Below are 144,179 nucleotides of genomic sequence, written 5' to 3'. Positions count from 1 at the left end.
TTTTCTCTCCAGATTCTTTTGCAGTTTCCCTTAGAAAATATTGTAAGGATTGCATCTGGAATTTTAGTATTGTTATTGAATAATATGATTTATTCTCATTTTCAAAAAGGGTCACACAACAACCTCGAATAATTACCAGTCAGGCAAAGGCAGTGATACCCCATTCCTTTGTTAGAATTTTGAATTTGGATATAGCTGGGAGAAAAATGAAATTTTCCTCCAGTTAGCTGGTGAATTAGTATACCTCCACAATGGGTCATAGCTGCTCCTTCGTGTGTTGGCACCCCTTTTAGTTAATTAAAAACTAGGCTGTCCATACTGATTATTCAGTATGGGGCCGTCTTCTTTGCACTGCTGTTTACTCTGTTAGAAATGTGGAGAGTACACTGTTACTTTGCTTTTTAAATAGCAGATCAGGAGTATTTCATTCACTTAGTCTGACTACGTTGTGCTCTCAGAAACAGAATGAAACACAGGGTCTCACAAAATCAGGGCATTAATATTTGTCAACTACGAAGATATCTGAAATGATGATTTTAATTAAAATGATTTTCTGTGAACGTTTTGTTTCCCATATTCTATTAATAATGGAGAAAATAAATACTCTTCCAGTAAAATACTTGACATTTTTTTCTTTCTCTTTTTCCCCTCCCCCAAAGCAGTAAATCTATCCCTTTCTTGATTTATAAGAGCTCTCCGGAGGCATTCATATGCTTTGAAGGTCTTGCACATTACTTCTCTTCAGTTATTATTGTAATAACAAAATAATTTCCCTAAATCCACATTCTACTTTTGGCTAACCTGTTTGGTTCAAATGTGCGTATACACAGGAGTTTTAACAGGGTTTCTCAAAACCAGGAGGGCTTTGTTAGAAGCTCTGTAAGAGGCATTCAAGGTTGAAATTCAGCATGACTCTCTGGGCAAACCCAGCACCTCACTCCCGCCTCCACTCCAGCCCTGTGATTCCCTCCTCTCCCCTCCCCCAGAGGAGGAAGCTCGTCAACATTAGCACACAAATGCAAAATAACCAGCCCGGCCTCTCCCTGGGAATACAAATTAGGGGCAGGTAGTTGAAGAGCTTAGAAAGCTGAAATCGTTTCACAATGAGAAGGGTGAATAGATGAGAGACTGAAAGTGGGGTAAAGTGTTTAGCTTTTGTCATTTAAAATGACGTCTTTAACTCTTTGCCTTCTAGAGACTACCCCTCACCGAATAATAGAGCTTTGCAATCAAGAGTTCCCGGGTTAAAAAAAAGGTATCGAGTTTCCTTTTATAAAGTATTACGATAAAATTAGATATTGGTTTCACTGGGGCCTATGTCTGACAAAAATACAGTAGAGAGTCTGGGACTTTGAATAATTTACTAGTAGACTTTTTATTTAAAAAAAAAAAAAGAGGTCCACATTAGCTGACTAGTGCTTTTCCTTGTTTTTTTTTTTTTTTTTTTTTCTTCTTTTGGTCACTACTTTTAGCTCAATGCAAATCATGTTTTACTGTATTTATATTTGGCTGAATTTTGACCTGGGAGGTGAGTTTGGCTGTTAGTTTGAAACTTATTTTTTTAATTAGCTGTACCTTACCTAGTAATCAATGACAGAGCCTTGTCACAGCTTTTTGTAACAATTATGAGATCAATGACTAAGCAAGTCTTTTCTTAAGTTGGTTTTGGTTTTCTTTTATTTTATGACACTCCTAACTAAAGCCAGTGCATCACCTTATTCCCCTATTCCTCTTATTTCTCCAGATACATACAATTTTTTGAGAACAAATATGGTCTTTCTTTCTCGGGGTCTTGAATAGTACTGTTTACAATGTTAGTGCTTAAGAAAAAGTAGCAGTTTAAGAATACCACCGTGCCAGACCCCTGAGTTTCCCGTAGATAACACAGAGGTATTTATTCATCATCTTTGATTTCACACACAGGTAACGCTGGTAAGTTTCTGCTCTGAAATCTACCAACAGTAAAATCCACATATAAAGTCTAGGAGACGATCATTAATTTCAGATAAGTAGTTCTAAGAAAGGCATTCTCTGAAAATTATCGTTTTGTCTAGGAACTTTCCTCGAAAGCTCCATGGGACTATCCTTCTTTTTAGATTGACATTGGGACACTCCTCCCAACCCCCTTCTTTTATTCCTTGTTTGTTTGGTTATTTTTGTACATTTTAAAAGAAACCCTGTAAGTCATGGTGGATAAAGAGGCAATAGGATGGAAGTTGGTTGATAAAGATGCAAACCTTAGAATGAGATAAAGTTTGAATGGAGGAATCTCTGCCATTTAGTTTGACATCTTTGGATGCTAGTATCTTATCTACAAGTGTAAGATAATATCTACCTCACAACAGGTTGTGGGGATTAAATGGAATTCTGTTTGTAAGAGGCCTAGCTTAGTGCCTGCATCCGGGAACTACTCAAACCACGCAAAGCCACTTTCTTCAGGGAATAAGGAGAACTTGCTTATATTGTAGCTAGGTTATTCACCTGAAGGATGGCTTTAGGAAGGATGCATTGAGGAGCTTAGTCTAATAACATCAATGTTAAGCTCAGCCGGGTTCTGAGAAGGGATCTGATGGAAGACACACAACAAGAAGTAAAACCTAGGGAAGCCCAGAGTAGAGTGATTTGAACAAGAGCCTCCCTGCTGTCATCCCATCTTCTTCACCAACTCCTTTTCAGTAGGTAGCAAGCTCACAGAAGGCTCCATCTCAGTCCTGGAGCTTAAGCCAATGTACATACGAGTTCCTGGACTCCACTTGGAAGTTCCACCTACATCTCAAACCTCTCATGTCAAAAACAAAATGCATGAACTTCTCCGTGCAAATCCGATTGGCATCTTGTGTCCCCTAGCTTTATGACTGGCATTATTATCTAACCTGGGGAACTGGACTACATTGTTAACTTTATCTTTGTCGAGGACATTCAGTTAGTCACCAGGTCCTGTATATGCTTCTTTCCAAAGTCATTTCTTCTTGATCTTTATTACTACTGGTTTTCCTTAAACCCAGGCTTTGATCCACCCCTTAGCCTCAATACACCCAGTTCTCCTCACTTGAAATGCTGTTGCCCTCCCTTCTCCATCTGAAATGTCACCTTTGTTATGTGAAGATGATCAGAATATGCCATCTTAAATTATGTCATTTTGGCAGAAGACTTATTTTAAGCTGAAGACAATTATAAAACAGAAAAGGCGCTCTGCCTTCCCCCATCTGCCTAACGTCAGGACGTAAATTCTCCTTTGTAAAGGTTTACCCCCTTCCCTTTCTCGTACCAGAAAGAAAAAGCACAACATTATCACTGGAGAAAGAAATAGGCACTGATGGCCCTGTACAAGCAAATCTTATTTAAATATCCCCTTTCTTCCATTAATTTTCCCCTCATATTTACCTTCCCATAGTTTATCATCCCTAGAGGCTCAAGCCCCTTTTCCTTTGCCTCATCGCTTCTCCCTAAATTTATTAGTTTGTTTAAATGATATACAAACCCCTAGGCCTAACTGCTTCTTTGAGTCTGTCTTCACTTCTTTTCTATGAAAATCTCTATGCCTGTACTAACTAAAAATATTAATATCAAGTAAAATTTATACCTTTTCTTGAGTTAATCTTTTGTCAGTTTATGCCCCTACTATGTTCAAAATGCTATAAAAGGCCCTCTGAGAAATATAAAGAAGAATGAGACATGGTCTTTGCCATCCAGTAGACAATCTAGTTGGGACAACTTGTTTGGAAGTAGCTCCAAGAAAAGTCAGTTTATAAAAGAGATACTAAACTTTATTCTACTATCATTCTATGTAACAAAGATTCAGTCTGTCTCTATATAGCAGGTGCTGTACCAGACATTATTTGTACAAAGACTAGTGATCCTAGCAAAGCTAACAATCCAACCAAGAGGCTCAGATGGATAAAGTTAACCACACTGTGATGTGATCTCTTCATCTACATGATGAATGAAATGGGTAGGGAAGTCAATCATGGGAATGGTTTTCTTGTAGGACTAATATTTAGGCTGGACCTAGGAGAAGACCATGTGTTACTAAGCAGAACAAGAGAAGAGGCTTTTAGGCCCGTAAGACCCACCAGGAAAGACATTAAGTTAAGAAAACATACGATCTTGTAAGTATAGCTAACATGCAGAAGTGTGTTTGCATTGGGTAGGGGAATTGAAGTAGTGGAGAGAGATAAACCTGCAAAAGTACATTGAAACCAGATCAAGAAGTGTCAAATTTTTGGGTAGGGTAATAAAAAAACTTCCATTTTTAAAACAATAGAGTATTTAATATACATTAAATCCTCTGAGTCCCCTTTACATCATCATAGCAAAAGAGTTGGATTTATTTCATTAAATTTGGAATCTTTATTGGGATTGATGAACCCTGAAAAGTAAAGCCATCGACATATATTGAATTTACTTTGGGGGCTGAAGGAGCAGCTCTCCTCCAGGACAGCTGAAAGAGGCTTGTGTGACAGCCTGATGGGAGAGACCTAATAACAAATACCATGAACAAAGGAATGAAGGGTGATTTCAACTAGGAACCCTGGGAGCAAATGTTCCAAATTGCGGGCATTGATTTGCAATCAACCTGCTTTTCATTAGAGTTTATTTATTTAATAAAGGCCATTTTTATTTAATGATGATTAATAATTCACTCTTTCAACACTGAGGAGTTTAGTCAATGTGATGGTGAGGATGATGATGATGACAATAATATAATAGGAGCTCCTATTTGAAGCTTTTTGATAGAAAATTTTTGTAGAATGAATTTTGTCCTGAAAGCTTTATTTGCATTATGCTGTTTAGTTATCACAAAAATCCTCTGAGGTAGATACTGTTTTTTATTCCATCATCCCTCAAAGAAACTGAAGCTCAAAGAGACAATGTATCTTTCCCAAGGTCATACATTTAGTTGCAAATCCAGGTCTCAAAATCTGTGTGACTTTGGAAATGGCATTCTTAATGTTGTTCATATTGTTGTTTTAGAAAGATAATACTAGCTATAAAGGAAAGGCAAAACAGTCACAGGATAACTAGAAAGAGAAAGCAAGCCAGGAGCCTAGAGCAATGGTCTAGGAAAGAAATGAACAGAGTCAGCGTAGAGCACTGACCTTGGGGATGAAGAGCAAGAGATGGAGCCATTTGCAAGACTAAATTGACCAGACTTGGGACACCCCTTGGATGTGAAGGATAAGGATAAGAGACATGGGTCAAAAGCATTTCAATATTAGCTTCTGGAAAAAAAATTGTAATATATGAAAATGTAATGTAATTAGGGAATAGAGCCCAAATGACTGGGCAAATGATGATAATATCATCCAGCACATGGATGGGCATGCAGGTCAATGAGCAGGTTTAAGTGGGATGCTCAGAGAAGTGTCTGGAACTGAAAAATAAACATTTTGGAATCAGTTTCATTTCAATAATAGCTAATACCATGGGAGTAGATGACTTGATGGAAGGCGGGAATCTGTAGTGAGGTGAGATTTAAAAAACAGGCTAGAATCCTGGAAAAATCCACAGTCTATCAGTGGTCAGAACAGATGTTGTGAGAGCTTAAGAATGGCAGGGTTTAATTCTGACTGAGGACATCAGGAAAGGCATCTTGGAGGAGGTGGGAGTCACAGTGGGACGTAAAGGTGCAGACGGAGAGAGTAGTAGAAGGTGGGAATTCCAGACTGAGAAAACAGTTTGCATAATAGCTGGTGAATGTCATTTTAGGAACTTAGAGGGTACTTGGGAAGTTGGGTTGGGAAGGAGAGAAATTGGGCAGTGGTTGGTGGAGCTGGGTGGATGAAGGGGTCAACTTGTAGAGGATATGTATTGGTATGGAAGGTTTCTGAGCAGGAGAGTTACGTGATCAGTTCGGAGTTTCAGGAGGAAAGCTTGCAGAAGCCTCTCCGTGGGAAGTCGGAGGCACTGACCTTTTCCAGGGCAGATCTCCAAATGACCGCTGTGTTAGGGAACCAGAGGGATGTCTTGGGCTTTCTTAGGCAGAAAGGGATGTGAATGAATGTATTTCTTTTATATAAACCCTAGGAAATCTTTAACTCAGACCCCTATCTGACCCATGAACTAAAGAAACAAACTCATTAATCATCTAATTATGAAATATCTGGCTTTTAACTTAAGCAAATTTATAAACTAGTTATGACAGCATCTCAGAAGAAAGATATTTTTCATTATCCCTGTAACTTAAAGAACAGAATCTTAAGTTATATATTATTTACAGTATTAAAAATTTGGAAATTGTTCAAAAGTTTGCCACTCTGAAGAATAAATTATTTGTGACTTTATAATTATTTTTAATTCAGATATGATATATTTGTTCTTACAAGTAGATAAATTTTAAAGAGATTTTTTTCCTGATCCAGAAAGTTACGTAGCTTTCTTTATTTACATATCTCAGTGATTTATGAAGCATATTTTTTGCTTTATTTTGAAAAAAAGGAGAAAAATGCTCTAAGAATTGTTATTTTTGGAAATAATTCTGTTTGTTCAAGGCTATCAAGTTTTCTTAAAGCAGTTTAAAGAGGTTATTCCATTATATGCTGCTTTCCATTTCATATATTACAAATGTTTTTTTTTTTCAGAAACTAACATTGAAACGCTTTTGATTGTGAATTTCCAGGGGAATATAGGAATGGTATTATTGAAAAAGCAAACACACATACACAAAAAAAATGAAAAGAAATGGGAAAGATTCCAGTGACATTTTAAATAAGAATGTTCAAAAGCCTCTCCATGTCCTTTGCTATTTGCAGGAAGGTTTAGAAGTTTTGCTAGCTGATGTCGACAGTTGTTTAGAAAAGTTTTTATAGGAGATTGGAAGGAAATGCGACTTTCCCACGAGGGAAGGGGAGCAGGGATTCTGCAGGGCTCACTTTAACTTTAAACACCAGAGACGGAAATGGAAAGTCACTCTTCTGAGAGAGTTAACAGCCCTGTCCTGGGCTTTGCAAACTCTCCCTGGAAAGCTTGTTTCTAAATTTGTCCTCAGCACTATTCATATCTGATTTATGCTCTATAACAGAAGGTCAAGGGATATTCAAGTTCATGTATCTTAGCCTAAGAATTTGAGTGAGATTAGAATCCCTTCCCCTCCCTAGTGAAGCTACTGTACTATTAGTAGAAGTAGTTTGTTTTCTTTATTCTTTTCTTTTTTTTTTTAAATTGACATAGCCACTGTGTTATGATGATGTGAGTGAGTTGTCCTGGTTTCTTTTTGATTTCTGGGAAACACTGAAATACAAGGAGATGCTATGATTAGAATTAGAACTTAAGGGTACGTTTTCTCTGGACACGGACCAAGACACTGAGGGTTTGTATCAACCAACTTGACATTTAACATTCATGATATACAGATAGCAGAACAGTATTAAGACAAGACATAAATAATCAGAAGGGCAGTTTTCTCAAACCTTGTTTTGAGATACATTCATGTGTGTTCCTTTAAAAAAAAATTTTAAAAAGGCTTCTGGGGTCAAATGCACCTGAGAAGTTGATGAGTTAAAATTAAACAGGTTCCTTTACTTGAGGAAGCCTCAGGACTATTAACACAGTAATGTGTTTTGCAAATCTCCAAGAAAAGGTGAGTATGCGGCATTGCTCACATTTATACAGATACTTTTCTAGAAAAAATATTTTGGAATAAAGTTTGGGAAATGCTGCAGTAATAACATGAATGAATGAATGAATATCTAGCATGTCAATATCGTTCACTTTTTAAAAATACACATACACACACATATACACATGTACACACATTTAATCCTCATAAAAATCATATATATTAGGTACTATTATTATTCCCATTGTACAGGTGAGAAACCTAAGAAATTTTCCCAAAGTCCCATAAATAATAAAAGAGGCCTCCTCCAAGTCACATTCTAAATTTTTCTCTCAGTGATAGCCAAACATATTTGTTCATGAACCCATCAGTGAAAGTTTACAGTGTACTATGTCATAATATATAAATATACAAGTATTACTATAATAATACATCATGTCTATAATAAAGTATAGCAAAAATAAAAATTAAAAATGATATGATAAAATTGAATAATGAATGTTTTAAAATAATTCTTTATTATCATGAGTACAAAAATAAATTTGTTCTCACTACAAATAATTAAGCCACATCACAGAATGTATTTAATTTTAAAATTAACTGAATGTTTTATGATACAGTGATTTAAAAATCTGATTCTATTTGAGAACAATGTGAGCAACAAAGGATTAATTTCCAAAATATACAAACAGTTCATACAGTTCAATATCGAAAAAACAAACCCAATCAAAAATTAGCAGAAGACCTAAATAGACATTTCTCCAAAGAAGACATACGTACACATGGCCAACAGGCACATGAAAAGATGCTCAACATCACTAATTATTAGAGAAATGCGAGTCAAAACTATAATGAGATATCACCTCACACTGATCAGAATGGCCATCATCAAAATTCTACATATAATAAATGCTGGAGACAGTGTGGAGAAAAGGGAACCCTCCTACACTGTTAGTGGGAATGTAAATAGGTGCAACCACTATGGAAAACAGTGTGGAGATTCCTTAAAAAGCTACAAATAGACTTACCATATCACCCAACAATTCCAATTCCGGGGCATATATCTGGAGGAAACTCTCATTCGAAAAGATAAATGCACCCCAGTGTTCATAGCAGCACTATTTACAATAGTCAAGACATGGTAGCAACCTATATGTCCATTGACAGATGAATGGATGAAGAAGATGTGTCATGTATATACAATGGAATATTACTCAGCCACAAAAATGAAACAATGACATTTGCAGCAACATGGACCTAGAGATTATCATACTAAATGAAGTCAGAAAGAGAAAGACAAATAGTATATGATATCACTTATACGTAGAATCTAAAAGAAGATACAAATGAACTTATTTACAAGACAAAATTAGACTCACAGGTATAAAACACAAATTTACGGTTACCAAAGGGGAAAGAAAGGGAGGGATAAATTAGGAATTTGGGATTAACAAATATACACTACTATGCATAAAATAGATAAATAATGAGGACCTACTATATAGCACAGGGAACTATATTCAATATCCTGTAATAAGCCATAAAGGAAAAGAATCTGAAAAAGAATATATATATATGTATATCTATAATTGAATCACTTTGCTATATACCTAAAACATTGTAAAATCAACTATACTTCAATTTTTAAAAATCTGAATCATTCAGCAGAGCAAGAAGGGCCCATGTGGATTCTCAGAGTGTATTGGGAGGTGAGCTGTGGTGGAATGGCTACCATCAGAGATCTGCTTCTGGGGCACTGTCTGAGTAAGTGTCATCACCCACCCCGGGCTCCTCTCCAGGACCAGGTCACCTCTGCGCCCCATGCAGCCACTAGAGCAGACGTCTCTCCTCCCTGCATTGGGGGCTGGCCGGTGCACTCCTCATGAGCAGAGCCCAGGCTTCCCTCAGCCCTCCTGTTAGTTTCAGTGGTCCTCCAACCAGCCAAGGGGGCTCTTCTCCCCCATATAGGACCCCAGGACTGGGACACTCAACCTGTTTCTCAAACTACTCATTCCCCAGGGCAGGTGTCTGCCCATGTAATCTCCCTCTTCCTCTGAGTCCCCTCCCGGGGCACAGGTCCCAACCTAATCATTTTTCTTCCTTTCCCACCCAATTACATGTGTATCTTTGTTATAGCCTTGGTTGTACAGGAGTCCTTCTGCTAGTTTCCAGTTAGTTTTCAGTGAGAATTGTTCTTATGTAGATGTATTTTTGATATGTTCGTGGGGGAAGGTAAGCTCCACATCCCCTTACTCTGCCATCTTGATCTGAACCCCTCATTGTGTTTATTTTTTTTTTCCATTTATATATATATATTTATATTGAAGTATAGTCAGTTTACAAAGTTGTGTCAACTTCTGGTGTACAGCACAACAGTTCAGTCATATCATTGTGTTCCAATCAGCAATTTATACTCACAAGCTTCAGATTCCTATAGGAGGGAGAGAGGGAGAGACAGGGAGAAAGAGAGAGAGAGAGAGAGAGAGGAGCAAATCTGGGATGATATGAGCAATGTAAAGACCTTAGGATAGGACGCACTCTAGGAAGTAGTATCTAGTTACTCCCTTTGCCCATGTTATTCTGTAGACTGCACTAATGGCAGCAGAAACATAATGTGGGAGGGCGTAAAGAAACAGTGAAAGCTGGTGGAGTTATTGTAGCTTCATCTGGGGTTGGCTGTGGGGTGAATATATTCCCACCAGTGGCTTAGGACCCTGTGATGCCATTGCTTTGCATGCTTGGCAGGTCTGATTGTACTAGATCCCCGACACTCCTCTTGACTGTCCAAGACAAAGTTCTGTACCCTGGTGTAGGAGGACATGCTATCAGAAAGGCTGAGTTTGTTCTCTAAGGAACAAGTGAAGTGAAGAGCTCCCATCATTCAGTTTTGTTGAGATCACGCAGGACATTAGGGTTGCTTAAGCTTGGAGAGCCTTTACCACCTGATTATGCCTCAGATAATGTCAGCATCCTAGCATCGTGAAACCAGCATCCTGAGGTCCACCAGAGTTTAGGAGGGCTGCCTCCCCGACCCTGAGCAGTTCAGGGAAATGCTGGTCACCCTGAGAGAAGCCGTGCAATTCCTCAAATAGGAAAACGACTTACATTGCAATCCTTCCTCAAGAGCAGGATGAGACAGGCACTCTAGTAGAAAGAATTAAAAGACAACTGTTCACCCAGTGTGTTGTAATCACAAAGCTAAAGCTAAAACACCAGAACTGTGGGTGTCAGGAGAGATGTAGGCTGTTACATCAGAGATTGCTGTGATGGGGAGATGTAAAGAGAATTGGAGACAGAAAGGAACTAACACTATGTAAAATAGAGCAACAACAAGGACCTACTGTATAGCACAGGGAGCTATATTCAATATCTCATGATAACCTATAATGGAAAAGAATCTGAAAAAAAGAATCTATATATACGTGTGTGTGTGTATATATATATACGTGTGTGTATATATATATATATACACACACACACACGTATATATAACTGAATAACTTTGTTGTACACCTGAAATGTAAATCAACTATAGTTCAGTAATAAACAAACAAACAAATAAATAAAATGGAATCGAACAATATTTTTAAAAAAGGAACCAACACTTATGCACCACCCTCCATGAGCCAGATATGTGGAAAAGCACATACTTTATCATAAATTCTTATAAAATTTGAGAGATAAGTATTCCTTTTCCCTTCAGTAAGGATGAAGGAACTCAGAGAGGTTAATACACTCACCCAAGGTCACACAATTTTCTTCTGGCAGAGCAGGGATCCAATTAGGATATTGCAAACTCCAAAGCTCATGTTCTTTCTGAGACCCTGCGCCAATGAATAAGTAGAATAAATAAATAAATTGGATTATTTATTTTTGTAGGAAATTACTCCCTTAGTAAAATAAGCAAATAAACTAATAAATGAAATGACTCATAGAGTCTTAGTTATTATAAGTGTGCTCCCTACTAGCACGTATGTTCCAAGCAAAGGATCAGCCTGCATGGATGGCGTTGACATAATCTCTGACAACACGGCAGTGTAATTTGTTCTGGTTCCGCGTGGAGAGACAGGAGCCAGGGTAACTGAGCGAAGGAAAGAGGGAGATGGAACTAGGCATCTGGCCCATCCTTCTGCCTGAGATACCCGGTAGGTTTTTTTCCCTCATGCTCAGAGCAGTGAGAGCCTTGTGGGTTTTTCCTATACTTTCCACTCTCAGAGAGATTCCTCTAGTTTATTTCCAAAATTTGAAACTGATTTTCTTCACTTTCAATGTCTAAGCTTTTTTCTTAAAACTGTCATAATTATATGACAATAAAAAATGAATAAACTACTGTCTCTCCTGTATTAAATGCTTTCGTGGTTTTAACACCTGCAGAACAAACACGTGTCAGAGTCAAGGCAAAGACTGTAGGACTAGTGCTAACTCACTCACGTTAGTAGAGAAAAGGACAAAACCAATGAAAGTACAAGATTTTCTTTTACAGACATTCATGGTTTTGCTTACCACAAAACTGTCACCCTTTTTTTAAGTTAATGAATTATGCAATTAAACTTTGAATTTGTTGATGAAAAATTAATCAGTCGATCTAAGAAAGAAATGGAAAATTTTATTCGAGCCAAATTTGAGGATTATAACCCAGGAGAGCATCTCAGAAAGCTCTGAGAACTGTTCCACCTGTTAGAAAGTAAGGTACAGTTACATAAATTTTTGAGACACAGGGCTGTCCGTTAAATGAGGTATTATTGACAGTTTACATAATCCAGATCTAAGCACCAAATGACCGCTTATGAAATCAAGAAACGTTATCTTTTAAGGAGTTGTCCTGTTGGTGCTAGGCTGAGCAGTACCTGCGTTATTCCTGCCGATGCGGTGCGGGAGGTTTGGTCGATGTGTGATGCAGATACACAAGGCACAGTGTGGGGAAAGAGGAGACCAAAGGGCAGAAAAGAATCCTTTTATGTTTAAATTTTTCTTGTCTTGCCATAAAATATGAATTTTATTTCACTAATTGATAAGACTAGCAGGCAGACAAAATCTATTACGTGGTGATTCACCATCATTTTCTTGTCTAGCCTGTCTATGAATTACACCTAGTGAGCTAAAGGATGTGTGAGGTCTGGGTCCAGAAGGCAGGCGAGGTGAAAAAGGTGAGTCAGTCGACACCCACTCCTCCAAAGCCTATCTAAGACCCCCTGGGAGGCCAGAAGCTGTGAAGTCCTCCCTTCTGCTACAGTGGCTGAAGTCAGTCAGCCTTTTTATGTGTCTAAATGGGAGATAAATTATTGTTAACTTAAAATAGAACATGGTGACTTAGCATGATTGCCATTGGACTTGGGCAATAAGTACTCTTCGCTACTGAAAAAAGAATGCAAAATTTGAAAGTGAAGGTTATACAACCTCTTTATGACCAAAGAGCAGTCTTTTGAAAGGTTGTCTTCACAACAGAAGCTGCTTTTATATTCCTAATGAGGCATAGGAGACAAAATCTGCTCTTGAAACGTTTCAACTCTCTTCAGTGTTCTCTCTTTAATTAGAATGACTCCCTGTACTAATCTCTTCAGCTAGCAATCTAATAGCCATTAGCAGAATTTATTTACTGTTTAAATTACTACTTAAACTTTAGGCTTGATTCCAAGGATTTAGGCAGGTAAGTAAGAGAGGATTTGGTGTTTTAAGTCAAATCCTTGCCTCACCTCTCCCTTCAATGTACGTATAAGAACTTTCCTTATAAAAATATAAACTCAGAGTCTTAGGAAAGGAGATTCTTTTTGGGGGGAGGAGGTGGGTATAGTGGGACAGCAGATGATTATATGTATGTGAATGTACCTGCAAATCTATTGAACTCGGGAAAGTTTAAGTAGATTCTTTGTTTCCCCACTTTGGTAAATGCACTTGCAGATGTGAATCCTAGAGCTTAATGATATATGAGGCAGAGAACAAATTAAAACAATAAAAATAGAGATCTGCCACACTCAGTAAGTCAGCATCTTGTCATTTGCTCTGGGGGAGAAAAGAAAGCTGCAGTAGTAACCGACCTAGAATTTGGGAGGTTCACAATTATAACTCCAGTACATTCCTTGGGCAACATTTATTTGGATAAAATTCTATCAGATTCAAATAGAATATGAAAATTAGTGTTTCCGTTTTTTAAATTCACAACTTTTTTCCATTTTTAAATTAGTCTGTTTAGAATAATTATAAAATAATTACATTCTATAGTTATTAGGGTTAGGAAAATCAATTAAAATAAAATCGTATGTTTCCAAATGTTAACTAAGCAGAGAATTGAATGGCAAATTTTGAGTAAATCATGATATAAATCGTTCTTAAATTCATGGTCTGTGAGAGAACTTCTATATTGTTCAACTACTTTCTCAATTCTGGTTCATTAAAACACAACACAGCAGAGGATAGAAAATGTATTTTTATGCCTTTCTCTTTAAGTATTTTTTTGTAGATTAAATCATTTGGACTAGAATTTTTGTAGCATGTATTTCATTATATTCTTATTCAATAAAATGGACATACTTTATATGGAATAACTAGCTTTACACAATTTTAAATTAAGTATTTTTATATCAAAAAATATGAAGGTATTTGTAATCTTTCATTATTTTATAGGATTAGAATTGCTGAGAAGTACTGGATGAGATCTATTATAACCACTGATTCGAAGGAAAAATAGCAATGATGATGATAATTATAAGAACAAAAAAATTGTATTAGACCTCAGGTAAGAAGATAGTTTGGAATAGCCTCATTTTAAATAATAATTTGGTGCTCGTGTTTGAAGATTCCAGAAGGGAAAAAATATCACCGTGCAAAATACACTTAAGAGTTTTCTCTGCAGAGGAATATATGATATTACTTCCTTGTGGAATCTAAAAAATAATACAAGTGAACTTATTTACAAAACAGAAACAGACATAGAAAACAAACTTATAGTTACCAAAGGGGAAGGGGGGAGGGATAAATTAGGAGTATGGGATTAACAGACACAGACTGCTATATATAAAATAGATAAGCAACAAGGATTTACTCTGTAGCACAGGGAACAACATTCAGTATCTTGTAATAACCTATAATAGAAAATAATCTGAAAAAAATGTATATATAACTAAATCACTTTGCTGTGTACCTGAAATTAACACAATATTGTAAATCAACTATAATTCAATTTAAAAAAGAGATGTTTCTTTGCAAGCATTAATAGAAAGATATGATCAAAACATGGGACTTGGAATCAAAAGTCTGGGCTTGAATATATTTTCACTTGCTTGCTATATGATTTGGACAGAATCCTCTCATGTATAGAAACTCCAATTTCCTGCTATGTAAAATAGAAATGTTAATGTCTGTCCTACAATCATCTCAGAGCTACCTGTGAGGATCAAAAATCAAAATGAGATTATGCATGCGAAAGCAGCAAGTCAGCAGTAGGGTCCTGTAAAATGTAATGAATCACTATGAATTGCACAGATGTGGCCCCAATTTGCATGTTAAAATCTGGGTCTAGAACTTGGGGGGAAAACAGAGATAGGGTACATTGGTGCATAATGATATTTAGTCTAAAATGGTTGTATTTCTTTTTTTTTTTTTCCTATTTCAAAAAGCAGTTTATTGTTACAACAGCACCTTAACTCCAGTGCTTGACACTGGAAAAGACGTGAGGCAAAAAGAGATGATCTCCTTTAAAATGGTTTTATTTCTATCCTGCTTCACCCTCTGAAGAAAGTAAAGTGGCTTCTTAACAACCAAAGCTGCCATTCACTAAGTACTTTGTCACGAATATTACAAAGCCAAGGCACGTGCCGGATACTGGGGATGTCCCTTGCCCCTGTCAACGATTATACAAACCATCCTAAACCCTGTGAAGATATGTCATAGTTTTAATCACGAAAGAGTCCGCAGAAAGAATAGCTTGAATCCCTCTTTTATATGTGAGTAAATTAATGCTCAGCGATGTTAAGTAACCACCCTAAGGCCATTCAGCCAGCAGTGGTGGCACCAACATGAGATGCCATCTCTCAATTTTCAGTGTACGTGATTTGGACTGTTTATGTTTGTGTTGCATCAAAATAAATTTTTTGGTGCTTTCCTAGAGACCCACAAAAGCTCTAATAGGTCATTTAGACATTAAATTGTTCTTTTATAGAGTTATTTACATACACAGTGATATTTTAAAATAGATCCATTTTCAGAAGAGAAATATATTTTATATTGTTTAAAATAGCTCTCCTCTTAATTCTAGAGGCTTAGTATCCCAATTTAAAAAGTCCCATTCTTTTGTCATCAGGCAGTGAGTGTTTTTTAAATTAAAAAAAAAAATTGTAAAATCTTTTTTTAAATTGAAGTATGGTTAATTTACAATGTTGGGTTAGTTTCAGGTCTATAGTAAAGTGATTCAGTTTTATATATATACATATATATGTGTATATATATTCAGTTTTATATATTTTTTTTCAGATTCTTTTCCATTATAGGTTATTACAAGATATTGAATATAGTTCCCTGTGTTAGACAGTAGTTCCTCGTTGTTTATCTATTTTATATATAGTAGTGTGTATATGTGAATCCTCAACCCTTAATTTATCCCTCCACCTACCCTCTGCTTTCCCTTTTCATAACCATAAGGTTTTTTTTCTGTCTGTGTGTCGATACTCGTTTTGTACATAAGTTCCTTTGTCCCAGCTTATTTAGATTCCACATATAAATGATATCATATATTTCTCTTTCTCTGACTTATTTCACTTGATATGATAGAGGCAGTGAATTTTTGATGTACTGATGAAGGCCTAAAGGCAAAGTAATTCAGGTATAACTATTCTAATGAAGAACCAAGTGTTTCCCCAGATCCTTGTTGCTTGTGGTAATTTTATCTGTCAACTTGGCTGGGCCACAGCACCCATGGATTCTGAGTAAAGTAGATTGCCCTTCATAATGTGGGTGAGCCTCATCCCCTCAGCTGAAGGCCTTAATAGACCGAAGACTGACTTCTTCCAAGAAAGGAATTCTACCTGCAGATGCCTGTGGACTTGAACTGTAACACTGGCTCTTCTCCAGGTCTCCAGCCCGTGGCCCATTCTGCAGATTTTGGACTTGCCAGCCTTCATGATCATGTAAGTAAATTTCTTAAATTGAATCTCCCTTTCTGCACACACACACACACACAATTGGTTCTATTTCTCTGGAGCGCCATGACTCCATTCACTACTCAAGGGTGATCAGCAGACCTGCAGGGAACTTGTTGGAAAAGCAGAATCTCAGATCCCTCCCTCGACCTATTGTTAAGAATATTCCTTTTGGCAGGATCCCCAGGTGTTTTGTGAGCACAGTGAAATTAAAGAAGTCCTGCCCAGAATGACCAGAAATCAAGAATATTTTTCTCTTTTTCCTCTTCCTTTCATGTGTGTAAGTGTATCTCTGCTGGATTGGTATCTTTCTTCCAAGCATTAGAAGGTCCTTTTATTTCAGGCTAGTTGAATGCTCTGGGGTAGTGAGAGGTTGGTAAGAGAAATTGTTGCTGCTTCTATTTGACTACTGCCAAAGCTCAAGAAATTTGATAAAACTCTTTCCAATTCTGTGATCTAATTCGTTGCCACTAGGAAAGCTAGTCCAAATTTCTGTTTCGATTGATGGAGTAGATACAGAGGCTGCTCTACTGAGAAAAACAAGTATCTTAAAGGGTCATAAGTATCTAAGATATGAAATGTATGCATATAAAATCATAACAGACTGATCTCAATAATGGTTGGATTGTGGTTGGTAAAAATCCATTTGTTTGAACGACATTTAGAGAGCATCTGCTTTGTGCCAGGTGTTGTGATAAGTGCTGAAGACAGAAAGAAGTTCTCATTCCTGTCTTTAAAAGCCTTACAATCCATTCAGTGGAAGGATAGGCGTGTAAGTAGTGAGAGCAATAAAAAATACAGCTGCCTCCACAAATGGCCATGAAAGGAGGAAGAGGTAAGTTTTTCTTTAACTAAATTCTTACTCTTTCAATTAATTCCACGTGAAATAATCAGCTGAATTTTCCAAAATGGCTACTTCTTCATACCTTTTCTGTCTTAGACACCATCAGTATATCTTTATTCTATTAAATCCATTCATTCATTTATTCATCAAAGACTCATCGAGTACCTCCTATACCAGGTGCTGAGCTTGGCCTTGGAAATCCGGCTGTAAACCAAATAAAAAAGGGTCTAAGGAAGAGAAAGATTAAACAAATATTCACACAAATAATTATGTAGCTACATTGATAATATGTGCTGTGTAAGAAGAAGCTGAATAATATGAGAGCAACTTACAAGGGGACATCATCTAGACAAAGGTCAGAAGGAGCTTCCCTGGGACCCGACATTTTCACTGAATCTTAAATGGAAGAGTAAGAATTTCGCAGGTGACTGGATATGGGATGAGGGCTAAGGAAAAATATTCCACATAGAGGCAACAGTATTGGTAAAGGATGTGTGAGGGAAGGAATGAAACTGATGACGGAAAAAGCGAGAAGGCAGACCCTGAGGGTTAGGGTGGAAAGAGGCTGAAGGATAGGTATTGGAGTGGGGAGGAACCAGATAACTCAGGATCCTGAAAGAACTGGAACTCTGTTCCAAGAGCAAAAGGAAGTCATCAAATCTGTTTAAAAAGGGATCAAAATGTTTAGAATACACTTTTGAAGGATTACGCTTACTGTCAATTGGAAAATGTTATGGAATGACCAAAAATGGATTTGGGGAGACATGTATGGATAAAATCCAGGTTCTTTAGTTTAACATTCAGATTCCTCAGAGTTGAGGCTAAATCCATCTTTTCAGTCTTCATTTTCACTTCTCCTTTTTATAAATACGCATTTCAGCCAGACTGGTCTATTCATTCTCCCCCAAATGAGACTTTGCTCAATCCTGATTTTTGGCTTTCCGGAATGCCTCGTCACTATTTTTCAAGAGCCAGGCAAAATTTTATCTGTCCTCAGTACTCTGGTTGAACATTGCCAATTTCTCTAAATGTCCCCAATGTCTATCACATTTTTGAAAATTTAGGACACCATGGATTATAAGAGACACTGATAGTTTTGAACCATGAAGAAAGTGACAGTACTGCTGATAAATTCATGACAAAACCTTAATGTTAGCCTACTGAGATATGCAAATTAGTCATACCGTCTTAACATGGCTCTGAAAATTATCTCATCTATTCATCTACTTTTGAGTCTCTCTGTTTCTTAGGTCCTTTAGGCACTCATTTGTCTTTTGAACGAAAAAATTAGATTATAATTTCTCCAATAACATATTTTTCCTTACTATTAAATTTAAGCCCAATAATACAGTATTTAATAGCTTTGCTTTGGGGCACATGCTAACATCATTTTCATGCTGTTTCATGAAGACACTTTAAACACAATTAAACTTAAAATGTGTAGAACTAGCAATCCATATTAACTCAATAAGAGTGAAGCAATATGATTAACTATGATCAAGTTTAAGTGCTGCAAACAATGACAAGTATAATTACGACAGCTGCCTAGCCAACGGCAATTGTAAATCACCATTGACTGTAAGATGCTCCTAATTTCAGAGATGCATAAATGAGAATAAAAATGTTCATCTTAAAATTGAAGAACTGTATCTATACCACTCAGCTGATATTTACGTTTGTCATGTATTAATATTCATACTTTTTCTTTCTTAGAAGACTTCAGTATACCTTTACTTTCGATTGAATTCATTCATTTATTCATTCATTCATTCATCAAAAGGTCATTGACTATCTCTTGTATGCCAGTTCTGGGCTCTGTCCAAATGGATAACTACCACTAAATTCTACCTCCTCACACACACACACAGACACCAAAAAACAAAACAAAACACCCGTATTGGTAACATTGTGACAAATCTAATTAGGACTTTATCAATGTAAAGATGTAGTACTTGGGACTATGAATGAATTCCTAAAGTTCTTCTTTCTGATGGGGCCCTCAAAGTAAATTAACATCGGATGAAACTAACATCTATAAATCCATTCACACAGCTATTTGCTTTAGTAGAAAAATTGCAAAAATCCATATGGGCACACAAACACACAGATACATGCATATATACATACATGCAGTCTCTATGGAGAAATTGTAGTAAATTGATCTATATTATTAACAATGTCCATTTAACAGTTCCCTACTAACAGGTACTTTATTTAAAGGGTAGTATCTCATTTAATTGCCAGGCTTTTCATGCAGTATGTATTATTACCCCATATTTGAAGGAAGAAACTAAGAGATTAATCACAGAGAGGCTAAGTAACTTGCCTCATAAAATACATGGCCTATGATTCTACAGACAATGTTCCTCCTATTAAGCCATATAAATTTTTTACCTTTGAAGTATTTAATATCTAACAATAATGGTTTTATACACTTCCTTTTCAGACGTCTATCTTAATTTGGATACTCAGATTTGGAGTAATTTCTTATATGAAAAATTTTCATTGCTTTAGAAAAGGATTTACCTGTTTTTTTTTTTTCCAATATAAGTTTATTTTAAAAGTATGCTTCAATTTGTCAACTACTTAGGTGAGTGGGAAGAAAATAACATGTTAGTACCTATCAACAAGCAAAAATTCGTCTAGAAAGAAGAAAAAGGGTTTCTGAACAGATCTTCAAACTTAACAACCCAACATTTTTTTAAACCAGAGTATTATTTATAATGACTTAAACTCTTACCTTTTCTCTAAGAACTTTTAAACAGCTTAATATAAAAGGTAGTAGGCATACCACAAATTGATTAAAACTAGAGTAAGCTAGCTAGTTTCATTTATAGAAGCATCCTAGAATAGGTTTTCATTTGATGTGTTTTTTTTAGGTGGCAAAGGGATTTTGTGAATTTTGTGGGACAGCTGATTAAGGTTTGCTACTTGAAACAAATTTACGTCCATTAGGAAATGTCAAAAACACTTATAACTAATAAATTCTAAAGATGCACTTCTCTTGAGTGTATACACACACATACATTTATTAGAGGTCAATTTTTAGGTACTAAAATCTCAAAGAAACATTTATTTGAAATTCATCAATCCTTTGGCTTACGTCCATCCTATTTTTGTCTTTTACTTTCAAGAACAAGTCCCTTTCTCTTTCACACCTGGCTGACTGTGGGCTCCTACCTATCACCTCAGTTTAAAAGAATCATTCAAGTTGCTTTGCAGACAACATCCTCTCTGCTGAAACTTTCCTGATCCCACATACTACACCCAAGATAGGGTTAATATTTCACACATATCTCTTCAATCTTTACAACCTTTGGGTCAAGAATTATTATCTCTCAGGAGGGAACATTCCTAAAGTCATTCTATGAAGACACCATCATCCTGATACCAAAACTAGACAAAGATAGAATACCAAAAAAGAAAGTTACAGGCCAATATCTTTGATGAATATAGATGCAAAAATATTAGGAAATCGAATCCAATAGCACATAAAAAAGATCACACACCAGGATCAAGTTGGATTCATCTCAGGGACACAAGGACGGTTCAACATATGCAAATCAATCAGTATTATATACTGCATCAACAAAGAAAGGACAAAAATCACATGATCATGTCAATAGATGCAGAATAAGCTTTTGATAAAATTCAACATCCATTCATGATAAAAACTCTTACCGAAGTGAATATAGAGGGACATAGATCAACATAAGATTTAATGTAATCCCTGTCAAATTACCCATGACATTTTTCACAGAACTAAAACAAATAATCCTAAAATTTACATGGAACCATAAAAGACAGTATTGTCAAAGCAATCTGAAAGAAAAAAAACAAGGCTGGAGGCATAACCCTCCCAGACTTAAGACAATGCTACAAAGCTACAGTAATCAAAACAACATGATATTGGCACAAAAACAGACATATGGATCAATGGGCCGAACAGAGAGCCCAGAAATAAACCCACACACCTACAGTCAATTAATCTTTGACAAAGGAGGCAAGAATATACAGTGGAGAAAAGACATTCTCTTCAGCAAGTGGTGTTGGGAAAGCTGGAGAGCAGCATGTAAATCAATGAAGTTAGAACACTCCTTCACACATACACAAAAATAAACTCAAAATGGCTTAAAGACTTAAATATAACATACGACACCATAAAACTCTTAGAAGAGAACATAGACAAAATATTCTCTGACATATATCGTAGAAATGTTTTCTTAGGTCAGTCTCCCAAGGCAATAGAAATAGAAACAAAAATAAACAAATGGGACCTAATCAAACTTATAAGCTTCTGTACCGCAAAAGAAAGCTTAAACAAAATGAAAAGACAACCTACAGACTGGGAGAAAATATTTGCAAAAAATGTGAGCAACGAGAGCTTAATTTCCAAAGTATACAAATAGCTCATATAACTGAATAAAAAACAAAATCCAATCAAAAAATGGACAGAAAACCTAAATAGATATTTCCCCAAAGAAGACATACAGATGGCCAACAGGCACATGAAAAGATGGTCAACATCACTACTTATTAGAGCAATGCAAATCAAAACTACAATGAGGTAGCACCACACACCTGTCAGAATGAAGATCTGACAGAGTCTACAAAGTCTGTGAACAACAAATGCTGGACAGGTGTGAAGAAAAGGGAACCCTCCTACACTGTTGGTGGGACTGTAATTTGGTGCAGCCATTGTGGAAAACAGTATGGAGGTTCCTTAAAAAGCTACAAATAGACTTACCATATGATCCAGCAATCCCACTCCTGGGCATATATCTGGAGAAAACTATAATTCAAAAAGATACATGAACCCCAATGTTCATAGCAGCACTATTTATAATAGCCAAGTCATGGAAGCAACCTAAATGTCCACTGACAGATGAATGGATAAAGATGTGGTGTATACATACAATGGAATACTACTCAGCCATAAAAATGAATGAAATAATGCCATTTGCAGCAACATGGCTTGGCCTAGAGATTACCACACAAAGTGAAGTAACTCAGAAAGAGAAAGGCAAATATCATATGGTATCACTTATATGTGGAATCTAAAATATGACACAAATGAACTTATTTATGAAACAGAAACAGACTCACAGACATAGAAAACAAACTTACCAAAGGGAAAGGGGGTTGGGGAGGGATAAATTAGGAGTTTCAGATTAGCAGATGTAAACTACTATATATAAAATAGATAAACAACAAGATCTTACTGTATAGCACAGGGAACTATATTCAATATCCTGTAATAAATCACAATGAAAAAGAATACTTATCTGTATGTATAACTGAATCACTTTCCTGTACACAACTAACACAGAATTGTAAATCAACTACACTTCAATTAAAAAATTTTTTTAAATAATTATTATCTCTCAGATGAAGACAGTAAGCTTAGAGAAGTAAAGTAACTTGCTTGTGCCTACACAGCTAACAGGTAACAGAGGAGGACATTTGTACAGTGGTTTGTCTCCAAAGCTCATGGACTTAAGGTACTACAGAGAAAGTAGATGTGTGGACGTATATAGATATTTACAAATGTAGGACTTTTTTCCACTAGAAGAATTTCAGAGGCTTAGCGTTTTGAATGGACATTCTAAAGTGATCAGAGATCTCCCCATGTCCTTTGACCGCACCCTTTCTTGCACAGCTGATGTCTGTCCTTGCCTTGTGTCTGAAGGATATATTACATTCTCCCCACTCCTCCCCTAGCTTCCTCTCAGCATTTTCTAAAACTCAACATTGCTGATGTTTGGTGCTGAATAATTCTTTGATATCAAGACTGTCCTGGCCAGTGAAGGATGTTTAGCAATTTGCCTCTACTTGCAAATGCCAATAGCCCCTCCCTTCCACCCCCTGTAGTGAAACCCAGAAACATTTCCAGATCTTGCCAAATGTCCCCTTGGGAGATCAGCTGCCCAGGGCAGGAAGTGGGTAATTCTACCAATCATTTTCTATGACTTAGAGTCTAAGTCCTAGATTATTAGCCTCCAAAAAGCTACGGGCATCCTTCTTCTTTTGCTAGTCCACAAGCATAGATCTAAGTGAACGCTTTTTTCCTCCCACTTAATGTAACATGTTTTACACTGAAGACACACAAAATATTAAATTAGTGATAAGTAATTGCACCCTGGGCCTGTAGTTTTGATTCTTCATGTGACCTAGAAGACACATTATTTTGTTTTTATCTTGTGACTTTTCACAGATAACTTAATCAGAGCAATAACCTGTAAACATATCCGTTTCAAAATTTAAGCTTCAAAGTGTAAGTGTTAATGAATGTTTGGAACAAAATCGATCAGGCTGTATCCTAATTGCGCAGGTCAGAATCCAGGTGACACTGAGACCTGAATGCAAATGTTGATTGTGTGTTTGCTGGTGCTCCTAGAGTCAGCTCCTCACTAGCAGAGGGGCGGATCAGAGACAAATCTCTCTCAGGACATCCTAGCTGTAAGCTTGGCGACGGAGCGGGTTCTAAATGTTTATCCAAAGGCTGTTTGTGCTGCTGCTTGATGCCTGTTAGGCTGCTTGGTCACTGGGCTTTATCATGTTCACAGAGACCCTTAGATATGCATCCTTAAATGCAGCTTGTAACTTATGAAGATGATTTTGTAACAGGAATCTCAGGAAGAGTTTCTGGTATGACCAGTGGCAGATATTTGCGCCTACTTTGGAGCAGGAAAGCTGAATCTACAAAGCATGCACCGAGCCTATTAAGAACTTGGAGAAATGAGAGATGATACAAATATGGTATTTACCAGACCCTGCTTGACTGTAAGCCTTATTGCTGCAAATCAACAAACCAGATGTTACTGGAGCACAAAACCATTTCAAAAATGGAAGTTGTACTAATTTAAGTGCCAGAGATGGCCATCAGGGCTTTGAGATTCACGTGGACCTGCCAAGTCAGGTCTCAGGCATTGATTTTCGGCAAGGGCAGGAGTGCGCCAAAGCTCAACCACTTCCTTTTTTTGCCCCCCTCAGCTTGATTATCCCCAATTTGTTCTTCATGGGTATTAATTTTTCTCTTGGTACAGAAGCAAGCTAAAATTATGGGTTAATGATAAGAGGTAAATTCTAGCAAAACCTGGAAAAACAAGAATAAACAGATCTTTCCAACTTATTTCTTAGATGTGCATCTTAAAAATGTATGTTTAATCCATTTTAGGGAAAAGTTGTAGTGAATCATGAATCATAAAAATGAGAATAAACAGCAAATTATAGCTGTCCAAATATTAATTGAACATCTCTACATTTCATTCAGAATTTGAGATACGAGCATAGTGAACATAGTTTTATTTAATGAGTAAGGAGAATTTTGTTCCATCTCCCTCAGCAAAGAACTCTTTGGCTATTAAAATAGCTGTAACCATTGCAAAGCCCTGGAGAGCAAACCCTCTATGGAGAATGCATCAGTACTTTTCCCATTTTCTTTCATAGCACCATGCTTGTGGCTTTGCTGTGAAGGTCCTGTCTTGCATTAGCCAGTAACCCTTTCTTTTTGCACTACATCAACTCACCCTGTGATGGGTAAGGAGTAGGCATTCCCCCCAAAAAAGTTAAGTTGAAATGCGTAGTTATTTGGTGCCCAAATTCCATTCAGAGAGGTCGGAGTTTCCTTGTATTAAGCCAAATTATTTATTCTTCTCTGTGTATTAGAACTGTTTTGAGACATAAACTCTATTAAGGTATGCTGAAGCCTCAGATGCCTCATCTAGCAAAGCCAGAACCTAAGGCCAACAGTCTTCCTTCTAATCTCCTTTGATAATATTTTATTAAATAGTTTATTATAATATTAACACATAATATTATAAGGTTATTAAAAAACATCAGTGAGTTGCCAAATAAGACTTTAAAAAAAATTTTAGGTCAATCAAAATAGAATTTTAAATAAAATTTAAAGTTTTTAAACTTTATTTAAAGTTTTAAATAAAAATGTAAAACATTTGGATAAAAGTTTAAGTGCTAATCTTTTATTTGCTGTATTTCTATATATTTTTATATTCTTTCTATATGGAATACATATAATATATATTATATCCTAGATATATTTCTCCCTCTGCTTTTTTAGACTCTAAGTTAAATAAATACTTTTTTTTTTTTAAATAAATATCTTAAATTCTGACCAGCAGTGCACTATCATTAGTGGAGTTCACATTTGGTCTTTCATTGTTCACATAGCTGACTCTCATGATGTAAGGAAGGAGGTGGTATGGCATCCAAGTAAGACCGAAGTGTAGGATATAGTCCGACAGCTTATCCTCCCAGGAATGGTCAAGCTAGTGATTGAATACTCCTGACGTAAAGCTTCTCTCTGATGATCAGTTAAGCCAAATTAGATGGGCCTTATTTTAAAATTCTGCTCTAGTCGTCAATCAGTGGAGACTTACCCTTAGTATCTCACAGAGAAATGAGGCAATTGGCCTCATTAAAGTAGAAATTAACATAACTTGTGTCTTAACAAATACTGAAAACCAAAGAGTGGATACTGATACAGCATTGGTGTAACTAGTTAATGCCCTGTTTTTATTTTTCTTTACTAAAATAGTGTAAAATATTGCACACAAGATGACAAGCAATGTTTTTGATCTACACAGTTTAACTTATTTTCAAAGTTGAGATTTAAGCACCTACATCCTGGTCCTTTTCCACCTTTAAGAGGATGGCAAATGGCCAGTTTTGGGAATAACTGCAATTGAAACTCTAAACCCATTAAACCTTTGAAAGTTTTGATCTATGTGTTCAGAAGTGTCAAACCCATCAACTGTCTATCAGATACCTCACAGCACTGTGCAAAGAGCAAACTCATTTATCTGAAATCATCGATATCTTATATACTGGGAGGCAAGCAGTCCTTGAGACCAAAGTGTATTGGAGAAAGAAATTATGCAAAGAATTTGGCTGGGAGTACCTGCACTTGGTTTTGGCTTTCTTCTTTCACAGAGACTGCCCAGAGCGTGCTCCAACATGGAGAAATCTGGCAGGGCCTTAAAATCTCTTCAAAACACATAAATGACTATTTCAAGCAACAACAATCAAGTTGTCATCCTTAAATGAATCTCAATATAGAGAATGCACAGGTTTCTAAGAAAATAAAAAGGCAAGAAACCAAATATATATATATATGTATATAGTTAAGTTTTCTCCAAATGCTAAGCAATCAGCTAATGCTTTCTGTCTCATTATACTTTTAATCTATCACAATATCAAAACAGTGGCCACTGCATTATCAACTTGCATTTATAACATGAATTGTCAACTTTAGAGATGAAGAACTTGGCGTGATTAGTCCTCCACCTCATTGATGAGGTGCAACATTTAAGAACTCTAATACACTGAAGTTAAGAGTGAGCACCAGCTGTTTTCAATCCGTTTAGATATAATCATCTCATTTTTTTAAATCCTGAAAATGAATTCTATACTGGTTTACAGACAAACTCAGCATTTAATAGGTTAATTGGAAGCTTCTTGAGGAACCCAATTTTCCTTATTTATCTTTAAATAATTTTCATCAGAACTTCATACTTAAACCAAAACCAAATCCTCTTCTAACTTCAGCTAGTTTATCACCATGTCGTACATTCAAATTAATGAATTATGTTTTACATTGGACTCCATTTAAAAAAAAAGCTAAATTAGAAAGCAATTTGTAGGTCAGTAATTCTCAAACTATACATAATCGCTAGTGGAATGATGAAAAATGCAAATCCCTAGGTTGTACCATCAGAGACTGACTCAGTTACCATAGAAAGAGGTCCTCAATCGACCTCTTCAACAAACACCCCATTGCATCTGATACAATTTGTCTAATACTTTGAAAGCTGCTCATATGATTAAAAAAAGAAGAGGATTCTCATAATTTCTACACCAAAAAAGTTCTATTAGTGCGTATGGTATTTTCTGATGAATAGTCAGGAACTAATTAGTCAAAATTCTTGTGCTTTACAAATCTTGACACCTACACAATGAATAAGATACCCTGCCCTAAATTTTTTTCAATATTTTAATTCCTTTTAGACCATCAGAGTCAGATTAAAGAGTATTAGAACTGTATCATTCAGTATCCCATAGGTTAAACTTACGAGTAAATAACTTCTAAATGAATTTACCCCCTGTGATTTTTGAAGAAAGCTTAGAGGAAACTGAAGGTCCTCATATCAGTGTCTTGGTTGAGGAGGCTCTATAGTTCCTTGAGAGCCGATTTCAAAAAAGCAAAACAGGAGACAGTATGTACTAAGACCTCTTAACCTAAGAGAAGGAGTCTCCCAACAGGAAACGAGAGATTAAACAATACTGACAGGTAAATCATTCCCTAGACTTCCGGTGATTCTTGGCAGCAAAAGGCTGTGCTTTTGGAAGAAAAAATAATCAGCCATAAAGTGACTAATTAATCAAGTGACTTATTACAAATAAGAAAACCCAATATTTGTCAAGATGGGCTTGTAGCAGCTTGCTGCGTGTTTGCTTCCGAAAGACAACGCAAACACTGACTTTATGGCCATACTGCATCCTCTTCCCGCAGAAAAATTTAACAATTTTCTGGATAACTTGATTAAATAAGTAAGACAGGGCCTCTCAAGCTGGCCTGCTTGGGCTTGAATTATTAGGCCAATATAGGATGAAATTTCATGATACCCAGTACCTGAATCGAAACAAGTTAAATATTCCATGTCTTTTCTAACGTAAGGAACTTGGTATCATGAACTTCAGAATCCAAGACCAAAGAGACTAGAAAAAACACACCCATGGTCAGCAAGAATACATTTTTGCCTCGATTATAAGCATTGATCTGTGTACACTGGATGCCTAACACACAGAGGACAGTCAATAAATGTTGAAGTGAACTGGTTTCTCTGGTCTTGAATTAGCCTCATGGCACTCATTCTTAATACTCTTTATAAAGAAAAAGTCTAATTATTAATCTTTTAGGGACATCTCCTGAATGAATTAGTTAAGATTTTTTTTTAACCTGCAAAAAAAGGCAAATCAGCAAATCAGCAAAAGAGGAGCCAAAATGAGCTCTTACAGGATTCATATGGTTACGTGGGTCAAGTGCTCGGTTATTTCTCCCCTGATGGCTATAATTATCTCTGAAAAATCACCAAATCTCCACTTTACTTTAAAGCAGCAACCACAAGATAATCTTATAGTTACAGTGAAGCTATTTCACTGAAATGCTGTCCTTGACATAAAATGGTTTCTTTTTTACTGTGAAAAACAAAAGGTAAAATAAGACAATACAGCTCAGTTTAATTTCAAACGTTAATATATTTTCTATTTTATATTGAACATATGCATCTGTAACCCCTTATTTGCATCAACTATCACATCCTCATAAAAGGGGCTAAATTTGTAAGATGCCTCTTAAAATAAATATTCTTTTTTATAAAATAATAAAACTTCAAATAAATATTCTTTACACTAAACAATATGTTGAAAAAATTAGAAAATAAAGGTTGAATTTTACTGTAACTGTACAATATACATGAAGTCCAAAGGGAAATCAGAGTCTTACAATAAAGGCTTTCTGTAAGGCAAAATACAATCTAAAAACATACTGATTGATTCACATTCTTCCGAATGTACAACATATTAGTATAATATTTTGTGACTGTGCCACGTAGTGTGGCACAACTTGTTTTTCACAGTTGCAAATATTATTGTATATACAAAAATATAGCACATTATCTCTGGAGAAAACAACGAGGGGGCTGGGGGAGTCATTTGCTAATTTACAAATTTTGCAAGTACTATTCACAAACAAAAACTTTGCTTAGGAGTGTCTGTTGCTTTAGCTTATGCAACACGTGAGTCGCCAAGATCTGTACTCCACACTCTGAGCTCCATTAGCTGAGTTCTAACAAGCATATCAGTTAAAATGGCACATGGACAAAAAGCATTTCACTGCAAACACCAAAGGATATCTCAACCCTCTATTAACAGTGCCAAGATTATAACTGTTTAGTTGGTTGCATATGTGTGTGTTAAAAAAAAAAAGGAACAATTCTTCTTACTGCAATATTCCTGATTAATGATGCTATGTCGGTTTTTCAAAGTTCCTGGGTGGGACAGTGGGAACTTTGCAGCAAACTGTGTTTGAATTTTTACAGCGGCATCCAGGCCTGTTCACCCGGTCATAACACCCCTGGCACAATTTAAGGCAACCCTTGGCTGGAAGGTAACACCATAAACAAGGCAAAAAGAGGGACATGACCCCCATGGCCGACCAACGTGTACAACAGTGAGACTGGCTACAGGAACACGGGTTGTCAGCACAGTTGTCCTCGTCATCGTTAGAACAGTGATAGAAGAGACCTTTCACACAGCACACACAGGTCCCATAGTCAATCACATTCTGGGCCGAGCAGAGGCACTGCTTGTCGCAAATCCAGTCTGACGGCAGAGGCCTCGGGTACGTGCACTCCTTACACTTGCACTTGCCGCAGTCCTCACACCTGTAGGCGTGCAGCCCCAAATCTTCCTTGCTCAGCGGCTTAAGCTCACCTGGCTTGAGCTCTGATTTGGGCTGCACCCGGATTATCCCATCAGCAACAGGCCCGGAGGAGAAGGATGAGCCTAACAGCCTCTGTTCAGAGGAACTGCTGCTGGTGCTTGTCCTGGTACTGCTCCGAGACCCCGAGCTGACCGTGCTGATGGACCTGGACAGCGGGGCCCGCGCAGAAGCAAGGGCCTGCGAGGGCTGGAGCCTGGGAGGCTGGCGGTGCTCGGGCAGACCGTGGAGTCTCTCATGTTTGTGCTGAGCGGAGGGGCGAGGAGCAGGCTTGAGCCCAGGTCTGGGGACCACGGTCGGGCCCTCTGTGTACTCATTGGTGTTTCGGATGGCTCTGATCTGGTCCAGAGACAACACATGTACCTGCTGGGTGAGGGCGTCTCTGGGGTCGGGCTCCCCACGCTGCCTGCCACCGTCACGGGGTGCCTGCAGCAAGGGCTGCGACCCGCTGCCACTCTGAGCTCTGGCCTCCATCAGGTCTTGGAAGTGTGGTCACTCCAGCAGGCTTAGAACACATCTGAATTCCTGCGGGAACCAAGAGGAAAGAGACGATTTACACTCCAGGATACTTCCCACTCTCCACCTACCTGAGTTAACTCTTCACTTCCCACTTCCCCTAGAGAAACAGGACTTGAAATGGAGTGGCTATGAGGGTATTGGAATAGCCATCTGATCAATGCCTGTACCAAAAAGTAAAAATTATGACTAGGTACTGACAATTCTTTAATCCTGTGATGTGTAGTGACACAAAGCCGATCTTTGTTCCAATCACGTAAGTAACAATTCCTTATTCAAACAAGCATAAAATTTGCAAGGTTCAGGTTCAATGTAAAAATTGTGGGAAAGTAATGTTGGAATACAACATTGCCAACTGACATTTTCAAAAGCTGAATACCTTTTCAAATTTTGAAATAAGTTTAAATTGATCATGGTCATTTTTGCCTTAAGCATCAATAAATACAGCCTAGAAATTCTTAGCTTTTACTTTCAGTCTGCTTTTATATCAAATACCTTGAACTATGATTTATCTAGTATTCTGGAACTTTATGAAACTCCATAGGATGAATATGACATGCAAAATGTATTTCCCCCCAAGGAATACTTATACATTTTATATAACAATCATGCATTATCATTAACTATATGGTAGCACAAAGTTATAGAATTAAAGACATCAATTCAAATCCCATTAGATGCCAGGAAGACAATCAAGCCAACTTACACAACGAGCAACAAAAAGACAGGAACTAATTTTCTTCAACTTCTTAACAACTTAAGAATCACGTATTTTTCAACCTGATAGCCTAGAAAAATTCTGTTCTCCCTGTTTTAGAAATAAATTATGTCAGAATCTTAACTGCTTTGCCCGTTTCCAAAAACCTAGTAATTGAGAACATAAACTGATCAGTGGTAATAGAAAGTGTTTTAAAAATTCAAGTGTCACATCTCAAATCTATCATCCTGACAAGTAACAGCTTAAATTGCCATCTCTCTGTGAATTCTGAAACTACCATCCCTTTGCCAAGTCTACAATGACTGAAAATGCGCAAAGGTGGACCTGCAGCCAGTCTCCAGTTTTCAGAAAAGAGACACAGGCAGGTAACATACGTATTCCAATTAGGAAAAAAAAGCAGAGCTGGAAAACAGATCTCTGCTGTAACAGAAAGGCAGACAGGACAGCATTGCTCTTTGCTTTCACTCCATTTATCGGCTCTTTATCTGCGCCCCAACACTGTCCCCAGCAGGTGGGACACTGTTGGAGCCCCAAGGGACTTTGCTCCGGGAGGACCGGCACAGGCCAGAGGCCAAGCTAACCCCCTGAGCACAATTCCGAGACAGACAGGCGAGGGGCGCGGGCGCCTGGGAAGGGGACGTGCCCTGAAATGCTAGAGCACGCTTCTCCCTCCCTCCCTTCCCAGCTAGATATCTCCCCCACCCCAGAGAACTGCCTCCCAACTCCAAGAGAGAGAGTCACTCCACCCTCAGGCAGAGGTCACGCAGCCCACCACAGGACGTTCCGGCCAAGGCACTGAACGTCGGGCACTGGTTTCCAGTCCCGACGCAGCGTGGAAGAAAGCCCTGCCTTAGACACACAGCCCGGAGACGGAGGTCTAACTCAGGCACACCGGGCGACTCCACCCTGCGCTGACCCAAGGGGCACTGCCTGCAATGTGCACACGCCTATATATTAAATATATATATACACACACGCGCGCGCGCGCGCGTATATTTCTTGAAGTCAAAGAAACATACTACTTTTAAAAGAACTTTCCAGGGCCCCACTGCACAGCCAGGAACGCAAGACCCGATCCCTGGGCTGGAAACTTTCCCCGCAGATTTGCTTGCAGTTGGAAGTAGCATCTTTAGAGGAAAGAGGGACTTTACAAAGTGATTTCAGCTGATCCCTCGCCTCCTTCGCAGCGCCCCCACTTCCCCTCGAACCCCCGCCAGCTTTGAAAAGTGCTTTGAAACCCCCATTAAGAACAGTGTGTGATCAGACTAAAGATTAGGGGAAAAGGACTTCAACACAAGCACAAGGGTGGGGCAAACCGACACAGAAAGCGCTTTGTAAAAACGCACACGATTCCAAATTAAAAAAACAGGCAGCAACAACAAAAAAGTAGATCAGTCTATCAAAGGAAAAAAAAACCTAGCTTCTTTTTCCACCTATTTTCAGGTAATGGAAAATGATCACGACCGCTCGATGACTTCCTGTGCTGGGTCAACCCAATCTTCCAAAAATAAAAAAAGCGTGACCCAGGCCGACCAAGGCGAACGGAAAAAAGAGAAAGCTGCACTTCCGAACCGCAGAGACGCGGCGCCAGGGAGGGCGACGCTCTCACCAACTCCGTGCTCCCTCTGTCCCTCTGTCCACACCGTGCAGAGGCGGGGGGCTCCCCCCACCCGGCACTCTGTCCTTTTTTCACCAGCGGGGTCTCGCTGCCCCCGTGAGGCGAGCGACCCGCACTCCCCTGGTCCTGGCGGCGCCCCTGCCTCAGGATAGCCTCTCCCAGGACTTGCCTTCCCCAAGAGAGGAGCAGGTTAGAAACGCGGGCGCCTGCAAAACACAAAGTTTTCCCTCCCTCTCCCGCTCCCAGCGCCCAGTTCGCGTGCAGTGCACCGCCGGGAGCTGACCTGGGGCTAGCCGACCACCACCCCAAACCCCCAGAGCACAGGCACGTGGGGTCCTGGGGCCGGGGACACTGCACCGGCGCGCATCGCAGCCCCCGTGGAGGCAGGCCAAGCCGGAGGCAAGACACATTTCTGGGCTGCTCCTGGGATCCCGCGGGGAAACTGAGGGGTTAGAGAAAGGCAGGCGGGAGGAGAGACAGACCCCACTCTCAGTCTGGCCGCACCTACTCCATGTTGCCCACAACACGCCGGCCACGGCGCAAGGAAGGGAAGAGCCAGCCAAACCCGCCTCACCGTGTTCGCGGCTTTGCACCAACCCCTCTCCGTTGGATTCTGTTCTTCCTGCGATGTGCAAATAAATCCAGCCCCGATGCGAACTTTCCCCCTCTTCCTTCCAAACACTTCTTCAGTCTAACTTCAGAGCAATCGGCAGGGGGAGAAAAGGAGAGGAAAATCCGGAGTCAAGCGTCCAGCCGATGAACACTTTGGGCTTTGGGACTGGAGGCGACCCCCCTTCTAGAAGCGCACGCGGAGTATTTCCTCTTTTTTCTCAATGAACTGGAGGCCGAAGCACCAACAGCGAGTCTCTTTTCCTGGCTGATGAGCAAATGAGAAAAGAAAACAGCCTTATAGAGAATCTAAAGCCAGATGGCCAAGTCCTATGGCCCCGGCAGGGTCGGAGCACAGGCAGCGGGCTGGGCCGGGCGGGCGCGGGGGCCTGGGCGCTGCGCGCTCCGCCGGCCCCTCTCCTCCGCTCGCGCTGCGGCGCGCAGCTCTTGGCGGTGCAGACTGGGCGTTGTGGAGGCACGGGGGCGAGGCCGAGGCGGGGGCGGTGGGTGAGGAGGAGGAGGAGGAGAAGGAGGAGGAGGAGCAGGAGGGTCTGGGGCCCGGCTGGGGGGGCTTGCCGTTGGCCTGCGCCCTCGCCTTTCCGGAGGAGGCAGGGAGCTCTGCGGCGGCCTCGGCAGCAGTAAATGGCGTCATGTGGATCCGAGGCGGAACAGAGCAGTTGTTGTCCCAGAGGATATATCGCATCCGGTCCCAGCTCATTGGCTCCGCGGGGCTACATTCACTCACACTCCAGCGCCCGCCAGCGCTCCGAGCCGCAGGAGGCATTCAAAAGGGCAACCGCGCCGCCCCGCGTGTCCCCAGGCCAGTCCTGCCGCCCGGGCGCCGTCCTGCGGGGTGCCCGCGGGCCGGCTGGGCACGGCGGGGTCAGTTTACCTAGTTTCAAGGAAACACTGACTTTAAGGTTTCCCCAGAGGCCATGAGGACGAGCGGTAGCTCGGACTGATTTTAGGGAAATTTCTCCTAGCAACTAGGATAAGGGAACCAACATTTAAAACTAATCCGGGCAGGCAGTGTTAGCATTAAAAACAAGTTGCAGATTTTAGACTTTATTCGGAATCCATTTCAAGCTACCTCTCCGCTTTTCTGTTCCCCCCTCGAGGGGGCGACGGGGAGAAGAGAAGGGGGAGGAGAAGGGGAGCGGGAAGTGAAGTGGGAGGGCTATTGGTTTATTCTTTGTCTACCGGATTAACCCGATTATACACCAGGCACCAGCACAAACCACCTCCCCCACCTCAGAGCCGCAAACGAGAGGAACGGAATGCAGATTCGGGTTTCAAGTACCTTCTGCTGTTGCTGGGATTTGCTTTTGATTGTGTCGATTTGTAGTTTTTCGATTTTATATTAGATTTTATTTTAAAAGAGGAAATTAGCCACAGATGGAGACTTTTGGAAGATCTTTCTTACTCTTTTGTTTGACGCAATTGCCGAAGGAAATTCTACAATCTAGGCCTTTTTAAAATTAGTTAATTCAGTCATACACATATATACACGATTACTAAGGGAGACATCATGGGTTTCTGAAAAGCGGGGGGGGGGGGGGTGTTGCTATTTCATTGAAGATTTCCTCCTCCACTTAACCAGAAGCGTCATCCTTCATTTCCGATTATCCTTGTCATGTAGAACATTTCTCAAGAAAATCCTATTGTCCATTTTGAAGGTGGTCTGGATTTTCTTACTTAAAAAAAATAGAAATATGAAGATTGAAAATGCACACATTATGCACTGCTCTAACTGCCATCCATTAAGTAAGAAATGTCCTTGCACCTGGGAGAACCAGTAGGAAATTTACACCACCCTTCCAACATACTCCTCACATTGGATTCTAATGATTTCCAGAATGGTTTTACTTTACAGGGAAGTACGGTCAAAACTCCCGAATAGCACCTGCGAGCTTGCCGTGCTGGGGTTAGAATTCTTGAAACAGTGCTAGGAAAACGTGGTGCTAGATTCCCCCAGGGCCGGCTCCAGCCCACATCCGTTCACAGCTACCCTGGCATTCGCTGCCTTCTCCCGAGCTCTCCTAGAACGTCCCAGGCGCGTTCCTGGCGGCACTGCGCTCTCGCCCTGCCTTCTCCATGTTTCTCTAGCGCTCTCCCTCCTCACCCGGGGTTTGGAACTAGAGGTGACAGGGGAAGTGGCATGCGTTATTTCCGGGCGCTGACCTACGTCCCCCAACCCCTCCGGTGAGGGTGGAGGAGGTTACGTCGGGTCTGCTCCTCGACGTCCCTGGGGCTGCGGACGCGGGAAGACGGGGTCTCCCTAGCGCACACCATTCGCCCTATGCCCCAGTGCTTTGAGCCTTAGGGTGAATGCAGGCGCCGCTGTGCTCACGGACCGTCCGGCCACCAGGGGGCGCCCACCCGGCGCGGGGCTGGGCTGCTTTCTTCCCCTGGACTCGACGAGGGCAGGCGGGATTGCCTTCCAGAGTGTACCTCCGGCCGGCTGGTTCACAGTGAATAAAAACACATTTATAATGTAAGTGCAAGAATTACCATCTCCTCGGACACATTCCGTTTGAATGCGAAATGAGGTACCCAGGTGCAGTACCCTAGCTTTTACCAAGGGGGGACGGAGTTGGGGGCCAAAGCCGGGGCATGCGCGGCTGGCGGGAACGCGCCGCCTGCGTCCGCCCGACAAGTCTCGGAGCAGGTGAAAGAAACGCTTCCTCCCGCTTCCCCTGCACCCGGTGACTGCTTTTTCCGAGACACTTGTGCCCAGGCTATTCTTCCAGCGCTGCAGGAACTCTGTGAAGACACGTTGTTCTGGATCAAAGCGTAAAATGCAATTTAAATTAGGAGCTTCCGGCTGGTTAGAACACCTTCTATTTTTATTGGGTCAGTAGGGAAGAATCTAGGAATTTATACTTATCTTTCATGAGCTAGAAAGAATCCCATGTAATCTAATTCTTTCCTCCCTCCCCCACAGCCGCCGGCTTGCAAGCTGGGAAAACATTTAACCTATAATTTAAGCACAAGGTAAAAATGAGAATCTGTTGGATTCTTTATAATTTACTCCTTACTATTTATTTAGTGCATTTTATTTTTCGGACGTGGTGTATAAAGCAGTATACTGTGGCTCCAAAGTTTACTTAGTTTAGTCCCAAAGAGGAATTATGTTTCTCTGGACGTCTGTGCGTGCACACACAATGAAATGTTTGATGCAGTTATTGTAATGTGTCCAAAATTGATTCTCATGTTACATTCCAAAATTATAACTGGGGTTCATTTTGGAAGATACTTTAGAATTTTGAAAGAATGTTATGTAAAGCTTCACAATGAAGCCCATTTTCAAACGTGTTGTGGAGAGTTCTGGAGAGCTAACCATGATGTGTGAACAGGTGTTTCTGTTTGCCTAATGCTGAAAAACACCAAATCCTTGCAAAGTCGTGCTGCACCAGTACACACCTCCAAGTTCTCTGGAGGCACCAAGTAACGTGGCCTCTTAGTCCTAGCCACTGAACAGGACTGTGTGTCGTGCTTTTGGGATCTTGTCTCTGCTTCATTTAATTTTCTGAATTCATTCTTTAGATTTATTTCATTTTATAATTGATTATCTTTTTTTTTAATGAGGCAGCATATAAACCTACGTGACTTTTGCCTCCAGTCTTTGTAGAAGGCATTAATAGGGATAGCGTTGATGTGCTTCTTTACAAGTAGGTTGTTGGCCAAGTTAAGCCCCATATTTTCACGGTGGCACTTATTCATCTAAGCTTCTGGTTTATGTTGTAGTCATGGGAGAATGTAGTTTTAAACAACTCTAGTTCTAGTTTCTTTGTGCAATTGACCAAACCAGTTGACCTTACTGGGCTCAGACCTAGTTTTGATAATCAAAGAGATACCTCGCAGTGATACAAAGAAAACTGATTATTTGGTTATTTTGTTAGTTTTATAACCAAGGCAACTAATTTATGTGTTCATATTTAAAGATCGGCCAGAACACAATGGTGTTACTGCTTTCAAGTGTAACAATTCAGATCTTTCAGCCATTATTTCTCCTCATATTCCAGTTGCAATAGTAAACTTAATTTATGCATGGACTCTTCTGGGAGTGACCTTTGTAAGTTAAAGGGCTTTGCAATAATGGACCTTTTGATTTGGCAGCCAGGACTGTAGTCATTTCGCTTTTTGAATTGCTTTGATTCTCCAAATTCTATAGATATTGCCTCTTGGAGGGAACTGGGAGTGGCTGTGATAGGAGTTCAAAATAGACCACTTGAGTTCTTATCTACATCTCTTGGAGGACTGGGGAAAGCTTATCTCTGCATCTGACCTTCTTTGGTGTGTCCTTTTATCCTTAACTAAATGGGGGGTGCAACGGGGGGAGGGGGGAGCAGATCTGGAGTTATCCTGGATAAGAGGAGTGGTTTGATGAGTTGATCTTGAACTGGAGCCTCTGGTTGGCCTAGTCTTTTTCAGAGATCTTACATTCAACCTGAATCCACCTGATGGTTTCTACTGGTTAATCAATTTCCCTGCTAGCTCTGTGCAATTATTATTACAATTTATGCAAAGTCAGATGTGGACTGAAGTTCTGTAACAAGGCAAAACAAAATTTCTCTGCTGACCAACATTTTTCTCATTATATTTCCAGTATATTTATCTTCTGCCCTCAAGGTCAAGCTTCTTCCTTTGTAGGACTGATGTGTGCAGAGAAAGTCTAATCAGTGAGATCACTGCATTGTTGCTTTGCCTTTTCCCCAAAGCCCTAGGTTTGCTAGTTTTATTCTGTTTGTTTTTAACAGTAGATGCCCTTTGTTCTGGGATCTTTTTAACCCAGATGGTAAAGCCTCATAAAAGTGAAAATCATAAATCAAAACGAGGATTTGGATATTACCAAGCTGAGTAGCAGCAGGAAGATTTTAGCCTCTGAATAAAAAGGAGGTGTTGGTTTTATACTTCCCATTGTGTGGACACATGATCAAAAAGGCACAGGAAGTTCAACCTGTTCTCTAAGGAAGATGTAATCAAACAGATTCCACGATAGCTATTCTTATAATCCAGAGGTCATAATATCCAGGCTGTCAGCCAGCCCTGAATTAATCTCAGTTAACAGGTCAGGTCTAAAAATGTTCAATTTGGTAAACAGAATATAAGTGCATGCAGATTCAGTTTGTTTGTTCCTTTGGACAGGAGGCGTTTTGAACATGCAGTGAATTATGAATCTTTGAGAATATTGTGGGGTTATATAAAACAGCTTTTCTATACAAACTCTGTATTCAGTGTGACTCTTCAAGATGCTAGACCACTCCAAGGATCTGAAGAATCTATAACAGGACAACCTTGGACTTCTTTGTTAGTGGACTTGAATTGAACTAGAAAGATTCTTCACCACCTCATTCTTTAAAAGAAGAAAATACTCACTCTGATCTCTGTAAACATTAGATACTCAATAAGTATTTTTCAATGAGTGAATGAAATTAGTGGATATAATTAAAATAAATAAATATTTTTTGCCTCAGTTTTCTAAAAGCAGATAAAGAGTTTTTGAATTTTTAGTGGCAGAATTTAAGACATTGTGCTAGCCTGGAGGTTACTATTGTATTTTGTATAAGTATTGGATAGTAACTGAAGTAAGTTTGTTAAGGCCATGATTTTTAATTCTTTTTTGTTTTTTTTAACATTTTTTATTGAGTTATAGTCATTTTACAATGTTGTGTCAAATTCCAGTGTAGAGCGCAATTTTTCAGTTATACATGAACATACATGTATTTATTGTCACATTTATTTTTCGCTGTGAGCTACATGATTTTTAATTCTTGAAATAGTAAATGTTACAAAGTTAAAAAAATTTTGAAAATTTTATGTATTTGGAAGGAAGTTTATAAGGGACATCTATTCTAAAATTGTGTAATAAAGAAAATAACAAAAAAAGTTGATCATAGGCAGCTGGGGAATATAAATAAAAGTAAACTCTTAAGAATTTTTTACTTTAAGAAGTGCATCTGGCTAAAGTCTAACTATATGAATAATTAAAATTAAAATTTAGAAGTTAGCACTTTGCTAACTTTAAGAATGCATTTTTAAAATAGCTCCAAGAAAGCCATCAAATAGTGAATGATTTTTGCCTTTCATGTTCTATGTGAAAATCCTCTTGCAGTTTTGAGAACCATCTCACTCTGTATACAGTGCAGAGACATACTTGCATTCTAAAAGATGTTAAAAGCATGTACAGGGAAAATTAGATCTTCCTCTTTTTTTTTTTTAAGCTGTAATTTCTAAAGGAAAATGGTAAAGGTTGAACTTTTAAATATCATAATAGGTTCCAGAGGCTTTGGGAGCTCAAGAATTTTGGAACGGGGTTCAGTGCAGGACATTTTGGGCAAATCTGATCAGGATCCCCTGTTGCTTAAACCCCGACTCTTGGCTTCTCCTTTTTCCTGGGGTAAAGATCCAAGTCCTTAACCCAACTTCCTGGTCCTACAGTCCAGCCCTTTTCCCTGCCCAGCCTTCTGTATGTCACACTATCCTGTTTTCTGCCTTGCAGCTATGACTATTTCCTTTTATTTGCTCAAAAGTACCCCTCTCTTGTAACCAGGACCTTTGTATATGCAATTCCCCTTTTCACTTTTCTGGCCTTTTGCTGGTTTAAGTCCTACTTACCTTTCAAATCTCTGTTGTCTTTCTTTCAGGAAAGCTTTTTCTGACCCTTTGACTAGGTCAGATGTCCCTTGTTCCTCTCCTGACCTTCTCTGCTACAAATATACGTGTAATTGAGTGATCATTTATGAACTGTCTCCTTCACTGCATTCTAAGTGCCTGGAATCCAAGCCACATGTTGCCTGCCATTCTATCCCCAGCACTGAAGGGCCTGGCACATATCAGTCACTTAGACATTTTAAAATAAGATGAATGAGTGAGATCATTAACCTTAGTTCCCATCTGTAAAAGAGTTGCTGTTAGGATTGGATGATATAAATTAGCTACAAAGGCTAGCATATGGGATGCTCTGAATAAGCAATGATAATTTCAGTTAAATTGAGCTTGGTAGTTTATTGGGTAAAATGATCTGTTTTGCCTCCATATTTTCAAAAAGTTTTAAAATTACATAGTGAGCACAATTTATGTATCTTATTTGTTTATACTTACGTAGGAATAGAAATAGAGATTTGGAACAAGTTTCAATAGCTATATTCAGCTGTTAATAGTATTTCTATAGAAACCTTAACCTTACATTGATTTTTGTTTTCATGTGTGACTTTCTTAGAGTAGGTAGGGAAGAAGGGACCTATTTAGCTGATGTGGTTGTTTCTGACTGAAGTGTCTCCTCATCGAATTGCTTGTTCAGCAAATCTAGAGGCTTGAAAAATGTGAGTTCTGTCTTCTTTGAGAGTGACTTCAACATTTGGGCTCTTATGCAACACTGAGTCTTTAACTGTATATTTTTGGGATGGAGCCTTGTGTCGGCAGCTCCATCCCCTGTCAGGTAGAAGGCACACCTTCACTTACATTTAATGAGGCGTGGCAGAGGGATTTGTTGTACACTAGAATGCTATGATGTTTTGTTGTTTTAAATTCTTTCAGTTATGATCCTGTGAAGGTGAATGGACAATGACTCAGAATAATAATATTAGAGTCTTAAACTATATCACAAATCCTATTCTCCAGCATTCTGGACAAAACTTATATCAAACACAGAGCAAGTACTCTCTATTGTCAGCTTGGCGTGGCCTTCTGGGGGCAGAATTCCTGTCTTCCTGGCCTTAGTCTGGGAGCTGCTGGCATTATCACTTTGCTCAGTGGGTTTGAGATGGGAACTAGCTAGTTTCTGACTATAAGGAGCTAACGATCTAAATGGGAGAGGAGACTGACGAATAGCCATGAAAATTCTGGAAAGCCGTGCAAGGGCCTCTACTAGGTCAGTTTTCGGCCGGGTAATTTGATGCTTGACGGTTTGTTGGCTCTGCAGAGTTAAGGAGGCTCCGGAAGGAGGCAGCCTCTGAGCGGAGCAGTGGGCTACTCGTTTGATCTCTGTGTGCCTCAGTGAACAGGTCCATCGTTCTCCCATTTCGGCAGTATAAACTCTAAGTGGCTTATTAAGAAGCTAAAATTCTCTGAATATATACCAAGAGTGTGGGTGAAAAAGACCTTTATGTCTCTAGTACTGTAACTTTACAATGGAATTCAGATAAGACAGTTCTAGACAGAGGCTGAAATATTTGAATTTCCCAGAGGAATCCTCAAGTGTATTCAAGACATCATAGGAGCGTTTCAACCTCACTCAAGGCCAGGGTTTGTGGCAACAGACAAATGATTGTCTTCACATTATTTGGCATCCTTATCTCACGAATTTCATACAGTTGTTAAAAGAAGTTGTTTTTATGCCCTAGCTTCTCAACCACTTTTCAAGTTATTAGTGGGTTATGATACTTCAGAAATCTAAGATCATACCAAATGTCCTGGGCCCATGGTACCTAAGGGGCAAAGGTCACTAGCTTTATGGCTCAGCAGGGACTGGGAGGAATTTAGCATGCTTTCAGTAAGACCGTAGAGATTTAACCAGCAATCTCTCGTATATTTTGATAACCACGTTCCATCAATTTATATAGAGTACTTTGTTTCAGAATTATCCAGAGATAACTGACTCTGCTCTACTTTTCTCTCTATGAATGCCTCCCAAAGGACAAATGGATTAATTCAATTTTATTTTGTTCTGAATTACATGTTCACTGTAAGAAAAAAAAAATCAAACCGTTTTGAAAACTATAAAAAAGTGGAAACCTCATTAGTGGATAATATTTGGTGAATATTTCTTTTAAAAATCCTTCATTGCTAGTCAATAGATTTCTGGTTTTTGTGGGTTTGGGGGATAGTTGTTTTGCCAGAACAAATAATGCTGTGATAAGCATTCTTGCTCGTATCTTCACACATTTGTCTTATTTTCACACGTTTGTCTTACCTTGTTAGAGTACATTTTTAGAAGCAGTTTTTTGAGTCAAGTTTATGCATATTAAATTTTTTGATTATATTGCTAATAAGCTCCCTAAAGAATTACTCCAGTTTACATTTCTAATCCTAGTTTGTAAAAGAGACTGTTTCTCTGTAAGTCTTACCAATAGTAACTTTTGTCAACATTTTTAATCTGTGCTTATCTGATAGGTGAATCATGTTATCTCAGTGTTTCATTTTGTCTTTCTTTGTTTACTTCTGAAGTTAAGTATATTTTTTAATATTTCCTGGACACTTGCATTTTCCCCCTGTGATTCAATTTCATACCCTTGGTCCATGGTTTAAATGGGGTGCTCATCCTGTGTCTGTTTGGGCTCTCATTTTACATTGCAAACATTTCCCGTTTTCCATTTATCTTTCCGACTTCCTTTTGGTCTTATTTTGTTTTTTGTTTTTGCCATTGAAATAATACATTTCAATTTGTATGTGAACTCATACCTATCAATCTTTTTATTTATGATTTCTGGCTGTGTTCAATTGCTTAAAACAACTTTTTGGGATCCAAATTTTAAACTTTGATCCTTGTAGTAAATTCATAATTTAACATGAAGACCAAAATCATTGGGAATAATTTGGTATAAATAGTAAAGCACTATTGCTTGTTGGCATACTCATTAGGCCAAATGTGAAGGATGGATACGTTTGGATGGTGAGAGGTAATAAAGGGAGACGATACTGTATAAAATTTTGACTCAGAGCATGAAAATTCTGGCCCCAAATTAAGCTGGAGCTGCCAGATTTAACAAATAAAAATACAGGACACTCAGTCACATTTGCATTTCAGATAAACGACAAATAGTTTTTTCTATGTCCCATGTTGTGTTTTAGCTGGTGACCCCAAATTAAACAACGAAAGTAAATAACAACACAATAATATTTGAAATAAAAGCTAGATAGTCATTTCAAAATGTGCTGCTGCCTTACTTACTGAGATATTTAGGTTATTCAGAGTATTTTTTTAGAAAAAACTCTTATCACCTCCAAAAGATGATTCTCCACGTTCTCAGTGTGTCTCCAGCACATTTGATGTGCACTTACACACCGTCAAGTAGAAGTGTGAATTGAGCTTTATCGAAGACCTAACATATGGATAGCCACATTGGAAAGTTATATATTTTTTCCAAATAGCAAGCATTCTTGTTTTATTTTCTAGATAAGTGGTTCTTAACCCTGGCCACACATTAGCATTACTTGGGAGATTTAAAAAAAATCAGATGGCAAGATCCTTCACACAGAGTCAGCTTCAGGCTGATCTAAGAAGGGGCTTTACGCAATTCCTCAGTCTCCCATGGGGTTAGTTTCCTCACCCATAAAAGGATGATGAAAGTGTTTCCTGTGCCCGAGCATCACCGTGAGGGTTAAGTGAGTGCTACATGTGGAGTATTAGAAGTCTGATTTGTAATAACTCTTCAATAAATGGAAGTCATTATGCTATTATAGCAAAACCAAAATAGAGACTCATAGCTCACGGAGAGCAAGAATAGAAAACGGAGTAGACACCAAACAAAGCATGAACAGATGAAAATGCTAGAACAGGCCCGCACTTGCGGGCAAGAGCTAATCATTTGGGATATCTCTTCTCATCTCCGCATTCAGTGGCATTAGGTTTGAAAATCAGCCATGGTGAGTTTATCTACAGCACAGAAATCACCATATGCTGAAATCAAGGTTTTATTTGTTTTGTTTTTTGCATCCTAGAGATCCAGTTATTCATAAAATCACCACCTGAGAGGATCGAAGCATCTGACAGGAAGGGCTGGGGTGAAAAACATGGTGCACTTGCTGCATGGTTTGGCCTGGGCTTGGACCTGGCCAGGACTCCGACCTGTCATTCATGGACCCGGGGCCTGGGCTTCGAGTCCCACGAGGTGGTGGGTGGAGAAGCAAGGAGGAGCACCTGGTTTTAAATCTAGAGTCACCAGAGTGTGATTGAACTCTCAATCAATTATTAGTTCTTGGGGCCAATTATTTAATCCTGCTCTCAAAACCGTAAGGATTTGAACTCATAAAGACAGAGAGCAGAATGGTGATTGCTAGAGGCTGGGGAAGGGGAGATGGGGAGATGGAGAGAGGTTGGTCAAAGGTACAAACTTTCAGTGATACAGTGCGTAAGGATTCTGAGGCTTTAATGTACAGCATGATGGCTATAGTTAGTAACACTGTATTGTGTACTCGAAATTTGCTGAGAGTAGATCTGAAGCATTCTCACCAAAAAAAAAAAAAAAAAAAGAAGAAAAAGGTGATATAGGAGGTGATAGATGTGTTAACTAACTTGATTGTGGGAATCATGTCATGATACATATGTGTATCAAATTATTACGTTGTAGACTTGAAATATATTACAATTTTATTTTGCCAACTTGTAGGCTTATAGCAGGGGGCATAGGAATCCATAAAATAAACATGGTTACCTAACCTTATTTAAATTCATGTACATTCTTAAAACACAAGCCCAAGACAATGATGCTGATGATGAAATCCCCCCAGGTCTACTTTCGGTTAGTTTTGGAATGCTCCGGGAGTGTGTTCTCATCTTTTGCCTTTGTTAGGGACTCAGGTGGAAACAGATGAAAAGTCTTCCTGGAGTGTCTCCAGCTTCCACACTGGTCAGAACAGTATGGTTGTCAGAATGAAATGAGATCACGGATTTCAACTGCATAGTGATTGTAGTCAGTGTCTCAGTTTTCAAGAATGTTTGTTGGGTCAGTTTATGACTTAGGAACTTAGAGCTAAGTAAGCATCCTGCCCAGAGTCTGAACTTTGACCTTGTACCTCAGTAGCCATAAGTGCTCCCTAAGACCACTAGTCCTAACAGACTCACTGGAGACAGCGCTAGAGTTCTACTGCCAGGCAACTTATTGTTGTTGATTGCTACATAAATCAGCATTTGTCATTGTTCTCTTTAACCTTTATTTGACTTGCTTTACCAAAAAAGACATGAGAAACATTTTCTAATAATGATTGAAACATTAGTCACTTATATTACATTGGTTTTGAAAAAAGCAGCTGGCATCATTCTGCTAATTTGCCTTAGATTAAAAATGTGCAACATTGTTATTTTGGATTATTTTCTGTGAATCTATGTATAAAATTGTGCATTAAAAATTCAACATCATACTTTAAATTTCTTAATCACAAAAAAAGCCAAACCACAATTGTAATATTTTAGCAAGAAAAAGAAAAACTCATAGTATTTAGCTATACAGTTATATTAAACCAGGAATTGACATTTGTACAATTTCTCCTCCTTGGAAGCAGCAGGTATATAAAATTATTGTATATTGTGTTTATGCTTCATGCCCTTAAAAATTGACCAGAGACCCACAAAGTAAGTAAGCTCTTTGGAACCCAGACTGCATTGCCAAACTGAGCACCCCTGCAAAACAAACTCTCTTTGTTTGAACGTATGAAAGGTACCAAAAGAGAGTGAAAACCAGTTTTACTTTTTTTTTTTTTTAACTTTTTTTTTTGTTTTGGTAGGAGAACCAGCAGTGGAAGAAAAGATCACTTCCTCTGCAGACACTTTATGGGTTTCGGATTCTGTAAACTCTGCCATTGTAACCTGACCCCAAAGCTAATGAAATCCTGTTAGACTTTCCCTGCCCTCCTTCCTGCTTCCATCTTTTTGATTGTCTCACCTTGGAAAACCTTGATTTGTATTTGTATACGTGTGTGACCCTCCTGCCATTGTTTGCCTTTTTACCCAGGCACTTTTCACCTACACCCTCTCCTTGCCTCATTTGGCAGTCGGTTTGGCTTCTTCCTGCCTTGAATACCACATTCCCGAGTTATTCAAGCTCAGTCATTAGCACCCTGTCCCCCGACTAAAATTATGAATGAAAAGCCTTGTTGTTCTTTACAAATAACGCAGGCTCCCTCAGTCAGTCAAATTCGAATGGAAGTGACTGCTGGACAAAGGGGTTGGGATGATGGACAGTCCTCACAGCGAGTCATCAATGCCCACAGGAAGTTTTCTGAGCCACAATATAGGTAGAGAGTGTTGGGCGTTCGGGGAGGACAAGCCTAGGGGAGGGGGGCTGCGGGGGGTGCTCTTTGTGTCCTTTTGGATCTTAGGGGAAAACAGCCGCGAAGACCAGAGATAACAATGTACAGAGTCAGTTTTGCCCTCGCGAGATCTTTAAAAATCCTTCCATGGAGACATCTACCTTGCAGTCATTCTGGTTGGAAATGACACATGCAGACAAAAGTGAAGGCACCGGACCATTTACTGGGCTGTGAATGCGGAACGGTGCAAGAGTGGGTTACAGACTGGGAGCTGCACGACTCCCTGCTGAGAAGTGGCATTGTCCTGGGCCCCTTTTTCACAACAGGGGAAAAGGTAATTGACAGCCCGATTGTTTGGCTGGGACCCCTGCTGTTTTAAAATCCTGGAAGGCCCCAGTCACACGTTGTCAATAATAGCCGTCGGAGGTGCGGAGTGAAGGACTGTTCAGGAAACAGTTTGAGCCCTTCAAGTGGACAGGCCTCAGTGACTTTTCTTGCACTCTGGCTGCCACAAGCAGCTCATTCAAAAATAACCTTCAAGTAATAAATCAAACTTGTTTCCTGAACTATACAAGGAACAGCTGGTTATTTTTCCTCACTTTTTTTTTCCAAAGACGAAAAGAAAAAAAAAAAAGAGGAGATTTTTTACTACAGGAAATCAAGCATGTCAAAATTTGGCAAAGCAATTTGGATGATTTAACAGCTGAACACTTCTCTTTTTAATGTTACGCTTTCATCGGTCTTTTTTATTTCGCCTTTTCATTTTTGCATTCAGTTTGCTGCAGTGAGCGTCCCTTATCTGTGCTCTCCTCACTTTTGAAAGGAAAATGAGTTCAGTGTCTTGTCCTTAGAATATTGTTGGTGTCATTTCTAACGTATTGGTCAAGACACTCAACTTCTTCTATGGCTAAAATTTGTTTTCTTCCACAGAGAAAGTTTGGATTTAGACCTATAGCCCATGTATCTGTGTCTCCTGAGATCTGTATATTTTGGACTTCTGATGACAAGGCAGTTTTTCTTCAGTCTGCTGGTTTAGGAACCCCAAGCTAGTGCATATGTCACAACTGAAGTAGTCTGGTATTTTAAGAAAGTACATTTTGGGCTTTTTTCGGTCTTTTTGTGTCTCTCTTTGTGCCTGACTTTGTGTTTTCTTTGTGTGTCTTTCCGTCCTTGAATATATTTGCCCTTCAGATTTTGGAAAAATCTGCCAATCTCTGATTGACCTTACCAATAATTAGAAATATAACCGTAAATAAGGAACATAAAACAATTCCCTTCTGTGATGATTACTGTGTATCTTTGTTTTATAGATGCCTGCTACTGCAAACAGAAATCCATTCTAAATGAAAAACTTTAAGATCCATCCGAGTTTGTATCTTAGAGATTAGCTTTTCACAACTTGTGGACATTTAGAATTTAAAAAAAATATATTTGAAGATCTGTCAGATTTTAATGCACTAGGTCTATTTCAATCAATTTCAATGTAATTAAACAGCCAGTGTTAAGTAGATATTAACATTATGCAAAACACTTATTTTACAGGATATTTTGACCACTGCATTTAATAAATGAAAAACAAAAGACATTGATTATAATTTAGTATTCTATGAGAAATTATAAATTACACTTTGGGGTTTTGTCTTATATGTGTAATACATTTATTTTTCTCCTTTATTTGGTTGAAGGGATTATTCATTTGTAATAAAACATTTGTAATGAAAGGTATGTTTACAGGAAGATAATAATGAAATTCAATTATAGTAGAACTAGGTCACTATAGGCTTCTTTTCTATTTCTCTCCTTTTCTTTTTCTATTTCTTTTTCTTTGTATTTGTAGTGAGTGACAATGCCATCATAGCACAAATAACCCATCTTTGTGCTACACGATTACACTTACACCCTTTGTATATATACAAATGTCTTGGCTGATATAAGCGTGCATTCAGCAGTGGGAGTGGTTTCCATATAAATGTTTCTTCCATATATGGCTGATGTTCATACTGAACCTGTTTTGATGCAACATTTCTTTACTTTCAGCCTTTAAGCTTCAAGAACCTGTGATACGTGACTGGATGGAATTCCTGGAGAACTGTATTAACATGTTTCGCAGAGTTGAATTCTGAGGTTAGTACCCTGTCAGGAAACAGTGTTCCTTGAGAATTTGCACAGTAATTATATGTATGGTTCATAAATGATTGCATAATATCATTCATAAGTGAATTATAACATAAATCTTATATTTAAAATAAGGTAAAGTATCCAGTTCTGCCGACGACTCGTTCCTTATTCAGTCTCAGCCTTTTGTTTTGCTCAGAGTCGCTCAGGAATTGATGAGTTAAGTGGACTTGGAACCTTCTGGTGTCCTCCTGCAGCCTTGAAACCCCTCCCCTTGGACCTGTGGACTCTGGCCACGGTAGGGGCGAGGTAGCGAGTGTAGACTGCAAGTGCTCTGTGTGGACTTGCTTTCTGGCCTCCTGCTCGGCTGCCAGTCTCACAGCTTGCCCCGAGAATGGACTTCCTGTCCTGTCATTTACACTCAGTATCACACTAAGCACTCTTTGTCACTCAGGCTTTGAGACAGAAGGGGGCGAGATAACAAATCTAGACTGCTTGTGTTGACTTTGTGGATAAAGTAAAGGGCTGGAGTCAAGAACCCTGGGTCTTATCCTCACTTTGCAACTGCCTTTCCTGTGACATTGAGCCAGGCTTTTGACCTCTCCCTTCCTCAGTTTTCCTCATCTATCAAATGAGGATCAGTATGTGGTGTTCTCTTATTTTTATCAGGAGGGTGTGGTTATTGAAAGATTTGCTGAATGCTTAAAGCCCTTAGCAAAAGGAAAAAAGGAATCAGATAAGATGACTTTTTCCTGCTTTTTTAGGGGGAGATAGAAAAGAAACCACAGCTGGTTAATTACTCCCTACTCCCAGAAATAATTCATCCTATTATCCTGCAGGGAATTTTCCCTCCTACCCTGGTCAGTTTTTTCCTCAACCTTTTCTTTTGCTCTTTTCCTCTCTCTCTCTCTTTTCTGTCTGTCTCCTTCTCCCTTTCTCTCTAAGCCTGCAATGTTTCTTTTGTAGCAACGAGCTGTGACATCAGGGTGGGTGAAATTAGCAAAGAGGGGCACCTCTAAAAGGCTTTGTCCAGAGTGGGTAAGCAGAGGCACTGAGGAAACAGGAAGGGCATTCTGAGTGACTGGATAGGGAGTGACAGTAAGGCTATGAGAACTTCTGCAAATTTATTGGGCTCAGAAAGGCAAACCTTCAGAGACAGCTACCAGCTGTCAAGATGGGTCTCTTGGGCCCTGCAACCATTTATTTAGAGGCTCTCTTTGTGAAGTGATGGGGTTGGCAAAGAGTTGGAACCTATAGTGAAATTCAGGGGTTCTCTCACTGGGGTAGGATGGAGGACTTCTGGCCACAGCTATGGCTATATCCTTTTCCCTTTTCTCTTAAATTATGCAACTGAATAGTGTGTAGCTTTGAGTGGAAAGGGACTTCACCCCCTACTTCAATTAGAATATGTGAAATATCAGGAATTTAAAAGAGTGCACTTTTATACATTTCATTTTTAAAAAGCCTTTAGTGGTGGAGTATTATTGCCATTGTTTTCATTTTGTCTTGTGAAGAAATTGGTATTATGTAGTACAAACCAGGTCTTAATTCATCTAGTATTCCTCATGGCACTTTAAGAAGGGCGTTGTATGTTCCAGCTTGCTTATTTTATTTTCCAGATTTATACACTCATTCATAGGTGTTTAGATTCTTTCATCCAAAAGGCAGCAATATCATTTGGTGTTGTATGCTTTTTTTCCCTTTAATTTTAAAAATTTTTTATTGAAGTATAGTCTGTTAACAATGTTGTGTCAATTTCTGGTGGACAGCACAATACTTCAGTCATATAGGAACATGCATATATTCATTTTCATATTCTTTGTCACCATAAGTTACTACAGGATATTGAATATAGTTCCCAGGGCTATAGAGTATAAACTTATTGTTTCGTGCTGTATGCTTTTGATCTTCTGTACATACATGGTTTTAATATGGTCCAACATTGTGTTTATTTGATTTTTCTTATTGAATCCACTGTACATTTATGGCTGTTTCATGCTATTTTGCTACCTTAGATAGGCTTTTTTAGTATGACTCCATAAAAAAAGCAAGTAAAAAGCTATTACATGGGGGAATATATATATTATACATATGATATATATAAATATATAATATGCTAAAAATGGAATACATAAATATATACATTTTACTTGTTTTAATAAGGAGGATATAAAAAGATACATACACGTCTGTTTATAATACACAGGATCTGAAGGAGAGGCGGGAGATTACTAACTTTTTAAACTTTCTTTCTGATTTGTTTCACTTTGTACAACAAATATGTATTATTTTATTAATTAAAATATTAATAAAGAAAAAGTTTCAATACTGATTTAAACACTTAAAGAGAAAACTTAGCAGTCATCAATAATATTTGTATTTTACAATTTTTTTTAATTAAGTTATAGTCAGCTTACAATGTTGAGTCAATTTCTGGTGTACAGCACAATTCTTCAGTCATACATAAATATACACATATTCATTTTCATATTCTTTTTCACTGTGAGCGACTATAAGATATTGAATGTATTTCCCTGTGCTATACAGTATAAACTTGTTTATCTGTTTTATATATACCTGTCAGTATCTGCAAATCTCGAACTCCCAGTTTATCCCTTCCCACCCTCCTGTATTTTACAAGGTTTTTGCCAATCTTGATAAAATGTCTAAAGATCCGTAAACACTGTCCCTTTTGTTTTTAGAGCACGCATACTAAAAAGCAATGGTTGGTGCTCCCTCTGCTGGGCTCCCTGCAAGAATTAGCTGGCCAGTTTGGGAGGATGAAAAAGACAGCCAGGAAAATTACAAAAGATCCTTTGATCTTTAAACACCTTTTTCACGTACAGGTTTTATCCTCGATTGGCAGCAATTGTCAGTGCAGTTCGTGAAAATGTGTTATTTTTTAACATTTAGTAGTGATACTAAAATTGGGCTAGATAATTATAATCTTTTTTAAAAATGAATTTCTCCTTTTTCATATCATAAAGTAGGATATAAAACACAACTACTCTTAATTTATTGGGAATTTTTGAGTGAGGATTAATCTTACAAAACTCACTCTCAGTAATGGGATCTTGTAGTCAGTTGGCTATTTGAGTATCTTCACACTAGTCAGCAAACCTGATGGAGGAGTGACTGTCACTGGACAATTACATTTTCAAAATTAAATGTCTTGTTATTATTACTGAAATCTATACATTCCTATATAAAAGATATTTGAGAATTTCTTAGTTTTGTTAATATTGATACGCAAACTACAGGTAAAGATTCTTAGAATTCATTGAATTCATCAGCTTTTTTTTCCCCCTGGGAATCCTGACTTTCTTGGATCAGAGTATGTTGAGCCATATATACTATTCCTTTATCAAATACTTGTATTAATTCATTCCTAAATCTTTATCATACTCTGTATTATATGTAATACGGTATTCTGTGTCTGTGTCTTAATGGTGTTTAATGTGATGATTCTGCTTGTACATATTCAATTCCTTCTACTAGTTTTTGCCTTTAGGTAAAAGTCAGTTATAGTATTATCTGACAGAATATATGGCACTATTTTTCTTAGGGATATATATATATATATGCATTTAATAGGAAGCTCTAGAGAATCAATAAGCTTTCAGAGAAAGCATTTTCAATGGTAGGTTTCAGGGAGAGGGCTTTTGGAGTAAGATGAAGTAAGACCTGGAGAAGGGTCACCTCTGGAAAATGGACAGGCCCATGGGAATGGAGTGGAGAATGAAGAGGGCTGCAGGCAACAGGCGGGAAAGAACAGGGGAGGTGCTGTTCAGCACGGGAGAACCAGAGCTGTATCTCCTGGGTAAAGAACTACTCTCCTCTCAAAAAGTCATCTTTGTGAGGGGTGCTCAGGGAAGCCAGACCTCATAAATCAACCTTAATCATCATTGATGAGCCAGATACCATAGTTAGACCCTCCTAACACTCTGGAAAACACCAGGTAGGCACTGAGGCAAGTGACAACATTAGGGACAGGCAGTTTCAAGTAGCAGAGATCCAGCCACAGCTCCTGGAGTTTGGGCATGGGATTTCTCGGCTCTGGAAAGACTGGGGAGAGTGATGAGTGTTGGGCATATGGGTATATTGAAGGTGTGCACATTCTAGGATTCCAGTGCTGGAGAACCTGTGTACCAGGCAATGCATCAGAGCAAAGACAAGATTCAGTTGCTGCAGCTGGGATCTGAGGACAGGAGGATTTCTGCCAGGATCCCTGTCCTGGATCGTGAAATCCGAGAAGTTAGGGTCAAGGCTGATTTGATACTGAACCCAATGTGCTAACAATTTCCTTCATCCTGAATCTGTAGAAGGTTTGCCCACAAGTGCATGTTCACTTAAAACCTACAAGCCACACAGATAACAGCCCAGAGTGGGAATTTTAGGAGATGTTATTGGATAGGAGGTCATGCCCCTTGCATCTCAAATCATGATATATGGGCTAATGCCCACTTAGCCGACTTATAAAGTCACTCTGCATTAGATGTTAGGGATTAAAAAGACCAGAACACCCCTTCTTTAAACAACTTGAATATTCACCATCAGTCCCACATAATTGTTCTCTAATTTTTTATGTATTTGTTTTTAGTTCTGTCCCTTTAGATGACATATTTTAAGTTTCTTAATTGCAGGATTGTTTTTTCAGATCTTTTGCATTTTCTTAAAAGTTTAACTTAATTTTCTACCCAGATTATTCTAAGTGACAGAGATGTTAGGGTTTTATTTGTTTTTTCCCAATGATGCTCCAAAGAGCTGTAGCAAATCCACTGAGTTTCTACATGAGGGTGGGAGAGGGAAAGGAGCTTTGATTCTACATATTTGGCTTTCGCATAGTATTTCCCTTGAAGAAAAAATTGCCCTAAAAACGTTCAGAAAACTGAGTGTGCTTTGCTAATGATAATCAAATTGATACCTGTGGGAGCAGCCGAATGTAGGGAACTTTTCGTTGAAGATCTACATTTCTAAAATGGGTTCTTTATGAATTGATTTCTTTATGAATAAATTCTTTATGCGTTTTTAGTCCTATACACATCAACTTAAAAATTAAATGTGTTTCTTTTTCTTGTTTTGTTCACAGAAGCTACTCTAAAAGCCATGCTTCTTATTGTTAAAATAACTTAGTCAAAGAGTGCTCATGTGCCCATAAGCCTCATAGTCCAGGAGAAGCAGTTTGGAAAGAGAAAACTCCCTCTGTATTCCCCAGGAGTTCCCCCATGGACTAGATCATGTATTTAGGTGGATGCATATTTTCCCCATCCTTGGACCACATCACATCTGACACTATGCAAGGCATTGAACTAAGTCAGGCTAGGAAGCAAGCATATGAGGGCTGGTGGATTTATTTCAAGCTCTTTTAACCAAAGCTATCTTTTTACTTTACTTATATTATCTGAGAAAAAAAGTGTGAATTAGGTATCTTCCTCCTTGCCTTCCATTCTCTTCTAGCTAGAGAGATGGAATCCTTTAGACCTACCTTCCCTGTTAACAGCAGCCATTAGTCACAAGGAGCTGTTGAGCACTTGAAATGTGTAATATACACTAGATTTTAAAGACTTAGTAGAAGAAAAAAGAAGACCGTGAACTTGCTCATTTGTATATTTTCATATTGATTATATATTGAAATGACAATAGTTGGGTTAAATAAAATATTATTCAAATTAATTTACTTTAATTAATTTCTGTTTCTTTTTATTTTTTCACCACCTAAAAACGTTAACTTTACATACGTGACTCATTTCTATTGGGCAAAACTCTCATAGACCAATAGTCTTTAAACTTTTTTGAATAATAATGCATTCCTTTGGAAATCTAATAGAAGCTCAATAAATCATAGACAGATGCTGTCAGTTTTGCTAGACCCAACACTTGTCTTCCTAAGACTCACCATGCTGTGCAAAATCATGCAATAGAAACTACAGGGCTGGGATTGGAGTAAACACTCAAAAATGTCATCAGTGAGATGTAAAAAAGATAAGAACGTAATAAAAACGGTAGCACAGTTTTATCCATGGTGAAAGGTAAAGAAATATATCAGTATTATGATAAATATGGTACTTGACCCTGAACACATCTCATCCGTCTGTGGGAGTGGGCGTTCCTGCAACTGCTCTTCTCCCATGCCTGCCCTGGCCCCAGGGCCACTGCCCTGTGTGCCAGAGGAAGAGAATGTTAGGGAGGTAGGAAGAGTGAGGGAAAGAGAAATAAAGAGAGAAAAAGTGCAGAGAGGAGAAAACACAAAATAGGCTGAGAGGACAGAGGGCAAAACAATGAAAGAGCAGAGAGAGTGCATGGGGCGAGCAGCCAGTCAGCAGGGTTGCGGTTGGCTTCTGAGCTGTTGGAAGGAGGTTACCTGAAATCGGACGGGAAGTTGGAACAGCGCATGTAGAAGTTGCAATAGTAAATGGAACAGCAAATAGAGAGCTCGTCGTCCTGGAGAGGTGTGTGCATGCACGCATCTTGTTGATTTGTGTGAAGCTCAATGCAGTTGGGTGCGGTTTTCTGAGTTGGCCTGGTGATGAAATTGGCACAAGCAGATCCAAAATTAGTGTTGTGCTAAAATTGTCCCTAATTTATCAGTCACGTTGGAACAAATTTGCCTTTTCAAAACAAGCGTGCTAGCAGAACGGACTGTAGAAACATGCGCCGCAATAGATTGTCGTGCACTGCCCACGTTAGCAACCTCCAGACTGGGGGAGTGTCAGAGCACGCCAGGCATTAGGCATCCAAGCTGAAATGCCAGCCTTAGGTTTTTTTCAAGGTATTACAGTCAAAAGGGATTATGAGAAAGGGAGCGAGCAATTCGTGGGTCATGAGTGGAGTGGAGGGGGTGAATGCGTTATTGGGGGAATCCATGGGGCTGGAGGACATGTTGAATTTGAGGGGCAGATTGAATTTGAGAAGGTAGATTCCTTTACGATACCAACTGAGAATGATCTATTTGCACAAACCTTTTCTAATCTATGCCAAAATTGTCCAGGAAAATCCACTTGCAAACAAAACTATCCCAGGGACCCTAAACGAATGCTTGATGAGTAGGGAAATTCTAGCAGGTTGCAGAGAAAAAGAGCACAGATTGTCTTAATTTCCTGCCCCTACGTGTTCTGGGCTTTAGTTACAATTGACAGAATTTGGTTCCTGGAAATTCACAGCAATAGGCCTGAGTGTCTGTCAGGAGGAAGTGAATTGGGAAGACCTTCAAGCCACTAAGAGTAGTGAAGTAGCTCTGAAAATTAGATCAAGCCATTGAAGGTAGTTGCCCATTAAACGTAATGATTCTAATGATGATGGTGGTGATGATGCTGCTGCTGATAAAGCTAATGTTTATTGGGCTCTTAGGATAGCTGGGAGCTGTACTCTGTGTTCTATGTGGATGATTTTATTCAATATTCACCACATTTTGAGGAGGAGCTTATTTCTGTCTCTTTTCATGGAGACAAATAACTCTGCCAGCATTGCGCTGGTAGCAAGTATCTGAGTTGGGACTTGAATGTAGGCAGTCTAAAGCCGGTGTCGGTGTGGAAACCACCGGGCTCTGGTTTTATTAGTGATCTTGCTGGGGACTTTCCTTGTCCACCATTGCATATTCTGGGACTGTTTAAATGTGTGTCATGAAATGCTATTACTTACGTTATTTTTAAAACAGAAAAATGCACACACAAAAAGGGCTTAAAAGAGGAAGCCTGGAAAAAAGAAATAAAATAAAAACAACTTTAAAAAGTGAAAATCAACTTTTAAATTCAGCATCTGACATTTTATAGTACGTGTATTTGGGTGGCATTACTTGAAAATGTTTTTACTCGGTGCACATGTGGAAGGGACTGTCCATGTGTAAGTTCCTCAGGGAGTGCCTGTTGCCATCACGTATATACGGGATTGCCAACCGTAAATTATAGTAACAGTGGGCAATATAATCAACTTTAAATTGCTGTTCAATTTTATAGAAGAAAAATTTACTATTTGGCTATCAAAATGTTAACGAATGCCATTCATTATTTTTCAGAAGTGGGTAGAATCAATCATTTTTTCACATGTCCAGTTAATTTCCTTGTGTGTCTGATAAAAGGATGTTAATGCTGTTCTGAAGGTAACATATTACTGTAAAACCCTACGTTGCCTGTTTGTTAAAATTATTTTCCATTTGCTTTTCTTTGCTCTAGATTCTAATTTATGAGAAGTATATAGTAAGATATTTCAGATTTAAGCTAAGTCTATTTTTTAATGAGATTTTTTTTTCCTGCAAGTAACAATGAGTAGTACCAGATTTTATTGCCTATTGTTTTTCTAGTTTCTTGGTTCTTGTGTGTGGATTAGAAATAGGAGTTTTTAGGAATGAAAGTAGACCATCTCTCCTCTCCGTCTCTTTTAATCCCAGTCTCAGAGGTTCCAAGACTTGGGAGATGTTATTTCACAATCTTTTTTTTTTCTGTTCCCTGTTGTGTGAGAGGAAAAAAGAGTACACATTTGTAAATGAGACTTTTCTAAGAAACTCTGACTTTTTAAGAATTGCAGTAGGAGCACCTTTTCTCCTATTATAGGATAAATACCCAGCGAGCTGCTCTCCATCCCTTCCTTGGCTTCCTCTCCAGACTTCCCTAGAGAACTGTGTAGCTACTTTGCTTTCCGCATCACCTTACCTGGCTCCACAAACGTTCTTGGCCGCACTTCCCAGGGGGAGGGAGTGTCTGGGGCTGCTGGGGGGCTGGAGCTGTCAGGGGCAGCTGCTTGGCCCTCCGGCACTGGCCATGCTCAGCACCCCTGAAACGGGTATCTGTACACGGCTTCTTGGCTTCTCGGGTGGTATAACTGTGGAGTTCCTGCCAGCAGCCTTGGCCAGGGACCAAAGGAGAGAAAGGAGGGTGGGGACTGTCTCCTTTGCCAGAATAGAGATACCTTCCTGCCCTGAGGGCCTAAAGAGAACTTAGTTCACTCCTTAACATTAAGGAGGAAGAATAAGAATGGCAGGTGGGAACTGATTTTTAGTAAAGGAACATGCTTTTCTAAAAACTATGACACTGATCATTTGGAATAAAAGTTTGAGTTCAAGTGCAGTAAAGTTGATGCCCAAGTATTAGTGATATCAGGCAAGTGGACATTAGTCTGGCAGTTTCCCTTTGAATCTGGGAAAAGGCATTTCTCTCAGAGGCTGAGTCATCTTTCCCGTCTTGATCATGAATGGAAGCATTTCTTGGCTGCCCTGGCATTTCCATTTAGCTTGTCCAGGGCACCAAGAAAATGGTGCATGACCAGACTCTTCCCTTGGCAAGAGACAGCAAGCTGATGATTGCACTGAGGGCTGACTTTCCCCTCTGATCTCTCTCCTCATCTCCTTTCTGCCCTCTGTGCCTCTCCCACAGGGCCCAGGACATGCTCTTCACTTAGGGTGACTGCCCGGGGCCAGGGGCAGACTGTGGGCAACACACTGGTGCTTGGCAGGGTGACGCCCTATGAATCCCAGCACGAGTCCTTGCAAGTCAACTCTCGACCCCGCCCCTGTAACAACCAGATGGGGAGGGGACTGGGGTTTACACTTTCTTCAATATCTGAACAAATGAACTTATTTACAAAACGAAAACAGACTCACAGACCTAGAAAACAAACTTACAGTTACGGGGAGGAAAGGGGGTGGGAAGGGATAAATACAGAGTTCAAGATTTGCAGATACTAACTACTGTATATAAAATAGATAACAGGTTTCTCCTGTATAGCACAGGGAACTAAAGTCGGTATCTCGTATTAACCAATAATAAAAATGAATATGAAATGGAATATATGTAGATACAATAATCTGTATACCAGAAATTGATACAACATTGTAAACTGACTATACTTCAATTAAATTAAAAAAGAAAGAAAAATAATGATTTGCCCTACCCTACCTTTTGGAAACAAATTTTAAAAATCCAGTAATAACTCTAGCACCACCACATCCTCCCACCACACCAGAGGGTTGGATCAGATGGATGAGGAAATGGTTTACCAGATCAACTTCTGTGTGCACTCGAGAAAACAAAAAGCCAGCGTGCTAATGTAAGATCACCAGGCATATCAAGATGGGTAACGTAGAAGAAGGCGATGGGTCTCAGGTACTTATTCAACATTTCATCCTGCATCCTAACTATTAAACAAAGCACGCAGATGAAGGAGAAGAATGTGAGCCTCTGAGACTCAACACTGTGGCAACTGCAGTGTGTAGCAGGACCCCTGGCACTTTCTCCTGCCCCTGGACAGACCTTTCTCTTCAAGAGAATGAGTGTATCCTGGAAGAATGCCGGGGGACCTTACCCAGCTGTAGGTCATTCTCTTTGCAGAGGGCAGTGGGAGATCAGTGAGGTTCTGAGACCAACTCAAAGTCTTGGGGTTTTTGGGGGGGTCATGGAAAAGAAAAGTTAATTTTTCTCCCCTGCTCTTAATACTTCTGACACTAGAGGTGTGGATTTTTCTCACAATAAGTAATTCTCCAGTTCTCAGTGGACACTATGTCCTATAAATTTAGCTTAATTCCAACACTATCTACCTGGAGATAATGTTAAATCCCCCAAGCCAAGAGCTCATTCTCACAAGACTGTCCACACCTCAGATGCCAATCACCAAGTCCAGATTTTCACCTGTACTTCTGACCAACCGGGCTTCTCATGACCCACTCCTTTAGGTCTGATAATTTGCTAGAATGCTCACAGAACCCAGAGAAGTGTTCACTTACATTTGCTGATTTATTACAAAAGGATACAACTCAGGAACAACTAGATGGAAGAGATGCTTAGGGCCAGGTGTGGGACAAGGTGTGTGGAGCTTCCATGCCCTCTTGGGTGGTGCACCTTCCCAGCAACTTCACATGGTCGTCAAACTAGGAGCTTATCAAATCTCGTTGTTCATGAGTTTTTATAGAGCTTAACCTCCAGCCTACCACACCTTCACCTTTCGGGTGGGAAACTGAGTTGTCCCACAGCCTGGGAGGGTGCCAATCATATCAGGTATGTTGCACATGTCTCGGTCATGTTCACTTTATATCTTTAGCTCCAATCCCATACGTTGATGTGGTTTCCTGTGCCTAAAGAAAATACTTGAAGACCTAATAGAAGTTAGACTGATGTGTTTCCAACAGAAAGCACTAGAGGAATCAGACCTCAACCCTAGAAAAAAATGAATTGAGGCCCTCAACAAGGGCCTCAAGATAACTCATCCCACATGACTGGGTAGGAGATCCAGCCCTACTTGCCATGGGAATTGGTTTGCTAATTCTGCTGCAGCCAAATACCGCAGACTAGGCAGCTTGTACAACAGAAAGTCCTCTCTCACATTTCTGGAGGCTGGAAGTTCAAGATCAAGGTGTTGACAAGGTTGATTTCCTCCAAGGCCTCTCTCCTTGGATTGAAGACAGCTACCTTCTTGCAGTGGTTCCCCATGATCTTTCTTCCTGTGTCTCTCTGTGTGTCCTAATCTCTTTTTGTGAGGACTCCAGTCACCTTGCATCAGAACCCATCCTAATGTGGGCTCATTTCAATTTAATTACCTCTTTAAAGGCCCTCTCTCCACATACAGTCCCATTCTGAGGTATTGGGTTTAGGACTTCAACATGTGGCTTTGGGGGAACACAGTTCAGCCCATAAAACAGGCGTAATTTCTCTTTGTCCTCACTCAGAACACCCAAGCAGTGGTTGATTTAGACCTGGCCTTTTCTTTTGAAAGGCAGGAGGGTATTCTGGGAAGGAGGGTGGACTATGAAATTAGATTGTTAACAGTGTGAATCCTGATTTGATCACTTACTCTTTTTACACTTTGGGCCTCAATTTCCCCATTTGTAAGATCTATGTAAAGTCTACTTGGGGATTAGATGAGATCACCTGTGTGAAGTGCTCAGGGCAACAGTGTAGGCAGTAAGCTTAGTTCTACTTCTCTCCCTTCAAAAATAAGTAAAGGTTTCTGTTACCATCAAGGGAAGACTTTCTTTCCTGGCTCCTCCAGTAGGATTCAGTACATTTCTCAGGCGGAAAGAAAATGGCAAAAGGGGTTGCTGGAAGTAGTTCAATACTACTTTTAGGTGTGCCATGGATTACTTAGGCTTTTGTGGGTTGGACCGGGGATTAATAAACATTTAGAGCCCCCCTTTAAAGGAAATGGTGTTCAGTTTGGGAATAGGAAATAAGGTAATGCTTGCTCTGAGCAGATGTGAGAGTCTGGTAGGGAATTAAGGACTCAACTAAATGATTACTGAATAAACAGCAAAGCCAGTCCCTAGGATGAAGCAAGTAAGTTGGGTTCGAAGAACAGCTACAGCTCAGTGGACTTCAAAGAAAACCACGTTTGGAGCCATAAGACAACTCTCAACTTGAACCTAGTGGTGGATCTAAGGCTTAGGATTATATTGCTAAGCAGAACTGCTGGGTGTTCACTTATAATTGTAAGCCTTAGAATTTGTTATCAGAGTAAGACTGGGAGAGGTCTGAGTGGATTGCAGTCTTCCACTTGAGGGCAGCTGATAAGCATTTTCTGAGCATAATTATTGCTCACACTTTGCCCATTTATTTCATCATAGAAATAACAGACTGGGCAACATGTAATTTATAGTATATCACTTTGTTTCTTTGACTCTCAGATCACTTCTAGAAAACATTTTTGATACCTCTTTTTTTTTTTTTTGCTATCATAATGATTTACAGTGACACTGCATGAAGAAAGAATAAAGAAATAAAGTTAAGTAGAGAACTCAAACACACTGTCTACTGGTAATTTTCCACTACTTAAGAGAAAATGTAACTTTTCTCCCAAATAACCCAATCCTTACTCTTATCACTAGTGTACATAACATGATTGATATAGCATATCTGCTATGTAAACATTGCTTTAATATTTTTCATTACTTTTGTCCAAATGACCCCGAGTAAATGTAGTATCTGGCACAAGGTGCTAGAGTTGTGGCACTGATTCAAAGCCAGTGGCTTTGTTGCTCAACATGGAATTCTCAGAACTTTGGCATAGCTGGAGTTTTTTCTTTCCCCCCTTAAAAAAATTCGTTGGAGATTTCATCTTTATTATCCATGAAGCTCTATTGCCTAGTATCAGATGCTAAATGCTAAAGGGAACCAAACAAGTGAGATACTCTTAACTCCCTAATAAGATAATGATAAAACAAAAAATTGTATGTGACTAGTATCTAGTAGTTGGCAAAATATTTAAAATATTTCCATACACACATACACACACACCATTCTGGGGAGAAATAAGAATTCATTTTGGCAGGAATAAAGCTTACCTTTCTAACAAAAGAGGAGACTGTTATCCCCTCATTATCTTTCTGAAATGTCCTCATATTCAATGATAATAATCTTTGGGGAGAATTTTTTAAACCCTCTGAGTCATAGTTGTATTTTCATTCAATGAAGGCAAGCTATCTGCCCTCTTCCTACTAAATCAAGCAAATTTCAGAGATGTTTAGATTTCCACGTGATACCACATGGAGCTGAAGTACACACTGTTTTTGTTACAGTAGAAAATTAAATGGAGGAAACTGTTTGGACCCATCTTTACATCATTTTACAATAACTGTGATATCACCTTCTCCATGTCAAAAAGAGATGAGTGTATATATTGAATGATCCGAGCTCATCTAAACCAGTCGACACAGTTTTCCTATGTCTACAAAGTATTTTATGACAATTTTTTCAAAGAATTAATTTTTAAAATAAAAGTTTAGTGAGTTATTTAAAGACATCTTCTCTAATGTTAATCTGTAATGCTCACAATGCAATAATCAACTCTGTGGGAGAAAAAAAAAAAAAACAAACCCCCAAAACCCTAACTAAAGCAAAACCAAAAAAACCTCACACTTAACTGTATTTTAAACAGGTTGGGCGTAAATTTCCATGATTGGAAAGCTAAACAGAATTACACAAAGACATTGGAAATAGTTGACAGTTATTTTTACTCTTTCATCATCATCATCATTCATCATTTTAGGTCCTATTGAGCAGAACTCTTCAAAAGAAGTTTTCTCCCTGTGAAAATATCCCCAAATCCCCATAAAATCCAAAATAGTCCAGTTTTCTTCATGCACAGAGGCAAAACTGTTTATCACAAATATAATTAGATAAACTGAGATGTTTGACTAAGAGGCAGTGCACACTCTGATACAGCGGACGGGAATATGATGAGAGAGGAGTCTCAATGCCTGGCGTCCAGCTCTGAGTTTGCCAATTGAAAGGTGTTTATTCTTAGATAAATCATTTTACCCCTCACCCCGACCCTCCTTGGTTTTTACATCTATAAAATGGAGAACCATTACTTTGTTCTGCCTACATCATAGCCCACATCTAGGATCAGATGAGATCATGCATGCGAACTTCTTTAAATATTTCCAAGTGTTATGAAAATCTAAGTGGTTCTTCTTATTTTCTGAGTAGAGGTGAAAAGCTTGGTAGACTTGCTCAGAAAACCTGAGTCCAAGTTTTCCTTCTTTTTCCTTACCTTTAAAAAAGGGGTAGAAATATCTACTTCACATATAGAATATATAAATATACAATATACAAAATCTCTGTAAAAGCTGAAGTAGTCATTTATCTTCATGTATGGGAGATTGTTATAGATATTGTCATGAATGCAATTAGGTAAAGCAAGGTAGAATTTATGTAGGAGGTAACGTACAAATTGTTATAGTGTTTTTCAAGCTGTAAAAACATGCAAAAAGCTTTTTTTTTTTTTTATTGTAAATCTCCTTGAAAATGTTAAATCCACTTGCTGACAGTGGCTGAATTTTTCTATAAGATGAACCAGCAGGGAGATCAGGCTTGAAACGTCATCAGCATAGGACTTTGCCTGACAGTGAGCAAATGCCCCTGCCCCGTAGTTCTTATGGAGGGACAGGCGGGAGAGACGTGCTAACTGGGAGGTCGCCACCTCCCTCTGCTGCTGCTACTGGGACCCACTGTTGAAAGCCAGGCAGAAGGATCTAGGATTCCTTTGTATGAAAGGGTCAAATCTAGCTCATCAAGGGGGTGATTTAGAAAACAGTGAACATATAAAGGAAAATCTTTAACCTTTTCTTTTTGAAAACTAAGACAGCCTTTAGGAACTTGAATGAAAGTGACTGATAGGAAGTAGACTATGCAGTTGATAATAAAATCAACACAGCAGTTTCTAAGTCTGATTATTAGTACATTAGTGCTCCTGTGTCACGTTGATTTTTGATGTTGGTAACCCATTGCTGATACTGCTTTTGATATGGTAATGTTCAAAGGTAAGTGTGACAGGTGTATTAGCACCCCTCCCTCCCTAGGTTTGCGCTGATTTCCGGCAGAGTAGCAGGGTTTCAAAGGCTTCAGGCTCCAGTGCTTTCCTGGCTGTTTGGTTTTCCTCAGAAAGTGGTTCTCATGGCTCTCCAGTTCTGTACTCTTCCTGCTTCAGCTCCTTAAATTAACTTTGTGGCCAGCAACCAGCCTATTTGGCTTTTGGCATATTTTAATAAATGTTGTGCTGTTTGACAATAGAAAGCAAGCAAAGAGTCAGAAGATCTTCAACCAGATAGCCTTTTATGGTTGTGAAAAAACCACTGCTATTGCCTTTTTTCCATTTTCTCTCTGTGCTGTTTCTGATAAAAATGACTAAAGGGAGAATAGAATTACCAAGAACCCAAAAGATTCAGGATCCTGTAGAGAACACACTGGTGGTTACCTGTGGGGAGACGGAAGAGGGGAGGGGCAACATAGGGGTAGGGGATTGAGAGGCACAAACTACTATGTATAAAATAAATAAGCTGTAAGGATATGCTGTACTGCACAGGGACTGTAGCCAACATTTTATAATAATATAATAACTATAAATAAAGCATAATCTTCAAACATTGTGAATCACTGTGTTGTACACCTGAAACTTATATAATATTGTACATCAACTATACCTTGATAAAAATTAAAAAAAAAAATTCAAAGCTCAGTGCAGAAGCTCAGTGCAGAAGAGGACATGAGGTGTCTGGGTAGGTAGGCATAGCAATTTTCTTGCCATATTTCAGCCAATGCAGTGTGTTTGGCGTACCATGAGGGTTTCCCATCTGAGGTCCTGGGTTACCTCTTCTGCAAAATTAACATGATGACAGATCAGCAGATATAATAGCTGGAGAAGAACGAACAGATCATTTTCTGGTGTTTTGAACTCCCCCAGGAAGAGTGACATAAGTGAATGAATGAATACATAAATGAATAAACAACAATCAATGGCAGACAGCATTGATACTTCTGACTGAGAAGGATGCTTTCAAATCAGTCACTTAGCTAAGGACACTTATCTTTAAGATTCCTCAACAGCCATTCCCCTGTCTTTTGGTAAAGCACTTTATCTTTTATAATTTTATAATTTAGGTATAGGATCCACTTTGAGTAAATTTTTGTGTAAAGTATGACGTTTAGGTCAAATTTGACTTTTTAACCTATTAACATCCAGTGTCATTTGTTGAAAAGTCTGTATATGCTTCACTGAATTTCTTCATGAGTGGAAGTGAATTCATAGTGTTCCATTTTAATAAGCATATTTTCTTTTTCCTTCAATGCAGGTAATTTTTTTCCTATCATGTTTATATATTTTTCTTATTCTATTTGTAGATTTTAAGGAGAAACACATATTACCAATTTCTGATATATCCTTCAATGTAGAGGTAACTCGTAGTGTAATTAAGTCCTTTACTTAATCTGTCCTAGAGAGCAATCACTAATGCATCTGAGTGCTACAGTTTGGATGAATAAATTAAACCTGCTTGGCTTGGTTTCCACTCTTTTTCTTGTGAGGAATAAAAGCCTGAGGGAAGCAAGAACCAGGAAGCAGGATAACTTCTGCTTTCCATGCAGAATTCCATTAATTAATTCCATTAATTCTTCCTGGATCAGACCACCCACCTCCCATCATGAAGAGCAGAGTTTTCACCAGTACTGCCTATGTCTGAATAATAAGTCTGCCTAATTCTAGGACTCAGTTAGGCACATTAGGCTGTCACAGTAAACTGTGTCCTCTAGCTTTGCCTCTATCAACCATAAAGGTGATATTTTGGTTGCATAAGTGCTGGTATGTCTTCCTTTTAGATTTATTCTATTAGGTTTGGATAGCCTCAGCAGGAGAGAGGGGTGGTATTTATTAAGGCCTTTTGAAGTTCCCAGCATTTGGTGTATAGGTCAGAAATATTGTTAGACGTAGCAGAGAATAGAACTTGCTGATAAAAATTACACCCAAAGAAGCTTTTGGTATAGCTTTGGACATTTGATTTTAATGTGCATGTAGATTGTTTTGACCTTAGTACTCTGTAGACGTTTATACTGTACTAGCTTTCTATTGCTGCTGTTTTTAGGCACATGGTGTTTGACTTTGGTCTGTGTATTAGTCAGCTCATCGTGCTGTAACAAAATACCATAGACTGGGAGACTTAAACAGCAGACATTTATTTCTCATAGTTCTGGAGGATGGGAAGTCCAAGATCAGCAGATTCAATTTGTGGTGAAGACCCTATTCCTGACTTGTAGATGGCTGCCTTCTTGCTGTATCCTCACATGCAGAGAGAAGAAGCTCTGGTGTCTCTTCCTTTTCTTATAAGGGCACTAATCCCGTCATGAGGACTCCACCTTCATGACCACATCTAAATCTAATTACCTCCCAAAAGCCCCTCCTCCTAATATTATCACATCAACAAATGAATTTTGGGGGGACACAAACATTCAGTCTATGACCTTCTGTAACTGTAGCTTATGGGGGCTTGGGAAAGGTAAGTGATAGTTTTCTACAGATTCAAGGAAAATATTTCAGAATTAAAACAACAACAACAACAACAACAACAACAAATCTACCCATGGGCTATTTTGCTGCCTTATCAAGAGTGTAGAGAGACATCTTAGGTGTGGGGTATGTGCAGGACTCTGGCTTATGGCTTATGGGAGCCAGGGTTTCTTGGCAAGAGCACACAGAGGCAAAGTGGGCCTGGACAAAGGTGCATAGATCCTAGTAAGTGGGCTGTGAATTGTTGTCATCAAATGTCAACCACTTAGGGAGCCAGAACCACATTTGTGAGCAGGTTTCAGGAATGGCCTTAGAGTGCAGACTGATATAGATATTTATGCAGACTTAGCTTTTCCTAAGCACATCAGCTGAGGTGTGATATATTAATGGCACCAATGGTCCCTATTTGTCATGCAATCTCTATGCCCTCTGGTAGTGCTCTCCCACGCTGATTCCATACTTGCTCATGTGACTTTCTTCAACCAATGGGACAGTAGCAGACATAATATAAGCAGAGTTTTGGAAATGTTTTTGAGTGATTCTACTTCCTCTCTTGAGGAAAGTCATGAAAACAAGCCTGTGTAGTTTGCTAAAGGATAAGAGACCACATGAAGCAGAAATGAGTCATCCCACTGATGCTAGCATAGACTACCTGGCCCTGCCCTGCTCTTTCAGGTGAGCACCAACATATGGAGGAATCCAAATGAGAACAGCTAAACTCAGATCGACAAACAGTTCAACTGATTTATAGATTCATAATAAATAATAAATAATATTACCATAAGTGTCTACATTTTAGAATGATTTGTTACACAGCAATAACTAACTGATACAAGAAGCAATGTTTCAAAGAGAGAGAAAACAGTTTCTTTAGAAGCCTTTTAAGTATTTTTTGGCCATACCTCTACCCTTCTAATTGCTTCTCTTGAACTACAAGGCAGCTGAGATTTTGGCTTTATATTCTTAGTCTCAGGCCTGAGTAGTCACTGCTGGCTAGACTGCCAAAAATTCAGCTGGATCTTCCTGAGAGGAGTAGAAGGGAGAAAACATACTTGAGAAAAAGACACTGGAGAAAGAACCACTTTCTTGAGGCCTGAAACATTGCATAGTACTGTTCTTTATTAGAACCCTGAGGGCTCATTCTTAAGAATTATAATTAGTTGCTTCAGATTAGGAATCTGGTAAGGATGACTTTTTCCAGTTAAATGTGGAGACAAGATGAAAACTTAATTAGGAGACTTAAAAAAAATGCCTAAGCCATTTCATAACACAAAACAGTACCCACTGAGGAGGTATAAGGCTGAAAATGCCTGGTCACAAGAATCTGTGGATACTTTCTCACCAGATAGAATCCATACTAAGTTCAACACTGGAGTGAGCAAAAATCAAGAGGTTTTTAGTGTACTTGAAAGGAAAAAAAGGCACCCTGAATCAGACCAGGTGACTGGGGCTGCCTCCACTGCAAATTCCTAATCTTTGCAGGAAAGTAGCACACACATCAGAACGTGCTAGATCGTGCTGCAGTTAACAGACAACTCCCAGATCTCAGTGGCTTTTAACACAGCACAATGCAGTTTTACAGTATATCTTTCACTGACTATGTGTTCTCCCTGGGTTAGAGGGGCTCTGCTTCCTGAAGTCTTTCAGGGACATAGGCTGTTAGAGACTCCATCTCAACACATCCATAATCACCCAGGCAAAAACATAAAAGGGGAATGTGGTAAATGACATACTGGCCTTAAGAGCTACCACAAGGAAGGAACACATGGCACTTCTGCTCAGATTTTACTGGTGTAAGCAAGTCATGTTGGAGAAAGAAATTCAATCATCTGCTTTGCCTGGAAGGAGAGAGGGAGTGGAACATATCTTACTATCTCCCACAGTCTTTCCACTCAACATAATATTCAACTCGGTCTCCTTTGTGTGTGTGGTGTGTGTGCGTGTTTGTGCCTAGTACATTTATTCTCATCTCAAGGAAAACAACCAAAAAGCCCCACAAAGCGAGGACACCAAATGCCAAGTCTAGAGCATTTAGTGATGTGCTGCAGTCTCTACACCAGGTCTAGAAATGATGCTTTTGGTTCAGAGACTCTAAGACTAACGTGGTGAGTTCTCTCGGCTTTACACATCCAGTACACAATGATGGTTTTCGGAATAGGGTGACTGCTGTAAACTTTCCCACTCGGAAGGGGGACGGTTGGGAGACATTCAACAGAGGAATTCTAAAAATTTCACCAGTTAGACATTCGGAGAGCCCTTTTACTGAGTGAGCACTGGCCCTCTTATAAAGTGTGCTCAATTAGTATAACTCATAGCCTTTGTCCACCTCTTTACTCACTCTGTCCTGAGGCGTTAGAGTGACAGGTCATTGATCATTTTGGAAAAGCAGGTTGGGGATGATTAAGTCAACACTATCCCTCTGTCTCATGGGAATGAGCCAACATTCACCTCCGCTCCATCGTGCTGCACCTGATCAGGCCCCCATCCGTCCACCCCTCAGGTGGGGTGGTCTGCCCTGACAGCACTGCCTGGTGGATCAGTCAGTGTGCCAACGACTGCGATTCAGACAGCAAGTCTGTGTAGCTGCCCAGATAAGTGACGTACTTAGCCTTTATCAAAATAATGGTGATTTTTTTTTTAATTTTTTTGGATTCTTTATCACTGACCTACTTCTATTTCTCAGTGTTTTCAGATGGGAATGAGTAAACAGGCTTCTCTCAGAGAAAGGCAACTGCTAGATTTTCTATTTCAGAAAGTCCTGTTGGCCTTGTGTTGGGATGTCTTTATTGTCAATATTTATGTTCTTTTCCTTAATCGCTTTGATCTGTTTATTTTATTGTCTTCATGAACGATCTTTTTTTTTTTTTCAGGACTTTCCTTCATGTTGGAAATTATATTTTAGCATGCATATTCTATTTCTATTTCTCATTTTTCAGTTTTATAATAGTATAATTTTAGTACTAAATTGATTTTTCCACAGACTTCTCTTTTATGTTATTTTGCTGATATTTGAATATAGTCCAGACAGAGAAGAGAAGTTAGTTCACTTCTGCAGATCTTAACCAACTGACTAAGGGAGAGGAGAGAGGTGTAAGAGTGAAGATAACTCCTAAAAGTCTGGCTTGAATGACTGAGTGGTACGAATCATTGATATGGAGATTTCAGCAGGCGGAAAATATTTTGATTCCTGAAATAAACTGCTTGTGCACATAATATCTGATTGCTTTCCCAGTAACACCCCAGATCTAAAGAATTAGGGTTTTTCACAGGGCAGTCCTGAGTGAGTTGCTTTAGTGGGTGGGAGGGGAATTTAAGAGACATGTAAACACTGAGTTTCAAAAAAGAGGGTTTCTAGAATGTTAGGAAGCAGCGCTAAGAAATGATTGGAAGAGTGGCAAAGACTCACTTAGTAAGTTCCATACTTGCCTTTTACATTGGCTTTTAAGTATTCTTTTGAGGGGATATATGGTTGGACACTATGTGTTTTTTTTTTTTTTTAATATTTTGCCATTTTAAATAATACTGCCATTTTAAATTTAAAAATTTATAAGTATATAAATATAGGTGAGTCTTTTTTTTTCTCTTGGATTTTTACATAAAATAAAATTCCCACAAGGAAGATTTATTTGGTAGAATAATGAATATAATTCCTTTTACTGTGCAGTGGCAAATTGCTTTCCTAAAGATCCCATAATTTATGTTGCCACCAACACTGTGTGGGTATATTTTGTGAACCTTGCATTGTCTGATTTTAAAGGCAATAATTAACAATTATTATTATTACATAAAATTAGTAGATAATTTTAAAGGCAATAGTTATTTTTAGGCATAAAGTGATATCTAATTATTATAAAATATTGCATTTTTTGTTCCTGGTGAGACCTTTAATATTTTATTTATTTACTGATTGTATTTCTTTTTCTATTAATTGCTCATCCATATTTTTTTGTCAGTTAACTATATGCCTTATCATTTTAGTTTTGGTTATTCCCTAAAAAGTTCACATATTTGTGTAGTTAAATTTGTTAATTATTTTCTTTTGTTGTTTCTATTATATTTTAACCTTAAAAAGTCATCACCTCTCCAAAGATCTGATAAATGTAAATTTCCTTTTTAGTTTTCTTTGATTTTATTGAATTTATAAAAAGCAATGCACTCATTGATCCAGAAAATATTGTTGTGTATAGTGTGAGGTGTATCTTTACATTTTGTTTTTTGCCAGATTATTAACCGTTGATGCAATGAGAGATTTTTAATAAGAGCTGTCTGGAAATGGAGTAGTTTGCTATTTCTAGATGGGGTGGGGAGCATATACTGAGCATCACCCTGTCGTGAGTGTCAAGTTTCAAATGGATTGAATTGGAAGATGTTTTAAGAATTCTTTCAAACTTGAGGTTCAGGAAAAAGATGAATTCAGAAGGAAAATTAAATGTGCCTATTTCTTATTTATGGGAGATTTCCTAAGAAGAATAAACTCGTCATTGTTGTCCAAATGACTAATAGAGGATTGTGATGAAAGGTAATTAAAAACAACAATAGCAACAACTAAACTAATGATTTCTTTTATTAGAAAGTAATTTTTTTCCAAGAAGAAGTAATCCGCCTAAAGTCACAGATCAAACTCCTCATAGTGACCTGATGTCAGTCTTTAAAAAAGACTCTTTGAAATGCTCATTATTCTCATATGTGCCTGATTTGCCATAGAGATGCTGTTAATGATGTATCTTCTGGGCATTTAGAGACAAAACTTCTTTGGTCCTCTAATGAATTCTTTCTCTTAGTCAGGTACAAACCTCTGTTCAGTGGAAAATAGTACTCAATTGTCCACAGCCTGAAGCAGTTCCTGATAGAATTTTGTTGCAAACACTTTAAATTCCATGTTGAGTGCTGTTGCTCTGTGCCTGGATTTCCTGTGTCTGGAAGCAGGATGGGCAAAAGATAAGATAATTTACTCACTGGAGACACCTATGATGAAAAAAAACACTAATTATTATCTCCATTTACCAACCAAAAAACCGAGCCTTACCAGGCTGAGATCTGATCTTTGCTGTCAGTAGCAGAATAATTAATTTTATTGAACAAACGCTTATATAGTGGCTAGTATGTGCCATCTATATTACAACACTATGAGATGAATATTGTTTTTATTCTGATGTTAAGATGAGGAAGCTGAGGCTCAGAGAGGTTAAGTGACTAGCACCAGTGACACAGCTGGTAAGTGGCAGAGCCAAGATTCAAAGCCAGGCAGTCTGGCTCTGGAGAGCATATTGCTCAGCACTCAGTAAGGCCAGAATTAGGAACAAAAATCTCCTGACTTGTGATTTAGTCCTCTTTCCAGTAAACTAGGTAAGTGCACATTCAGTTATCTGCTGAGTAACGGAAGCCAGATCTACATTTTTGTACAAAGAAACGCCTCTCTCAAGTTTTCATCAAATATTCTCACCAGTCATACCCCTTGTACTTGATCAGCTGCTGGTTTTCGTAAGTGACTCCACCACAAAACAAAAACCAAATTAATGCCCTCTTGTAAGGAGCTGAACCACTGGTACATGAAGTCATAAAGTACTAAAAATTTGCTCCAGAAGTCATATTCTTTAAAAGGATACAGGTGTTAGAGTAGAATTTCTTGCTTGACTGCTTCAAAAAGATAAAAAAGGAAGCCAAAGACGAATGTGGTCGACGTAAAAGGGATCAGGAGACCCCAGTGCTTTCTCTCCTACAGGCGGTTGAACACTAGTTCTATTCTCATCAATGTACTGATCTGAGCCAATGTTCACAACTGATCTGAGGGCAAGGTTAACCCCTGAAGAACCAAGAGAAATAGTAAGATTTCTCAATGCTAAAATTATTTATGTGAGTTTATATGTAATAATGTAATTTATACATTATTATGAGAGTTCAGATAATCAGTACAGTGATTTTTCTCACCTCTAATCTGGATTTGACTGCTGCAGCTAGCCTTGGGAGAGAGCCACTGGCTTATGAATATTACCCTCTATACAGATTCCATTGGATTCCTCACTTCCTTTTTAAGTGAAGTGCAAATCTGAAAGCACTGTGCTAAAATGTGTCATCAGTTTAAGTTTCTTTGAAGTATCTAATTTTTAGGTGTTTCTGATAAGAAACAGTAGGAGAAAATGGAACATTAGTTAAAATGTCAATGTTTGTAACATTCAGAGGTATCAATATTGTTACTAGTGTATTGTCTTCTCAGAGTCAGACTTTTCTGCGTAATGAGCTGAAGCATTTATTTAACCAGAACTTTGAGCCGCTTGCTAAGGAGAACTGTAGCATGTGGTTTTCCTCTTCCACTTTTTAATATTTTGGTCTCCAGTGAATCCACATACAAAGGCTTCCTTCCTTTAGCTGGAGTCCACAAATGAAAGGCTTTTCTTTTTCTGATTGTAGATTACCCTGCCAAGAAACAAACACGAGCTGGAGAACATCACTTTAATTTATTGATGGGATACAGATGACAAGGAAGTCTGTCCTCTTCTAGGCTTTTGGGAACGCTTCAGGCTGACCCAGCACAGCCGAGTTCATGCGGCAAAGACAGATTTTTGCCAAAAACCAAAGCCAATAGTCATTGCAAACCTCTGAACCAAAACATTCCTTTAGTGCTTGAGTTTCCCTATAATTTGTGTAGATTCCCCTTTTGTCAATGAAGCTAGCAGTGGATAACTAGCTTAGTGCAATCAGACAAAACAACTGTGCCCTTCATTCAGTAATTAGATGATAGCCTCAGTGCATGCTTTATGGTTTCCGTTCTTCATTCTTTCCTTTCTTTTCAAGTCCTTGGAGACAAACTCTGGGATGTTTGGCAAAGCGGAGGCCCTTGTTGAAAATATCCTGTCTTTTTTTTTTTTTTTTTTTTTACTTTAGGGCTGCTAATAAGTTCTATTCTCAGAGGCAAAACATTAGATGCACACAGCAGGGAGGATCGGCCAAGTTAAAAAAAAAAAAGTTTGGTTCTTAGGTATACCGCTATTTGCCTCACTTTAGTTTTGCTCGAGACAGAAGACAGTTTTGTTCTTTTATCTATCAGCAGACAAATGTATTTGATACTCAAGCTAAATGCTTACAGCGGATCGTACATAAATCACTTTTTAAACATTCAGACATAAAAGTTTCATGAGACATGAAGCAGAGACAGAAAGATAGGGAAGCAAAACGGAGAGGAGGGCCGTGTGGTCAGCCTTCACCTGCTTTGAAGCCTGCTCAGCAGATGGCATTTCTGTGTGGTAAACTGGGCTGAGCAGTGGTGGTGTGCTAAAACTTTGACTTTTTTTTTTTTCAAACTCTTGTATGTTTCCTAAACCGTGAGAAGAAGAGGGAGGGAAAGCTTCTGCAAGAAAACAGGGATGCTAAGTCAGGTTCTATTGCCCTTGCTGCCTTGAAGTTGTACTGGGTTTAACATCCACAAAATAGGTGTTGTTGGCCGTCTTTCCTGAAGAGTATCTGGCCCTGCTGCTCGGGAGTCTTGGTTGCAAGTGGTACAGCTTGAGCTGCTTGAAGGAAAAGAGGGACTTTTTGGACGGCTCCTTCTCATCGCTGCTTCTCCTGTGGCTTGACCTCTCCCTTTTTTCCTGGGCCACCTGAAAGCACAGCTAGAAATACAGTGTTAAAAAGACAATAATCTAAAAAATAATGCACATATGAAAGAGAAACCGACTCACAGACATAGTAAACCAACTTATGGTTACCGAGAGGGAAAGGGGATGGGGAAGGGATAAATTAGGAGTATGGGATCAACAGATAGAAACTACTATGTACGAAATAGAGAAGCAACAAGGATTTCCTGCAGAGCTCAGAGAACTACACTCAATATCTTGTAATAACCTGTAATGGAATAGAATCTGAAAAATATGTATTTAACTGAATCACTTCGCTGTAACACTCGAAACTAACACAATATTGTAAATCCACTACACTTCAACTAAAAATAAGCTGAAGTCTGTTAAACATCTTAAGAGTTTATCTGAACAAAAATCAGTTGGAATGGGGCAACGCCAAACCAGAAGTGGTTAGAAGTGCTTCTCCAAAAGCAGCTCAGGGACAGGCTTTTGTAGAGCAAAGGCAGAAGCAATGTGAGAAAATTATTGGTTGACTAGAGCTTAAAGCCTAGTTGGCTGTTTGTGATTAGTTGCATTTAGGTTTCAATTTCCTAACCTTGTGGCATGAAAGGCTCAGGTTTTGGTTTACTTATACATGCTGCCATAGCATTAGCACCTCCTAAATCTAATAGCTTCCTTACTTAATTAATTTAACAATGGATAATGAAATTTTTGGCATCAATTATAGTTCTGAGATCAAATTGTTGAAAAACAAAAACAAAAACTACTCTCTTCTCAAACTCCAGATTACCCAGGAAAGTACTTTGATTTGCCTGGTTTGGGGAATTTCCCTCCTCTCGGACCAAACACTTTGGACATTGGGGTGAAGCCTCAGTCTAGCTCACAAGCCCATTCTTGATCTGAGGTCAAGGGCGGGGATCATGTATCCTATTTCTATTACATAGAACCACTAGAAATTTTGTCTCTGTTCTTCAGTTTATCCACTTGAAAAACATATTTGATACTTGGGAATGCCATGGGTTGAGATTCTCTCCTGAATATAGCGGAAGTGACTATACCAAGTAGATCTTAGTTGTAACACTGAGGGGATGGGTGGGGTGCTGGTGGTGGTTAATTGAATTGCAAAAGAAATGTTTATTGTTCTTGGCCTGATACATAAGCACAAACAAATGTTATGATTGCATTGAGGTTAAGATCTCAGCTCTGGCCACGAAAGATTCAAGGTCACTAATTTGCAACAATGGGAATAGCTAATGAATGTATGTATGCATGCATGAATGTATATATCAATATGCATATATGTGTATATACATGTATATATATGTATGTATCTATCAATCTAATTTTTATAGCTTCCTCCAGAGCTGAAAAAGGAAACTATCTCTTTACTCACCCTCAACCTTGTGTAAAAACTCGGTTTGTAATTGGGCATCATTCATTCTTCATGGGCGTTACCGATACTTTGGCTATGCTGATGGCTGAGCAGAGTCCATGTGCGTGCATGTGTGTGTGCACACACGTGTGTGATTTTCAGCTCCTGAGTGCTAGTTCATTCAGTGTTGCAGAGAGAAGGAAGCACATCTCCACAGAAACATATGAAGACTTTACTTTTGGGGTTTGTAGAAGTTCACTTATTACCTGGTAAGTTGAATGGTTAGTCTTACTGATGGTATGTTAAGAACTCATTTATTTCCTTCAGTCCCCTAAGTAAACATCAGTTCTGTCTATTTCAGAGGAGGAATCCCTTGTGTCTGCTTGGATTCTGCATGTCCTGGAATTCTGCATGTACTACAGCTCTGAATTTGTGGCTGCCAGGAAAATGGAAGGAGATCAACAGACTTCAACTTTGCATCTGTTTGTATGAGGTGAAGTAGAGAATTACATTTAATGTACATTGTTTGTGTGCACGTTCCCTTGGAAAGACACTATGCTGGGGGAACTGCCATCATATTACGTTCCTGGCTCTGTTTCTGCTCTTCCTTAGTCCGAGGCCCCCTTGGATCACAAGTCCGGTGTAATGTATACATTGCTGATGTGATAGCATATAAACCTGTGTCTCCACAGGTTTTTTATTTTATTTTATTTTTCAGTCTTTTATTTTGTTTTCCTAACTAGACTTCATCAAATCTTGTATTCTTTGAAAACATGCTTACACTTTTCTTCACCTCCACTCCTTCCTACGTTTTGAGAGGGTTTGCTAACAAGATCTGTTGCCAAATGGCGCTTGAGGTGCTGTGAACCTAACCTGGATTTAAGCAATGTCTGCAGGTGGGTTGCTTAATGCTTTCCCATCACCTGCTGTCCCTTTCCCCACCCCTGTCATTCCAGGAATAAAGAAGAACTGAAGCAGAGCGGCTGGCTCTGTTGCACAATTGCACCTAGCAGATCAGCAGGTACAGATCTCATTTGAAGCCTCCTCCTTGGGTCTATGAGAGAATCTATACCATCTCTTGCAACAAATTCATTCAATTTAGAAAAACAAGCAGCTCTCTGCCAGGAATTTTGCATTCTTTGAACCATGAGGAAAGTTACCTCAGATCCTGCCTCAGAGTTCAGTCTGTGCTTGCCTCCGGCACTAAATAGCTAGTCTTTGCCAAGAACTTGGTTCCAGTTTTGTTTTTTGTTCCTTTTTTTTTCCTCAGCTATTTCTCCACATAATTAAAATAGCAGCATAGACAGTCACTAGGAAAAATGTGACAACTCATGATACAAGGAGAGTGAGGCCAGAGCTGCTAAAACTGGGCCCACAGCTGTAGCTTTTCTAGAGACATGGCTGCGTAGAGCTGGTTACCTCAGGGTCTCACCTTTTTTTAAAAAAATTCATCCAATTAAAAAAAAAATTAACTGAAATTCTTTTCTGGTTATGAAAGTTCTATGTGCATGTTGAAGAAAAGTTGGGAAAAAACAAAAGCTAACGAAAACAAAACATCCATAATCTTATTATTTGCCGTTTCACATGTTAACACATTTCCTTCCATGATTTTCTCTAGCCTTTTTTTTTAAAGATATTTAAAATCAGCTGACTTTTACAATGTAGACAGCTTCATTCACTTAGCATTCTACCAAGAGGTTTTCCAATGTCATTAGGAAATATTCATACACATAGTTTTAATATCAGTATTGTAGCCCATCATCCTGAAAAAAATATTAAGTCTGCCTTAGTGTACTGTTCATTTCATTTGAGGAGTTTGTTGTAGCCAGATTTGTAATTTCAAGTCCAAGTCCTAATGAGGGCTCACACGACTCTAGCGGTCTGGTGTCCCGACACCTCTCTGAGTTCACCTCCTACCACTCCGTCTCTTCCTCATCCGACTCTGGCCCTGGTGGCCTCTTCCCTGCCGGTCTCACTGCACCGCGGGCCTTCCCGGCTTGCCTTCTGCCAGTTGTGCTTTTCCCCAGAAAGCTTCCATGGCCTTTACTTGAACTTCACCTTCTCTTATATTTCTGTCAACACTAAAATTTCAGCCCACTCACAGAATTTCCCCAGCTTCATTTACCTATGTCCTTTTTTTGTTTTCTATAGTATCTATTCCCATTGAACGCATTTGATATGTCTATGTTTGTATATGTGTGTTGATGTCTGTTGCTCCTACCCCCATCTAGAAGGAGTTCCACCAGGACAAACTTTTTGGCTTTATTTACCACTGTGTTCCTGATCCATAGAACAACAGTGCCAGGTCTTTTGTCTTCAGTTAATATATGTTTAATAAATAAATAAATAAAAAACCCCACCACAGTAAGTGTGTTTGTAAATGAAACTACCAGCATCATAGGATAGTTCCTTAAGTGGAGTTTTTAGATTTATGAACATTATTTATAATTAATAATAAATTATTAAGAAGGATACTTTTGAAAATTACTCAAATGAGATATTCTCATGTAATGCTTTTATTTTTCAACTGAATCAAGGGAAATTAGTTGTCTTTTTTTTTTTCTTTTGAAAGATCTAGATAATTCAGGTACTAACCCAAATAAGTTTCTTCCTTTACCAGATAGAGTAGGTTCAAAAACCAATTAATTCCATCCATGACTATTTTTCCTCCAGTTTTCTTACTATGAGTGACAAATCTCCAAAATATTCATGTGGAACTTCATTGTTAATATGTCCTGATCCACTATTGTCTGCATGTCTTTATTGAAAAGAGTGTTAGCATTATGAAAGTGCCAATAGTCAAGATCAAATTTAGAGCTTTTGAAATATTGGAACCTAAGAAAAATTGGAACAGTTTCTCCTGTAAAAAATATATATATATGTTTAGCACGGTGAGAATACTATTGGTGTTCTTTCAAAAGCAGAAACTAACATCAGAAATCTTACATCTTAATACAACACAATTTATCTCTACTTTGATTAATTTTGTTTTGGCACCCAGATTAAATATTTGAAACAGGGGCAACTTTCACACTTCTTGGTAGTCCATTATCAGAACATTATTAATATATGCTAGCAACCCATGCCCACCAGTATTTTTCTGCATTTGTCTGAAATTTTCTGGAAAATATTTTTAGAACCTATCCTTTCATTTAAAAAAAAGATTTTAAATGAAGTTACTTAACCAACAAATGTATGGCCAAGTTTGCTGTAGGTCAAAGCTTATACAATTATTTATGTAAAACCATAATCCATTAATTCTTTTGTGTTCTCCAGATTAACTTGTTGTGTGGAATATAGCCCAGCTTCATGCTCTTATTTTCTAATACTTCTGGAGGTATTTGAAATGCAGTTCCAGGCTCTCTTGTCCCTGAACAAGGGTTTTTATCTTCGGGTGACAACTACTTCTCCTCCTCTCTCTCCTCCCCCTTGTCCTCATCTCCGACTGCCTTCTGTACACACACATACACACACCCAGACACAGACACACACATGCACACCTGACACATATATACCTATATGTCACTATTTGCTAGATGCCATATCAACACTGGGGACTTCTCAAGTGGCTTCAGCGGGAAATACCTTTCATCTCACTTGATGTCACTGATATTTTAAAGTTACTGTTCCTGAGTGAACATGTGAGTCCCTGAGGTGAATGCACCTTTCTGATGAGCAACTTACTGTTTCACTGTGTTTCTCTTTCCTTGGGTCTTGGAAGTCGTGAGGGGTTCCTATTCATCTCCTCTCCAGTTGTGCAAGTGGGTTGACTCTCTCCACCCCTGTTATAAACTCCTTCCCCCATGACTTCTATAAAATCAAGAGAGAAAAAAATACACTCAAGATCCCATCTCCTGTAAGCCAGAGTAAGGATGCAACATAGTTCTAGGCAAGTAGATAAGGAAGGAAATTCTGAGAGAGGACTTCCCTCCTTTTCTTACCGATGAAAAAGGCGAACCTTGAAGGAAGGGGATTTCACTCTTCCCTTTGCACCCTTCTTTTTTCTTGTCTGCAGTGCCAGAGGTTTAGCAGCTGTCATGTGACATGAGGATGGGAATCATATGCTAAAAATGGCAGAACAGAAAAATTCAAGCATCCTGATTCCTAGGGCAGCGAGATTCTTGTTATTTGAGAGACATTCACCCTTCCTTTGGTCCTTGTTTGTTCGATTTCCAGTTACTTGCAGTCAAGCCCAATCCTAACTTAGCCACGTGCCTTACTATCACCTCTCTCCGCGCCACACCTGTTTTCTTCTGAGGCCGTGCCAGGCTCTCATGGCTTCACGTCCTACATTCTGAGGGGCTGCCCGCCAGAGTGACTGAGGCTTTTCTACTCCCGCTTCCCGTTGGAGGCACACCATGTCCAAAAGCCCAGTGGAGTGGCGGGGTCATGGTGAGGGCAAATTTTAACTGATTTTACTGTCTTGTGATGTCTTGCATTTGTTTCTTTTGAACTCTTTTGTCCAAGGGGTGACTTCTGCCGTCCACTGCCCCTGCCCCCCGTCCCCAAATTCCTCTCTGGTACTAGGACATGCATTTTCCACTTGTTTCACCCAGAAGTATACTGAAGCAACTGTTTTTATGTCAACTACAGACCTGCAATAGCAATATCTCATGATGTAATAATGAAGGGACAGATCTGCTATTTAAAGCTATAATCACATTCCAGAGGAACAGGATGATACAGAATTTGATGAATTTGGATTATGCAAAGGTAGGCTTATAACTACATTTGGACAAGAGGCTGAAGAGAGTCAGGCGCATCAGGGGTTACACTGAAGGGATGGACGGAGAAGAGAAAGGGCCACGTGAGGAAGGAAAGGCCAGAGAGATGGTTTAGGCGGAGTCCTAAATTGGATAAAATGATCCATGGGAAAAAAACAAATCATAGCTATTTGGGTAGCCAGAGGCTTCAGTATTTAGTTTGTCTTTTTTAAAAAAATTTTGTTGTTGTTTGGGGGGAGGTAATTAGGTTTGTTTATTTAATAAAAATAAATAAAAATTTAAAAGTTGGATTTGTTTAAGGGGAGGTAATTAGGTTTGTTTACTTATGTAACGAAGTTACTGGGGATTGAGCCCAGACCACATGCGTGCTAAGCACATGCTCCACCACTGAGCTACACCCTCCCTGCTGCAGTATTTAGTTTGAATGGATGCCTTGCTTGAATGCAAATCCTCTTATATATCTTCTCCCACCTTCAATTAAATTTGCTATATTCCTAAATGATTTTGGGAAGGAAACTACAGGAAAAGTGTGACTGTCACCCTTGGCTCAATATTAAGAGAAATAGATGTGGGGAAAGCAGAGTACTTCATGGGTTCAACTGAAACTGCCACTTCGAGGCGACACTCTAAGGCTTCGTTTAAATCACCAAAATCCTGAGGAGTGCGGTTTAAGGCAATGATAACCTGCCTTAAAGAGCCATGTGAACCCAGGTGTTCTGCTCAAGTGTTCTTTCAGATATGAGAAAGTTTGGGGAGAAAAATGTTTGTTTTCCTCTAAAACTTTTCCCTTTCTTCCTACATATAATGTAAGCTGAAGAATGGAGGAACTATGTCTACTTTGCATTCCAGTAGGTTCCCAGGATTCAGGGATAGTGCCAGTCATAGGATAGGTCTCAATAAATAACTTCAGCTGAATAAAATTAATTTAGAAATGGCTTTAAGATATAAAATTAGAAGACTATAGAATTGGTAAGGAGTTTTGATTTCTTTTGCTCCATGTGCCATTTAAAAATAATATTTTATTTAAAAATTCTGTTAGACCCCAGAATGTACATTTCTATAGGTGTATTCAGATCCTTTGGTAAAGAAGAGCAAAATTTTCTGCAGAATCCTACTTCTACATTTGGTGAAAAATGTCACTTGTCACTTTTTTTTTTAAAGATTGGTTTGCTGAATCTCATTCATGGTAGAGTTTTTGTTTCTCACTCTTTGTATTTATTTCACTCTAAAATACAGTACTATTTTTGATGAATTTGGAATACATAGTTAAAGAAATTTTAAGCAGAGCATAGTAACCGTAAGTAACTATACATCATGGAAACTTAGAAATACTCTTTTAATCACCTTGACTTAAAGCCAGCCCACTCTGAAATGTTGTCATCGTTGCTTTTATCATATTGTCAGGCTCGTTACTAGAAAGCACAACAGATACACATTCTTCAAATAAAATATCATTAGTGTTTAAATATGGATTGCTATGTAGGCAAGTATTTTCTTGAAAAATCCTGGCATTTCTCAATAAGTTTCACTGCAAACTTCTTCCTCCCATTTTTTCCCACATACATCATTATCTGAAATGACTGTTTTTCCTCAAAAGCAAAGAGGCCATCAGACAAACCATTCCTCAGTTGAACTTTAGGCTTTTCTCTTCTATATTATGAATCAATTCTATTGTTTTCAGTTGGTTTTGAAATCCAAGAGAAGTGGTGGATTGTATTAACGTACATATCCTGGCTACCATATGCCACTGTACTGAAAAAAAAATTACTGTTGGAGAAACTGGTTAAAGTGTAGACTTCACCACTTTGTGTTATTTGTTTACTTATTTAACTTCATATGGTTGTACAATTATCTCAATAAAATTTTTAATTGAAATAAAATTCAAGAGAACTTTGTTTCCAGGCAAGGCAGGTTGACTTTGGAAATGCAGGCTGTCAGTGGTGATGGTTAGTGTAAAATACAGTCTGGATTGTTAATTAATTAATTAATATGTTGCCATATGTGATATCTTTCTGCTACCTGCAGATAAGCTCTTCCACTTCACTTCTGGTTTATCTCTTCTTTCAATGAGAGGCTCGTCTTCCTTTGAATAATTCCTGCTTTACTACGTCCATTTCCCCTTCTTGAGTATTATAGGGGCATTGCTTAATTGTTCCCCAGATGTATTGTTTTACTGCAACTTTCAAAGCTGCTAATTTCTGATTTTGCAAATCCATGTGGCTCTTGAGTGGATAATTCAGTTCTGAAGAATTCCCTGAGTACTGATTATTCAGCCCGTGTTATCCACATTGACCTAGGGATTGGTTCAGTAGTAGACACATGACAATTACAGATCCTTCAAATTCCAGAGAGTGTTGTGGGAATTCCATGTCTCTGTGGTGGGCAGATGTTAAGCCTGCCTAGCTTTTGTTATTAGAAGGGGAACCACCCAGGGGATGATGTTCCTGCACAGAGATGAGCAGATCTGAGAGAGAGCCAGAGAAATGGAGCCTGGATCAAAAATTAACTGAGGACTGTCCTGTCTCTGGATTTTTTCAAATGCATGAGATAAACAAACAAAAACCAAAGCCAAAAACCAAAACCAAAACCCTGCAAAGCAAACTCACCTTTATTGTTGCCACATAATGAGTCTTACTGAACTAGACTGACGTTGAACTCGACAATAGAAAATAAGATGTTGTGAATAAAAATGTAGAACTTGCTGAACCAAAGAAGGAAGGGGTGGTGAATTGCTCTGTCTTGTGCTGGAAAGTGAACTTTTCTTATTTGTGGTGACAAAGGAGTTTTTTGTTTTTTTGTTTTTTTTTAAACTATGGCCTGTTGAATTCTGGGATAAGAATCATGTAAGAAAAATCAGTGCTAAAGTATGTTGTCTATGTTTAGTGTTCCATAATGTCTTAAGATAAAGAGATAACGCTTCTTTTGAAATCAGGCCTCCTGGAAGTTGAAAGGAGATATTTTGTTAAGGAATGTCTTCTGCTTTCAGACTGTTATCAAACATGACTTGAAATCTGGTTATCTGGTTTCTCATAGGGTCAGAAGGACTAAATTCCTGGCCACAAACTGAGGTAAATATAAGCAGAAGCCGGGAGAGAGAGGACTCAGAAGAGGTACAGTCAGAGTACAGGAGGGGCCTGTTTACCGATCTTCTTCCCAGTTCCTCTGTTGAACCTTCTCTAGTTTCCCCCTAGGGGGTAAGGGACCCCTTATATTTGCCTTGTCAGTCTTAAGATTTTGGGTAGAAACTATTATACTGAGGGCTAAGCGAATGGGAGAAACTAAAGCTGGGCTACTAGGAAACAGAAACTTCTAGGCCCAGGTCAGGGTTTAACAGCTCTTACCAGATAACATCTGTGGCTTTAACTACTAACCCTGATCTGGGCTAGAAACAAATAGATTAAGAGTCCTTCTCATTTCCTGAGAGAGCTGTTTTGCCAAAAACCCAACCCAGCCTGGCTAAAAATAGCCTGTATCCGCTCACCCCCCAATCTATTCATAGACCCCCAAATTCACACTGTCAGAAAGTTGACTGCTAAAATAGTCAGCTCTCAGATAAGGCAGCCACTCCAGTGTCCATCACTGATGTAGCAATGGAGGGAAATGGACAGGGAAACTCTCCCCAGAAAACTGTCCTAGGAACTGTGCCATTTAAAGAGAGCGCTTGACTTCAATTCTCCTTTTCCCCAGGTGGGAGGTTTTATTATGATGATCCTGTTTCCTTTCCACTAGTAGCTGCTGGGTGTTGTGTGCTGGACTTCTCAGTTAGCTGTAGGTACTGGAGCCATTCCTCCTGGAAAAGGCTGCACCTGTCACAGAGACCGTGGACTTGGCCTAGATGAGGTCATGGGAAAGGTTTATTGAGTTCACTCCATTTGGGGAAGCAGGGAATATATTTCACATTGGCACCGGTATTTTTGAAAGTGTGGGATCAAAGGTATGTTTGGATGTCAGTTGTTGTAACCAAAGGTGTGGACTGTAATGGAGTCACTTTCTGGTTTTCTCCCAGCATCTGTCACCTCCTTTTCCCTACTCTCACCAACAAATTCTAACTGGGGAAGCCATGAGGTCTCAAGGAAGCTGATCCCACTGTGGACGCTAGTGACCAGTTTTCACTAGAGAAGCAGAAACTTATCAAACCATTCTTAAAGCTGACTCTCCTTCTGGATCATTTTACTTTAAAGAGCCAGTAAATTCCCTTTGTTGTTTAAGCAATTCAAATTGGATTTCATATTTGGCACATAACAGGAAAACATGCTCAATGCTCAAATCTCTTTCTGAAAAGAAAAAAAAAAAGCTTAACTTCTATCTTTTTCTATCTCCTTCTGCCTCCTTCTAGCTATCATTTTATTATTTTTCTCTTTACAGCTACGGTTGTTGAAAATATAATGTTTGCTTGATCTCTGCCATTTTTTCCCGTCTACTTGACAACCCACTGATTTCTGCTTTCCATCCTCATCACTGTACAGACACAGATATTGACAAGGACATAAATGGCTTGCCAATAGTCCAATCAGTGGACCTATTTCAGTTCCTAACTCATTCCATCCCTTCAGTGGTGTCAGATGATGTAAACTTAGTTTCTTTTCTTTGTTTACCTTCTTAAAGGCCTTCTTCATTGCTTTTTTAAAATATAACTTTCAAACTGCTTTCGCTCATTCTTTTTGCTTTCTCTTCTTTCTATGTTGCTCAGAGTGTCATTGATGCGATTTCTCATGCCCTTGACTTTTAAGCTTTACCCTACATCTTTATATAAATTACAAACATTTTCCTAGTTTTTAACAACCCCCAGGACTCCTCTCACTTCCAGTATTCTTGTTTCTAACCTAAACTCTTATTACCTCTGTGACTTGAACCTTTATTTTAATCTCTGAATACTCTGAACTTGATATTCTCACATATGTTTGCTTCATCTAAATCTCAGCATAGTCCTATGAATTTATACTTGGCTTATTATTTTCTTTTTCATTTTTTCCTGTTACATTGGTTAGGAATTCCCTGTCCTATCTTGGGCCTCATATTAGTCAGGGTTCACCAGAGAAACAGAACCATGAGGTGTATATATCTAGAAAGAGACTTATTGTTAGAGAATGGCTCACATGAACCAGTGAGCCAATTATGGAGAAGAAGAAGTCCTAAGGTCTGCCATCTGCAAGCTGGAGGCCCAGGAGAGCCAGTGGTATAGTTCCAGCCCAAACCCAAAGGCCTAAGAATCAGGAGCGCGGATGTCTTATGGCAGGAGACAGTGGATGACCCAGCTCATGCAAGAAATCAATTTGCCCTTCCTCTGCTTTTGTGTTCTGTTCAGGCTCTTAACAGACTGGATGGTGCCCACTTGCACTGGTGAGAGCAACCTTCTTCACTCAGTCTACTGATTCAGATGCTAATTTCTTCTGGAAACACTCTCGCAGACACATCCAGAAATAATGTTTTACTAGCTATTTGGATATTTCTTAGTCTAGTCAATTTGACACATAAAGTTAATCGCAACCCTTTCTTCATCCTCCCTCCACCCCAAGACAAGGGGAAGATGGAGGAATGGAACATAGATTCGTCTTATCACCTCTTAGCTGTGTGGTAGCAACATTTAAATCTGAGGAGGCCAGTGGAAACTAAGAGAAAGACAGATGATTTGATAACTGTATGCAATTTCTTTTTTCATGTTGACAGAGTCTGCATCTTTAACCAGCAGTATTGGTTTGATATGAGTCAGCAAAGATCAAAAATAAGGTTAAAGGCATGGGAGGAGCTGGTAGAGTCCCTTTTTGGTTAAGTAGCTCCTAATTGGATGGCTGGAATAAGGCTCTGCTTCTTTAGAACCTGTACACTTAGGGTGGTTTTAGGGGGAAATGGAGAAAGCCCTCATACATAAGAGGTCGATGTGGAAGTATTAGTGACAGAGAGCTAGTCCCTTCTTTGTGTTGCTTTTAAAGATTTGTCCTCTGAAATAATTGTTTACAATGGAGAGGGGTATGTTGTATTTCAAGCCTTGCAGGTAGAGGTTGCCAGCAAAGAACAGAGGGCCTGGATCTTGGGTTAGAAACTTCAGGCAGGTAATAATTATTTGAAATCGTTACTCATTGAGAAGGAGCTGCCAAAGATAAGAAAATGATTTTCCAGGGGCTCTACGTGTCCAAGGAAACTAGAAAGAGTAATTGGAGTCATGCCGTCTCATCAAGAAAGGAATTGTGGTCGAAAACGATGTGATTTATTTTCTAGGCTTTTTTCCTAAGCTCATCTCTTAAATTATGGTATTCTCCAGATGTCCATCCTCGACCCACTGTTCTCATGCTGTGAACTCTACCAGAGTGATCTCATTTCCTCTCATGATTTCAGTTCCTGATGACTTCAATTCTCTATCTTTATCCTTGACATTTTCCCACAGATTCATACATCTATCCATCTGTCTACTCTATGTCTCCCACAACGTCATCTCAAAGTCTCACACTCAACTGTTATAAAAAGATAATTACTCCCATCACCACAAAGGTGCTCCATTCCTCATCTGCCTGACTCCTTTATTATTGTTATTTCTCTATTCTTTGTTGTATTTGGAAGTACTAGAAACACCTCATTTACCTCGGCTAAAAATCATCCCCTGTGACTCTCTTTCTTCTCTTTCTCTCACTATTCAACAAATTCTTATGAATTTTAACTGCTAATTCTTTTTCCACCCTCCCCTCTCCTCTCTCATGATACCCCTACCTTAAGTCAGGCTGCCATCCTCTTTTATCCTAAATTATTGCAGCAACCTCCTGACTTGTCTGTGTTGGTCAGAATTTTCACGGGAAGCAATAGAAAATGACTGGCTAGCTCAAGCAGAAGAGAATATTTCCTACAGGTTTGGGAATACTTGTAGAATTGACCAGATATTGGCAAACCAGATTCAGAAAATGCATGGGAAACCAGTGGGGTCTGGTTAGCTGGGGCCACAGCCAAGGTGATGTATCATAACAATCTGTTGAAGATGTCACCACCAGCACTGGCCCTCCTGAGAAAAGTACCATTTTCCCCTCTGGTCCCACTGACACTCCAGCCCCTGGACAGTGCTGTTGTGACATGCCACAGCTAACTGTCCCTTCACATTATTTACAGCATATTCAAAGCCCTGAGCATGCGTATCAAACCCGCCTACCTTACACTGCTTACGCCTGCCTTAGGTAATGGAAGACCGCAAGAAAAAAATCTGTCCTCTTTCATTTGTTGTGGTGAGAAGTACATCCTGCCTTCCCCAAGCTTCATAAAATGGGGCATTTCTCTTAAATTGGAAATATGAAAAAATAGGGCAGCAAGAATAATAACAAGAAGAAAGGTCCGATAAGTGGACTCTCCTAACTGTTTCCCACTCTATTAATCTTTGCCATGGAAACCAGAAGGAAGAGAGGAGACAGGGGTACCCATGAGGAAGTTGCTGCAGAGACCCAGGCAAGAAAGGATGGGCTCCTGAAGTAAAGTTGGGACAGAAGAATGTAGAGAAGTGGGGCCAAATTCAACAGCAATTTGGGATCTTTTTGATGTGTGGGATGAGAGAGAGAGAACTTGAGATTGGTGTCAAGATTCCTTTATTTCTTCATTAGGAAGGAATAAGAGATTCCTTTAATTTGGGGTGTATTTAATTTGGGGGCTTGTGGGAGAGTCAGTGAAAATGTCATATAAGTAGCTGTCTATGTGAGTCTGGGGTTCAGAGGACGGCAAAACCAGAAATGTATTTTTGTGAGCCATTAACATAAAACTGATCATTAAAGTGGTGGGAGCTGTTGGGATCCCCCAGGGGTGGTATACAGAGTAAGGATGCCCAACTCCACGGAAGCCTGATAGACAGGTGGCTCTCTGTGGCAGCCATCCAGACGTTTGGACCACATCACCTCAGTTCTTTCAGATTTCGCACTTGGCTCACTGCTTCTCTTGTGTTGACATTAATCCTGCCAAAATCAGTGATTTCAGTATGCCTCTACTGAGTGTATTTCCATCACCCTGGTCTCTCAAATCCTTGATCTGCTCATTTCCAGAGATTTTTGCCCTCAACTCCACATCAGCCATTCAACAACTTTCTGTTGTCAGACTCTAGATTGCTGTTTCACAACCATGACCTTTTAGCAGATAAGCAAATCAATGAAGTTGTCTTAAGCAGCAATTCCTTTTTCTTAAATTGAAGTATCATTCATTTACAATGTTGTATTAGTTTCTGGTGTACAGCATAGTGATTCAGTTTTATGTATATATATTCTTTTTCAGATTCTTTTCCATATTACAAGATATTGAATATAGTTTCCTGCGCTACACAGTAGGTCCTTGTTGTTTAATGATTTTATGTAGTCTATATCTGTTAATCCCATACTCCTAATTTATTTCTGTCCCCCTTTCCCCTTTGGTAATCATAAATTTGTTTTCTATGTCTGTGAGTCTGTTTCTGTTTTGTAAATAAGTTCATTTGTATATTTTTTCAGATCCCACATATAAGTAATATCATATGATACTTGTCTTTCTCTGACTTATTTCACTTAGTATGATCAGCTCTAGGTCCAGCCATGTTGAAACAGCATTGCTTTTCAATGAAATGTAGTTGAAAATATCAGCATGCTTAGTATATATACTTAGTGTGAAGCTGGGTTATATATCAATCTTGTCTAATTGTATACAGGATTTACAATTATTCACATATTGTAAAAGGAGAAAAGGAAGATTAAAAGCAGGGGTGGCAGACTTGGGTGGTATTATTTTGAATTTTTCATGAATTAAGAGTATGGTCTTCAAACAAGGACAGGAATAATGTCTTTGAGTAATCAAGATGAAATGGAATCCAATAATCAAAATATTACTTCTGCAATTCTCTCTTTTTACTGCATGAGCAGTTTTCTTTGTCTACAGGATTATGCTCATCTGTGTACAAAAATGGAGTAAACTCTTCTGTCTGAAAAAAAATGCCCCCAAATACATCCTACTCCACACAATGCTCTGTACTCATTATCTTCTTTCCTTGCAGCTAATTGGGCCACTGCAGTCAGATTCTCATTTTCACCACTCTTATTAAATCTCTGCTTTACAAACTCAATGACCATCTGATCGTACTTAATTCGTAAACATTGCTGATCATCATCTTTTCTGAAACCTTTTCCTTCCTTGGCCCTGATTCCTTACCACTCCCCGTTCTCCTCACACTTCACTGGCCACTTGTCTGTAACATTTTACCTTGCTAACTACTTCCTCCTGCTTGAAATAGTCACTTCCTGTGGCTTCAGTGTCACTAGCCCTTCTGGTGTATTTGTCTCCTCTTTGGAGACTACCTAGTTTTCTTTATAAGCTTCTCTTATTATTATTTCCTAAATCTTCAAATATCATGGTTCCTTCAGAGGTCCCTTTTTATGCATCCCTTTATTTAGTTATTATGGAGTCAGGGTTTATGTGCATGGGCGTTATCATAAGTGCTGGGATGTAGCAGTGAACCAAATAAACAGAGTTTGTTTACATTAAGTACGGTCTGGTGGGAAGCAACAGAAAATAAACACATAAGCAAAAAATATGGAGGCAAGCAGGACAATGGAAAATAAAGCATAATGAGAGAGTACAAAGTTACTCGATGAGAAGGCTGTTTTATGTAGGGGCCAGGGAAGGTCCTAAAAGAAGTAAGAGAAGTTACAGGTTATAATTTGGAGATGGGCCTTTCAGAAGGATGTAATAGCAGTAGACAAAGAACCTCAAGTTAGGAGGATGCCTGGTATGTACAAGAAAAAGCAAGGAGACCAGTGTATCTGGAGTGGGATGAGAGAGAGAGAGGAAAAGGTAGGGTAGGAAGTGGGTGAGAAAATAGAGGACCATATCAAGGAGAGCCTTGTGAATCATAATAAAAATGTCAGATTTTACTCTGAGATGCAAAACCGCAGGACAGTTTTGATCAGCAAGGACTTATGTGATAAAAGTTTAATTTTGATAAGTGAAAACAATGTCAAGGTTGAGTAGGGGAGGAAACATTTGAATGAGAGAGACCAGTTAAGAGGTTCCTGAAATTGGTCCTGTGAAAAGAAATGGTAGCTTGCACCAGGAGGTGAGCATTGGTCAAATTCTGGATATCTTTCCATGATAGAGTTGACAAGATTTCTTGATGGTTTGGATGTAAAATTTGAGAATGAGAAAGAAGTCAAGAAATACTCTAAATCTGGGGGGACTGGGCAACTAGTGGAATGGAGCAGCCATGAACTGAGATGGGGATGACTAGAAGAGGAACAGGTTAGGAGAGGGTGTTGGCGTGATCAAGACTTTGCTATTGCTCGTTTTAAGTTTGTCCTGCCTGTTAGACATCCAAATGTATATGTCAAGTAAGCAGGTGGGTATATGATTCTGGCATTTTAAGGGAGAAATCTATGCTGGGAATATATACTTGGCTACCTTCAGATGATAGTTGAAGACGTGGAACTAGAGGAAAATCAGGAATCACCTAGGACGAATGTGTTAGATACAAAATTAAAAAGTCAGGGTCCCCTCCCTGCCCATGTTTCTTCTAGCAGGGATGACCCTACAGAGCCCACAGTCTTTTCTCTCACTCCACTCCTGTTGCTGTCCTGAGCCCCAGCAATGTCAATGCCATTAACTGTGATGTCGGTGTAGAGCCCTCAGACACCTCTGACACTGAGTGGGAATCTGAGTTAAAACTAATGGAATATCAGTAGCTTTCTAGTTCAGGAGAAAATATAATAGATTTGACTTTAAAGAATAAGAGACTGCCTTTAACACATGAGAGGATGCTCAACATCACTAATTATTAGAGAAAGGCAAGTCAAAACTAATGAAGTATCACCTCACACCAGTTAGAATGCCCTTCATCAAAAAATTTATGAGTAATAAATGCTGGAAAGGGTGTGAAAAAAGAGAACCCTCTTACCCTGTTAGTGAGAATGTAAATTGGTACAGCCATTATGGAAAACAATGTGGAAGTTCATTAAAAAACTAAAAATGGAGTCATGATGTGATTCAGCAAGCCCACTCCTGGGCATATATCCAGAGAAGACTCCAATTTGAAAAGATACATGCACCCCAGTGTTCTTAGCAACACTACTTACAGTAGCCAAGACATGGAAGCAATTCAAGTGCTATCAACAGTGGATAAAGAAGATCTGGTGTATAAATACAGTGGAATATTACTCAGCCCTAAAAAGGAATGAAATACTGCCATTTGTAGCAACATGAATGGATCTGGAGATTATCATACCAAGTAAAGTAAGTCAGACAGACAGACAAATATCATATGATATCACTTATATGTGGAATCTAAAAAATAATACAAATAAATCTATATATGAAACAGAAACAGATTCATAGGCATAGAAAACAAAACCTATGGTTACTAAAGGGGAGGAGGGTGGGGGTAAATAGGAATATGGGATTAACAAACACAAACTATTATACACAAAATAGATAAGCAACAGGGATTTGCTGTACAATGCAGGGAACTACATTGGATAACTTAAAATAACCTATGATGGAAAATAATCTGAAAAAAATGTAACTATTACTTTGCTGTACATCTGAAACTAACACAATATTGTAAATCAACTATGCTTTAATTGAAAAAAAAGACTGCCTTTAAAATACAGAGCCAGAACTTTGTCAATGGAGCGCTGCCAAGTCCTTTCAGAGGCTGCCCGGCTAAGAAAGGAGTGGGAGGATGAGAACCATTAACAAAGCAAGGTCATGCTGGAGGCTCCTTGGGACGTTGACACCTTTGTGGAAATGCTTGCAGGATTATCAGGCTGGGCTAGACTCCTAGTGGAGGAGTTTACTCAGCTCCCTGGTGGATCTTTTTTATTATACCCAAAGAGAATCATCTGAGGAATGTGTGGGAATTGGAGCCTGGAATTACATACTTTTGGTCTCCTCCATTTTGGCTTGTGGTGACATTAAATCTTCTCCCTTCATTGCTGCTCCCGTGTTGCCTTTGGCTAGCATCCCTTCTGAGGTCGTGTGCCTTTTGGGTCTGGCAGGAGGTGCAAGGGGGCAGTTTCTTGGTCAGCAGTGCTAGTGGGAGCCCGCCTGGTGGCATGGATACCAAGAAGACGCCAGCTGGAAGAGTCACACTTACTGCCTTAGAGTTTGAGGTCTCGTCTGTACTCACCATCTTCTCAAAGGCCTGTACCTGTGTGTTTAGGGAAAAGGATATGTTTTTATAAATTTAAGGAAGTGATAAAACACAATGAATAACAGAAACTGAGACTTCTGAATGAAGATATCAGTCATCTGAAATATGAAATATCAGACTACTAAATTAACTATCTACATTTGGAGAGTGTGCTTCAGTTTGTTAAATTGTCTAATGAGTGGGATGTGAAATATCATTGTGTTACTAAAGGGTTTTAGTTTAAAGGCCAGATACAAATGGAGGAAGGAAATTAATTGAAAGGCGTCTCACAGAATCACTGGGAAAGCAGAACAGAGTTTGAGGTTTGATGTAGCAAGAACCACAGCCTAAAACACGTAGTGTAACTGGTCTGGAGAAAATAGGACTGCTGACAACTGCGGCTTGAGGTGTGTCCCACCTACACTGCTGTTGGTGACCCCCTGGTTCTGCCCTCTCTGACCTCACAGCCACCAGCACCAGAGCACATTTTCAGCTGTCCCTTCTTTTCATCATTAATTTCAATGCACACTTCCTGCTACACTTAGACTTCTAAAAGAGAAAACTGCTTCCACGTAACATAAAATTATTCTATATAAAACTGTCTTCTAAATCTTACAAGTTATTGCATCGAGCTATGGCCGTGCTCTCTGGGTAATATCCATTCCTCCCTTTGTTCTGCCGTGACCCCAACCAGCGAGCCTTTCAACCATGGGTTGTGTTGTGATATGAGCCACTTTATGCATAATAGTAGGGGAAATAGAACAAAAATAGTAGGAAAAGTAGTTTAAGTGTCTAAGTTATAAGAATAGATGTAACCCAGAGAGGAAGTTTTTTAAATAATTCACAGAGTGTGGGCTCACAGAGACCATCCTTCAATCCCATCCTTTCTTCTCTTTCCAGTCCTGCCCTCCTCGGACATGAAAACAATCACTGTCTTCTTAACAAGACTTTCTCAGTTCATCACAACCTTTTGTACATTTCCTTTCTCCATGGCCATCATCTTGGATTGAGAGGTTGAAGTATTTCAACAGCCCCTGGACATTTTTTCTTTTCCCTCCCTTTTCTCCCCACTAAATTCTTTCCATAAAAGATGGTTCTCTCGAAAAATACACATCTGATCATGTCGCTCCCCTTCTTCCAGTGACTTTTAATTATTCTTTGGAGAAAGTCCACAGTTCTCGACGTGGTCTGGAAGGTTTTCTCCATATGACCTCTGGCCCTTCCCAGCCTCATCTCCCGTCTCACCCTGGCCTTTGTGTTCCATGTACACACTTCTCTCCCGGTTTCTCCAAAACCTCACTCGCTTTCCAGCCTCGTGGCCTTGCAATGATATTCCCTTTGCTTGTTTTTGCCAAGCTTTCTCCTCCTTCACTTCTTTGGGACTCAGCAAAACTGCAGATCTTGGCGTCTTCATCACACATTTGCCCCCAAACTCAGACAAGCAAGGCCCTTACCTTGACTACTTTTCACGCTACTGATGGTCACAAATATTATTTTTATTATTTGTTAAATACCTGTCTTGACCCATACAACCCAAGGTTCACAAGGAAACAGGCTGTGTCCTCAGTGCCTGGGACATGGCAGGTGCCCGACAGGTAACTGCTGCATAAGTGAACACATGCACAGGGCCTGCATCTTGGGCAGGGGATTTTGTGTGGCTACTTTCAGGTTTGCATTTTCTCATGATAAAACTCCTCAATTATTGAATCCTCTGACTTCTCAGGTAATTAGTTTTGGCTGGGAAGCTGTTAATAGAAGAATTCTCTTTGCATTAAGATATGAGGCTCATATTTGCCACGAGAGATGGGTCAGCTTTGCAATGGTCCAAGTGTCATTTGTTTTCCAGCACTGAAGTTTGGCGAGAGTAGCTCTCTGTTAATTCAAGTGACCAAGAATTTATGCAATTTCCTCTGAAGAAAGTTATCCTTTTGAGAGCATGAAGAAATATTTCATTCCCTTCACCCAACCCTCATCGTTTCACCAGGTTCCACATCTCCTTGCACCTGATTTTTCTTTGCTTGTAGCCCCAGTCCTCTCTGCTTTGTATAAACCTCTCATCTTTGAAAATTTGCATTTCAAATGCACGGTGTCCTAGGATGTGTATATTGAACCAGAAATAACTCAGTGACATAGTCTTGCTTATTTCATACATATTTCCAACTTATGACTCATTGGTTTAAAGAGGACAAATGTGAACTAAGAGCAACACAGAGGACTTGATGTACTTGTGCCTGAGCGGAAGATGAGTCACTGGGCTGCTGGCGGAGCGTCCCGGTCAGGGCTGCCTGGCTCAGGGGTTTGAATGACCCCCACTGTTCCCCGGCCCGGCCCTGCTCGCAAACTCACATGCAGCCTCACACAACACACATCCAAACACCACTCGCTTCTTACTTTAGAAGCCCCGTGGAACTATTTTAGGCCAGAAGGCATGCACATCATAAAGAGAGTGACTGTCTTGGAGGCTATAACGTGATATATGAACACGTCAGAGGGACCCAAAATGGTAGCGATGGCATTTTCATTCTCGGTTTTCAGAGAGTTTTATTTTTCTCTCTCCTTCCACCATCTGTTTTTCTTACTGTAGCAAATGTCATTTCCTACAGAGTTTAATAGGATATGAAGTGGGATTGTTTTACAGTGAATTTTGATGTAGTTTCATGATTTTCCTAAGAGTAGTTTTCTTCCCTCTGGGCCTCCCTCCTTCCTTCCTTCCTTTTCTTTCCTTTCTGTCCTTTTTCCTTCTTTATTTCTCTCTTCTTTCTCTCACCTTCATTTTTAATCCTCCTTAGCCCCTTTTTTCCTTTCCTTTTTTCCATTTTAATCAGAGAAATGGAGCCAGCTTTGACATGACATGAATCCCACCAACTGAAAAATAGCTCCTATAGGTTTGCTTCTAGATCCTGGAAATGAAATCCATGAAAAGACAAAGTTCTGAAATATGTGAACTTTCATTTGTTTATTCTTGTAACAAACACAGATTCCCAACATGGCATGAGACTGTTAAGCAGTAAATTCCCATTGAAGTGGTGAGCCAAGGATCTTAACTTCCGCGGGTGTTGGTGTGTGTAAATCAGTCAGTGGACGGTGCAGAGTGGGGGCAGCAATGAGAGGGGGACGTGCCGGGAGCAAAAATGAAGCCCCACCACTTACATGTCCTTCCTTTGTGATAAGTGGTGTTTAAACTCTACATGTACGAATTCATCTGAATGTGCTCACAACTACGTGCCAGAGGCATTATTGCTTTCTCCATTTTACAAATGAGAAGTCTCAGGCATAAAGAGATGAAGGCCACGCAGCTGTCCAGTGGCAGAGGCAAAGGGGCTGCACATGGAAGGATCATCCTGGTTTGGCTCTGCTCTTCTCCACCTCCGACACTCAAGAACAAATCTGCAGCATGAGGGAGGCTGCTGCGTGAGTCATTAGAACGGTCTTTTACTGTCTTCCTTTGAGGAGGGGAAACCCCAAAGGGGTTTAGAAAGCTGCTCTCACTATAGCAAAGGGAGGAAACGTCCAGAAGGCAGGAGGGCGGGCTTCTTGCAAGGACGGCTGTGTGGCATAATGGGAAATGGGAGAGAGAAGCAAAGAGAGACCTGGCATGCTTAGAGAATGAGACACGATCACTGGACTAGTTGATGGAGGACCCTACTGCAGACCAGAGAGATGGCAACAGCTGCCCTGGGAAAATCCCGCTGCCTCAACTCTCTTCTCTCTATGACTGATTCAGGGAATTTACTTTCTCCAGGAGAATGAGGATTGAGGGAGGAGGACAAGGCTCCATCTGTTGAGAATGGCTCAATTTTGTGGAATTGCTGGGGAGAGCGGTGCCCTGGGAAGATGATATTTTAAACGTAACAACCTGCATTTCTCGGGGACGCATAGGATAGATTTATATTTTGGAGACACCTAAGGGTCAACCGCTGTGCTTTTCTTTTGAAAAATTTCTCTCATTACAGTAGGGTTTCTCCTCCAGCAAGGTCTTCAATACTTAGATGTAGTTAAATGATGGAATCGGTTTCTCGGGTTTCAGATCCTGCTCCTCACTGTTGCTTCTCTCCGATTTATTCAGGGAGTCTGGTTTTGATCCCAGGCTCTATTAAATTAGCTTCTTCAAAAAAAGGAAGTAGTCTTTGCAGCCACTTTCAGGAGTAGCAGCTTTGGGAATCCTCACCGACTTTGACTTCATGGCTTTCAACAGGAAGACTCAGAGACAATGACAAGTATATTTTCCAGATTGTCTTCAGGATAAATTTGGTGGGCCCAGTGTAACTTTGGGTAAGACTTTATCCTTGCGCATCTTTTGGCACACACACGTATTGACTTGCCAACTGTTGTGGGGCCCATTCAGGCAAAACTTTCTTGGCACTTGGAGTATCTGAGAGAGGAAAAGAAGATATCTTTTTTTTTTTTTTCTTGGCTTTAGGATCTAACATAAAAGAAAGACTCATGAAAATGTGATTTCTTTGTTACATGCTTGAAGATATTTTAGTTTTATTTTGCTCAACTGGAAGATAATTTACCCATAAAACTGGATTCTTGTTACCCAGTGGAACAGGACTAGAGAGAATGGCTACAGAAGCACACAAGTGCTGCATCCCAAACAGAACGAAGCAGGTGAAAAAACAGCAATTCAATAAACAAGCAAAATACAAACAAACAAACAAAAACCTCCAGAAGAAACAGTGGATTGAACATGCCCTATATGGATGTGATGTTTTCATATTTCTTTGATTCAAGCTAGATTAACAAAAATAAGGGAGTTCATTGTCTTTCAAGTTTGAATAGGATACTGGGGGTAGTTCACATGATAGAAAGAGAAGTTTCAGGGATTAGGACCTTACTGGTTGGGACGAAAGCTGAGTCCTGGTAAATTTCTCCTCTCCTGTCATCTCCCCTCCCCACCTATTCTGTTCTCCTCTAGTCTCCTTCTCTCCTCCCCTCCCTGCTTCATACACACCCACATTTGTGTGAGTTCATACGCTCTTCCCAAGTGGCAGGAGCTATTGGGTTACTATAAAGCCAAGATTCACATTCTTCCAGATTAGCAGTCCTGGTAGAAAGAAAATTTCTCTTCCCAGGTTTTCTCCATCCCAGGTAAGGTCTTTGATTAAGATGCCCACTCCTGGACTGAGCAATAATACACATAGAAAAATAAAAATACTCATTATTTGAAAATGCTTATTTTACCAAATTTCATAAAATTTGTATAATTTTCTATTTTATAAAAACTGAACTATATTTATGGAAGACCTACAGAAATACTAAATCCGTCTTCCACAAAAGCTTTCTTGTGGTCCCCTAGAGTTCAGGGGATTCAAGCTTTTGTCATGAATATGAACTCAACAAACATACTGAAGCTATATATTTAATAACTTTATATTTGAAACAATGTGAAAATTTGATTGGTTTTACTTTCCGTCTCTTTTCTTGCCAGTGTAATTAAGAGCAATTACTGTGCCTACTTTGAAGATTGTTCTCTTGGTTAGTGATCTCTGTCAATACTTCATATAGGAAACAAAATAGAAATCATGGTCTTCTTATAAAAAAAAAAGAGTGATTTGAATAAAAGTATTTTGATTTTGTAACGTCCACCCACCAGGATTTTTTAAAGCACATTATTTTAGCTCTTCCAAAGGTCTAGAGATTAAAGACAGGCAAGAAGTACCATTCACCACAGGGTGCTGGACTCCAGGTAGTGGGACAGATGGAGAAAATGCAGCTCATGGATCACTGCAAGTGGGAGGGCAATGACTGAGCAAAAGCAAGCAAACGCATGCCTGCAGGACAGAAGTACAATGTTCAGACCAAGTTTAGCCATGTGTTTTGAGCATGTATTTGAGTGTTATATAGCATATAAACACTTTGGACAACTCTTTGAGAAATTTCAACTGTTATTTTGAGGTTTATTCGTTTACATAGGGAATAGACAATCTATGTCTATATCTGTGTATATGTATACAGTTGTCAATCAACCATACAGTACAATATAACCTTGCAGAGAAGTCTGGGTAGTTCTTAACCTGATCCAATCAGATAGAAGATACTTTATTTTATACGATTTTCTTTTCTGGCCCTTGCCAGAAACCAGTGTTTCCCTGACAAAAGGGAACAGTTGTCTAAATCTTTGTTCTTCACAGTATAGTCTGTCCCACCAGCAATGACGTCACAGCAGAACCTCAGGCTCCACTTCAGACCTACTGTCTTAGAATGAACATTTTAACACAATCCTCCAGATTCAAAGTGCCCGTAGGATTTGGATAAGCAAACAATAATGGTGAAGGCCATTCTGGAAGGAAGCATCAGAGGCAGTGAGGCATGTAGGAATTAAAAGGCCCTGATGACTGATCTGGATGTGGCTGAGTTTTTTAAACTGGAGAATAAGGTAGGCAGGTGGTGTTTAAGGAAAAGCAACAGGATTGCACTTTGTAGGTAAGCATGGAGAGGGAGAGCAGAAGCACCAAGAACCATTCGGGAAACATCGCCCCAGTCTGATGCAAAGGAATATGGGTCAGATATGGCTTCTGGCAACAGGAATGAGAAGGGGTGGGACTCTCTGATTCATTCTGAATTAGTTTATTTAAGTGAACTATTTAAGTGACTGCAATAAGCTTCCATTACCCTAGGAAGATGAAACCAGTAGGTCTCCTTTGAGTTGGGGTGTAGGGAGGTAGAACGCAGAGCATGTAAGTGCAGTTGTGAACTATGGTGAAAGAACATGTAAGCCAGGTCTCGCTCTCTGTTTCTAAGGTTTGGATCTCAATTAAATTCCTTTGGGCCCAGCACTGCCATGGTAGTGTAAAAATACATTAAAAAATTGAGAGTGAGGAGGGAATCTATATAGTGTTCAAGATATTGACTTTACCCATATATGATTATCCGGATTTCATAAGAAAAGTTTTTACTTTTACTCCTTTGTTACAAAGGATAACTTAAATATCTATTTTTTGAATATTAGCTAGAAATACTTAATGACACTGACTGTATTACAGTGCAACTTTTCAATACTTAAAAAAAAATTAATGTCCTGAAAAATTCAGGGTCATTATCTTTGAATAGAAAAATAACTTTGAGAAAATGAATGCTTGACAATTACTATTTTTCCTTCATGGTTTTCTCCATGAAATCCACAAAAAAATACTTTAAATTCACTTTATGATTACAATGAATTCAAGAGATTAAGAACATTGGATAGGGTTAGCAATACATCTTTTACATTTTTTTCAGTATAAGATATATGTACTTATTTTATATCCATTTAGCTCAAAGAATTAAAGGGATAAAGCAATACCCTAGGATAGCTAAGATGACTAGGGTATCCCGGACAGAGAACTCCAAGAGTTGTAAACTCACAGCGTTTTACTTAGAATGATGTTTTTGACATTCATTGTTAAATTGTGTTGTTTCAATGGATGTGGTAAACTCTAATTACAAGAGTAAAATTAAATCCAACTAAACCCCCATTTACAGCATATTCCACCTTATTGTTTCTTCCCAGATTGTTCCCATTCGCTCAAAAAAAAAATTTTTTTTTTTTTTTTGAGTTCTTGCCTTACAGGGATAACTGCAAACTGCAGTCAGATGTAGGAGCCACCTCACCAGGTCTGGGAACCAGGCCTTAATCAGAATGCTTGGAAAAGAAGGGCAAATGAAAATTATTAAGCTTCATTCTCGATTCCTGTTTCTGATTTTAAAGAGGATATCATGTATTAATCAAGCCCTGTGCTGGAGCTCAGAGGCACGTTTTTGAAATATCCGGAAATAACAAGGGGAAAATTTTTGCTCTGTTTTGATAAAATCACCCTTGACTACTTGCTGTGTATGATATATTTCAACAGGCAGTGTGCTAGGTTACAATATACTAAGTTTTAGTTACATTACACTTTTTTTCCTGGACCCAAGGTATAGCACAATAAACAAGGTTGGGTGTGTATTTCTTGAACATAAAAATGTGCTGCACCCGTTTTCAGAGGTGAATAGAAGATGAATTGAGTAGTATAAGAACACAACCCTACAAACAGCTACATGGCAAATAACTTCTGATGAACAGAAAATCGCTTTTATTATAGCAGTGCTTGGGGGGGTAGAGATTCTGAATTTGTGATGATCAAACTTGTACTTAAGAAAGGGACAGTGAGTGTCTTATGTGAGGGCAGAAAATTATCCCTGTTTTCTACAAAGCTACAAAGTATGGATACTGTCTTCTTAAAAAAAATTCTTAGCAATTAAGTCTCTGATTTATTATCCTGATTCACATTATGAAAATAAACATGTGGATATACTCCCTATAAATTTATTTCCTTACTATGCTAAAGTAACGATTTAAATGTTTGCTCTTACTGGCTCCACTGATGTTAATAACTTTGTTTCAAAGGAGATTCAGTGGTGGAGAGAATGATGAATGTTGGGTGCTCCTTTGTGAAACAGGATCTACTCATGTATAGGAACTGCCTTTCTGCCTCTCTGCTATCCTTCCAGTATTCAGAGGTCATAATTTATAGACTCCTGTATCCTATGTTGTCTACTTTTAACTTGATTCTAAATGTTTCATGATGAAGATGGTCTAATCTTTAAGCACCTTTTTTTTTTTTTAAAGTCAGGCCTTATGGAGCCTTAAAACTGTGTGAGGACAGAGTCAGTCCATTGTGTGTGTGTGTGTTTCTTTACTCACTCTAGAGTCTTGAACACAGTAGGCATGCAGATCCAAAGCCACATTAGGATTAGGGGAACATGCCTGGGGGAGTCAGAGATATGATTTGTTAAGAAGATGGCAAACTAGTAAAAATTACAAATGTATAACTCTTACAGGAAATTTCACTAGGTGGATTTCGAACAATTTCAGCAATCAGGCAAATTCATATTCCATTTTCTCCTAAAATCTGAAAGGAAGTGGCAGTTTTCTTTAATCTCTTTTTTAAGACCAGGTTACTCTAACAGCTTTGCTTTCCTAGCATTTCACTTCAGGCACTTTCTCCTTTCTGACATTTTTCTGAATTTCTTGCACTGTGGAGAAAAAGAACCCAGGATTTTCCACCAGCCAATTTTTTTTTTTATACTTCTCTTGAACCACTACCATAATTAACACACACACACACACATGCGTGCACACATACACACACACACAAACACAAACACACAAAACAAACCAAAACAGTCATCTGCCTATAGCTCTTTGGGACCCCATGACCAAGACCTTGTTTTAGCAAAGAACCTTCCCCAGAACCTTCACTAGGCTTTGACACAAATAGTGTCGTAATCTTTTTCTTCTTCATTTTTTTTTTTTGGAGCGCTTTTGTTCCTGGAGCTTACTTACAATGTCTGCTACAGGAAAGCCAGAACAAGCAGCAACAAGACTTAGGACACTGTCTCCCAGCAAAGATAGCCAGCTCTTCACCTCCTGGTAGAGTTAGCAGTTTAATGAATAACAAATTATAAATAGACCCTGAGGTTAAACGATAAGAGGCAGCGTCTTGGCCTCCGTCTTATTAAGTAGACACACTTCCACAGACGTTGGGCCGATCACATCAGTGGGACCCACTGAGGCTAATTCAAACATCCCTGTTGTGTTTTCCATCCTGTTTACTTACCAGGACTGCACATCTAAACAGAACCAACCTTCACAATGATATGTTCTATTTTATTATTGTTTAAAGAGTGAGAAACCCCCGCTTGGAAAATTGGGTATATTTTTGTCACAGTGCAGTAAGTGCTCGGGGTGTGTGGTTATCAGGTTTAGCGTGCGTAGGCTGCCAGAGAGGAGCATGGTCAGACTGGAGAACAGAGGTGTGAAAAATTGTCAAAAATAAGGCTATAAAAACACATGTCCTTTCTTACCAAGCAAAACACGGCTTACATTACTTCAAAGAGCTGAAAGGTCTTGATAAGTGGTGCTGAGGTTTGCATTGCTGTTGATCCAAGTTGATCTTTTTCAGAGAAACAGGTGTCACATTGGGTGTTAGAAAAGTATTTTTGGCTTGTGGGCTGTTTCCATTCATTATGCTCCCATTATGTGCCAGGCATTTTACACAAAGTCAGGGATATAAAAATGAATAAGGCTTGTTTGTTTGTCTTTTTGTCTGTAGGGTGATGTGTAGACTGGGAAGAATAATGGAATTATAAACAAATACTATGGGACATTCTGGTGTGGGGGCTTTGATAAAAATAATTATACATAGTATCTAACGGGTATAGATAACATCAGTCCTGCCGGAGGTTGGTGGGGATTGGGAATGAAAATGAGAGGAGGGACTTTGAGTAACTTGTGAGCAGGGAGTTGCTGGGCATTCAGATATGATTCATAGATACCACTCCCGGGGAACAAAAAGTGATCTGATGAATTTATAGGAGAGGTTCTCAAAGTGTGGTCCCTGGACCAACCGCACCAGCATCACCTGGGACTTGCTGGCATTGTAGACCCTGTGCCCCTCCCCACAGCTACAGAATCAGAAACTCTGGAGCTGGGGCCCAGCAGTCCAACTGTGATGCATGCTGTGGTTTGAGAACCACTAGCTTCAGAGGGTGGGGTTTCAAACTTGACTTCACATCAGGATCTTCTTGGAGTTTAAAAATGTAATGCCATCTCAGAGAGTATGATTTATTTGCTCTGAAGAAATTGAAACTTTGAGGGATTGAATAATTTCCTTCAAGGTCACATAGCTAATAGGTAGGAATTGATGCCGAGGTCAGCCTGGTGCCAAGGCCCGTGTTTGCCCATTTTGTTGCAAGAGCTGTTAAAGTATGTGAGAGCAGAGGTTGACCAGCTTTTCTTGTGGGCACCTGGGCTCACTGTAAAAGACCTCTTATTATTTATTTCTGCTTCCTCAAAAGGAAAGTATCCTTAAATAATAAAGATTCTTGTGGACATGACTTTGTATGTCAAGAATAAGATGTGAATATATCTTAGCTATGTTTTTGTTACTTATTTTTTTTAAATACATTTGTTTCTAAACCCATGAACCATCTAGTTTAGTAAAACATACCCCTATTTTCAGCAAGTCCAATATATAGAAATTTCATATAGAAGTGAAAAATAGAATTACTCTCCAACAGGGCAATATTTTCATATTACTAAAGGATTCAAGGCTGGCTTTCAGGGTTCTCCAGTGCAGTGCTTACCCAGGTCGTCTTTGTGTACTGCTTATGGCCTTTGAGATTTTTAGTGGTGTGCAAATAAGTATTTGTATGCATAATAGTCATACACTATTTAATGGCTTTTTCTAAGCAATGATACTATCTGAACTCCCTGCTAGGTGCTTTACATGGATTGTCTCATTTAACCTGCACAACCTGCTATGAAATATGCACTATGATTCCACTTGTTTTACAGATAAGGAAACTGAGGCTCAGGAAGATCAGATTATCTCCACGAGCCGTGGGGACTTAAATGTAATAAATTCGTGATTTAATTCAGTCTAAAATCGGAGCGCAGCTTTACACGGTTTTGAACTGCAGGTCACTTTCAGTGTCTGGGTATCCACAGCCCCCCTTTCAGAAAGCAGCTACAAGTCTCTCTCTTTCTTCCTGATCGCCCCTGGCAGCGAGCTACAGGTGGGGCACAGGGGAACTTGGTGATCCAGGGGGTGGCTTGGATCGAGAATTCTTGTCTTCACTGAGTTCTGCCTAACTGACACAACTGGATACTTTCTTTCCAAGAATTTTGAAATATATTAATCAGACAGCAGATTGCTTAGAACTCGAAGAGACCAAGAGAAACAGAAACCCATCTGACTGCTGTGGAGATGGTTTTCTTTGTTTACCTGCCTCTGGGTGTTTTCTTACAAAAACTCCTGTCACTGGGGGTGAACCTGCCCTATCTCCATTCTTTGTTATCTCAGAGAGCCTGACTAATATAATCTCAGGAGAATCCAGTGAGAGTTATGTATGTATGAGTCAGAAGTGATTTTATCAGCCTGGAGATGTGAACAAAGCCTCCACCCAGCATCTCTGAGTATTTGTATTGATACCTGAAGTAGTAAAAGGGAGGGTCTGAGTTCTTGATCCAGTTTTACTACCGGGCTGCAGAAGGTCTCTCAGGCACATTTACACTTCCTTTCATTGAAATTTTGAGTGACCCTGACATTCAACATCTATTTCTCTACAACACAATTGAGAAATTGTGGAATCAACAGGATGGCAGAAGAGCAGAGATTCATACATAAGAAGCTTTAATTAGAAATAGATAATTTACGAACATGCTTCTATCATATAGATATTTTAGGCGAAATTATGATTCTTGATAAAGATGAAACTATCTTTTTTTTTTTTTGCCAGCATATTATTTTCTCTTCTATTTGAAATTTCTTTTACAGACCTAGGTAACAGCTCACCGTGTGTAAACAGCTGAACTGCTCTTCTGCTCAAATATCTGGAATCATAATTGCCTTCTGTAAAACTTGGCCATAGGCAAAACCTTTGTACATAATAGTACGTTCTCATTCAGCATGCCAAGTCAGGATCTGAGAATACAAGACAGAGTGTTTGATTATCTCAGTGTTGCACGAAAATGTAATATAACTTCCAACTAACTCCTTTTAAAAGTGAAATGTTTTATTCTTGTATGTTATTAACCAAACTGTCCAAGTCATTAGGTTTTTATTATAATAGTACTTAGAATAATTGGCAGGACATCTGCAGTTCTTTCCCATTTGTGTAATCTGCTTTGACACCACTATGGTAACCGCTGAATACTTTATGTAATAATTATATGAACAAATGTAAATCCAGTTTTCACAATGTATGTTCATCGAGAATATCATCCAACACAATGTAGCATAAATGCATAATTCTATAGCATTCCTCTCCATGAAGGTGATGTCGCCGAGTCCCAGGAAGGTCAGAGATTTGAGAAATAGGCTTTGAAAGAGTTCTTAGACTATATGAGTTTATTGGAAGAGACTCAATTAATTCTATTATTCCACAAATCTCAAAAGAAACCCAAAAAGGATGTTTTGATCAAAATTCAGTCAATTGCTTTTCTGAACAATTTCAGGTTACTGTTAGATTAGAATTTCCATAGAAGAAGTTAGAAGTGTTTCTTTATTTTCATTTGTGGTTTTGTTTTTAAAAATGGATCTGCTGCATGGAAATGGGCTCGTGTTAGCATGAGAGGCCTTTGTCCACACCTGCATCCAAGTTAAGCAGACAGTCTCCTGGCTGTGCAAGCGGAGGCTGCTGTTTCTGTTATAATTATTTGCTTTAGCAAGAGGTCTTATTCTGTACTTGCTTTTCTTCTCGTTGTGGGTCATCTGTTCTTATGACACAGGAGTTTTCCAGATGGACATGCGTTTGTCACTTATCAGAAAATCTGATTTTATAAATAAAGGAAGTGGCATAATGGCCAAAGTGTTTTTTTTATTCCTCTCCACACCCTGAGAAAATGAGAAAATTAATGGGAAAAATCCTTTGGAATGAATGCCATCTCTATATTAAATCTAACCAACATCAGTGTTCCCTTTTTTATAACGGATCTTATTATAATCAGGTCAATTGTTCTTAACTTTTCCCAGCACACATTCCATTATTCCTCCAGCTACGGATGCTTTTCTTCCTTCCTTCCTTCCTTCCTTCCTTCCTTCCTTCCTTCCTTCCTTCCTTCCTTCCTTCCTTCCTTCCTTCCTTCCTTCCTTCCTTTCTTTCTTTCTTTCTTTCTTTCTTTCTTTCTTTCTTTCTTTCTTTCTTTCTTTCTTTCTTTCTTTCTTTCTTTCTTTCGCAATGCATATAAAGTCCATTCATTGCAAGCCTAACCCAAGATTGCTTTAGTCATTCTATAGAGATATTTTACTGAGGGCAGTACATTCATAATAGAAAGAATAAGAACTTTGGTGCCAGCTGTTTCCACGGTTGATTCCTGGGTCCAGTGCTGAATAAAAGAACCATTGGGGGCGTTCCCGATTCTGAATCCCAATTTTCTCATCTGTAATGGAAGTGATGTCTATCTCACAGAGTTTTGTGAACTCTCAGAGTTTTGTGAAGATCAGGTGAGATGAAATTTGCTTGGCACTCAATGCATTTTAGACACCTATATTCTACCTATGTATGATTGTTTTTCCCTTACGCAAAGGGGAATTTATTTGTATAAAGTGTGTTCATGCCCATGATCAAACTACCCAAATTACTGTACAAGGTTTCTTTGTGACACACGCGGGTCCCCTACCGCTCTTGCCTGTCCTCCTGCTGCGGATAACCATTTTCAACTCTTTCATTTCCTGAAACCTTAAAATTCTCATTTTGCCACCTAGTAGCCTTGCAGTTTCAGGCATTAACTACTGGGAAGATGAGAACAAAGAACTTGCCTCTAAAGTGCCTCACTATCCTCGATGTGCTCGTTCTCTTCCTCTGATGCCTTTATGTTATATCAGAATTTTAGTGAGACCCGTGTTCAGGATTTACATTATTATGACTATGTAAACACTAATCACGGGTGATGAGACTTAAGATATACCATAATTGCTTTCCCTTCAAGGAGTTGATGAACGCCTTAACGTTTTTGGTTTAGCTTTATGTGTACTTATTACAATGGAAGCTTTAATTACCATAAAATGTACAAGTCATATGTTCATCCTTTGAAAGAAATCTCTCTTGGAGCTTCCTGACCTGCTTAAATCTGGGCAAGCTGCCCTCTGCGCCTGGTGCACGACCACGCATTTTCCTCTGATCTCTGCTTCTGTCGCCGTCCTAAATATCTCCTCTGCTCTTTCCCGGTGTCCATCCTCTGTTTCCTGTACCACACGTCTTTTTGCTTTCTTTTGGTTGAGCATATTTTCTAGTAATTTTCTAAGCATGGGCTCCTGAAGGTACCAGTGGATACTTAAATGTCTGTTACATTTTGTATTCCACCCTCACACTAGTTGATAGCTTTACAAGTGAAGAATTTTACATTGGAAACAATTTCCTTTCAGGAAATGGGCTTAGCACTAGTCTACGCTAAATAAAGTCAAGATGATAGAGATGCTTTTGAGTAACATGGGAGAGGGAATCCAAAATCATACAGAGATAAGAATCTTGGAGTAATTTATGTTCCTTGTTCCAAAGAGGGCCAAAGGGCCTTACCTTCATTCAACTATTAGATCTAAATTAGCCAGAAGAATCCAAGAATCTCTGAAAAGCACTGTAGATGACGTTCTCTGGGGACGTAGCTGGGTGTGTGCCTGTTTGATGTTGTCATTAGAATGGGCCCCCTGATTTTAGTGCAGATGCTGAGATTCCATGGGAGTAGGGACCAGGCAGCATTAATTATATGCCAGAGGCAAGGTGCGTATACTTACTCTATTAGCTGGTCAGGCCTATGGTCATCTTTGATGGCTAAGTGATTGCAGAGTTCTGAGATCAAAACAGACGGTCATGGCACTGAAATCTCCCTTTATCTTTATTAACACAGTGTAAGCCTTAGGTTTGCTGAGTTGAAGCCTGACTTTCAGCTTTGAGTCATGTCACAGAGCCAGAGCTCCCTGAATACAGGAGACGGGTACCCTTGAAAAATACCCCGTGTTAGTACCACCCACATGTTTTTAAATCTTCCTCCTGGCCTTCCGCAGAAAGGTTTATGGCTGTTGTGTACTGAGGAAAGTAAAATATCCAGTCCTTTGGAGGGTTACTGGATGTAGACTGAGCCCAGAACCAACTCCTGGGAACCAGGATGTCACTGTGATCACGGGTTAGGTGGCTGTCAGAGGATAAATGAAATTTTGTTCATACAGGGGCCATTGAGTCCCCAAGTCTATGCTGTGATGACTTCCTTAGTTTCTGTGTGGGTAATTTGACGAGATACATTCAGAAAACAGCAGGTTTCCCAGTCTTACCCTGACACATGCTGTTAAGACTACTATGGTGGGGATAGCCAAGAGTAAGCTTGCGGAGTGCACCCTAATAAGTCAGAAGTAATGCCACAGCACTGAGGGGCTTTCGGGAATGAGAGCCACCACCAAGAACTTACCCACCACAACAGTGATGTGATGATTTCCAGGATGTCCCCATTAAACTTACCTGTTTGGTGTGTGAAGAGGTCATATGGGTAGATTTTAGGGAATGATAATGAATTATAATATTTATAAGCACCTCATGACTCCATTTAGCTGCCATTTTATATGGCTCTTTTTCATGGGACAGATTAACACACACTTGGAAGTTGGTTTATTTTGTAGCTATCAATATCTCCAGAAGAAACTTGCTTTTATTTGATAAGCATAAACCTTCACTTTTTACCTTTGTCAGTCCTGTAACTCTAGGACATGATTTAGTCCTCAGGGATCTTTATCATCTCATCATCCTTTAGGCTATTTATCATACTGGTCTATTTTCATCATCTCATCATCTTTTAGTATCTAATGCTTTTAGTATCTAATGCGATATTATATCAGTCATGCTGCTAGGGCCATGTGGTAGTAACAAAATAAATGTTTTGGTAATACCTACATTTGAAAGAGGATGGAATGTATATCACATAAAATTCAGGGATCTGTTACTTAAAATCCGGGGGTGGGGTCCAGTGGTCTGCAGCTTGTTGATATATCTCCTTCAAAATGTTAAGTCTCCTTAGGGGACCTTTGCATTTTATACAAATAAGGAAAAGATGCAATAGTTTGTGGGCTTATCTGGATTTTGGACTAATACATAACACATGTGGATATGTGGCTCTGACATGTTTATCAAGTGAATTGCTTATAAAACTGTTTACAAACAGTGGGGCCAGAGCAAGAGAAGGCATTCCAGCAGATCTAGGCTGCAGTACAAGTAGTTCTTCCTCTTGGCTCTTATGAAGCAACAAATTCAACAGGGGTTTGCGATTTCTGTGGCAGACTGATGCGGCATAAAGCAAGCACAAGCCCAAGTAAGAGAAGTGAGACAGGGGCCACTGAGGTTCTGTGGCAAAGCCTCGTCTTCTTCAGCTAACTGTTCTTGTTACTGGTCTAAGGCAGAGCCTGCAAGCAGGTGCCTGCAACCTGAACTCCTAAAATGATCTGTTTCTATCTTGTTCTCCAAACATAAAGTTAGGCATGCTGAACCGTTCTCCATCAACAAATTGAAGTGGTAAATACAAAATCCAAACTTATCAGATTCTTAAAGCACACAAAAGTTGCATGAGTAAGTGTCTCCATGCACTTCCTTCTCTGCTTCTGACCCCCCCAGGATGGCCTTAAGGGGATGTTCCTACGAAGAGTTGACTTAAGGGGAGGGGAAAATGTGAGTCTGTTTTAAAGATGATACATAAATTGCTGGCACCAGATGGCAGAGGAATAGTTTACTGTACAAACCATCTGAGAGGTGGCATTGAAAGGAAAGGAAACGTCTCTTGCTGAGAAGAATTACTAGTTTATACCAATGCGTGCATAGCGGCTGATGACTAGGTTGACCAGTCAGAGATTTAGAAAGAATAAGACTAGTGACAAATTGGTTTGGGGAAGAGAAATGTGGATCAGCCCTTTGGAATGGATCCAAATTATGAGAACGTTTATGCTCTGGGCGAAAACTCCCCACAGGGACTCTTCTGTGGGGGAGTCTTTCAACAGTCAGTTAGATAACATTACCCTATGGATTCAATCCCATCTTTCCTCACCCAATTCAGTGCTTGTTTAATGGGCTCATGAATGAAGGGGTTATAATATCAGATACTGAGGTCATTCATGGGCTTCTCACAAATCTGTGACGTTCCCCTAACTGCAGCGCGTCCGACTGCCACTGCAGCCTGGGAGGCCAGCCTGTCAAAACAGCAACCCAACTTGAGTCCCTGCTGTGTTATCGTATCCTGGAGAGACTGACCTATCTTTGGCACGTTGATGAACTGCTTTGAAGAGTATTCTAAAGCATACTCCTGGAAAAAGAACTTGGGAAAATATTAAACTAAGCCAGAAGTCAAAGCTTAGTTTTGATTTAATAGGGATTCCATAATTACATTCATTTCTTTCCTACTAGGTGTAGTTTTGATTTTCTCTAAGTGATTCCAAACACATCAAGTTGTGGAAAATGCTGTTAACAGTGGTATGAGACCAAACAGAACAAAAATGATCTAAATTTGGAGATAATACATGATAAGTTGTATTACTCAGAGGGGAAAAATAATTTTATACTTATTTGAAATCATATGGCTATTTTTTGTTTCATTACACTCAAATTGCTTTTAATTTTAGTTTGATATTATCATTGAACTCAAAGTCCGTTTATTACTGCTATTCTTTTTCTTTAATCTTCTCAGTCAATAATTATGATTTTTAAAAAGCGATGCACAACTTCAAGGTAATGTCTCCTATTACCAATGATGAGATGTGAGTTAGCAGATTTCTTTGTAAAAAAAAAGTATTTCTCCCATTTTAAGTTGGAGGAAAACTGCTCACTTCTTAGCTGTTGGGAACACATAGTGAATAACTTTTCTGTAGCTGTGTTTTCAATGAATATACAGAAAGAGCTCACAGAGATTAAATTTCAGAGATTACTGCATAGTAGTTTAAAAATTGTCATTAATATTTGTTAGCAATGCTGAAATAAATTTATTTAAATTGAAGATTTACACTAGGAACTTATTAAAAACCACTTAATGAGAAGGTATGAGCAATAAATTCAGGAGAAATCTTGATTTAATATGAATGGATTGATGATGATTTATAATTCTTATATACCTGAACAATCTTCCTATTGTCCTTTTTCTTGCACTTACTCCATAGATAAAAACAGAAGAGTTAAGCTTCCTCTTAATAATACAATACTGTAAGCACTACTTTTGTTTCATATAGAAAAAATTCTTAGGTGTGCTTTAAAAAACAATGAAACCAGCCAATATTTATGATTTGTCTACTAGGTGAATGTTTCCATATGGGGCTAACATTAAAATAATCACAGTTTTGCTGTGAAAGTATTATTGAGGTAATTGAGTAAATGAGATTTAAATATATGTAGCTAAATAACATTTGAATAGTTGTTTAAGAGAGTGTAGAGAAGATATCAAAAACAGTCCGTATATAAATCAATTCTTTTAATCCAATAATTGCTACAGGAATTCAGAGAAGGGACAGGTCACTTTAGACAGCCTTGTCCTGGAATGGTGCCGCTTTTCAATGGGAAATCAAACTGTCTGGTTCTGAATATGCTTTTTTGGGCTAGGATGGACAAACAAGCAGGCTGTTATGGGCTAAGTTTTAAAATTTAAAATATTCAGTTTGGAAACTTCACTTTTAAGACATCAGTGTTAACTAGAAATGTAAAATGGGCAGTCAGACATGAAAAGTACTAGGATTTCAGTGGCCATCAATTCCAGGAAGGAATCTGCACTGTTTAGGAAGTGAGAGAAGATGTGGATGGAGGGAGAGGAAGAGCTCTATAGCACATTTTGGGCATGTGTAACAGAAAAGTTCCAGGGATGCTTATGGTGAAGGGAGTAAATACGTGGGTTGAAGCAGAAGCATCGTAAAGGAGGTAGTTGGCAATAAGATCAGGAACTCGGGATGTTTGTTGAGGCGAAAGATGTAAGACTTTGAATACCAAGATGAATTTAAGCTATGGTAATAAAGGATTGTGGATCAGATTTGGAAGGAACTGATAACAGAGAAGAAAAATAAAAAGACAACAAAGAGTGACATTTTCTCGTGGCTTCCTGACAGCTAGCTGTCCATCACGCTTCATGATGCATCATTCTGTGGAAACTCCATCCCAACTAAACTTATAAGGCCTGTCATGCAAATATAACCATCCAAACCGGTTTTTTTGTAGAGGTAAACAAGGTAATGGATTGGTAAATTGGCAAGTGTGTGAGTTTTTTCCGCTATAATGATTCATGAATGTTTCAACTACCAACATAAGAGGTTCCTTTCATTTAAAAAGAAAATAAAGAGGTGTTCAAGAAGGATAATCAGTTCAGATAGATCTCTCACTTACACCTTAGTGTGAATGCTTTTTCTAAGAACTTTTCCCAAAGATGATCTGGCACAAAAGGCCTGGGGCAAAGAGAGGCAGATACAGCACATTAGCATCAGTTCAATCTTCTACTAATCTCCGTGTGGGTAGAGACAGGAGAAGGGACGCTAGTGATGGGGAATAAAATAGAAAAGATTGTTCTTCTGGTCCCAACCATACTACCTCAGTTTTGTCCAGAGTCAGCCGATTACCTCTCTGCTTTCCCCAAATTGTGTTGTTGGACAGCTGTTCTTATTTTAGCAAATACATAATGGAATGATCAGGTGAATGATTGCAGCATTAAGCCTATCAGGCATGTGCTCCCTGAAATGGACATCTTGGAGAATTGCCAGAAAGGTGAAGGGAAGTTTTTATTTTATTACCATATTTTCTCTTTCGTTTAGTCATTTTTATATAAGGAGGGCCACTGATATTCTTTTTCCAGTTCCCTGGTCTAATGGTCATCTTCAGGGTGTAGTCTCTTGAGGGTTTTACTGTACGTTTTGAATAGTCTTGAATTCTATTTAGAGCTTGACTTTGCTTTTTATTAGGAAAGCGAGGCATCTTATTTCAAATATGTTTTCCTTGGATGGAATAGATAACAGGCCGAGAATTATGTTTGAGTTCTGAAACTTCCTGGTCAAAGATACTCGGAACATTCATTCTTGAAATATCAGTGTTATCCGGAAACATAAAAGGGGCACTAAGATTTGAAGTACAAGGATTTCAATTATTATCAGTTTAAATGTTCAGCTTTTAGTCAAGGTCTGGGATGATTTATGGTAACCATTTAAGAAAAATTACACATGGTCTTATTTTGTTAGTTCCCGGTTGTTATGAATTTGGTTTTGCCCATGTTTGGTCAAGCTGATAAGTTTCTAAGAATTCTTCGACATTCCAGGCTTACTGTTTGTGAGGGGCCTGCCAAGTCACTGACCACATAAGGCTGCTCATGGCAAAGTGTTTGCTTCAGTATTTAGCATCACAGTCTCAAATGGACCAGAAGGACCAGCTGGAGAACACAAGATATTTGGCAGATATGTCAACCAGCATTGTTAGTTATATGTGAAAAACAAGTGTAAAAGCTTGACCCTGTATAGGGTGATCAGCAATGAGGTCATTAAACTGATACAGGTATGATTTAAGTAGGGCCCGAATGGAAAGCTTCATCACATTTCTACAGCCCCAAAATGCAGCATAAAAATATTAAGTATTTATTTAGCTTACAAGCCTGCAGGTCAGTGATTTAGTCTTGGCTCAGCTGGGCAGTTCTTGTTTTGACTGGGCTCCTTCCCACGTCTGGGTATTAGCTGGAGTGATGGAGCCACCGGGCTGCCACCTGTCTGTTATCCTCCAGCGGACCTAAGCGGGGCCTCACAGCAAAGGCAGAGGAGTGAGAGTAGAACAAGGAAATGCACATGGCCTCTTGAGGTCAAGGCTTGGCACTAGCGCACTGTTCACTTCTGTTACATTTTATCAGCCATGATAGGTCACAAAGCTAGCCCGGAATCAAGGAGTAGAAGGTAGAATTTTTTCTCTTGATAGGAGAGGTTGCAAAGTGGTGATGAGTTTGACCATTGACACAATAAATTTACCACCAATCCCTGAACTCTTCACCCCTACGCTTCCATGTTTTTGCAGGTCAGTCTAGATGGTTTTGATCTAGGATGATCCAGGCCAGACTGGCCTAAGGACATGAGATTGGATTGCAGGTTCTTCTCAGTGCCGAGTGGATAAGCAGGGACCTCTTTCAGATTTGCAATAGTAACAGATAATAACTTGAGATTTATGTATATGCTATCATAAGTATGAAAATTCCGTGGACTGGATGTTTATGTTCCCCCCCAAATCCTGAGAAAGTGGAGTGAGTGTTGCTGTAACAAATACCTAAAAATGTGGAAGCAACTTTGAAGCTAGGTACAGACATTTCTCGTTTTATTGTATTTCACTCAACTATGCTTCGCAGACGCTGTGTTTTGTACAAAGTGAAGGTTTGTGGCAACCCTGTATTGTCAGATAATGGTTAGCTTTTCTTTTTTTTTTAGCAATAAAATATTTGTCCATTAAGTTACATACATCATTTTTAGACATAATACTGCTGCATACTTAGTAGACTACAGTGTCTCCAGGATCTGCCTGTCGTGGGTGGAGGCTGGAGACATTTTACGGTGTAGACTGGAAAAAGCCTGCATTGCCTCGAACAGTGTGTTAGGAGCAATTTTGATGAGAGCGTGGAAAGAAGAGAGCTGTAGGAAAAGCCTTCACCTTCTTAGGGAATCCTTGAGTAACCCTGAGCAGAACCTTGGGGGAAATATGGGTGGTAGAGCCGACTCTGACAACGTTTCAGATAGAAATGAGGGACATGTCATTGGAAACTGGAGGAAAGGCCGTCTTTGTTATGACAAAGAGTGACAAAGAAGTTGGCTGAATTGTGTTCACATCCTAGAGATTTGGGGAAGGGGGAGCTTGTGAGGGATGAATTTGGATATTTAGCTGAAGCTATTTCTAGGCAGGGTGTTGACTCAGTGGCTGGGATCTTCTTGACTGCTTACAGTAAAATGTGAGAAGAGAGAAAGGATTAAAGATGAATTGTTTATCAAAAAGGGAGCAGAATTAAATGATTGGGAAAATTCTTAGCTTATCCATGTTATAAAGAATGAGAAAAATCCGTCACATTAAAGGGTGTGGTCAGCCATCTCCACAGAAGCTGGGAGCTATTGTTGGAGACAGTGAAAGAATGCAAATAGGGGACCTCAGCGGGTGTTGCCCACCTGACATCTCTGGCTCCACCCCTACAACACATGCCTGAATGCCCCACAGCTCTGGCAGGCCAGGCGGCATCTTTGGAGCATGCAGGTGACAAACTTTGGCTGCCTTTGTGCTGCTGTCTCCGCAGGAGTGTACAGTGCATGTGCAGTGGGGACATGGATGCCTCCACCTAGATTTCAAAGGATGCGAGTCAGAGCCACTGGGCACTGGATCCCACCCCAGGATTGTGGACAGAGATGTTAGCCTTGGAAGAGGCTCCAAGGAGAGAGCCGAGATGGGGCTTTCCAGCCCAGCTGTGGGGACAGGGCTGTCCAGAGTCTTGGAGGCCAGCCTCTGCCTGGCAAAACTGCAAGGGTAGAACCCCTGCCCTGGTGGGCATGGAGGGCAGAGCATTGAGCAAAAGAGGATTGTTCTTGAGCCTTAAGGTGTAGTGGAGCTTGCTCCCCGGGATTTTGGACTTGCCTGTTACCGTCACCCCTTCCGTATTTCCTGATTCTCCCTTTTGGGTTGGGAATGTCTGACCTGCGCCTGTTCCACCACTGTGTTTGGGAAACAGGTTTACTGGAAGAGCAATTTGCTCCAGGATAAATCCTAACTTAAGTCTTAACCGTCTCATTTAGATAAGATTTTATACTGAGATTTAAAGTTGATGCTGTAATGAGTGAAGACTTTTGGGGCTATTCAAATGGAATGAATGTATTGTGCATGCAAGAGGGACATGAATTTGGGGGGTGGTCAGTGGCAGAATGCTACGAACTGAATGTTTGTGTTTTCCCCAGATCCATATATTAAGGCCCAATTTCCAATGTGGCATCATGTTTATAGGTGGGGACTTTGGGAGTTGATTAGGTCATGAGGGTGGAGGTTAGTGACCTTATAAAGCAGACCGCAGAGAGCTTCCTTGTCTCTTTATCGTGTGAGGACACAGCAAAAAGAGGAACTAGGTTCTGTGAACCAAGAAGCTGGATTTCACTAGACACCAAATCTGCTGGTGCTTCGATCTCGCACTTCCCAGCTATCGAAATCATGAAAAGCAAATATTTGTTGTTTATAAACCACCCAGTCTAAGGATATTGTGTTATAGCGGCTTGGAGTAAGAAAGAGTAGTAGATATTTATTTAAAATGTTTAAAATTTAGCATCATGAAAATACGTTGATCTTTTCAAATGTTTTTGTTCAAAAGGAAAAGAAATTAAAAATTGGACTTTCAGGAAAGAGGATCTTCTGGAATGTATAATTGTATTAATTTCAAGCAGTGCTTTCTAATCACCACACTGGTCAGAAATGTCTTATTTTTTGGCTGTCTTTTATGCACTAGGCAGTACTCGGCACTGAGTTTATAAAGTGAAGGAAGAAGACAGGGAGGGGAAATGGGACAGTGACAGAAATTAACAAAGTGCTGATTATTTCTGAATGATATGCTGTTTTCCACTAGTCTTCACTTCTGTTAACCTGTCCTCTCTTCCTGTTAGCATATAGAATTAATCTTATCATAACATGTATAGTGTATGCTCTCATTTGGCTGTAGTGATTTGCTCAAGGGCATGTGATCTAGAACAGGCCAATTGATGCCGTTTCCATGTACTTTTCCAGTTGGAGCTTGACAGTAAGGTCCCTTGTCACCTTAGTCAGGACCTGTTAGGATTCAGACCCAGAGCTTTCAGCGTGTGATTCCTGCCGCACAGAGAAAGCTCTCTGCAGAAGGAGAGAATGAAACCTATGTTTAAAATGAAGCAGAGGTGAGAAATGCTGGAAAGGAATGTCTTGACAAGCTTCAAGTTTCTGGATTGAAATGATCTTGAGACCAGCTCCACCTCTTGCTTTTGTGTGCTTTGGTTGCATCGGCCAAAAAGTTCCCCTTTTCAGTGAAGACAGCTCGAGTTGACTTTCTTTCACTGCAAACCAAAAGGTCCTGACTAATCTTTTATACTTACTACCTTAGAGTGAGAGGAAGAATATTACCTCTTAATAGATCAAGATCTAGCAGAATGCATGATGCATGATGATGATGATGATAAGAAAAAGAATAACAACAAGAGAAAGAGGAGGAAAAGGAGAAAGAAAACATTAACAAACATCTGGTTAACATCTATTGATTTTTCTAACTTTTATTAAGCTTTATTCTAAACGTGTTACTTGTATTAGCTCATTTAATCTTACATTACCCCTTTGAGATGTGTGCTATTTTATCTCAAATGTATAGATGATAACATTGACACAGATGTTCAGTAGTTTTCTCGAAGCCACATGACCAACAGAAGCAGAGAGACAGAGGCAGAGTCGATATTCACTCTAGTAGGCTCTCAAGTAGTATTAGTTGATGGGAAGAAAAAAATGCAAGAGTGATGAAGATAAATAATTACACTGCAGTGTGATAGAGGCAACATTTAATCTTTAACACATCACCATAAAGAAGGTATTATTATTATCCTCATTTCATACGTGTGGAAATTGAGGTTAAGAGAGTAGTGGGTCTTCAGCCATCTCAGCTAGAAAGTGGTGGAGCTGGAGATATACTCAAGCTTACTTGAAAGAACCCTTAGATGTTTTTATATAAGGCTAGATCCTAAGTGGGAGACCATCTTTATATGAGACTTTAAAACATTATGGCGCTTTATCCCTTTTTGGATCTTTCTTTCTATAATTTCTTATAACTATTCCTTTTAAGTTTTGTGTTGTTCACATACTTAAGTAGTACCTCCTTTACAGACAGATTGTTTCTTTTTGCAGGATCTTCATCAAAAATCAGAGCATTCAAACACAATAGATAGTCTTCATTTTAAACCAAATCCTATAAAAATTTCCATAAAAACCTTTTGCAAAGTATTGTTATTGGTCACCTTTGCCAATGCAATGAGAGCATAAGGCATTTTGACCAGCGTGTGATTAGAAAGTGCTGCTTGAAACAAATAGCATTATACTTCCCAGAAGATCCTCTTCCCCGAGAGTCCACGTGTGTTTTCTGCAGTTTCAAGTACATAGACCTAGGTAGCAGAAAAGGCAACCTAGCACTGAAGTCCATCACCCAGCTATTTACTCATCTGCTCTTGCTAGCTGCTACTCCTTTCATGGACTCATCTGTTTTCCTACTACAGTTATGTGGTTAAATGGACAAGAACGTATCTGTGTGGATGGCCTTCCATTCTTCAGCTCTGCCTTAGCGTCGGTATTGTTTTATGCTAACTTCATATCAGTTCATTAAGTTATTTGGTGAATCCTAACACTGCAGTACTCTTTGAATACAAAAAGCTGTTGTCTTTAGCCAGTATTTCTTTTCTAATATAAAATGTAAACAATCTTCATTTTTGGCTTTTTGAACAGTGCTATTACGAATTGCAGCTTTCATTTCTGATTCTTTTCTCCAAATAAAACTTTGAAAATAAATCAGTGTGCTATTTCCCAAGCTTACATCATACAACCCTGACATTTGAATCGTTGCAAAAATGTGTCTTGGAAATATTTCCAGTGTCTTTTTAGTCAGAGTTTCATAACTTAATCCCTATATGGGCAATTGCTAACTTCTTTGCATCTTTTCCTGATTATAACTCTACAAAAAAAAAAGTTTTTAAAGTTCTCTGGTTTTTTTTTTTTTTTTTTAATATTAAATAAGAAAAAGAAGCAAACATGGTCTCACACATGAAGATGTAAATATGCTATAGAAGACTTTGATCATTGCCTGCCTTGGGACCCTTCTTTTCCTCTTTAGGGTCTTTTGGGAAGTTGTTGGGTATCAGCACCAGAGCTTTTTCTTCCTCTTTTTCATTACTGCATTTCCCTTTTTTCCCCATTAAGCATCAAGTCCTCTCTTCTCGGGGATTTCTAATTTTTCCTGTTTTCACATCTACAATCAGTATAATTTGGGAATCCTGGTTCTTGTTCTCTTTTGACTCCATTCCACGTTTTGATCCTCTTACCTTCCTTCATCCAGATTGTTAGTGCCAACATTTTTTTTCTGATTTGCCTGCTCACGTCCTGTCTTCTTCCGCCTTTACTTTAGGTGTTTTCTTGTTCATTATCTTCCTTGGTGGTTTTCTGTAGAATCATCAAAGCTTACATGTGAAATACAAAGTGATTATTATTTTCATATTAGGCTTTATATATAAAGAAACTGAAGGACAATGACCTGAGTATGTCACCAAAAATGAATGACAGACCCAGGTCCAGAGGTTAGAGTTCAGACTTAACCCTCAGTCCAAGCTGTCCCATTTAGACTGCCACTGCCCATTTTATGAAAGTGTGAACATGACATTTTGAGCCCTAGCTTTGATTTATTCAACCTTTATATAAATTCACAACAGTAACCTCCAACCTCTTATTTAATAAGATGTTGAATTTTGGGGGCTTCCCATTTTAAATAGACTTCCCCCAGATGATACTTCTCTGAAGAAGGCAAAAAAAAAAAAAAAAAAAAAAAGCCAGTGTGTACTGGATCAGACCTGCTTGACTCAGCAATTTTCTGCAAATTAGACAGATGATGTGCACAACCTCAAAGTATCTTTTTTAAGCAGCAGCACACCACAACCAATTATTAGTCCTCAGACATGCAATCATCCCAGGAATCAAATTGCTCCCAATTTGATGGATTTTTATCCTTTTACTTATCAGAATGTTCTCTCTCTCTTTCTTTTTTTTTCCCCAAAAAAAAATAAATTCTGGAAAGATTTTTTTCTGATGCTGAAGAAATCTTGAAAGGTTATCACTGGACTTTGATGGAATTAGAAGCCTACTGATTTGCTCAGAAAAACCTCAGACAAGTTTAAAAATAGTACATAGTTGGTTAATAAAACTCCACTGAGTGGGGAGCGTATGACTCAGTGGTAGAGTGTGTACCTAGCATGCACTAGGTCCTGGGTTCAATTCCCAGTACTTCCACTAAAAATAAATAAATAAAAACCTAATTACCAGCCCCCCTCTCCCCGCCAAAGGAAAAAAAAAAAACTGCACTGAGAAAAGAGCATATGGTTATATTAGTTAGTGAGTTCGATGAATAGCATTCATGTATGACTCATTTTCACTTAACAAGGAGTTATAATTTCTATATATGCAGATGCATCCTGAACTAGGCTTATTTTGAGCTGTAGATTTCCCCTTTTATAGAATATAATGTCACATGAAACCATGGGGAAAAAAAAAACAGAATTGACTTATAATTTCAGTCAACTGATTCTTTAATATATTCCTGATGTTGGATTTCCAGAAACTCGTTAAACTGTCTGGACAGAATATGATTATTGATCACCTGTATTTTGGTGTTGACTTCTTTATTTTAACCAACAAATGTGATTGTCCCTTTTCTCTTGAGTCATTGCAAGAAAGGTACCATTGCAAGTATAAGGGAGGACCTTTTTCAAATGAATTGTTGCTCTTTATTTGAATATAATCAAACTGACAAGTGATTTATTTGAGGTTGTGAAATTTGTGAACATCAAAAAACCTTTCCTGCATTACTGACAGAAATCCAGGTGGCTGGCTTCTCCCTGTCTCACAGCCCCTTCAGTACGCCTAACCCCTTTCTCCTTTTCTGAGGTGTTTCAGCACCAGCATACCTAATTTGGTTCAAGTACAAAAATGGCTTTTTTTTTTTTTAAAGCTAACCTAGCTAAATGTTTTAGCTAATCATTCATTGACTAATTTTTCTATGATCTTGGCAAAAATTTCAAGTAACAAAATCATACATTCTGGGTAATTCTTGTGGTCCCATGTTTCCAGCATAGATGAATAGCAGCGGACTTCTGAAAAGGATAGACCTGGGTTTAAATGCCATCTCTAGCACTTACAAATTAGGTAGCTTCAGGCAAGTGTGACGATTAATTTTATGCCAACTTAACTGGTTTATGGGGCACCCATATATTTGGTCAAATAGTATTCTGGATGTTTGTGGGAGAGTGTTTTTGGATGAGTTTAACCTTCAAATCAATAGACTGAGTAAAGCAGATGGCCCTCTGTGGTGTGGATGGAACTTATCCAGTAAGTTGAAAGCCTCAGTAGAACAAAAAGGCTGACCTTCCAGTGAGTAAGAAGGAATTCCTCCTGCCTAATTACCTTAGAGCTGGGACACTATTTTTGTTTTTGCTTTTGTTTTTCCTGCTTTCAGACTTGAACAGAAACATTGGTACTTCCTGGATTCCAGCCTGCCAACCTTTGGACCAGAACTATACTATTGATTCTCTTGGGTTTCCAACTGACTGACTACAGATCTTGGGACTTGTCAGCCTGCATAATCATGTGAGCTAATTCCTTATGATACATCTCTTTCCTTATATATATTCAAGGACCAAACCAAGGTCAAAGGTTAAGCTGTTTGGTCAAATAGAGGCAGCAGGAAAGAAGAAGTACTGGGGATGGTTTATAGGGATCGAGAATGTCTAGAAGGGAGCAGAGAGAATCATAGTTCAGGTCTGATAGGAGTCTGTGACACGGGCACAGTCCTGAAAGATAACAGGTCAGAAGCTTGCAGGTTATCACACAGCCAGGTGTGAGGTGACCTCTCATTGAGGTTTTGATTTGCATTTCCCTGATAATAAGTGATGTCAGGCACCTTTTCATGCACCTGTTGGCCATTTCTAGGTCTTCTTTGGAAAAATGTTTATGCAGTTTCTCTGCTCAGTTTTTAATTGTAATGTTTATTTTTTGTTACTGAGTTGTATGAGTTCTGAAAATATTTTGGATATCAACCCTTTATGAGATACATGGTTTGCAAATATTTTCTTCCATTTTGTAGGTTGTCTTTTTATCCGTGGATTGTTCCTTTTGCTGTGCAGAATCTTTATAGTTTGATGCAGCCCCACTTGTTGATTTTTGTTTTTATTGCTTGTGCTTTTGGTGTCATATCCAAATATTCATTGCCAAGAACAATGTCAAGGAGATTTCTTTGTTTTTTCTGGAAGTTATGCTGCTTCAGGTATTATGTTTAGGTCTTTAATCTGTTTTGAGTTATTTTTTTGTGAGTGGTTTGCAGCAGAAATCCAATTTAATTTTTCTGCTTGTGGTTATCCAGGTTTCCCATCACCATTTTTTGAAGGACTACCTTTCCTCAATGAGTATTCTTGGCGACTTCATTAAATATTCATTAGAAATTGGTCAAAAGGTACTAACTTACAGTTAGAAGATGAATAAATTCTGGAGATCTAAGACACAGCATTATGATTATAGTTAACATCACTGTATTATAGGCTTCAGAGTTACTAAGAGACTAGATTGTAAATGTTCTCACCACATTAAAAAAATTATGTGATATGATAGAGATGTTAGCTAAAGCCATGGTGGTAATCACCTTGCAAAATATACATGTATCAAATCAATACATTGTACACCTTAATTAAACATACCAATGGTATACGTCAGTTATATCTCAATAAAAAAAAAAAATTGTCACAGCCAGAGTATGATCATGGGTGCTCAGGCATCAACTGCTTGTCCTCTTCCTTGGTGGCAGTGCCCGCTTAACAAGGATGGATGTGGTTGACTGTTTTATGTGGGAACCAGTTTTTCCTGGATCACAGAGTTAACCAGAGATTTAGAATTTGATCTCAACACTTTCAAATACCAGCTGCTCTGCAGAGCAGGTTTTTCACCACATCCCACGTTCCTCTAGAGTATGCTTTCTGAGAAATCTTCAGGAAAGAGGAGACACTTGAGCTAACTTTTGAAAGGCATTCTCATCAAATGGCCCTAACTGGGAGCACAGCAAGTTTAGAGAAGTTAGAGCAGGGGGTGTTTGAGTGTAGGCACAAAGTGGATGTGATAATGGAGAATGAGCTTTGGAAAATAGTACAACTTGAAGTCCCTGAGCTAATAAGTAAAAATGTTACCCTCGGGTCCTGGCGTTACTGAGGAGATCTTTGGAGTATGTGGAGCAGGACTGCCATGATGAGATTTGTGTCTGAGCGTGTACTGAATGAACTGGAAGATAATTCAGCTGGAAATTAGTAGATCAATTAGGAAATATTTCAATAAATGATAAGAAATGTGAAGGTGTCCAATTTAAGAAATGTCTGTGATGCTGGAGAGCAGAGAACAACTTTGATAGACATTAAGGATGTTCAATGTAGGCAAGAGAAGAAGAGAGAGGAGTCATTAAATGAGATAATTTACACCAGAGGAGGAGTGGCTTCTGCTACCAAGAGATTCTCCAGTTGGCTTGAGACCCTACTTTATCAGGAGAGTTTTGGCAGATAATGTGCACCTTGCTAGAACTTAGCCTACTGCAAGGATTTCTAGGAGAAATCCATTCATGGCCTTCCGAATTTGTAGAGTAGAGCTCTTATTTAATAGTAAGAGTGGATTTGCTTTTGAATTGTACTTTTTCTGAATCGCTGTTACATATAGAGAGTGTTATTGAACTCTAAGATATATTTGGTTCAAATTCATAGTTGTACAACAGGTACTTTTTTTTCTGATACTGAAGATGAGGACTTCACTTCAAAATATTACGTTCATCAAGTAAACAGACCATTCCAGCAGATTGTGGCATGCCTATAGGTCCTGGTTCAGTTTATGTTTTCTGTACATACTCTTTAACAGAAAACAGAACCATCTGCCATGATACAGCCAAGAAAACTAATTATTTTTGTAGGTCTTAAAATGGATATATATTTAGCTTTGTCTTTTTATGTGTTTATGATTAGATGCTATTGAGTATTAAGAAATAAAACCCTGTATGACTTTTCCTAAAATCTAATATAGCATGATATCGAACTTAATACCCTAATTGCAAACTAACAAGAGATGCTTTTACAATTACTTCAATGTTTATAAGGTTATGACTCATGAACAAATTACTTTCATGGTTGGGTTGCATTTATACAAGACAGGGTGTGAATTTTAAAAATGGATCAACAAGATGGGGCAGATTTAGGTGTGGACGTGTTTACGTAACATGTTTAAATATGGGCATAGAGAAGCAGAAAAACAAATACCTCTTTTGGCATGTTCAATAGTTAAAGGAGATTTTGTGCACTATTGTATTAATAAACATTTATGGAAATTGAATGAAAACTGGCATCAGGTAGGATCCTGGCAAAGAGCCTTTTAGTCGAGTCAGTTGAAAGCTAGTGACACCTTAAATCCTTCAGAAAATATGGAATAATGCCACTTGCAAATCCTTCACTTACAGCAGATGGAATGCAGTCTCATTCTAAATGGCAGACTACTCAACAGTGGCAAATGAAATTAAACCAATAACGGTCGTATGAATCTGCGGGGAAAAAAGGAGGCATGAAAGCCAAGAAATTCAAATGGAATATTATTACCGTGTTTCACATCTAATAATACACCTCACTCACAGGCGATGTCCTAACTCACTCGAGTGATTGCCAGTCATATTGTTTGTCCTGTTCTATGTCGATTTGCTCTTGCAAATGCAGCCCAGTAGTTGTTACGCGTTTTGCCCATCTCTGAGTCCTGTATCCCTTAGATTTTTAAGAACAGACACTGTGCCTAATGCCGTCCTTACCTACAGTAGGCTCTCTGAGGGGCTGGCAAGTATGAAGTAACTCTTCCCAGAACAAGAGTCAAAAACCCAAGTCTTCTTCATGGTTCTGAAACCATTCCACGTGTCTCCTAACCAACTCTGCCCACAGGTAAAGCCAGCCTGCTTATAGGCAGTCTCTGAGCAAGTTCAGAATTGTGCAGTAAATAGTGCACTGTGCATTACCATTTATGTTACAGCTAAATTGGTCTTATTAAGAGATTAACTATAGGACAAAAGATAACTCCCAGAGGCTTAAGAATTCTCTTTAAAAATGTGTCCTTAAGGAGGAACCTAGAAAAAGGAATTATCATCCAACTAACAAGATACTTAGGAGGGGGTAACAGAGTGGAGGTTATGTAACAAAGGAGCTGAGACACACTACATAGACATGTAGCCTAGTAAATGTTTCATATATATGTGCAATTATTTACATGGGCTACATCAAAGAGATGCTTGCATCATACTCCACTTTTATTTTGTTTCTTGAGATTTTTCTGCTACTAATAATTGGGAGACTACAAAATGTTTGTCACAGGCTCATATCTTGATTCAGAATTTCTGGGATTCCAACTCTAGGTAGATAATCGGCAGCATCTTTTGGGAGCTTTTATAAAGAGTATTTTCTTTTTCCCCAGAAATACTTGGCAAAGAACTGTGATTTAATGCTCTTGCCCTAAGCTTTGCGGCACTCTCTGAGCTCCCTGTCATTCCTGCTCAGTTCCCAGAGACAATGATGCGTCCCTTCTTCCTTTGGCTTATAGCTGCTTCTCTCAGCATTACTAGAGGGTTGTAAATATCAGGGCTCCTGGGTACAAATCACAAACTTCTTTGAAGACCAATTTTTTGCAGTGAGGTTTTTCAGAATCCTTGAAGAGGGTATACATTTTCCTGATGACTGCAGAATATTATCCAAATGATCCCTGAAAATATCTCACGGATACTGCACTGCAAAGCTATGCAGACTGGAAGTGCCCAAACTCTGGTACCCAAACTTAGTAGCAATCCTGATAGATTTTTCATATGTCCCTGCCCTGAATCTGTGAGGCATTATGGGCTTTGTCTTCTTTCTCTCTTATATCCGCATGTCCAACCTGGTTCATTCCACCTGGTTAGCAAACTCTCAAATCTTCTCTTTATCCGAAGTACCTTTACCATAGCCAAGCCACCTTCTCTCATGTGGATGCTGGAAAAAAATCTCCTCTTTTATTTCCCCACATATACCACTGATCCCTTTCAATCATCCTTCATACAGTAGGTAACTTTATAATAGTACAGATCTTATTATATTTCTTTTCCTAGTTAAAACCCTCCCAATAACTCCTGATTGTTCTTAAGATAAATAACTGACTCGTTAATGTCTCTAAGGCCCTATCTGGTCTTAGACCTACCTGCCTTAATAGCCTCCTCTCTTGCAATGCTCTTTCTTGAGCTGTGATCTCTGGTCATCTTCCAATATTTTCCTCCTGTCTGCCTCAGGACCTTTACCCACGCTCTTCCTTCTTTTGGAAATTCTTCTTTTCACTGTCTACTCATCTCTTTATCCAGCTAACTCCTACTAATTCTTCACTTTTTAACTTGAATATCCTTTCTTCAGGGAATCCTTGACTGACTCCAGTTCACACCTTCTGAATAGAAACGATCACTAATTATCTACTTTCAGCACAACAGACTTATTAACCAATAGTCATTGACATTAATTGTTTTGTGCTTTTCTTCTTCTTTAGACTTTAAGCTCCAAGTGAGCATGAACTGTATCTTGTTCTTGTTTACAACATTTACACCATTGTTTTACCTATGCCTAGCTTGTAGCATTGCATCTAGTAGGTGCTTTATAAATATTTATCTATCACTTGCTAAGTGTCTCTGAAAGTGTATACCTTTGGCTCAATGAAGTAAACTTGACCAATAACTCAAATACATGTCTGATTTTACTATTAAGACTTTGGAGCACATATATTTTTTCTTGATTTTTAGTTTGGATAAAACTGTTCATGTTAATAATTGTCCCTGGGAAATTATGTCTTTTTCTTTTACTCTCATATGATGCCTGTACAACATATTACTAAATGCTTAAGAAGACTTTCCATTGCCCTAATTCTTTGCTGCTTCAACATCTCTGGAGATTTAGCTACTTCATTTCATTGTAAAGATTCAGGGATATAAAATCAACATGCAGAATCAGTTGCATTCTGTGTACTAACAACAAAAATCTCTGAAAAAGAAAGGAAACAATCCCTTTCACACTAGCATCAACACCAATAAAATACTTAGGAATAAATTCAACCAAGGAAGTGAAAGATCTCTACACTGAAAAGTATAAGACTTTGATGAAAGAAGTTGAAGAAGACATAAACAGATGGAAAGATGTCTCATGTTCATAAATAGGAAGAATTAATATTATTATTATTATAATGTTCATATTTCCCCATGCTATCTACAGATTCAGAGGAATACTCTTCAAAATTCCAGTGGCGTTTTTCACAGAAATAGAACAAACAGTCCTAAAGTTTGTATGGAATCATAAAAGACTTCAAATAGCCAAAGTAACCCTGAGAAAGAAGAACAAAGCTGGAGACATCACACGTCGTGATATCAAACTATACTACAAATATTTATTAAGCAAAGTAGTATAATACTGGCATTAAAAACAGATGCATGGACCAATGGAACAGAATTGCGAGCCCAGATACAAACTTTTACACATGAGGTCAACTAATATTTGACAAGGGAACCAAGAATATGCAACAGAGAAAGGCTAGTTTCTTCAATCAATGGTGTTGAAAAAAACTAGATAATCACATGTATAAGAATGAAATAAACTCCTGTCTTACATCACTACAAAAATTAACTCAAATTATAGACTAAAACATGAGTTCTGAAACCATAAAATTCCTGGAAGAAAGCATAGAGAAAAAGCCCCTTGATGTTGGTCTTAGGAAAAACTTCCTGGATGTAACACCAAAAGCACAAGCAACAAAAACAGAAATGAATAAGTAAGGGCGGGTGGGAAGGGGTACATTGGGAGTTCGAAATTTGCAGATACTAACTACTATATGTAAAATAGATAAACAACAAGCTTTTACTGTATAGTACAGGGAACTATATTCAATGTCTTATAGTAATCTATAATGAAAAAGGATATGAAATGAATATATATATGTATGACTGAAACATTATGCTGCACACCAGAAATTAACACAGCATTGTAAACTGACTATACTTCAATAAAAGAGAATGCAAGATTAATAAATAAATAAGTAGGACTACATCAAACTAAAAAATTTCTGCATAGCAAAAAAAGCAATCAACAAAATGAAAAGGCAGCCTACGAAATGGAAGAAAATAATTACAAGTCATATATCTGATAAGGGGTTAATATCTAAAATATACATAAGGAACTAATTCAACTCAGTAGCGAAGCACAAAGAGTCTCATTAAAAAATAGACAGAAGGACTAAATAAACATTTTTCCAGAAAGACACCCGAATGGCCAACAGGTACATGAAAAAATGCTCAAAATCACTAACTACCATGGAAATGCAAATGAAAACCACAATGAGACATCACTTCACACCTATTAGAATGGCTATCATCAAAAATATAAGAGATACCAAGTGTTGGTGAGAAGGTGGAAAAAGAGAGCCCTTGTTCAGCTTTGGTGGGAATATACATTGGTAGCCATTACGGAAAACGGCAGGGAGGGTTTTCAAAAAAGGTAAAAATAGAATTATCATATGATTCAGCAATCTTACTTCTGGATATATATTCAAAGGGAATGATATCAGAAATTGAAGAGATTTCTGTACTCCATGTTCACTGTAATACTGTTCACAATAGTCAACATATGGAAATAACCTAAGTATCCATCTATAGATGAATGGATAAATTGGGAGTGATGTATATACACAATGGAATATTATTCAACTACAAGAAAAAGGAAATCCTATTATTGGTGACAACATGGATGGCCCTTGAGGGCAAAATGAAATAAATAAGGCAGAAGAGAACAAGTATTGTACACTATCACTTATTTGTGGAATCTAAAAAAAAATAAACTCATAAAAACAGAGAATAGACGAGTGATTGCCAGTGGCTGTGGGTGGGGCAAGTTGGGGGGTGTTAGTCAAAGGGTATAAACTTCCAGTTATAAGATGAATACATTCTGGGGACCTATTGTTCACTATGGTAGAAATACTTTACAGTCCTGTATTATGTACTTTAAAATTGCTAAGAGAGTAGATCTTAAATATTTTCACCACACACAAAAAAAAGAAACGATAATTATGTGAGCAGATGGAAGTGTTAACTAACCCTACTGTGGTAATCATTTCACAATATACAAGTGGATCAAGCCAACACATTGTAGACCTCAAAAATGAGGTTATATATCAATTATATCTCTACAAACCTCTAAGGAAAATGACAGCTAAATGAAAGAAAAGTGGGGAAATACAGCTAGTTTGAAATTTTGGTGTCAACTTGTAACTGATATTTCTGAGGCCTTTCATGTTTTTCTTTACCGTTCTAACTTGGTGTTTCTTTTTAGGAAGAGAAAAAGAAAAAGAGGAGGCTTGCTGTTTTTGCTGTTTTAGTCTTAATTTTCTTAAGAAATGTGAGAGGGTGGGAAGGCGAAGATAAACTACGTTGGGAACGTATCAGCCCATGGACGGATCTACCTCCTCGCTTGCACGTTTCTGAAGCAATTCCAGTATGAATACAGGAGGAGAATCAGGAAACAGAACACGCTGACATTCCCTCTTCTATTAACCGTATGGTTAAATATGTACTTTTAGTGGAATTCACTAACTCTACACAGTTTAGTCTACCCTCAGCGGGCAATTAGCCATGTTATAAGCAGCAAACCTGAGACGGAGACCAAACGATCGTCGGTTTGTTAGTACAGGACTAACGTTTGCCTGTTTCTAGTACACAGGACTTGAGTTTATCTAAAATTATAGACAAGCCTTTCCTATCAGCCAAATAACCCTCTGTGGGGTTTACAAACAATTGCAATTTGGAGTCCCATTTAACTTGTTCATGAAGACAAACAGGAAGGGAAAGAAGTGAAATTCTTAAGACTCTGCAATGTAAACAGTTGACCAATGAAGGGACACAGAGCATTCTAGCCAGGATCTCCCTGGCCCTCGTACTCTTTCAACTCTGTTATTTTCCTAGAATTAAACCAGAATGAAATTAATCCAGTTAGCAGGAATTTATCTTGTTTCAAGATTATTTAAAACAAGGATGGGAAACTGTACAAAATGTTTTCCTCATGGAAAGGCATTAAACTGAAAATATCCAAGTCTCAGCCCCACTTCAACTATTGGTAAGAACCTTTGATGGAGGGGTTCGTGGTGGAGAATTTCAACTGAAAATAGTGGGACCTATTCATTGCAGCTACAGTGCACCTGGATGAACTTCTCAAGTAACTCCTTCTAACTTAGACTCTCTAAAAGATAATAGCTAAGGTATAGGGTAATCTACTATAAAAACAAAACCTCCAACTACAATGGATCCGTAAATGTAGGAATTTATTTCTCACTCACATCATAATCCAAAGGTAGGGGAGCATTTAGAGCAAGAAATTGGCCCTTTAAGTCTCACCCATAGCTACACCTTGTGGGTTCAAGGTGGCTATTACAATTTTCATTGTCTTCAGCTAGCAGAAGGGTGGAAGGGATGAAGGGACCTTACGACAGCTGTTTTACAGGAAATATTTGGGAATTTAATATAGATTATACCCTTATCCTTTGCTGAAAGATCACCCCTAGCTTTCAGGGATATTGCAAAATATGTTCTTTGGGCGAGCAGCCATGTGCTCAGCTTCAAGATTGGGGAAGGTGAGAAGAATGGCCCAGAGGTCATTCAGTTTTCTGCCGTAGTGCCTCATAAAGTCACAGTGAAGTTTAAATAAGTTCATATATATATAAAAATGCTAAATTATCTGCAAATGAGTTAACACTCAGAAAATAGAGTGGCAAATTATGCACAGATTCCCAGTTACATGTCATTTCATTTCCAAAAGCATTTGCTTTATTCCTTTGGGAGGACAACAGAAGTTTTCTCTAGAGAAATCATAAACACAATGTAGCCCAATATCTAATCCAGGATTACATTTGAAAAAAATCCCCATAGGCAGGTCATGAGAGTTTTTAATTTAAAAAAAAATTTGTGTTTGTGAAGCAATATTTTTTTAAAAAATTTGTCATAAAGTTCTGATTTTAATGACTTTAGTGGCCTTAAATTTTCTTTTTAGACAATAGCAGTGTAAGAGTGGAGAAGGTTGTTAGAGAGCCTCCTCACTGTGGCTTGATGTGATAAATAATTTGCTCATAGCATGCGTGCTCCTTTATTTCACCTCCAACTTACTTTTGGGGGGACTTTGTTATCAGCAGTAATATATCCTGATCATTTTAAGTCTGTAAGGAAATGGATGATAGTCTCTTTTCAAAAAAAGATTGAATGGCCCTTCTTAGATGGTTCTAAGTACTGCAGCAGCTTCTTAAAATTCTTCTGTCATAATTATCTATATAAATGTGAATCTTTTGTATCCATTCCTTCACTTTTTATTCTCATTTGTTTCACAAGTATTTGGCATATTGTTTTCAAAGAAGGCTACAGTTCCTCCCACCCCACTAGCCCCTTAGTGATGTAACTTTATCACTCTTATTATCAAGAGATGAAATCTCTTTCCCTTCCTCTTGAACTGTGCCGGTCCTGTGACCAGCTATGACCAATGGCATGCAACAGATGTGACACTGTGTGATTTCTGGCTCAAAGTCTTAAGAAGTCTTGAAGTTTCCATTTTCACCCTTGGAAAGATGTTCAGCCTAGACTACCAACTGATAAAAGCAGACTAAAACTACCGAGTGCAGACAAAGGTCATCTGGAGGACAACTTCCAGCATGAGCACCCGAAGTATGTGAGTGTTCCATCTTGGATTCTTCAGCCTCAGTCAGGTCCCCCCAGCCAACACTGTACAGAGCAAGGGCCAAGCTATCTCCTGTAAGTCTTGTTCAAATTCCTGACCCACAGAGTGGTGAGCAGTACAAATGGCTGCTGATTTCAGCCACTGAGTTTCAGAGCAGATTGTTACACAGCAAAAGATTACTGGAATTGTCTTTTCTTCTTCTTGACATTACACTGTTTTCCAGAACAGGAACCGTGTTCAGTGAGTTTCTTGATGTCTCTCCACAAGGCAATGTATTGGCTCCACAATAGCTGTAACTGAGTGAATTAATTCCACTTCATATGTCTGGAGAAACTTTCTCAAGATTCAGTTGATAAAGTTCAGTGACTGTTAGTGTGTTTTGGAAAAGCATCTTTGTTATAATTTGATATTTTAATGCATGACCTTACATAAGTCAGTGGATTGCTTGAGGCCTGGGTGCTATTAATCAAGGTCTCTGAGCACCATCACCTTGAAATTTCATGAAACCACAATCCTGTGAACAGCCCCAGCTAGAGCCACTAATAAAATAGAGAATAAAAATAGGTAGGTATACAGCAATGGATGGAAGGTTGTAAATTTACCCATGCTGAGTTTTAAGGCAGTTGAATTTATTTGTTCTGAATTGTGTATCTTGGCTTTCTATTTTAGAGTAAAATAAATAATATCAAATAAAGCAAAGCTGAATAGTACAGGAGTGACAGTGTGTTTCCCACACAACTCCGTATTTTCTGTAACTAAGAAAAATACCACAAGTTGAAGAAACAACTCTTAAATGACAAAGCAAAATGTGACACCAATATATGATACAAAATCCATGGTCTTTTATCATAAAGACGAAATAAAAGCTAGCCTCTGAGTCAAATATAACATTTCAAAGCAGACATGTGCATCATTAAGGGTTTTACTGTTTTGATTCCTCCTTTCTTCCCTCCCTCCCTCCCCTCCTTTCACTCCCTCCTTCCTTCCTTCCTTCCTTCTAGTGGATGAGCTAATCATGTATAAAAGAAAAGAATTCAAAGTATCAAAATAGAGTTTTGGTCATGTTTCTCGAAGTAACTAAATTCAACACTTTGGAAATGGCCTATTTTATGGTTACTTCTGACAGTTACACATGGGAAGTTGTGTCTTTATTTATCCATTTTTATTTCTTTCATTTGCATCTGAATAGCAGCAACTTGTACTGAATTACTGCAAGGATTGTCTCTCCTTCTTTCAAAAGAAAGTCATTTATTAGGTTGCCTTACCTTCACCAACAGACATGTTCTCAGCTTCATGATGGCCGGCAGCCAGAGAAGCAATTTCCTTTCTTTTAAAAGGGGTTGGAAAGCATCTGATTATATCGGGAAGAGGCATTTCAGTTTTCAAGGTGAAAGAACACTTGCTTCTTTATAGATAATGGAAGAAATAAGATACACCAGTGAAAGGCAGAGGGCATACCAATTAAAACTCTCCAGGAAGAGCGGGACACAGTGTGTCCGCATGTTATCTCAATGTAAATTAGCAGGCTGGGTAACAATACTAGTTTTCTCCTTTACAACTTAAATAATTCAACTTTTAATACAGGTTCTTATTGGATGTATTTTCTATACCAGAGCAACTGATAGTACAATATTTATCACTTAAAAGGTCTTAAATATTCTTTCCCTGTCTTAGACTATAAATGCTCAGAATAGGAGTTACAATACGGGGAAAAATTTTTTTCTATTTAGCTTATTTTATCCTGGCCTTTAGAATTTTGTTTCAAAGAAAGAAAACATGGAGATTCCTTGGACAGGCAGGAAAAAAAATAATAGCTATTGAAATTATCTTGAATTGTTGTGAATCTAAGATAAACCTGATGCAGGAAAACTGATGTGGGGCGTGAGGAGGGCCATGTCCCAGGTCTCAGCTGAGACCCTGGGCTGTGCAGGGAAAGAATTCACATGTGAGCCACAGTTGAGTAAAGGTAGATTTATTTAGAGAAACACACACTGCATAGAGTGTAAGGCAAGAGAAAGGCAAGGGAAGAGGTGTGGGAATTGGGTGCTCAGGTTAAAGTAAAAGTGGGTACACACTACATAGACAGAGTGCGGGGCCGTCTCCAAAGAGGAGGGAGTGAAAAAAGGGTGCTAGGCATGGCGTTGCCAGTTTTTATGGGCTCAGTAGCTTCACACGCCTACAGGTGGTACCATTCCAACTGCCCTGGGGAAGGGGCTGGGATTCCCAGGAATTGGGCCACCGCCCACTCTTTGGCTTTTTGCGGTCAGCCTTGGGGCTGTCATGGCGCCTGCGGGCATGTTATTGATGATGCTATTACAATGAGCATATAATGAAGCTCAAGGTCTGCTAGAAGTCAAACCTCCCGCCAACTTAATCCTCAAGGCCAGCTGGGAGCGGAATCTTCCACCATTTCGTTGTTGAATTGCTGTCATTCCTTGAGTGGCTGTGCCCTGCCCCCTTCCATTCTGTCTCAAAACAACATAAATGAAAAATGCCCAGGCTACACAGGCTATTCACTTCATGTTTGTTGTCTGTCCTTTTCCATATATTCTCCATGCCAGCACTGTCCAGTAAAAATATAATGTGAACCATAAATATGAGACACCTGTGTAATTTTATTTTTATTTTTTCCCCATACTCCCAATTTATCAGTGTAATTTTAAAGTTTCTAGTAGGCACATTAAAAAAAAAAACTGGCAAATTAGTTTTCATAATGTATTTTGTTTAATCCAATATATCCAAATAATATCATCTCAGGACGTAATGAATATATATTATTAATGAGATATTTTATATATTTTTTATACTGGGTCTGTAGAGCCTGTTAGGTACAGATTTTACATAAAGCATATCTCTGTTTAAACTAGTCACCTTTCAAGCCCTTCATAACTACGTGTGTCTAGTGGCTACCATACTAATCGCACAACCTGGTTTTTTTATCCAGTCTTCTACATTTCTCTTCCTGATGTTGGTTTTGTCTACTGAAATAAATGTGCAGCCTAAAAGTTGAGAATTATGTTTTATTTGGCGGGCGCACTTGAGCTGGGATGACAGCCTCTCAGATCGCTCTGAGGGACTGCTCTGAAGAGGTAGGGGAGGAGCTAGGATATATAGGAGCTTTACAACAAAGACCGGGTAGTTGAAACAATAAAAGATGACTTGTTATCTAAAGAAAACCAGGCAACTCAAGTTAAAGAATTTAGTGCTTTTCTATGTATGGGAGGAAGCAAGCATTTGGGCTCATTGAATTCATTCCTTTGACAAGCACCTAGCTATTTAGGGCCAGTATCCTGTCCTTTCTTATTCTGAGTCCCCCCAGGGTGCACCACTGTGAGTGGCTGCAGAGGCCGGGCTGCAGGCTTGTCTTCACTGGGGGGTGGCTGCAGCGGCTGATGACTTTATGGTTTCAGCATTCTTTGTTCACTGATATGGTTTGCAGTATTTTTCACTCACAGTTTCTAGGACCATGTCTTCCACTTTTTGTTTTTTCTGGTAATTTTTTCTGTGTCTACTTTAGGGGAGGCACATGAGGTGCCTTCCCTTGCCTGTGGAAGTTTTCAGGAGCTATTTTTATCAATCTTTCTTACCTATTTATGTGCTGGTTATCCAGCGCTTACTTAGGGATTCAGCCGCTCTCTGTAATTCACACATTTGCTCCACTTATTGCTAATGTCCGTCCCAATTTATTTCTTTTAGGAAGCTATTTTACATTTTGTAAATCAAAGTGTTTGATCTTTGGTTTTAAAATTTGTAAAACAAGAGGGTGTGAACTAGATGGTTTCAGAGGTTTTCTGTCTGTTTACTATTCCATGACTCTAGGGTTCTTTATATTAACAACTCAGACTCAACATTGTGCAAATGGCTGCCTTACTCAATGTCCAGTTCCCCCATGACAGTGTGTTATTTCTATCAGCACTGAATATTCTGAGCAAGGACTCTTTTACCTAATGTATCCCACCAATTCTTCCTTCATCATGTATCACCTGCATCTAGACCCCAGTCATCTCTCCGGAATTTTTGCATGTGTTACTCCACTCCTCACATTGTCTCTCTCTAGTGCTTGTTTAAGGTTGTTGGATTAATCATCATCTCTAACTTTGACTTAGACTTTGACTATTTTTGGAGATAGAAAAACCAGAGAGGCCCTTAATGTGTATTTGGAGAGGAATGTGAACTAGAAATTGGGGGATTAAAGTCCCAAGTTCAAGACTGAAATTTGAAATCAGTGTGGAGGTAAGCAGTAAGTGTTGGCCTGATCCAGATGACCTTATAGAAGCAACGCTATTGAGGGAGGATTAATAAAATGGCTGCACTCAGGCCAGCAGATTGCTTATTCCTACACTTGCCCTTAAAACTGTCAACTGACCTGCCTGACCGGTTGCTACTCGCAGTTCCAGGCTCATTGTTAAAACTGAAGCTATTGATCTTACCGTTTCTACTATATTCCAGTAATTAAGAGTAATAATCATGCTTGGTCTCTGAGTTCTTTTCCAAGGAGAAGGTCACAGGACTATAACTCTACAAAATAGCCTGAATCACCAAAAAGACCACACCTTGAGTGCTTATGAGATAAAGAGATCTAACTGCTAGCCTCTGTAGAACTGGTCGCCTGGAGGCATCATGATGCCATTCCATCTTCTGATGAGAAAATGATTCTGTTGTTATCGATGCTTTATTGTTTGAGCTCTGGCTATAGAACCACCCCACCGCATCCCCAAGGGGGGTTCACGGTTTTGAAGGCACTAGCCTGTTGTGAGTCCCCTTTGCCCGGCAAAGCAATAAAATTGCCTCTTTTCTTCCAAGCTCTAAGACCTTGTCTCTGGGTTATTTGGCTTGTCAGAGACGGGGGCCGATCTTTCAGCAACACTATTATAGGAATATATGAATTAGGCACTTGATGTATTTTTTCTCTGGCCAAATAAATGTTGTACCTCTAAGGTACAAATTAAGAAACTCTATGATAATAAACTGGTTTAAAGTTTGAATGCTATAAAGTTTGAATTTTGAAATCTGTTATATAAGGCTACTCTATGAAATTTATATAACCATCTGTGATCATGGAATGTATTCAAAATGTGCCATACAGTGACGTCTCAACTGCAGCACAGCCAGGCTCCATGAAAAATTTGAACATCATGTACCCTGATTAATACACAGTGTATAGCAGCCCTTTCAGGGTCAACAATATTACTTGTCATCCAACAGCATACCATCATCTTGTTAATTAGAACGTCCTTCCTCTTCCAGCCACTCCGTGCCACTTGTGATTCAATGCTTTCTACTGCTTCTGTTGTCCACTACTTTAACTATGTCTACTTCTGCTGCTCCTGTTTTATATTTAACATCCAGAGATAATCAAATTATATATTCCATATCCAATATAAAAGAATTTTCCTACTTGGTGTTCCCCAGACTGCCACGGTGGGAAACAGCTTCTTTTCTATCTAATCTGGAGATGGCTTATCATTGGTCCATGAAATTATGGTAAGGGTTTCACCATTGCAACTCAAGGCATCATAACTTCTATGCAGAGAACTGTCTAGAGCCGCTTTTCCTTGTACATTTTTGGTTATGTAGATGACACTTACAGCTTTAAGAGTTTCCTAGGGCAAACACCTACTATTCTCTGGGAACTCTTTGAAACACTGCTATTACAAAACAAATAGAACACAGGTTTTGTACTAAAGGAGCTCATAGTCCAACATAGAAATGCAAACTTTTATTTTGCTAAAAATACAATTATGCAGAGAGATAAGTGGAGGTGCAATGAAGAAGTGGTTAAATTTATTTGGAGAGTTTAAGAAGGCTTCATAGATAAGCTGATTTTGAAGAAGCATCCTAATTGTAGATGTTCTCAGTTGAGTATGGAGATAGCGAAGGAAACGAGAAGGCAATTTCAGACTGATGATGCAATCTGAATGGAAGTACAGATGTGTACTCCAGAAGCTGGAAGAAATATGTGGTTAAAGTGTAGAATGCAAGGGTGGTGCAACCAGAGATAAGATAGGATAAGTAGCTGGTGGCCGGATCATGGAAGGCCATGTGCTAATGGGTTTGGACTTTGTTCTACACAAGTAATGGGAAGCTACTGAAAGATTTCAAGCCATTGACTAAAATAACAAGATTGGTATTTTAGGTTAGATAATCTGGCTAGCCGTATAGAAGATGAATTAAAAATGGGGGTGCCCTGAAGGATGATACTGGGAGAGCAGGTGTTACACCAGTGGTGAGAGTGCTGGTGAGATGAGGCTTTGAAAAATGACAGCAATGAATGGAAGAAGGAGTCAAACAAACAAAAGGATAAGAATTAGCAATATGTAATTATGAATGACTGATGTAGGGCTAAGGATGAAGCAGGAGATTTTTCCCAAATAGATGTTTGGTCCTCTATTTCCATGTGAATCCTGGTGGTTTTCAAGAAAAAAAAAGGAAAAAAAAAGGAACCCAAAAGGACGAAGATATTTGGGGAAATTCTGTGTACAATTTTTGTTATTCCAAGAGCTCCAGTCAAGAAGGTATGGCAGATGTTTGGGCATTTATTTTAGCTAATGTTATGGATGAAAATGTCAGAGAGTATCCAGAGAGAAGAGAAGGCCAAAGACTAAGTTATAGGCATTCCAAGCTTTAATAAATGGGCAAGCAGAAGAGACGTGGGGATGTATAGAGAGGTAGGGTGGAGAACCAAGAGAGAATGGCAGACAGGTTAACAGTGACAAGGAGTGAACATAGGTCAAATGCAACAAGGACTGAAGCAACACATTAGAAAATTATGACATTTACTGGAACATTTATACGTTATGGGGAGGATAAAAATTGTTTCAAGTCATTTGAAGAAATAAATATGAGACAGCAGAGACAGCAATTTCAGATCATTCTTTTGAAGACTTGGTTGTCAAGGAGTGAACTGATATAACATGTGCAGGAGGAATTAATGGAGGTGTTAAAGGAGGATCTGATTTTTTTGTTGGCTTCATCAGTCTATAAAATGAGAGAGCCATTCTGAGCATGTTAAAAGCCTATAAATTAAGAAGCAAAAGTGGGAGAGAAAAATTATACCCAAAGAGGATACAAATTGGACCAAGATAATACAAAGGGTAAAATTAGCTTCAAAGAGGAAAAAAAGACAACTTCCTATAACATTAAAGACAGATGAAATGGTCAGTGAAACTCTCTTTTTAAAAATCTGAATCTTCTTTAAGGTGGAAGTTTTTGAGAATATTTCATAAGATATGTGCAAAACTGCTCCACACACATGATGTGACTAATGCTGTTGATCTGTATGCTCTAAACATTAGAATTTTCTGTTTCCAATACTAACATTTTGGGATTCCTCCCCCCCCCCAATTTTTATTGCCACCACAAGAAAAATTCCTTCTGAAAAAAATGTTAGTATAGATTCTGCTTTCAGTTTCTACCACTGTCCATTACTTTATCAGCCTCCACACTGAACAGACACAGACCTGGTTAATTTTAAGTTGGAGCTTCTTTCTCTGAGCTCAGAACTTGTTCCAAGTTTGTTCCAATATGGCACTCCTATTTCTTAAAAAAACTCAGTGCTTAAAGTCCAATAAAATTATTTCCTTAAGTTCCTTTATAAATGAATAAATATAGTAATAAGTAAGAAAGTAAAAGAAGTAAATGTACACTTTTTATAAGAATTTACATTTCAGTATTTCTACAAGGTATTGTGTGTGTGTGTGTGTGTGTGTGTGCGTGTGTGTGCATGTGTGTGAGAAAACAGTTTTTACTGTCTTATCCCTTTTTCTACCTCTTCAAATCAATTTCAAATATTTTGTCCATTTCTTTGGAATTTACCTGCATATTTCCAAAAAATAGTCCTAAACTACTTTAATAATATGATTATATTTTTCCAGTTTTAGACATTATGTATTTGCTTACTACAGTGAAAGATGAATATTTAATTCTTTTATATTCCCAATCTCCTTTACTGTTGTCTCCCACTTTCCAATATATGTATTTTTTATTTGTTTGATCAATAATCACTTTTTACATTATTGTGAATATATAAGTATTTTTCATAGGTAACCCATATAAGTTAATATGTTTATATTTTCTTTCTTGGATGCTTTTTTTTTTTTTTTTTTTTTGGTTTTGCCTTTGAGTTAAAAAGTGTGTGTGTGTGTGTATGTGGGTGTTTGTTTTGGTTGCTTTATTTTCTGCATACCTGCCACTGATTCATCCCCAAACTCTGCCGAAGTGTGAATGTCTTAATATTTTAAATATATAGGTGTTTCTATTCATTTTTTTCTTTTGGGGAATATTCTCCTCTCTTGGAAGCATTCTCCTCTTGGTCTCCTCTGGACTTACCGTCTCTTGGTCCTTCAAGCATGTGTTGTTGTTTTGAGATCTCCTTTACCCACCATCCTAGACATTCCCATTGTATTTCCCCTGCACTGGATCCCCTGAGTGTAGGTTCGTATATTTCTTTTTTCCTGGTTTGCACCCTCATTTTGGTGACATGGCTTCTACTGATTTCCTGAGATAGAGCTCACAGGAGATCAAGTTTGAAGTACTTTGTAAGTATAAAATGTCTTTCTCACACTCTCACATTTTTTTTCTCCCCATTTGGCTGCTGTAAAAGCAGAGTATAGCAATAATATTCATTCATAATTTTGAAGTCATTGTTTTATTTATTTGTGTGTTTGCTTGTCTCGTGTTGCTGCTGACAAGTTCGATGCCATTCTGATTTGTTTCTCTAAGTTTTGCCCCCGTGTTCCACTTTGCAAAGCGATGTGCATCGAAGTGGGGTATTTTCCCCACTTGTGTTAGGTATTCGATGGATTTTTCACTGTGACTATCAGTGAAATATTTTGTTAAATTATTGCCTTGATAATCTCCTTACTGTAATTTCTTCTGTTCCCTCTTTCTAATTTTCCTATTATTTATATAATGAACCTTTGAGGTGAGTGGTCTATTTTTTTAATTCCTGCTTAATATTCTACATTTATACTTTTTATTCTAATTTCTTAGAGATTTCCTTAAGCTACATTCAACACTCTCTAGTTGAGTTTTCTTCATTTGTGCTCTCATAGATCTGATTTCCAAAATTTTTCTTTATTTGTTTGGATGTATTTTTTTTTTAACATCAAGGTGTTTTTTTCATGGAAGTAAGATCACCTGTCTCTGGGAGGCTTGGTGTCTATCACGGACAAACAGACACACAGACACACAGACACAGTTTTCTTCTATTTCTATCTGTTTTCTCCAAATTTGTTATTTTTACTTGTTTGGTCTCTGTCTTTCATGTTAGAGGCTTTATTCAAATATTGGGGGATCCTTGGCTGCCTATAAATATTTAGGAATGAGTCACTAAATATCTGATCAGAAACTTGTGGGCTTGTCAACTGGTGTGCCTTCTTGGTGGGTGATCTGGCTCTGCTGTTTGAACTCCTGACTATTTATGATTTTCAGGTCTTTTCTCTTAGTCTGGTTAGATTCCCCAGGGAGGAGCTATCCACCCTGCTATCAGGAGGGTCTAATACTGGCTGCTAGTATTCTTAGAGTTAGGTAAGGGGAGAGATCAGGGAGTGCTCGCGAATCGGTGTGCCGCCCATTAAAGCTGAAGTGTCTCAACTGGGCCTGTGTTCTCTACTCCAGGATCCCTCTGATTCCTCCTCTGTAGAAAGTAAGCTTCATCCTTCTACAGGAGAAGAGGAAGGGGCCTGGCCATCTGTCATGTAGTTTAGGGATCCATTTCTCTATTGCAGACATTCAATAATCCTCCTGTATTTAACTCCACCATTATCTTCAGGTTCGTCGATACCTGGGACTGTCCATTCTGGAGGATTTATGAGTTTTGCAGTACACGTAATCTTGCTTCTGGATTTTCTCTGTGGATGTCTCAGAATTCACTTTTCTCCAGGCTAAGGCAGTTACTGTTTGTCTGTTTGCTTTCTAGCTCCCAAAGTTGTATTGCTGTTGTCTTTTCTCACATAATATTTGTATTTGTCACTTATTGCCTTAAAAATCCACTTTGTTAATTTAGTAGGGTGTCATGAGGAAACAGAGGTAAGCAAGTGTTGGTTTTGCTGTATAATTTAGACAACTTGGGATTTATAATTTTTTGAGACAAGCATCTAAAATATAGCATTTATTTAAAAACACTGATTTAAGCATAGAAGTCACAACTTCTAAATGTTTAATAAAATGCAAGAAAAAACAACATGAGTTTCTAAAGGTGATAAAATTGAATCATGAATCCCTTTAGTAACAAATAGTCTACGTCTATTTTTATGTGCTTCACACATCTCTTAATAGCTATGAAGAGATTACAGTATCCCCTGTAGATCAATTCCATACTTCTTCTTATTAATCATGCTAACGTTTATAATGCTAGGAGTGCCAGAATAGCTCCTCATTGCAGCTGCACATTCCCGGCCCAGAACATTCTTTCCAGTATGACTTGATTATCCTCATCAACTTTGTAACGACCTTCATATGTGAGGTGAGGGAGTGAAAAAAATCAATCTTGCCACAAATAAGCGTAGATTTAGAGTTCTAATGTGAATTCAGATTAGAAACAGTGCATTAGTTGCAAGAATTATTTGGAGTGCGCTGCTCATTCTATAGCAGAAACACTAACATAAGTTAAAAATAATAAAAGTAAATTAGAGTAAAAATCTTTGGATAAACATGACTGTTCCTCATTTCCAAGAACTTGGTTAAATACTTAATAATCTCAAAGAATAAATAACTGTTGAGTCAAAGATGTAGACATAATAGTAAATGTCAAAACCAAGGCAAAGAAGATGAAAATATCTGTATCTAGTGATGTCAGTGTGACTTCAACCAATATGCTAGTAAAAAAAGATAAACAACGTGTAAATTAGGATTGAAGAACTGCCTCCATTCTTGTAAGATGCAATTCTGAGGTCTGAGTAATTCTTATATGAGTTAAAATTGTCTACACGATGAGTGGGTTTTGTAGGAGACTTCTATATGGCAAAAGAAATTGAAGAAGATACAAAGTGTGCCTGAGAGCTAACCACCTTTATTCAGGTTAATGGGATATGTGCCCAAATAAGGCCTCAGTCAGACGTTAACAAATAAAATAGGAAGTTAGGGGGAAAAAGTACTGTTTTCCCAAATACTCTTCCTCCTAATGAGCACTTCAGATGACATTAATTTCTTCTAAAAAATTACATGAATTCTTTTTTCCCAAAAAAGTTTATATATATATATATATTTGCCACTTGTCCCTCCATATAGAAAAAAATATTATCCCTATTAAATAAAATAAAAAATAAAAGCACAACAAAAAGATTGGTGGGAAGAGAAGGCGGCTGGTGAGATGTTCTGAAAGTAAGTAGATCAGAATAGAAATAGAGAATATTCATGTTTCTTTTCCTTTGATTCTATTTCCAAATACACATCTCAAATTAGCACAAAAGGATATTTAGTAAGTGCTTAATGGCAAGTAATTCTGTTAGATAAATTATAAAGAAATTGAAAGATATTTTGACAGTTACATCCAATGCTGCATTTAAAAGCCAACAGAGAAAGCAATGTAACCAAATTAAAAATAGAATATTGAGAAATAGAATATCAAAACCCTACACACACAAAAATCTAAGGAAATAGTGCAGTGCAGAATAAATTCTAAGGAAAAAAAAGTCTATGCTAATTAAAAAATCAGTGGGACTGTTTCACTGCATTGACTCATGAACTCAACTTCAAGAGATATCTAATGCAGAGATTTCACTACCTGGGTCAGTTATATGTCTGTCATTCATTCATTGCTTTATTTATTCAACTTATAACAATGAGTGTTTATTTTAAGTTGAGTGTCAAGACATTGAAGAGGAAAAACATAGTCTTTATCCTTCAGAAGCTCCGAGAGTTGGAGGTCTGAGATATAAGAACATATAACAATGGCACTGCTATGTGATCACTTTTCCCAAGGATGGGATGTTAGGGATTGCGGTGGGGAGAGTAAAGGAAGGTTTCAGAAAAAGTCAATGTTGATTTCGGTCTAAGTAGGACTAAGTTCTCAACAATAAATCAATGGAGGAATTATTTCAATCAGAATAAAATGTGTAACAACACAGATCATGAAGGGGCATGGATTGATTTGGAAACAACAGCATAAGCATTGTAGATTTTCAGGAAGTAGTAGGAGATGAGATAAAAGAGAAGTGTTTGAAGGGTCTTATGTATGCTACGCCAAGGAATTTGTACTTTAGTATGGGTATTGCGGAGTTACTTAAAAGATTTTTTGAGGGAGACAGACATGATTGGACTTGCCTTTGGAAAGATCTCTGGTAGCATCTTTGAAGGGTGAACTGGAAAGGACAGAACATTTAGGCAGAGAGAAAAGTGAGTAGCAACTGTAATAAGAGAGAAGAGTATCTCTTTCGGAGATATTTAATAGTTAGATTCCAAGGGAAGAGAAAAAAGAACCAACAGTGATTACTTGGTTTCTATTTGGCCAAATGATGAATGATGTTTCTATTCCTCAGATAAGGCAAGAAAGAGAAGAAGCAAAGGGAAGATAGTACATTTGTTTGGAGTAAATTGGATATTTTAACAATGGCGAGTAAAATAATGTACTTAAGTATAAATGCAAGCAAAGATTTTGGGGGAAAGTAGTTATTTCTTCAGAATAAGTAAGCCTTTCTTTTTTTTTAAATCCTGGAAATGTGTTACTAATACCAATTGATCTCCATATACCCTTTCCCATTCCTGGAATAGGGTATTATTTGAATTTACTTTCTCTGGAACGTTGCCCTTGGCAAATAGGAAAGTCTTTGCAGATGGGATTTCTGCTTTCCCTTTTTTAATTACCATTAGTGACCTTCTCTTTTCTTGACCAAGAAGAGGAAGAATTCAATTAGAGGACACCGTTAGGTTTGAGCTTTGCCTTATAATAACTAGATTTATTTAGTTATCACAGGACTAACAGATGGCCCAAAAGCCACCTTGTATTTTCCAACATGACATTGTTGATCTCTCTCTCTCTTTTTTTTTTTTTTTTGGACTAAAGA

At 38.8% G+C, this 144,179-nt stretch overlaps 1 protein-coding gene and 1 long non-coding RNA gene across 2 annotated transcripts; one reads left to right on the top strand and one right to left on the bottom strand.

Annotated features, from left to right (window-relative positions):
* Positions 1-28,790: 28,790 nt before the first annotated feature.
* On the bottom strand, positions 28,791-34,239 carry SPRY2 (sprouty RTK signaling antagonist 2). The gene is made up of 2 exons (XM_064493034.1): positions 33,480-34,239; positions 28,791-30,578 (listed from the first exon to the last, which is right to left on the bottom strand). The coding sequence occupies exon 2, from the start codon at positions 30,525-30,527 to the stop codon at positions 29,580-29,582; it is 948 nt and encodes a 315-aa protein (XP_064349104.1). The 5' UTR covers positions 30,528-30,578; positions 33,480-34,239; the 3' UTR covers positions 28,791-29,579.
* Positions 34,240-35,927: 1,688 nt separating this feature from the next.
* Positions 35,928-132,131, top strand: LOC105103274 (uncharacterized). The gene is made up of 5 exons (XR_838450.3): positions 35,928-36,008; positions 48,521-48,607; positions 75,663-75,794; positions 120,867-120,997; positions 128,791-132,131. It is a non-coding gene; the product is annotated as an uncharacterized LOC105103274 (long non-coding RNA).
* Positions 132,132-144,179: the final 12,048 nt, after the last annotated feature.

This window comes from Camelus dromedarius, chromosome 13 (assembly GCF_036321535.1).
Source record: "Camelus dromedarius isolate mCamDro1 chromosome 13, mCamDro1.pat, whole genome shotgun sequence".
NCBI classification, from domain to species: Eukaryota; Metazoa; Chordata; class Mammalia; order Artiodactyla; family Camelidae; genus Camelus; species Camelus dromedarius.
Note: the sequence above shows the minus strand (reverse complement) of the source record. Positions and strands in the feature narration are given on the sequence as shown.

Bases quoted from the DNA above. Each gene is read 5' to 3' on its own strand.
- SPRY2 (XM_064493034.1), bottom strand. From the start codon at position 30,527: ATGGAGGCCAGAGCTCAGAGTGGCAGCGGGTCGCAGCCCTTGCTGCAG.